Source organism: Piliocolobus tephrosceles, chromosome 6 (genome assembly GCF_002776525.5).
Source record: "Piliocolobus tephrosceles isolate RC106 chromosome 6, ASM277652v3, whole genome shotgun sequence".
Lineage (NCBI taxonomy): Eukaryota > Metazoa > Chordata > Mammalia > Primates > Cercopithecidae > Piliocolobus > Piliocolobus tephrosceles.
In genome coordinates this window covers 145443344-145570233 of record NC_045439.1, presented here as the reverse complement: position 1 = coordinate 145570233, position 126890 = coordinate 145443344, and the positions used below count along the sequence as shown (strand labels likewise).

At 47.6% G+C, this 126890-nt stretch overlaps 3 protein-coding genes across 13 annotated transcripts; all 3 read left to right on the top strand.

Moving 5' to 3' along the window:
* The first annotated feature begins 11824 nt into the window (after window positions 1-11824).
* PARP6 (poly(ADP-ribose) polymerase family member 6) lies at window positions 11825-43906 on the top strand. Of its 9 annotated transcripts, none has more exons than XM_023220674.1 (24): window positions 11825-12128; window positions 13343-13607; window positions 16917-17106; window positions 17759-17836; window positions 18601-18695; window positions 19127-19187; window positions 19429-19519; window positions 20281-20347; window positions 23215-23364; window positions 24225-24435; window positions 25255-25308; window positions 26760-26855; window positions 27443-27535; window positions 28304-28429; window positions 30024-30089; window positions 31041-31108; window positions 33287-33335; window positions 33585-33697; window positions 34451-34523; window positions 35230-35299; window positions 42402-42481; window positions 42866-42929; window positions 43101-43185; window positions 43531-43906. In XM_023220674.1, exons 3-24 carry the CDS (start codon window positions 17104-17106, stop codon window positions 43631-43633), a joined length of 1896 nt encoding a protein of 631 aa, XP_023076442.1. In that variant the 5' UTR covers window positions 11825-12128; window positions 13343-13607; window positions 16917-17103; the 3' UTR covers window positions 43634-43906. The 9 variants fall into 9 exon arrangements, 6 of the variants coding, with proteins under 6 accessions (XP_023076442.1, XP_023076441.1, XP_023076444.1 ...); XM_023220673.1 differs by having other exon boundaries at window positions 11825-12348; XM_023220676.1 differs by having other exon boundaries at window positions 11826-12128; window positions 24225-24375.
* Window positions 43907-54045: 10139 nt separating this feature from the next.
* Window positions 54046-88723, top strand: PKM (pyruvate kinase M1/2). Of its 3 annotated transcripts, none has more exons than XM_023220682.2 (11): window positions 54046-54950; window positions 67617-67783; window positions 69532-69623; window positions 77016-77147; window positions 77643-77829; window positions 78543-78813; window positions 80153-80303; window positions 80549-80701; window positions 84811-84977; window positions 87105-87286; window positions 87998-88723. In XM_023220682.2, the coding sequence occupies exons 2-11, from the start codon at window positions 67630-67632 to the stop codon at window positions 88102-88104; spliced, it is 1596 nt and encodes a 531-aa protein (XP_023076450.1). In that variant the 5' UTR covers window positions 54046-54950; window positions 67617-67629; the 3' UTR covers window positions 88105-88723. The 3 variants fall into 3 exon arrangements, with proteins under 3 accessions (XP_023076450.1, XP_023076448.1, XP_023076449.1); XM_023220680.2 differs by having other exon boundaries at window positions 54046-55158; XM_023220681.2 differs by lacking the exon at window positions 84811-84977 and adding an exon at window positions 84244-84410 and having other exon boundaries at window positions 54046-55158.
* A 1272-nt stretch (window positions 88724-89995) lies between these two features.
* GRAMD2A (GRAM domain containing 2A) lies at window positions 89996-122894 on the top strand. The gene is made up of 11 exons (XM_023220689.1): window positions 89996-90057; window positions 115313-115405; window positions 116250-116307; window positions 116654-116729; window positions 117380-117483; window positions 118111-118209; window positions 118496-118567; window positions 119738-119794; window positions 121382-121526; window positions 121672-121891; window positions 122786-122894. Exons 1-11 carry the CDS (start codon window positions 90017-90019, stop codon window positions 122892-122894), a joined length of 1074 nt encoding a protein of 357 aa, XP_023076457.1. The 5' UTR covers window positions 89996-90016.
* Window positions 122895-126890: the final 3996 nt, after the last annotated feature.

Genomic DNA, 126890 nt, shown 5'->3' with positions numbered 1-126890 from the left:
GAAGGAGAGTACCTAATTCAGACTTTATTGGTAGGGGAGGTCTGTGAAATACTTTCTGAAGGAGATTAAGAAGGGGAAAAGTCGGCCGGGCATGGTGGCTCAAGCCTGTAATCCCAGCACTTTGGGAGGCCGAGACGGGTGGATCACGAGGTCAGGAGATCGAGACCATCCTGGCTAACACGGTGAAACCCTGTCTCTACTAAAAATACAAAAAAACTAGCCGGGCGAGGTGGCGGGCGCCTGTAGTCCCAGCTACTCGGGAGGCTGAGGCAGGAGAATGGCGTAAACCCGGGAGGCAGAGCTTGCAGTGAGCTGAGATCCGGCCACTGCACTCCAGTCCGGGCGACAGAGCGAGACTCCGCCTCAAAAAAAAAAAAAAAAAAAAGAAGGGGAAAAGTCTTCAAGGATGAACTGAGACATTTGGACAAAGCCATTTAGACAGCTCCATCATTTTGAAAAATTATCTTTATTGCCAAGAAATAATAGTAATTACCATTTATTCAGTACCTGTTGCGTGGCAGATAATGGGCACAAGATAAGACCCTTTTCCCATTCCTAACGCTACCCTGAACCTTACCATTACTGAGTCATGTCAAGACACTTGAACCAAAATGATATTTAAAGTATCTTGCTTCATACTCTAGAGTATGGGCGAGGGACTGGCAGACTGTGTGGTTCCAAAGCTTCAGGGTTGACATGGTCTAGATCAGGGGTTGGCAAACGATGGCTTGTGGGCTGAATCTGGTCTGTGGCCTATTTTTATATGAACTACCAAACTAAGAAATTTTTTTTTACATTTTTGAAGGGTCGTCAAAACGAAACAAGAAAGTGAAACAGAGACCATATATGGCCCACACAGCCTAAAATATCTATCTTGTCCTTTAGACAAAAAGTTTGCTGACCCCAGTAAGATCGTGGAAGACTTTTATAATGTCTGATGAGTTTGAACAATATGGTGTTTGTGTCTCTCTGTGTGCATGTATTAGTCTGGACCTTCTCAGTTGCAAGTGTCAAAAACCCAACTCAAACATGTTTAGGCCAATTGGAATTAATTGGTTTACATAACTTGTAAATCAAAGGATGTATCTGCCTTGAAGCATGGCTGGATCTAGGGGTTCAAAGGATGATGCCTCCATCTCTTGGCTCCGCTTCCTTCCATATGTTGGCCTCATTAGTTCTAGTTCTAAAATCCCAGGGAGGACTTTGGCCAGCTTTGGGCACATGCCCACCACTAGGATGGAAGAGTAGGCCACCATAATTGACAACTTCATCAGGACTGTGTGGAGGGGGAGAAATGGGTCCCGAAGGAAGAGATGATGGGCAGAGAAATAATATGCGTCCACTACATCCCACTCTTTATTGCATCCACCTATACTTTTGTTGACAAACATACAATTTCAAAAATGTGCTTGCCTGACAATGCAATAATCACAGACCCAACAAAAACCACATTCACCTATTTCCCAATGGGAGATAAAACAGAATCACATCCAGTTGCTTTATTGAGTCCTCAGTCCAGGGTCCCTTGGTGATGGACAATTCTTGCTCAGGTCTGGATATGACTTCTTAAGATTTTGCCATCTATGGGTAAAAGATAAACTTAGCTACCCCATACTTGTCCTATAACCAATGTAAAATAATGGAGAGAAAGAGGATAACAATATGTTTTAAAGAGATGGGGTCTTGCTAATGTTGTCCAGGCTGGACCTCAACTGCTGGGCTCAAGCAATTCTCCTGCTTCAGCTTCCTGAGAAGCTGGGACTACAGATACACACGACTGAATAATTTTTAATTCTTTTTTTTAATTAAGATGGAGTCTTGCTATGTTGCCCAGGCTAGATTTGAACTCCTAGGCTCAAGTGATCCTCTCACCTCAGCCTTCTGACTAGCTGGGACTATAGGTGCATGTCACTGCACCTCGCTATAACAGTTATTTTAAAACCTTCCATTTGGAATAGGGGAGAGGAGAATACAATGGTCGCTAATCTACAGCATATAACACATCCTTCTGGACAGTGGAGTGAATTTCTTGGTCAACAAAACCTATTGTTTTCGGTCCTTTCCACTGGGAAATGTCTCCTTTGTCCGTTGTTCTTTATGCACATCCCTGAGAGGATGGACCTTTGGAACTGAAGCATCCCACTTCCCTTTTGATATGGTTTTGAGTTATTTATTGAGACAGTCTTCCTCTGTCGCCCAGGCTGGAGTGCAGTGGTGTGATCTCAGCTCACTACAACCTCTACCTCCTGGGTTCAAGTGATTCTCATGCCTCAGCCTCCTGAGTAGCTGGGATTACAGGTGCCCACCACCACACCTAGCTAATTTTTATATTTTTAGTAGAGATGGGGTTTCGCCATGTTGTTCAGGCTGGTCTTGAACTCCTGGCCTCAAGTGGTAACGCCTCCCTTGACCTCTCAAAGTGCTGGGATTACAGGTGTGAGCCACCATGCCCAGCCAGTTTTGGGTTTAAAGGTTGCCATAGAGATTAAGCATTCCCAGATCCTTGTTTGTCAGTTGTGAGGATTCTGTGATTCGTGGTAACCATCATGAGGGATCCTTGATAATGTCCTGCTCCGTGAGTCTCAATCTAGCTCATGTGGTTTCTGTATCTTAGCACCAGGTGACACTTTGGCCATTCCCCTACCCCTCAGCTTCATGGTTTCCATAATGGCCTGTCCAAGGTGGTAAGTCAACCTGAATCTGCTCACTACCCCCAAAGAGAGATTACCCATTCAACACTTGGCCAACTCACGCTCCAGTGACCTTGGTCTTGGCCAGATAGTCAAAATCCCTGAGCAGTACCGGCTTCTAGGCCTCAAGCCCCAAGGAGATGCATAGGACAGGATGGAAGCAACCAGTCAAGTACTCTTGGGCCAGCAACCTGCAGCTTGCTCTACTCCTCCAACTCTGGCCGTGGCCCATTATTTCCTTGAGGCCACATTGTTGAAAGACTGCTCATGGGAGTCTATCAGTTGACACTGAATTTTGGGGGCCCTCTGAGAACCTCTAGAACTTGGGGGCTCTGGGCAGAGTCTTCAGCCTCCAGTAGAGCCCCTATAATGAATTTCTCTTGCTGGATGCAACCTGGGTGTCTTGGATGTAGGGAGAAAAGTCCTCTGGTCTGAGATAGGACTGGTGACCTCTGACCTTGAAGCAGCTCTGGTTCTGCTATGTCCTCTGATCAGACCTGGGGGCTCACCCTGGCCTCAGTGGAGCAGAACATGCATATAATACCTTCCAAAGGAGGGTGCTGTGATGTGGAGATCACAGAATCTCACTTGATCCTTTCCAGCTTGGGCTGTAATCTGTGAGCAACCACTGTCCTGATTGCACTTGCCTCCATCATGACATAGCCAAACCCAGCAGGGACTCACAGGCTGTTTCTGGCCTCTGGGCCTCATTCATGGCTAGTATATTTGCACAATTATGTTACACAGCCCTGTATTATTTGGAAGAAACCACATGAGTTCAGGGAGCTAAGAACCAATGTGGGCCATTCTGCTGCCCTTCCAGCCTGCAGCCTGAGCCAGCTGGGATCTGCAAAGAGGTGGCCAAGTCTGTGCCAAGTGCAAACTAAGAAGGGGCAGAGGGCCACACCTTTTCTCCCTAGCCCCAACTCCAGACACAGCTATTATGGCAACCTCTGCCCTCTAGAACCCTGGGCTGACCAAAGCCTTTAGCTGACCATCTGTAGAGGGGAATTTGAACTTCCAGACTCTGGCCTCCTGCCCTCTAGTTGCCTAAAAGAACAGAAACTCAGAAGACAGAACAGGCCACAAGCCTGGGTCTGGCTTTTCCCACGGGATATCTTAGGTGCTCAGCAGAAAATGCAAGAGAGTAAAAAGAAAGCCTGTGGAATGAGCCTCAGCCTCCTGGGGAGTAGTCCCAAGATGGCCTGACCCAGTGACCTGACACTGGATTCCCGAGAGGAAGCCAGCAGTCTGGGCTGGATTCCCTGCATTTGAGTAGGAAAACTCAGCTACGTCCTCAGGACCTTTATGTTACCCCACTGCTGGGATTTAGTGTAGAGATGGGGGCTTTGATTTTGTCTCCATATCTTAACCCAAGTACTCTAGAAAGCAGACTCTGAGGCAAGTGCTGACAATTTGCAGGGAGGTGGAAGTCCAGGACGGTGAAAGGGAGAAGAGACGAAGGCAATGCAAGATGATGTGGTACCGTGCTGGCCGCCACTTCATATGAGCCATTAGGAGAGAGCAGGTCCCTTGTCGGGCTTGTTTGCCAAGCACATGGTGTTTGCAAGGAGAAATGGCACCTTGGGGCAGTTCACCAAGGGGAGATTTAAGAAGGAATTAATGCTTCTGTTCCCCTCTTTTCTCCTGTTTTCTGTTGGCCAAGATTGTACCCCACAAGGAGCTAACTCCCTTGCACTTCTCAGTTGCATCATTTGCTCCCTGGGTGGCTGTTGGGAAGTCAGCTCCCATGGTCTGCTGTGTGGCATTTCTACTATAGATGTGGAAGTAGAAGGGCTACTTAGCACAGGCAGGGTGCCAACCAAGAGACAGAAAGAAGGAGGTGGCTTAGGGAATCCAAGAAGGTGCATGAAGTGCGTGCCCAATACATCCCATTCTCTCCCACAGGATTCACAGCCAGAGTCCTCAGGCACCAGAACCCCCAACACTGTCTGAATTCCAAGCCAAATACATCTTATTTAATTTGGGAGTGTGGAAAGGGAAGCATTCAGGTATAGCTTGGAGGATCAGAATTCTCCCTTTTTTTTTTTGGAACTTCCCAGACCCTAAACTCACTCCAATATCTCCTACTGGATTTTCCACCTCTAGGCCTTTGTTCTTTCTTTAGTTTGAGGCAAAGGATTTGGCCGTTATAGTCTATAAGATGCATGATTATATGAGCTTTAGCACCCTAGATTGCTGGTCAAAAGCAGAAAAGGCAGCGGGGCGCGTGGCTCATGCCTGTAATCCCATCACTTTGGGAGGCCGAGGTGGGCGGATCACCTGAGGTCAGGAGTTTGAGACCAGTCTGACCAACATGGTGAAACCCTGTCTCTACTAAAAATACAAAAATTAGCCAGGCGTGGTGGCACGTGCCTGTAATCCCAGCTACTCAGGAGGCTGAGGCAGGAGAATTGCTTAATCCCAGGAGGCGGAGGTTGCAGTGAGTCAAGATCACGCCATTGCACTCCAGCCTGGGTGACAGAGAGAGACTCTGTCTCAAAAAAGGAAAAAAAAAAAAAAGGCAGAAAAGTCAACTCTAAACAAAGCTGTATACTGTTCTGATTCTGCCAGCATGGAGGGAAGTCAAACTGGAGGACCTTATTGAAAATCTCAAGAAGAGGTCAACATACTCCAACATCCAAGCTTTTTTTTTTTTTTCCAGTGCATGCTGGAAATCTCCACTTTGATGGATACGTGACTCGAATCTCAAGATAAAATAGACGATCATTTAACCAGCTGGTTTGATACCAAATAGCAGGGATTTCCAGTTCCCCAGCCAAGTGGGGATCTCCACTGCCTCAACTTCACTTCAGTGCCGTCAATTCCATACTTCATTCTATTTCTGTATTAGGTCTGATTTAACAGCAAGTTATAGGAACCAAGGCAAACCAAGACAAACTTAAGCAAGATGAGAACTGAGAAATGTGGTGGTATTACTGACCTCAGGCAAGGCTGATCTCAGGGGCTCAAACAATGTCATCAGGTCTCTCTCATTCCACTTCTCAGAGCTCTGCTTCTCTTTATGCCTTGGCCCCATTCTCTGTCCTGTGGCAGGGAGAGCTGGGTGCCGGCAGCTTCAATCTCATATCCTCTTAGTACATTAACCTCACAAGCAAGAGAGCTTTGAGCAGAAGATTATGGTTGGCTTTGCTTAGGTCACAAACCCACACCTGAACTAATCACTTTGGTCAGGATGATGGAGTCCTTTGCCTGACCTGATGAGTCATGCATCCATTTGTGTGGAGTAGAAGGGGCAAGAGTAGCATTGTGATTGTCAGCCCCACTAAGTACCAATACTTACAAAGTATAAAAGTATGCGTCCGGGCGTGGTAGCTCACGCCTAGCAGCACTTTGGGATTGCCGAGGCGGGCGGATCACCTGAGGTTGGGGGTTCGAGACCAGCCTGACCAACATGGAGAAACCCTGTCTCCAATAAAAATAAAAAATTAGCCGGGCGTGGTGGCTCATGCCTGTAATCCCAGCTACTTGAGAGGCTGAGGCAAGAGAATCACTTGAACCCAGGAGGCAGAGGTTGCAGTGAGCCGAGATCACGCCATTGCACTCCAGCCTGGGCAACAAGAGCAAAACTCCATCTCAAAAAAAAAAAAACAAAACAAAACGAAGCAAAAACAAAAACAAAAACAAAAAAGTATGTCCTGCATGGCCTATAAGAATGTATAATCTGGCCAGGCTGGAGTATAGGATGCATGTGAGGGGGTGGTGAGAGTCCAATAGGGTCATATCTATAGAAAGGGTGTATTTATCCTCAGAGCAGTAGAGAGACATTGAAGGGTTTTATTTTTATTTTATTTTATTTTTTGAGACGGAGTCTCGCTCTTTCGCCCAGGCTGGAGTGCAATGGCGCGATCTCGGCTCACTGCAACCTCCACTTCCCAGGTTCAAGTGGTTCTCCTGCCTTAGCCTCTGGAGTAGCTTGGATTACAGGCGTTTGCCACCACGCCCAGCTAATTTTTGTATTTTTAGTAGAGACGGGGTTTCATGATGTTGGCCAGGCTGGTCTCAAACTCCTGACCTCAAGTGATCCACCCGCCTTGGCCTCCCAAAGTGCTGGGATTACAGGCATAAGCCACTGGGCCCGGCCCATTGAAGGGTTTAATAGAGGAGTGACATGATCAGATTTGAGTTTTAGAAAGATCCCTTAAGCAGCTAAGTGGAGAATAGATTGGAGGAATAGATACTGGATAAGGAGTCTATTAGGAGGCAAATGCAATAGTTCTGGTAGGGAGGAATAGGAATATAAAGGAAGGATTGATTTAAGATGTATTAATTTGCTCACACTTGTAATCCTAGCACTTTGGGGGGTCGAGGTGGGAAGATAACTTTAGGCCAGGAGTTTGAGACCAGCCTGGGCCACATAGTGAGACTCTGTCTACTACTCCCCAGGAGGCTGAGGCTCATTCCACAGACTTTCTTTTTAGTCTCTTGCATTTTCTGCTGAGCACCTAAGATATCTCTTGGGAAAAGCTAGACCCAGGCTTGTGGCCTGTTCTGCCTTCTGAGTCTCTGTGCTTTCAGGCAGCTAGAGGGCAGGAGGCCAGAGTTTGGAAAAAAGAAAAAGAAGAAGACGACGTTTTAAGATGTAAAATTTAGAATGTTTATGAGGTAAAATTGGTTCCATTTAAATAAGGCTGGGAGAAGTCTAAGATGCTTTCTTCTCAGGGCTCAGTCTGAATAAGTCATAGGTGAGATTTACTAGGTTAGGAACATGAAAGAAATACAGTGAGAAGATGTTTGCCTATGTGACATCCAAGTGGAGCTGTCCAAAAGACAACTTGACCAAAGTCAACTTGAAACTCAAGAAGTACAGGATGGATGCCGGGTGTGGTGGCTCACGCCTGTAATCCCAACACTTTGGGAGGCCGAGGCAGGTGGATCACAAGGTCAAGAGATTGAGACCATTCTGGCCAACATGGTGAAATTCCGTCTCTACTAAAAATACAAAAATTAGCCAGGTGTGGTGGCGTGCGTCTGTAGTCCCAGCTACTCAGGAGGCTGAGGCAGGAGAATTGCTTTAACCTGGGAGGCAGAGGTTGCAGTGAGCAGAGATCACGCCACCGCACTCCAGCCTGGCAACAGAGTGAGACTCCGTCAAAAAAAAAAAAAAAAAAGAAGAGGAGGAGGAGGAGAAGAAGAAGAGGAAGAAGAAGAAGAAGGAGAAGAAGAAGAAGGAGAAGAAGAAGAAGAAGAAGAAGAAGAAGAAGAAGAAGAAGAAGAAGAAGAAGAAGAAGCAGCAGCAGCAGAAGCAGTACAGGATGGAAATATAGACTTGGGAGTTCCAGTCTCTAACTGTGTGTCACTCAAGTGGATTTAAACGAGCCATTTGTTGAAAGGGTACTAGGTGGGTCATGGGATTGCCAGGCAAAAGACCCAAGCTTGGAAAATAGGCAGGAACAATGAGAGGCCAGTCCACCAGAGCACAGGCCAAATTCAGAAGCCAGAACCAGTCCCACAAGACCACTGCTGCTGTCATCATTATTGGACACGGGATGTTACCACTACCAGTACCCACACCACGGGAGTCCCTGGGCATGGGGTAAAGCTGACCCTGCTCTCCTGTCACCATTGCCACTGGCATGAATTCTCTATGATTCTATTTCTCTGAATCACTCCAGAATCTACATTTCTGGAAGATGCTTGGCCAGGCCGAGGCCACATGCCTCTGTCTTAGCTAGAGAGCTGGGAAAGCAAATATCCAAACTTTATACTGTCTGTCATGAAAGATGGGCTGTGCTTACTTCTAAGACTTGTAACATAAGAAGGAGATTCTGTTTCTGGGCAACTCCAAATTATCAAGATCTCATTCAAGTGGCCATGGAGGCCACCAGGAAGAGTAACAGGAGAAATGGGCATGGGCTGAGCTACTTTTATACTTAAGTAGGGAATGAAGGAAAGGGAGTATAATAAGGATACTATGAAGGAGTCATATGAGGTGTAGCAAGAAACTGGAAGAGTGTAGCCCATAAGAGCCAACAGAGGAAAGGGTTGCAGGGGCAGGATGATCAACAATGCCAAATGACACCATGCGGTCGATTGCAGGGGCAAGACGATTGACAATGCCAAATGACACTGTGTGATCATATAAATTAAGCCTGAAAATTCCCAATGGATTTGTCCATTTGTAAGTCCTGTGTCACTTTGGTGAAAGTATTTTCAGTAGAAATTTAGGGGAGAGGTCAGATGACACCAGATTTAAGGAACAACTGAAGACAAGGAAGTGGAGAGGGAGAGTATAGCCTACTCCTAGAAGCTTGGTTGGAGGCAAGAAAAATCAGTAGCATGGCATATAGGATTCAAATTGGATTTTCTTTTTAAGGTTGGGCTAGTTGATCAAATTTATATACTGAGATCAAAGAGTAAGGGAGAGGAAAAAGCCAAATATAAATGAAAGAAAGAGATAAGTGAAGCAGCAAATTTCCCAAAGAGGCAAAAAGGAATGAAATACAGATCACAGTGAAAGGATTAACTTTGTATTTGAAGACAGACCTTGCCACTTCTGAAACAGAAAGGATGGGAGAGATTCAAATGTTTGGAGGGGACAGAAAATTAAGGCAGTTCTCCCATGGCCTTTTATTTTATTTTTTTAAAAGAGATGGGGAGTCTCTTGTTCCGTTGCTGAGGCTGGAGTGCAGTGCCATAACCACAGTTCACTGTAGCCTTGAACTCCTGGGCTCCAGAGATCCTCCTGCCTCAGCCACCCAAATAGCTGTCACCCATAGCCTTTATTTTTTCTGTGAAGCAGAATGGGGGATGGTGGGAGAGGCTGACATGTGGAAGGGTTGCTGGGTACACTGAGGGCTCTGCTGAGGAGACAGTGAATTTATAGGAGCTCTGTACTGAGTGCACATTAAGTTAGCTTAAGCCATTTATTCTAGATAAAAACTGACTCCTAGTCCCCCAAGATCAGAGGGCCTCAGAAAGTGCCTGGGGCAGGGTGTGGTGGCTCACACCTGTAATCCCAGCACTTTGGGAGGACAAGATGAAGGACTGCTTGGGCTCAGGAGTTCAAGATCAACCTGTGCAACACAGGGAGACCCCATCTCCACACACACACACACACAAAATTAATTAGCCAGATATGTTAGTGCATACTTGAGCCTTGGAGGCTGCAGTAAGCTATGATGACACCACTGTACTCCAGCCTGAGTAACAGAGTGAGTGACACCCTGTCAAAAAAGAAAAAAAAAAAAAAATGAAGAAAGCGGGGGTGCCTGGGAAGCTGCCAGGAAGCAGACAGTAGTCTCACCATTTCTGGTCTCTGCCTCTCCATGCTTCATTCTGTGTCCCCAGATGGTCTTTTTCCTTTTCTCATTCATCATAGTAGGTGGGAGGTACCATAGCTCCTAAGTCTATGTCTCTTTTGCTTGAGAAACCAGTCCAGTTAGAATCATAATCTGTTAGCTGTAATCCCAGATTTTCAGGAGAACATCTGCTTCACACAGCTTAGATCAGGAATCCACTCACAGTTCAATAAACTGCAGCTAGAGTGCTAGGGGTCACATAAGATGAACATGGCCCTGGGGCCTGTGGATCTATAGTGTGGCTGTGGAAACTATAATTCCCACAGAATAGGGTTCATGGGCTAAACTAACCTAGATGGTGTCCACTTAAGTGTGCAAGATTCGGTGACGTCCTTTATCCTGGTTTAGGATGGGAGAGTAGAGAAAGTAGATAGCTGGCATGACCCAGGGGTGTGATTTTTACAGAGTCAGTGCAAGCATATTAACAAAAATGTGATTAAAAGTGACTGACCAAGGATCTGGACTAAGTAGGAAAACAGGTGAAGCCTGGAAGATACTGATAAACTATGAGGTGGCTGAGATTCATGATATAGAAGAGCTGGTGGTATGCTGGGAATGGGGAATTCTAAAGGTTATTGAATACTGGAGTTGAACTTGTCACTCATGGGCACACTGCTTATGTTCCAACACTCCCATACACACTTGGTTCTCAAAAGCTATTATGGGGCCCTTGATGGTGAGTTGTTTTAGAGAGCAAGCCCGACTTCTTCCCCTACTACTCTGAACTTCCGCACTCTGAAACCGAGGCTATACTGATCCCTCACTTTTTTCAGTTACTATAAGCAACAGGTGTAACAAACTCATACTGAGACAGTGTTCTGGCCCAGGCTGAATGGCAAGGTGAGCAGAGGGGACATCAAAAGGGAAAGGAGTTAGAAAGGAGAGGCTGAGAATGTGCAAATGTAAATCAACCAACAACAAAAAGTTAACTGGGAAACTTCTGAGACCAGCTTAGGAGGGATAGACATGACATGTTTATATCATTCAGGGCCAAAGCCTTCTTTGTGTGTACTGTGTCCAGCTACAAAGAGGGAGTGAGGAAACAGAGTAGGTCTAAGATAAGCCTTTTCCCATTAGTGCTGATAGAAAAGAGGGTCACGTGGAAGCCCCAAGACTGATAAGGATGAAGGAGGTCTGGCCATGTCTAGGGTTAATAACCACAATTACAGCTTCCATGTATGCACTACTTCCTAGTCCCAGGTACTCTGCTGGTTACTTGACATGGCTTAGTTGGAATCGTATGAAATTGAAGGTATTGGACTGTTTATAAACTACAAAAATAGCAACTTCATACGGTGGTTCAACGTAACACTATCTCATGAGGTTCATCCTTACCACAACGGCTCCAAGAAACACGTGTTACTGTTTCCACCTCAAAGAGGAGAAATCAGACTCACAAAGTGAAAGTCATTGTTTAAGGCTGCACCATCAATAAGTGCCGAACCTAAGCTTCAGACCCAGATTGACTAGAAGGCCAGGGTGCTTTCCATCACGCTGCAGCTACCGGGGAACAAATAAGTTAAATGTCAGAATTTTTAAAAGCCCGAGGTGTTCGACTTCCACTATCGAACCAGAGAATCCAGCAGTCAGCAGGGCCTCAGGACTTCCCTCAGTCTCTACCTGCCAGCCCCAGCCTCCAGCGAGGGGACTCCCAGCCTACAAGCCATCTGGGTTGCCCGCCCTGCTCGTTCCTCCCAACCACACGGGGCGCTAAATGCAAGCATTCTCCTTTGGAAGGTTCTCCGCACGCCCCCAGAGTCCCTCTTCCTTCTCCACTGCCTCCCCGACCCACGGCGCAGGCGCCACCCGGGAACCGCACCCCTTCCCGACCAGAGACCGTCGCGCAGGCGTCCCAGGGCTGGCGTCGGTGGCTGAGGCGCGCCCAGGCGGCAGCGGGCCGTCGGGCTGTTGGTTAGGAGCAGGCCACGTGCCATGGTGTCACCGCGCGAGCGTGCGCAGAGTGGCTGAGCGCGCCCGTGACGGAACGACGAGGCGTGGGGTGTGCGACCTCGCCCGCCAGGCCCGGCCCCCGCCCCTTGGTCTGCCGCTCCGCCCCCGCGGGGCGTCCCGGGCCGCTCGTCCCGTCGGCTGCGGCCGCGCGCGGCCCGGGGTCGCCGTGAGTACTCGCGAGGCTGGCCTGTGGGGCCGCCACCACGGGCACGGGGCGGTGCGACCGGGCCGCGGGAAGGGTGCGGGGCTCGCCCCGCCTCCGCAGGGGTGGACGAAGTGAGGGGCTTGGACCGGGAGGTTCCGAGGGTCCCTCCTAGGCTGGACAGGCTTCTCAGGCCCGGCGACCGAGCGGCAGAGATCGGGCACAGAGCGTCTTCCCTGGGGAGGCAGGTGTTCAGTGTTCTTGGGGTCTTCAGGGGAGCCCCGGAGAACCGGTGTGACTGCTTCCCCGGGAGAGGCCTCAGGGCCTGTCCTGGAAGCACGGGTGCCAGAGAGTGTTTTTGGGGAGGGGGGTGCAGCCCTGTCCTCTCTCCCTACTAGGTGCCCGAGATAGCGCTGACTTGCGGGAATCGCCCCCCAGTGATTCTTCGTAGTAGTCTTTGTTTAGTGGCCTAGTCCTGAGAAGGGAGCACACGGAATGGAGTGGGGTAACCTCTTCCACGACCACAAAGCTAGGAGCCCAACCCCCAATTTCAACGTCGAGCTCTGAAGCTGCTTTGACTAGACGTGAAGTTGTCACACCCAGAGAAGCGCCCATGGGCCTAGGGAAAGACGTTTGTGATCCAGACTTGCTCATTTACATTTGACTTATTCCCGTGGAAATTCATAAAGCGTTCTATGTTAGCTGCTGAGTTTAACGCCTTCTCTGGACACTCATCATGTCTTATTTTTGGCCCAACTTCTTTTGTAAGGTCCCATTATTTACCTCATTTAGATAAATCAGATAGGTCTTTCTTGCTTAATTCATGAACAGCTCAATTAATTATAACCACACCACGTGAAGATTAGATGTAATTAGGACCTGTCCAATGTCTTTACATCCCAGTCCTTCTATACTTCTAACCTTAAGCAAATTGCTCGACCTCTGTATGTCTAAGTATTCTGTGTATAATATGAAAGCTTTGAATTAGGCCACCTTTCCGGCTTATTTTTTAAAAAGTGTCTGTGATTCTGTGAATTCCATGACCCATCACCTTCCTTTTCCAACCCTTCACCTTTTAAATCCACTTTCCATCTCTCCAGAGGAAAGGGCATTGAGAGGAGAGGGAGCAAGTCCCTTTCACTAAAGCAGCCTGGTTTGAAAAAGCTGGTAATCTCTGACCCGTCTCTTCCTTGAGCGAGACAATCTCCCTCTCAACTACCTTTTTCTCCTTGTGATAGCAACAGAAACCAAGCAGCAACAGCCCTTGGAAAGAGGCTAAATTTTTCTTGACTTCTGCAGCGACGAAGACCGTGAAAAGTTGGCACTTCTGGCCTAACGCTGTCATCATCCTACCCCTCACGCCAGGGCAACCCAGGCTGGACATTTAGTGCCTCCCTCTTTACTTCTCTGTGATCATCCAGATCAGCACTTGACTGTTTATTTTCAAATCTCACGAACCTCACCCCAAGATCTTCACATTCTGGTTCTCAGCTACTCTTGAAGGTGAATGAAGTTTTGTTTTTTAAAATCGTTTTTTGTGTGATTTTTGTCTACGTGTAGAAACATGTAGGTTATTGTATATATCTCCCATTAGACTTAAGTATCCAGCAGAGGGTTCATTCATTCATTCACTCATTCAGGAAATGTTTTAAGGGACTAAGAATGTAGACTGAAAACAGTCAAAGCCTCTGCCACCAGAGTGTATATTCTGATAAACATTTTATATGTTAGAACATGGTAAGTGGAAAAAAATAAAGCTGGGAAGGGAAATAGAGAGTGCTAGTATGTGGGGGTTGAGTTGTTGCTGTTTTAATAAATAGGATGGTCAAGGTGGCCTTTGAGCAGAGATCTGGAAGAGTGAAGGAACAAGCCATGTGGATATGTGGGTGGAAAGCATTCCGAGAAAGGGAAACAGCAGGGACAAAGGCCCTGTAGTGGGAATATGCTTGGGAATATGATGGGAATATGCTTGGTGAGTTTGAAGAACAGCAAACAGCAAAATGAGGCAATTGGAGAGCCTTGGTTAATCTTCCTGTTAACATTTAGAGTTGACTCTGTGGAGAGTCCGTTAGAGTAGCTTCTGATTTTTTTTTTTTTTAACTTTTTATTTTGAAACTTTTCAACTTTACACAAAAGTAGGGAGGTAGGGATTACCAGAAAACCCTCATGTACATCACTTAGCTTCATCGGTAATCAACATTTTGCTATTTGCTATATTTATTTCATCTGTTATCCTCCCTCCTTTTTTTATGTGTGTGTGCCAGGGTAGTATTTTAAAACAAATCTCAGTGATCAGGTCATTCCATCTCTAAGAACTTCAGTTATACTTTCCTTTTGCATGTTGTTTCTAAGAGATCAGGCAACACTATCGGCTGGAAGACTCCTGTGCTGCCTCTGCTCTGGCATTGTGCCTTTTGTTCCCATCCTGGCTTAGTTACCAGATTTAAGTTGGTATCTAAGGAATGAACCACAGGTCCTTAGAACACACAAGGATCTAGAACTGGAACGGTGGTTCTCAAATTTTATGCATCAGAACAACTTGGAGGGTGTGTTAAAACACAGATTACTGGGTCCAATTTCTGGAATTTCTTTCTTTTTTGCGCAGTCTCGGCTCGCTGCAACCTCTGCCTCCTTGGGTCAAACGATTCTCCTGCCTCAGCCTCCCGAATAGCTGGGAATACAGGTGTGCACCACCATGCCCGGCTAATTTTTTTATTTTTAGTAGAGATGGGGTTTCACTGTGTTGGCCATGCTGGTCTCGACCTCCTGACCTCAGGTGACCTGCCCACCTGGGCCTCCCAAAGTGCTAGGATTGCAGGCGTGAGCCTCAGTGCCTGGCCATTTCTGTAGTTTCTAATTCAGTAGGTCTTAGGAGGAGTCTGAGAATTTGCATTTCTAACAAGTTCCTAGATGATACTGATGCTACAGGTCCACCAACCCCAGTCAGAGAATCACTAATCTGGAAACGTGACATTCAGTAGAACTTTATTAGAGACCGCCCAGGCACAGTGGCTCACGCCTGTAATCCCAACGCTTTGGGCGGCCAAGGTGAGTGGATCACCTGAGGTCAGGAGTTTGAGACCAGCCTGGCCAACATAGTGAAACCCCAACTCTGCTAAAAATACAAAAATTAGCTGGGCGGGGTGGCGGGCGCCTGTAATCCCAGCTACTTGGGAGGCTGAGACAGAATTGCTTGAAGCCGCGAGGCGGAGGTTGCAGTGAGCCAAGATCACGCCATTGCTCTCTAGCCTGGGCGACACAGCAAAACTCTGTCAGAAAACAAAAAGAAGAAGAAGAAGAAGAAGAAGAAGAACTGTATTAGAGACCAAGAACACCTCTGTTTGAGGTTGGAGTAGCTTCAGCTGAGATATAGGCAGAGCTAGTGACTTGCTGGTCTAGAGATCAGCAGAAAGCTTTTTTAGCCTGCTCTTAGGGGAACTTTGCCATCTTCAGCCATTAAAGCCTTCATAATTTCACAGATGAGTTTTTTTTTTTTTGTTTTTTTTTTTTTTTTCTGCTATATGTGGAGGCTTTAGTGGGGCTAAAAGTTGCTGGTATAGGATTAGGAGTCTGTGAGATTAGAAGCAAGCAGGGAACTGTATATGAAAGGGCTCTGGATTAAGTGTTTTTCTAAGCATTTTTTGGGATAATTATTGCATTTTTATTTGGGAAGCAGGTTCCAAGCTGACTCTAGGGCATTATTTTGGCAATGACAACTGAGATCATAACTGCCAAAAGATGTTGAGTGACTGTTGTTGAGGACTTTTTGTTTTGAGACAGAGTGTTTGCTCGTTGCCCAGGCTGGAGTGCAATGGCGCGATCTCAGCTCACTGCAACCTCCACCTTCTGGATTCAAGCGATTCTCCTGCCTCAGCCTCCTGAGTAGCTGTATTTTTAGTAGAGACAGGGTTTCACCACATTGGTCAGGCTGGTCTTGAACTCCTGACCTCAGGTGATCCACCCACCTTGGCCTCCCAAAGTGTCAGGATTTACAGGCGTGAGCCACTGCACCCGGCCGTTGAGGACTTTTTAAGTTAGCTATCATTGCCATATAATAGCTAGTAATACTGATGTTTAAAGAGAGATAATGTCTCAATATGGAGAAATAACTAAGAATAAAGAGTCTAGAAATAATCCAATTCTGAATCTTAACTCTGGTGTGAGTTGGTACTCTGAAGAATTAACTGACAGAGTAAACAAAAGCATCTTGTCCTGCCACCATCACTTTTGGCTTTAGGAGTTGTAACATTATGAGCTAGAGCAAGGTCTTGCTCTAATCCCAGCTCTCCAGTTTAAGTAGAATAGCAATATCTTGTATATAGTGCTTTTGTGTTTCATTATCTATAAAGAACTGCATGTGCAAGTGTGCATGTATATGCATACAAGCATGTCTTTTTATATGCAAGTATCTATATGTATAATAAAAGTGTATTAATGGCCGGGTGCAATGGCTCACGCCTGTATTCCCAGCAATTTGGAAGGCCGAGGCCGGTAGATCAGCTGAGGTCAGGAGTTCGAGACCAGCCTGGCCAACATGGTGAAACCCCATCTCTACTGAAAATATTAAAATTAGCTATGCATGGCAGTGGGCACCTGTAATCCTAGCTACTTGGGAGACTGAGGCATGAGAATTGCTTGAACCCTGGAGGTGAAGGTTGCAGTGAGCCAAAATCACGCCATTGCACTCCAGCCTAGGTGACAAGAGCGAAACTCCGTCTCAAAAGAAAAGCATATTCATAAATATGTGTGCCTGTATATATACCACCCAGCTATTAAATGGTGATGAAACCCATTGTTTTCTACTTTCCACAGGACAGTGACTTGTTACCACCACGGCAGCAGCCATCCCAACAGATCTCCAGTTGTCCCTGACATCGTGCCCTACCTTCCCTCCTTTTGTGGTCTCCTAAATGCCGATTTCGTTGACCTTGGTTCGGCTGGTGGTATGGAGGGGTGCTGCCTAGCACTGACCTGAGAGTGTGTGTGACCCACTGACCCAATGGTGAGAACTGACTGCCCACCTCTCCAACTGATTGTTCAAAGGGTAGAGGAGACAAAGTGCAGATCTCACCCTTTCTTGGTATTTTCCCTTCTACCCTTGTGGAAGATAGAGTGGCTATTTGAAGTTAAAGGAAAGGGAAGGGGCACAGAAACAGTATTACTTGGTGTGTTTGTGTAGGTGGGTTTTCTTGGGGAGAGAGAGGAGAGTTAAGTACTTTAAAGGATAGAAAGAAAATAATGAGACGAGAGCTTAGGTATGCTTGGGAACTGTCTTAGGTAATGATCCTGGAAGAGGCCAGCTTATACTGGAACCTAGATATGCTTAGGAATCAACCTTGACATTGAAGTTATTTGCATTTCTCTCCTACTGGCTACCAGAGCTTCTCAATCATCATACCGAGACTTCAGAAGGCCAAAATTTCCTAGATGTTTTCCTCTGTCCCACTAAGAGCTAGTCTATGGATATGATCATATCAGGAAGAGACTGAGACTATCCCAAAGGGTGAGGTGAAAGGTGTCAAGGGATCAGGGCTTCAGTTATTCTGTCTTTTCCCAATCTTTGTGGGAATCTGTTTCCCATCATATCATCCCACCCGCTTCCATGGGATAATAGGGACCCAACAAAGCATGATATCCTTATTTCTCATCACTAGGACATCAAAGGCCAGTTCTGGAATGATGACGACTCGGAGGGAGATAATGAATCAGAGGAATTTCTCTATGGAGTTCAGGTGAGGTTCCATCTCCCAAGACCCCCATGTTGGATGGTCTAGTTGTGTGCTGCTCTTTGGATACATCAGGAGTGAAAGAGGTTCTGGAGCACAGATGAGATGAGGTTATAATGTTGGTGTGGTCTGAGCATGGTCTTGTCAGAGCTGATCCCATGCCCTTGCTCTTTCTTTGGAGTCATACTTGTTCCACCAGAGTAAACTACGTCCTCTGTATGTGGAGACTACCCATATGTTCTTAATTAGACATAATTATTTTCTGACTCTTAACACTAGCCAGTGTGGGGGTAGTTTCATTCATTAGGGTCACATCTTAAAAGATTACTCTGCCAGCGATTGCTTAATGCCATCACTAGCCAGGCACAGCCCTGAGCAGAAATACCCAGACTCTCAGAATGCTCTTCACATAGAACCAATCTTAGGAAACCTGTAACTTCAGCCTGTGCTGAGTTGTCATAGAAGGTATCCTGGGCAAGGTCTGAAAGGAAAAGCTGGAGATTGAAGGAAGTGAACTCCAAGCAAAAGCGTACATTTGGTATGCTGAACCTTTTTAAAGTCGTGATGAAATGCAGACCTCTGTTAATGAAATCCCTTGATAGGGTCACCACTGAGAACCTCTTCACTTACATAAGTGGCTTTCACTTCCCCTATATTGCTGTCTGATTTCTCCTGTTCCTGGTGTCTCTTCATATTCTTTTTATTATCATCTCTCTCTTTCCCTTGTCTTTTTCCACCTCTCTCCACCACCATTTTTGCTGCTATCTCAGGGGAGCTGTGCAGCTGACCTGTATCGACACCCACAGCTTGATGCAGACATTGAAGCCGTGAAGGAGATCTACAGTGAGAACTCTGTATCCATCAGGTGGGACTCTGCTTCAGGGGTGGCAGGGGAGCAAGTCACTTCTTTCTGAGTTGTTAAAAGGCTAGAGGTTTTTCTTTTTATCGTATGATAGTGGGATAAATTATGAACTTAATGATAGAAAATGCTCAGAATAAATGAGCTTGGCTGACAGTAGAGAGTAGAGAAGTAAGGCCACTTTATTTAGGAATTCCCTCTTATCCTAGACCCCTCTGGGCCAGTAGTCTCACCTTTCAGGTAAGAAATGCTTTTGGCCTGGGAGAAGACACTGATCATGTAAGTGGTGTAAGGCTGTAGCTAAGACCCTAGGTACAAAACTGTTGTCCACTTTTCCCTTTCTACTGTCCCCAGGCTCAGTTCTCTTTCCACCTCAGTTTCTATTCCCTTCTTTCTCCCTTGATGAGTCTCACCTGTTGTCACCTGTATCTCTATAGAGAATATGGAACTATTGATGACGTGGACATTGACCTCCACATCAACATCAGCTTCCTCGATGTAAGTGGGGCTAGTACCTGCCAACAACATGTCTAGCTGGACTTGTGGAATTTGTCATGTAGGCCAGGAGTCTTGTTCCCGAGTGCTGTATTTGGAGCATATATTCTTCATCTTTGTCTTTCCTAGACCATCAGCAGACAGTGGTGTGTACTGTCATGTGCATGTGTGTGTCATATAGGGGAAAATTCAGATCCTTTCCTCTATGTTGCTAAACTGGAAACTATTTCCCTTCTTCTTTTAGGAGGAAGTCTCTACAGCCTGGAAGGTCCTCCGGACAGAACCTATTGTATTGAGGCTGCGATTTTCTCTCTCCCAGTACCTAGATGGACCAGGTAAAGGCAGTGACTTTGGGCAAGTGGGTGGTCTGAGTGTGGTCTCATCCAAAGCCCTAAGTTAACTAAGGTAGAAAAAAATTAGGAACTTGGGCTCAATCTGCAGGCTGTCGGTAGGGGCTTTTTAGTCCCGTGTAATTGGTGTCTTCATCCCCTGTCACCTGATAACCATTCCCTAAAGGCCTTCTTGCCTAATGACATTGTTTTCTCTGGTTCCAAGATAAAATTTCTTTCTCCTCCTTTTCTCAACATCCTACTGAGGATATTTCAGATTCATATGACAGCTTCTAGAATCTGCCTTCTGCTTCAGATGTTTTTTTCTTCCACCATTACTGTTTAGAGTACCCAGCAGCTATGATCTTTTTTTTTTTTTTTTTTTTTTTGAGGCGGAGTCTCGCTCTGTCACCCAGGCTGGAGTGCAGTGGCCAGATCTCAGCTCACTGCAAGCTCCGCCTCCCGGGTTCACGCCATTCTCCTGCCTCAGCCTCCCGAGTAGCTGGGACTACAGGCGCCATCACCTCGCCCGGCTAGTTTTTTGTATTTTTAGTAGAGATGGGGTTTCACCGTGTTAGCCAGGATGGTCTCGATCTCCTGACCTCGTGATCCGCCCATCTCGGCCTCCCAAAGTGCTGGGATTACAGGCTTGAGCCACCGCGCCCGGCCTATGATCTTTAGGATTTACAGAAGCTCTTCCACTGAGCTTTGGACTCCAGGAAGTCAAGAGATACATACTTACTAGTAGCCTTCTTTTCTCTTTGCAGAACCATCAATTGAGGTTTTCCAGCCATCAAATAAGGAAGGATTTGGGCTGGGTCTTCAGTTGAAAAAGTAAGAACTTTGGTCTTTCCTGGTCATGGACATGTGAAGGAAGGAAAGAGAGATGGAAATATATGGATGGACAGGCAGAGCCTTGGATGGAATACCTCCTTCCAAAAATGTCTTTCTGAAATATGCCCAGGAAAAGCTAAAATAAATTTAGGGAGCCAGATTTCAGGTTGTGGAGAGAGAGTGTATGGTTCTTGGGTGTCAGAACCTGAGACTTTCTAGAGGTAAAAGAGGCTCATCACTACTTAGCATTTTTACTACCCTGGAATCAGAGTCATGCTATTCATATTTCTCTAGTGGTTTCTTCAGAGTAAGTCTCTAGGGATTTAATTTTAGTTTATTGAATGTGTTGAGCATTAAGCTAAGTATTTGGTATACAAAGAAATGAAGCATATTTTCCACTCTCAGTGAAGTTTCAAATAGAGTCCACTGGATACATATTCTAATAAAGGTGAATATGTAAGATTTAGAAAGGACACTGAAGAGAGACTCTGTCTGTTGAAAGGGTGATGATTAATAATTTCCTTTTTTTTTTTTTGAGACAGAGTCTTGCTTTCACCCAGGCTGGAGTGCAGTGGCATGATCTTGGCTTACTACAACTTATGCCTCCAGAGTTCAAGTGATTCTTGTGCCTCAGCCTCCTAAGTATCTGGGATTACAGGCACCCGTCACCATGCCTGGCTAAGTTTTGTATTTTTAGTAGAGATGGGGTTTCTCCATGTTGGCCAGGTTAGTCCCGAACTCCTGGCCTCAAGTGATCCGCCTGCCTCAGCCTCCCAAAGTGCTGGGATTATAGGTGTGAGCCACTGCACTCAGCCAATGATTAGTAATTTTCAAAGATGGGTAAGAAGAGTTGTCCATGTAGACAGATTCTGAGGGTGCATAACATTTGCAGGGGCTTAGTCACATAAAGCAGTATGTGTGTAGGGAGCTTCAGGTAGTTAAATATTGCTGGTAAAATACAAGCTGGGGGTGTAGGAGCCAAAGCCAGAGAATAGGGAAGGGTTCATGTTAGAGAGGGTCTTGGACTTTTATTCTGTAGGCAGTGTGAACATTGAAGGGTTTAGGCAAAGAAATGACGTGGTCAGGTTAATTTTTAAAAACCATTCTGGTAGCATTGTACAAAATGGGTAGGAGGGGATGAGACAAGAGACCAGAACTAGTGTAGTAGGGTGCTTTTGTAAAAGTCAAGACGAGATGCTAAAGGCCTGAGCTAAAGTGTGATTATAGGTGAGAGTCGAGATGAGAGACAGATTAGAAAGATTTGTGAGGTATAAAATCAGTAAGACTTGAAGACTGGTTTAGATGTATTGAATATAGCCATAAGGGCTAAAGAATAGTGGAAAATACGTTTCAGTTTCCAACCTAGATGTGTGAGTAAATTGTGATACCACCAATGTAAATAGGGATATGAGAAGGGAGCAGTTTTGTAGGTTGAAGATAGGTAATTAGTTCAATTTTTGACATGTTATTTAAAGGTAACTTTCGGATGTGCAGATGGAGATGCTTATCCGAAATGTCAATTTGCTACTTACCGGAGTATATGTCAGTTTGCTACTTACCGGAGAAGTTAGGGTTGAAGATAAGCATCAGTGCGTGTGGGAAGAAATTACAGCCAGTGAATATGAGATTGCCAAAGAAGGGCATGATAATGGGAAAAGAAGATAGGATCAAGGACAAAATACCCTTAAACAGTCAGACAAAATCCCGAAGAAACCAGCACGGTAGGCAGAGGAAGAAGAAACACTGCAGGTAGGTCAGAGTAATATAGGAAGAGAAAGGTGGCACAGAAGACAAAGGAGGGCAGGTTCTGCAAGGAGGGCCAGATGCCAGAGAAGATAAGGGAAGAACCTGGGAGTTTCCATTGGATTTAGCATCAGGATGAGAACAATTTTAGTGATGAAGGTAGGAACCAGAATACAGAAAGTTGAGAGGTGAGTGGTTGGCAACAACATAGAAACAATGAGTATGGGTTGAGAAATTTGGGTGGGGATGGGAAGGCAACAGGGAGAGGTTAACTAGACTAAGGTACAGAAAGTTGACATTTTTTGTTGACTTTGGGAAAGGAACTGAGAGGAAAGGGGAATGATTGACACATCAGGGTCCCTAAAAAGGCAAGTCAGGGCTGAGATCTAGAGCACAAATCGAATAACTGATCTTAGGTAGAAGGGTCACCTTACCTCCAGAAAATGGAGGGATCGAGGTAGGGTGGAAATATAAATAGATTTTATAGTGGGGTTGGAAAATTAAGGGAACTGATATCTGATGGCTTAAGGAAGAAGAGAGGTTATTGGTTGTAGATGAAGTTAGTAACTTAAAGAAGGTAATAAGGATTTAGAACAATACCTTAGAGTAATGCTAGAGAAAACTGATCAAGGACAAGTGAAAGGATTGACAAATCTAGCTAAGGGCGTAGCTCAAATTGGAAACCATAAATTTGGGAATATAATTTTTCAATGTCAGTACCCCTGATGTCCCTACTCCCTTTCTTCATGACTCACAAGGAACAAAGTGGTACTCACCTCCATCCTACCACTTCTGTTTCCCTGTCAACAGTATAGTCATTCTTGGCAATAGATTTCAAGGTTTGCAGCCTTTGAAGACTCACCTTTGAAATCTGCCTCTACGGGCAAAGCATCTCAGAATTTTTCTGGTCCATTAGGATAGGTACCCTCTAGGGTAAAGGGGTGCTCTGGGGTGGTGATTTTTTTATTTACTAAGGTCATTTTAAGGGGTCTTCAGATACACATTCCCCTGCCACAACTAGTTTTGTAGTCCCTGGGTCTGAATTTTAGATTATTTGCCTCTCTTAGTCCTTACTTCTTGACCCTGCCTCATCTTGCCTAAGCTCATTCTTTTTGATCCCTCAGGATCCTGGGTATGTTTACATCTCAACAATGGAAACATCTGAGCAACGATTTCTTGAAGACCCAGCAGGAGAAGAGGCACAGTTGGTTCAAGGCAAGTGGTACTATCAAGAAGTTCCGAGCTGGCCTCAGCATCTTTTCACCCATCCCCAAGTAAGTGCTCCCTAAAGCTAATCATCTGTAAACACCTTGTGATAGCCCCCACTCCCCACCTTCTTGATTACATAAACTTTTCTGTCCCCTCTCTTCCCTGAATTCTGTCTCTTTAACTACTGACACCACTCACACGGTCCTGTTCCCCATGTGTCCTTACCTTTCTACTCCTTACCCAGTGTTAATACCTAATCCTTTATGTAAAACAGAATACCTAGCTCGTGATATGTATTTGGAGAAATGTAGGCTGAATCTTCCATCTTTCTTTTCTTTTGCCCTGATCCGTTTCCCCATCCTAAGAGGAAAGTGTCAGAGAACAGGCAGTAATTCCTTGCTAGCTTCTGGAAATAAATATTGCTCCATTCTTTGACCCCAGGTCTACGTTTTCCCAAGGCAGATACAAACCCAGATTTGTAGCTTCCCAGGAATCATTGTTGACAGTCAGATAGTCAGTATTAGGCCCTTTGGGATGCAGCTACTTTTTGCCTAGCACAGTGTTTAACACTTAATCTCTCTCTCTCTCTCTGTTTTTCTCTCTCTCTCTCAGTAAGAAAAACAGGCAGCCTTTCCAAGGGATTATTCCATATTTGGCTTAGAAACATAATAACCTATGCTCTGTGTCTGGCCACCCTCAGTGTCCCAATGTGAAGAACCCACAGATGATGACAAAAATTTAAATTCATATGTGTGATCTACTTGTTTATTTAATAGTGTTTAAGATACAATGCAACTTTCCTCAGATGGGAGTTTGTCTTTCTTTGGTTTAGAACTTTTGGCTTAGGGCCCACTTATCTCCAGTACCCTGTAGGGCTCCTACGAAATCCCCAGTTTTATCACTTCTCTTTGCTCTCTCTCTCCAGGTCTCCCAGTTTCCCTATCATACAGGATTCCATGTTGAAAGGCAAACTAGGTGTACCAGAGCTTCGGGTTGGGCGCCTCATGAACCGTTCCATCTCCTGTACCATGAAGAACCCCAAAGTGGAGGTGTTTGGCTACCCTCCCAGCCCCCAGGCAGGTCTCCTGTGCCCTCAGCACGTGGGCCTCCCTCCCCCAGCACGGACCTCTCCTTTGGTACATGGGCTGGAGAGGGTTTGACTTGGCTATCAGGAGGGTGGGAACGGAAATGTGGGAGTGTAGTTTCTCAAAGTGGGGTGGGGGTATGGTTGTCTAGGTATCATAATTCAAACCTAGGTAGGTACCATGAGTGAGAAGAATGGAACACTTCTTTTTTTTTGAGACAGGGTCTCACTCTGTCATCCAGGCTGGAGGGCAGTGGTAATCTCTGCTCACTACAGTCTCTGCCTCCCAGGCTCAAATGATCCTCCTACCTCAGCCTGTTGAGTAGCTGGGACTATAGTCGCATGCCACAACTGGCTAATTTTTCATATTTTTGTCGAGATGGGCTTTTGCCATGTTGGCCAGGGTAATCTTGAACTCCTGAGCTCAAGTGATCCACCTGCCTTCTCCTCCCAAAGTGCTGGGATTACAGGCATGAGCCACCACTCCCAGCTGGAACGCATTTTTTAACAGTAGAAAACTTATGTCTAAACTGTCTGGCAAACTTCTCTGATAGACCATGAAGCAGAGAGTCTGGAGATGGGAATCTCAAGGAGAAGTCATGTATGATTTTATTAGTTTGTGAGTAGGATTGTAGTTAACTGTAGCTGCTCTACTAACCTATTCCACCTACTTTGAAGGAGGGTTAAGGAATAGGTGAGTCCTTTTCCAGCACCTTTGGCAAAAATGTCTAAAAGTCTCCTTGCCAGCTTTGGGATTCTGAGCTAGGGTTTAGCTGCTTTAGGAGAGTCCTAGGTGATGGGCAAGAGTCAGGTCTGTCTAGGCCCCAGCTTCATAGGAGGTTCATGGGGTCTGTCTTTTTACTCTCACCAGGTCAGTGGTCACTGCAAGAACATTCCCACTCTGGAGTATGGATTCCTCGTTCAGGTAATCAAGTCAAAATCGTCACTCCAAATCCCTTTCCTGTTGTCTGACCCATTTGGTCTCCTAACACCTCCCAGCTCCCCAATCAAATACTTCCTGAATTGCTTTGCTTCCAAAACTAATGGTAGAAAGAAAGAAGGCATAGTTCCCATCTTCAGGAAACTGACAGCATTACTAGAAAGACAACACTTACCACTTATGATCAAGTGCCAATGAGGCACTGCCAATTTTTAGTGTGAGTGTCGAGACTCATATGACATGAGATGAGAGGGAAATTGACACTCATTTCCCTAATGATTCGCAATAGCCCTTGCTCAAGTGATTTTTAGTATTCTTCACAGACCCCTTTCACTGCTCAGCTATTACTGGTCATTTGCTTTTTAAAATCTCTTTATTCCCTGGGCATGCTTTCACTTTTGCATCTCTGTTACCTTTGTTCATGTCATTCCTTGTATCTTCCCATTGCCATCAAGAGTCAGATGGCACCTTTTCCATAAAATTGCCATTACTCCAATGCATTAACTAGAAGTGATGTCTCCCCTCACTGAACTGTTAAGATTTTTTTTTTTTGCACCTATGTGTCACATACTATGGGCTGCCTTGAATTGTTACTAATTTATAAACATGCCACATCTCTCCTATTGAAGCTTAGCTTCTGAGAAAACAACCTGTATTTCATAATCAAGAAGACCTTTCACAGAGCTGCGTACATAATGGGCATTCAGTAAATCTGCATTAAATGAATAAAGTCTCTTGCATGTCCCATTACCGGCCTAAAATCATGTGAAATGGGAACAACTTGATTTATGCACAAAAGCTATGTTAAGACAGGGTGTCACCAAACAAACAAACAGAAAAACACTTCAGGATATTGTTGCATTAGCTCTGGATTTTGCTGTCTTCCCAGTACAGAATTGTCTGTAGTTTTGACTACCAGTGGACTGGCTAATTGTTCTAGGTAGTTGAAATGGCTTCTCAGGACCTTCTGCCATCTAATCATGGATTGAATGCTCTCCTATCCCAGAGGGACAGCCTATAATTACAAGTACTTTTAATAGTTTGATTAGCACCCATTTTATATTTTTAAAATGCTTTCATGGACATCATCTCATTTCTTGCAGTACCCCATGAGGTGAATAACGTTCTGCTGTATAAACGAAGAAACCAAGGCTCAGGCTAATTGACTTGCTTAAAGTTATATATGCCATTAAGTATTAGAAGTAGGAAGTTAACCCAGGTCTTCTCAATCAAACATCATGGTCTTATTTTTGCTATACCATACAGTCTTCGCTCTGCAGTCAGGTCATCAATTTAAGTACACAGCCTAAGAATATATCCTACCTTAGGCATGGGGCTGGGAGGATGGAGGGTAGCTGGAAAAAAAAGCTGAAATTATTTCCCATATCTGTGTGTGCCAGTACTTCCAAAAGACTTAGAATCTGTTCTCTTCCCAGATCATGAAGTATGCAGAGCAGAGGATTCCAACATTGAATGAGTACTGTGTAGTGTGTGATGAGCAGCATGTCTTCCAAAATGGATCTATGCTGAAGGTATAGGTCCCTACTCTATGACCCTCTTCCTTAACCAGGTCCCCTTCACTCCTTTATTTCCTTCTTCCTTGGTCTGTGGTCAAGGTAAAATTCTGTCTGTACACCCTGATACTCTAGAAATCATTGATTTTTCTTAGAAAACAAATCTCAGCAGTACTGTTTAGAGAGATGAGGTTATGAGAATATTTAGGATAGAGTCCACCTGACATTTAAAAATGGGGATCAGATATTAACCAAGATGATTGGATATGATGCTGTCCTCAAGGACTCTAAGTCCAGATGGGAGACAGACAAATCACAGTGTATATTAAGTTTATAGAAGAGATATTAGCATTGTTAAAAATCAGGTGAGAGAGCATCTGACATCATAGAAAGATCAGGGAAGGCTTCATAGTGGAGACAGTGTTAACTCCCAAACTTATCAGTAAGGCATTTTAATTAAGACTTCATTGGTAGTTTTCTCCTGATATAGAGGGCCTCAAATTCCTACCCTGTTTTAGAGTTGTCTGAGGGCAGGACTGTCCGTCTCTGCCTACACCTTATTGCACACCCCATCCCACCACCATCTGTTTAATATATCCTTTCAGCCAGCTGTCTGTACTCGTGAACTATGTGTCTTCTCCTTCTACACACTGGGCGTCATGTCCGGAGCTGCAGAGGAGGTGGCCACCGGAGCAGAGGTATGGGGGAGGGAAACGTGGTTGCGGAATTGGGATCAAGAAAGACAGAGGAACCCAACTATTTCATTCTTGGAATTTAACTTCCAAAAATGCTTTTGGATATAAGATAACCACTGTCGTATTGTTTGTAAAATAAACAATGGATACAACCCTGTCTGTAGGGGCACCACTTAAAGAAATTATGGGATGTCCTTAGAGTAGACATACTATATAGGTATTATTTATGGACAGAAAATGTTAACGTAGTTATATAAAAAAGCAAATACAACAGTATACGTAGTAAAACTTTCCATGTAAGAAAATAATGGGCCGAGCACAGTGGCTCACACCTGTAATCCCAGTGCTTTGGGAGGCTGAGATGGGAGGATGGCTTGAGCTCGGGAGGTCGAGGCTGCAGTGGGCCATAATCACGCCACTGCACTCCAGTCTGGGTAACAGAGTGAGCCCCAGTCTCTTTAAAAAAGAATGAGAGAGAAAGAAAAGAAAATATTTCCATAGGAAAATTATCTGGAAGGATATACATCAAACTCACTAGTTCTTACCTATGAAGAATGAGATTAGTTTAAGGGCAGGAAGATGGTTTTTTTTTTATCGTTTCTTTAATTACTTTGGTATTACTTGAATTTTTATGAGCTTGTATTTTCTATTTTAAAAAGCTTAACATACTTGCTTTTTAAAAGAACATCAGAGAGAAATACTGGATACTCTGTGACTCCCAATACTGGGAAATCATTTAGCTTCTGCCCCCTTTTTTTCCTTTCCCCTAAGGTGGTGGATCTGCTGGTGGCCATGTGTAGGGCAGCTTTAGAGTCCCCTAGAAAGAGCATCATCTTTGAGCCTTATCCTTCTGTGGTGGACCCCACTGATCCCAAGACTCTGGCCTTTAACCCTAAGGTATGTTACTTGAGAAACTCAGGGCTAAGGAATAGAAATGGTAAAAGAGGGAGACTATAGGCTGACATTCTGGTATATACAGGGCTTGGAATAAGGGACGGAACTCTTAAACTCTGTGGTTTAGCTGTTTCAGTAAATAGCCACGTTTGACACAGAAAGAGGAGAAGAATTAATACTAGTTACATTATGACAGGGAAGAAGGGCTTTCGGAGCCAGACAGACCTGGATTCCATTTGAGGTTCTGCTAGTCCCCAGTTGAAGGGTATTAGGCAAGTCACTTAACCTTTCTAAACTTCAATCTCCTTATCTTGTAAAAAGGGATAATATTTATTTTGCAGATCATTATAAAAATGAGAAGTAATATATGTAAAGTGCTGTTTTAGGGTTTTCCAGAGAAGCGGAGCCAATAGGAGATATATAGAGAGAGAGGAGAAAGAGATTTATTGTAAGGAATTGCCTCACATGATTATGGAGGCTGAGAAGTCTACAGTTAGCAAGCTGCAGACCCAGGAGAGCCAGTGGTACAGTTCTAGTCCCAGTCCCAAGGCTTGAAAATCAGAGAGCGGGCTGGGCACAGTGGCTTCTGCCTATAATGCTAGCACTTCGGGAGGCCAAGGCGTGCGGATCACTTGAATGAGGAGTTAAAGACCAGCCTGACCAACAAGGTGAAACCCCGTCTCTACTGAAAATACAAAAAATTAGCCAGGCATGTTGGTAGGCGCCTGTAATCTCAGCTACTTGGGAGGCCGAGGCATGAGAATTGCTTGAACCTGGGAGGCAGAGGTTGCAGTGAGCCAAGATCATACCACTGCACTCCAGCCTGGGTGACAGAGCGAGACTGCCTCAAAAAAACAAACAAAACAAAACCGAAAAATCAGAGCCAATGGTGTATGTTCTAGTCTGAAAGCCTGACGGCTCAACATCCAAGAAGAGCCAATTTTTTTTTAGTTCAAATCCAAAGACTGGAGAAGACTGATAATCCAACTCAAGCAATCAGGCAGGAGGAGTAACTACAAACTCTACAAACTCATGGCGGGGTGGGGCAGAGGAGTCAGCCTTTTTGTTCTATTCAGGTCATCGACTGATTGGATAAAGCCTTTCCACATTAGGGAGGACAATTTGCTTTACTCAGTCTGCTGATTCAAATGTTAATCTCAACCAGAAACACCCTCACAAACACACCCAGAAATAATGGTTGACCAGATGAGTGGGTACCTCATGGCCCAGTCAAGTTGACACACAAAATTAACCGTTGGGAGTACCCAGCATAGTACCTCACTATTACTGTCATTACTATACAGAGTTCTTTATATATGTTATTTAATCCTCAGAACATCTCTATGGGAGTGATAGTTGTTATCTTCATTTGCATAAAGGGATGCTAAAGATTCTAAGAGGCCAAATAACTTACCCTATTACTCCCAGCTGGTAAACATGTGACCCCAGAACTGTCTGACCATTAATGTTCTTTCCATGACATACTGTTGTTTCCTTGGGCCTATACTTTTTTTGTACATCTAGCCCCTTTTCATCACATCTTACTTTCCTCCACTTTTCTTTATCTGGTTCTTCTCTTCCCATTGATTCCTCACAGAAGAAGAATTATGAGCGGCTTCAGAAAGCTCTGGATAGTGTGATGTCCATTCGGGAGATGACCCAGGTATTCTGCCTTCTCTCTGTCCCCTCTCCTCTGCCTGCCCAGTTCAAGTGTCCTATTCTGTTTGTAATTTGTGGGAGTGGGATGAAGATTTAGAGATGCTACTCACTGTATTTTTTTTTAGTCTTTCCTCTTTAACCTTCCCAATTCTTGTTCTCTGTTTTGTTAGCTCTGTTACTCCTCTTTATTCTCTTTAGTCTTTGTGTCTCAATCTTTACCTTTGCTGTTAATTCCTTTACAAGTTGTTCATATTTAATGTTTTGCCATAATTCTTAGGGAGTTAAGAAGTGAAGGAAAGACCTCTGCCCAGGGTTGGGAGGGTGAGGAGGAGGGGGGCTTGGAGGTAAGGAACTAGACACAGGGGCCTACATCTTCTATCCTTCTAGGGGTGGGGCAGCCACATGGAGCGGTGACCATCCTTTGACTCAAGGCTGTCCCTCACCAGACTTCCCCACCCCTCGTCTGCAATCTCTGCATGAATAGACATTCATTTGTACTCATTTACAGGTGGGCCTCTTCTCAGCAAATCCTGTATATCACAGTTGAGATTTACACATAAGATACACCTAGGAGGAATGATTTACTTGTCAGGAGGAGGACGCTTTGCTTTATTTAAAGATTTACCACAGGATTCCTTAGCCTAATCTTCCTGGGACATTGATTTTATTTATTTTTTGATTTACAATCAACTTTTTAGGGCTGTAGGAATTGCATAAAATGAGGGAGACCCACCTGCATGTTGTTTTGTAAGCATCTTCAGTCATTTTCATATTTATTTATGAGTCTTCCCAGCCTGACTGGGGCTCCTTGAGGGTGGGAACCCTATCTCCTTTTTCCTCTATGTGGCCTTTATTGCCTACCTTGCCCTGGACCCTAATAGTCACTCTGTGAAAAGCAGAAAGCAGGTAGGCTCCCACCTCTCGGGGAGATAATGTTATGGCCGTTGTCTTACAGGGCTCATATTTGGAAATCAAGAAACAGATGGACAAGTTGGATCCCCTGGCCCATCCGCTCCTGCAGTGGTATGGATAGAATGGCTCATCCTTCTTGGGTTACGGGGAGGGAGGGAGTTACTGGACATGGAACCTGTACCTTCTTTTAGTGGTGATTTCAACATCCTTCCCAAGGTTACAGGCAATAATGGCTGCTTTTTCTTGGAATTTGTTGATATACCTTGCCTTGAAAATAACACATCCTACAAAAAGCCCACAAATTCTGACATGATTTTTCTTTTAAAAAAATTATTTTTAATCTTATTTTAATTTTTTTTTTTGAGATAGGGTCTCACTCTGTTGCCCAGGCTAGAGTGCAGTGGTGCGATCACGGTTCACTGTAGCCTTGCCCTTCAGTGCTCAAGTGATCACCTCAGCCTCCCCAGTAGCTGGGACCACAGGCATGGGCCACCACACCCAGCTAATTTTTTTATTTTAATAGAGACGGAGTCTGTGTTGCCCAAGCCAGTCTTGAACTCTTGGGCTCAAGTGATCCTCCCGATTGACTTCCCAAAGTAGCTGGGATTATAGCCATGAGCCACGATGTGCGGCTGACATGATTTTTCAAATTCTCTTTAGGTGTTCCATGTTTCGCAATAGGTTTTGTTGTTTGTTTTCCTTTTTGGTTAATTTATTTTTTAAATTGACATATAGAAATTACAGGGCCGGGCGCGGTGGCTCACACCTGTGATCCCAACACTTTGGGAGGCCAAGGCGGACGGATCACCTGAGGTTGGAAGTTCGAGACCAACCTGACCAAGATGGAGAAACCCCGTCTACTAAAAATACGAAATTAGCCGGGCATGGCGGCCCATGCCTGTAGTCCCAGCTACTCGGGAGGCTGAGACAGGAGAATTGCTTGAACCTGGGAGGCGGAGGTTGCTGTGAGCCAAGATTGTGTCATTACACTCCAGCCTGGGCAACAAAAGCAAAACTCCATCTCAAAAAAAAAAAAAAAAAGAAAAGAAAAGAAAATTACATATATTGTGTATAACATGATGTTTTGAAATATGTATACATTGCAAAGTGGTTCAGTAGAGCTAATAAGCATATGCATTTTCTCATGTATGTATTTTTTGTGGTGAGAACACTTAAAATCTACTACCACAGTGATTTGCAAGAATATGACACATTGTTACTAACTATAGTGCCCATCAGTAGGTTTTTGTGTCCTTTGCATGTAGGAATGAACACTGTTAATTTCAACTAAGTTTTCTAAGCATCCAGAGAGGTCTGTCTCCTCCTGCTATCCCCTTGCCCTGTCTCTGGGCCTCCTTGATGATATAGAATGTCCAGAGCCTTGAGGCACTATTGCTGTGCTCTTCTCCTATCCAAGATTTTGACGGTCCCTGCTGCCTTCCCTTCCTGATCTCGATTTCTGTTGTTTTCCTGACAGCTTTCCCTTTCTAGTTTGCCTCCCTCTTCCTAGTCAGCCTTCAGTACTTCCTCAGTGCAACAGCTTTCTCCCTCTTAGCCTGAGGAATAACTAGGCATAGACCATCTGGGGTGGCATCACAAGTACATAGATGAGCCACAAAAAACAAAGACGACAACAAACTGTATCCACCTGGGAGACAGCGGCTCTCTTGCTGAGCCCTCAGTGTTTTATGTCTGTTCTCTTCTGTCTTCTGTATTCAGCCTGTATAGAGCTTAGTTTGTCCTTGACTCCTAAGGAAGTTCATTCTAGTTTGTTCTGTTTCTTTTTCCAGCCTAGGCAGTAACTTTTTCTCCCTATCTCCCCATTCCTGAGAGCTTTCAGGTTTTCTCTTGAGCTCAGGAAGGATGGCTGAATCTGAGTCTAAATCCCGGGTATAAGTTGTCACCATTCTAATTCAGACCTCTTCTTTCTGTGTTTTCTTTTCTTTTTTTTGTAGGTGACCTCTGTGCTCTTCCTTTTGTTCTACCCTTTTTACTGTCTACTTGTATGTAGCAGCCCTCCTCCCACCCCTTTATTTTTTTCATCCATTGTTTAATTCCCCAATAATTAGCTCGTGTCTGTTTAGTAGCTTCCTTTTTACTTTTTTATTCATAAGCATTATCATTATCACCCACAGGAATATTTAGATAGTGACCTTGACATTTCACACAATTTGGACAGCCCAGGAATCCTTATTCTCCGGAGGGCAGAGGAAGACTACTTGTTCAGGAAGGATAGCTTAAATACATAATTATTCTATCCTTTTTATTTTTTTCTCTGTTTCTTCCCAGGATCATCTCTAGCAACAGGTCACACATTGTCAAACTACCTCTCAGCAGGGTAAGTGACCGTTCTCCCTCTAAATGCTTTAAATTTCTGGTGAGGGGCGGGGAGGGGCTGTAAGCCAGCTAATCATATTGGTCCTAGATCTGCCTACTTTGCTCTGTCCATCAACTTAGTCTTTGGGCCTTAGCATATTTCCCTTGTGTGGGGTTAATGCAAGCCTGATTTTTTTCCCTATCCTCAACCCTTCCCTCCCTGATCTCGATTTCTGCTCTGTTTTCCTTATTCCACCCCCACCCTGGGCAGCAGCTGAAGTTCATGCACACCTCACATCAGTTCCTCCTGCTGAGCAGCCCTCCTGCCAAGGAGGCTCGGTTCCGGACCGCCAAGAAGCTCTATGGCAGCACCTTTGCCTTCCAGTGAGGAGGCTGGGGGCTGGGCAGTGGGGGTGGCAAGGGGGCGGGGATGAGCGAGAAGGATGCCCTTGAGATACGGGTTTGTATTACATGTGTCCATCAACTAGTCAGCAGATACTTATTAAATGCTATTGTGGTAGGTGCTATAGAGGACAAAAGGGTACATATAACGTGATCTTTATTCTCAAACTATTTATGATGTAGCTGAGGAAAAATGACATTTACATGTGAAAAGATGTGGCTGAAGAAATAGATTGGAGAGAATAGATCTGAAAGCTACTTTGATGGAAAAATCCATAATTTGTATCTAATTGTGAGAGGAGGGAAAGAGAAAGAGAGGTATTAAAGGGAACTTATAGGGAGTGGAAGTACCCTTTTCTTAAAATAGAACATGAAGTCAGAACTGGAAGCCATATTTGGGGTCACCGATAGATTTGTTGATTTTCAGATGAATTTATTGAATTGGAAATGTCAGGAGAATAGGCAAATGAAAATACTGAACCAGCAGTTGAGGATTTAGGATGGGAGTAGCTGAAGCACAGAAGAGAGGATGGGGACTGGAAATAGAGACGTAGAGTTTAACCACACACATACATCTTGTGTGCCTGTGACCGTATCCATGCGTATGTCCATCACTAGGTGTACCTGTCCATCTTCTTGTCCTGTGTGGGTGAGAATTGGTGGGCATGGCAGTCTTGGGAGTGTTCCTGGGAACCTCATATCATAAGGAGACATGTATTCTACCCTGCCTTACAGTGGGTCCCACATTGAGAACTGGCATTCGATCCTGCGCAATGGGCTGGTCAATGCATCCTACACCAAACTGCAGGTGAGGCTGTGCCCCTTTCCCATTTATTTCTGCCCGCTCCGTTCCCTACTCAGTTTTGTGGAAGGCTGCTGTAGAGTGAGCTGTTGTTGCCTCAGTGTCCTCAAGCCTAACCTGTCTTGTGGAGTTCCCTAGAGCGGAAGTTAGAACTGTGTGAATAGAGAACGTGGCTGTTGTGTATTTGACCTCAGGCTGCGTTTTTTTGGTGATTTGGAGAATGGGAACGTACCTGTAAGCAGGAATGTGGAATTGCTTATTGTAGCCACTGTGATGATTTGATATATTAGAGCTTTTCAATTTATATGGCTGTGCATCCAAGGAGTAGATATGGGAGACTTGTTTCTATGCCCAGAGAGACTCCAGGGAGTGTGTATTGGCTCTCCTTCTGGCTCCCTGTTCTGTAGTTCCTCTTTTTTGGAATCTGCATATGTACCAAGGCCTGGAGACAGGAAAATGAATGCTGAGGGACTGAGTCAGTGGTTCTACTATTTCCCACTCTCCAGTGCATCAGTAGGTGGTATTTCATAGGCAAGTGGGTTAACCTGCATCCACTTTTCAGCTAGTTGGCTTTCCAAGAATAGGTGCTTAGGGTTACTTGAATGAGAAGGTAGAAGGAGGGACAGAGGGCTGGATAAGCCTTGCAGCTGCCTAATAAATAGCCATGGGAGGGCCCAGGCTCATATTACTCATCCTGGTGTTTCCCTGCAAGCTGCATGGAGCAGCCTATGGCAAAGGCATCTACCTGAGCCCCATCTCCAGTATTTCCTTTGGATACTCAGGTAAGAAATACTCCCTGGCCACCTTGACTCTTTTTACATTGCATCCATTTGTGAGTACATGATTTGTCCTGTCTGTTCCTCCATCATTATGGATACTTGGTCTGTGTCAGCTCTCTTCCCAATCATGGATACATATTGTCTCTCCCTCTCTCTACATTTTGTTATTAGAAATTTAGATTCTTTACAAGGTGAGGCCAGTTACTGTTAAAAATGATGGTTTTATTCATAGCAGGGGCTTGGCCCTGGGAATGGGTGGAGGAATAACAGGGACATAACAAGTTTTTTTGTAGAACACATGTTTGGTATTGGCAATTATAGACTGTGTTTGTGTATACTTGTGCATGTAAATTTACATGTGAAAACATCCAAAGGCCTGAAGGCTTGAGTCCTTTCCATTGGCTTATATTTCTAGAGACATTGTTCATCTCTCTCTCAACCATCTTTTAAAATTTAAACTGTCTATAATCATACACATATTAGTCACATTGAATGCAAGATAAAGCATTTTATTCTAAAAATGAAGTCCAGATTCTAATCAGGAGATCAGTCCAGCTCAGAAAAGGAATCTGATTTAGAGTTCTCTCAGTCTTCCTGGCTCATGTCTTAGTTCCTTTTTAGTCTGCTTTTGTGCTTTTTTGATATAGTCTCTGTACAAGGTATAGCCACCATGTAGTTGCATGTTCACCACATGAAGGGGATTGTGCTAGATTCTTCATAGATTATTACTTGATATCCTTTAGTAATTTGTAACTGTTACAAAGATCAGAAAATGTAGTGCCATCAGGAGGCTGAGGCAGGAGAATCGCTTGAACCCAGGAGGCGGAGGTTGCAGTGACCTGAGATCACGCCACTGCACACCAGCCTGGTTGACAGAGGGAGACCCCATCGCAAAAAAAAAAAAAGAAAAAAGAAAGTGCCAAAATCAGAGGCCTAAAAACATCTCTAACAACAGAATAAACCAAACAAAATAGAAGAAAGGAGATAATACAGGTAAGAACTAATACCTGTGAAATAAAAATAGGTACAATAGATAGTACCAAAAAAGTCCAAAGATGATTTCAAAGAACTAACTGAACAGATAAACCCTGGTTAGATAAGAAGAAAAAGGACACAATTAAATAATATAATGACCAAGAAAAACAGTACAACTGTAGATACAGCAGAATTTAAAAAGGTAATAAGGCGGGGCATGGTGTCGCACGCCTGTAATCCCAGTACTTTGGGAGGCTGACGTGGGCAGATCACTTGAGATCAGGAGTTTAAGACCAGCCTGGCCAACATGGTAAATCCTATCTCTACTAAAAATACAAAAATTACCCAGGCCTGGTGGCATGGGCCTATAATATAATCCCAGCTACTCGAGGGGCTGAGGCAGGAGAATCGCTTGAACCCGGGAGGCAGGCTGCAGTCGGCCAAGATCAAACCAGTGCACTCCAGCCTAGGCAACAAAGCGAGACTGCCTAAAAAAAATAAAAAATGAAAAGGTAATAAGAGAGTTCTCTACACTATGCTAATAATTTTGAAACTTTGATAAAATGGATAAATTCCTAGAAAAAGATAACAAATCTGACAAGAAATAGCCTGTATAGTCATAATACTATAAGAGAAATAGAAATTGTTTAAAAATTTCCACACACACAAGAAACCTCACCAAGCCCAGATAGTTTTACAAATTAATCTTAAACTTTCAAGGAACAAATTATTTTAGTTTTATCCAAAGTCTTCCAGAGAATAGAAAAAATGGAATTACAAATCATAAAAGATTGGTGAATTTGACTGTATTAAAATTAAAAACTTCTGGCCGGGCACAGTGGCTCACACATGGAATCCCAACACTTTGAGAGGCTGACGTGGGAGGATTGCTTGACCTCAGGAGTTCAAGACCAGCCTGGGCAACATGGCAATACCCCATCTCTGCAAAAAATAAAATAACCAGGTCTGGCGGCATGTGCTTGTAAGTTCTAGCTAGTCAGAAGGCTGAGGAAGGAACATCACTGAGCCCAGGAGGTTGAGGCTGCAGTGAGCCGTGAGCATGCCACTGCACTCTAGCTTAGGCAGTAGAGTGAGACCCTGTCTCAAAAAAGAAAAAAATTTAAAACTTATACTCTTCAGAAGACACCCTAAAGAAAGTGAAAAGACAGGCTACAAACTGACAGAAGACATTTGCAGCACATACAACCACAAAAGATTAGTAATAAAAATGTATTTTTTGGCTGAGCACGGTGGTTCACGCCTATAATCCCAGCACTTTGGGAGGCCAAGACGGGCAGATCACCTGAGGTCAGGAGTCTGATATCAGCCTGACCAACATGGAGAAACCCCATCTATAATATAAATACAAAAAAAAAAAAAAAAAAAAAAAAAACCCAGGCATGGTGGCCCATGCCTGTAATCCCAGCTATTTGGGAGGCTGAGGCAGGAGAATTGTTTGAACCCAGGAGGCGGAGGTTGCAGTGAAGTGAGATCGTGTTGCACCGTTGCACTCCAGTCTGGGTGACAGAGCAAGACTCCATCTCAAAAAAAAAGAAATTTCAATAAAAAGAGGGAAGTCCCAGAAGACACAGTGAGACTGTGATGCTTTCTTTATATTGTTCAAAAGCAAACAAAATGAAACATTGTTTAGGCATATATATGTGTATTATGTGTGTGTGTGTGTGAAAACTAAAGGAAAAAAACAATAATTCAAATTGCAGGATAGTAATTACCTCCAAAGGGAGGCAGATAGTTAGATGTAGGTCACTGGTAATGTTTTAGATTTAGAATTTAGTTATTTGCTTGGGTCTCTGGGTATTCATTGTCTTATTAAAAAATAATAATGAGGCCGGGCATGGTGGCTCACCCCTGTAATCCCAGCACTTTGGGAGGCCAAGGCAGGCAGATCACGAGGTCAGGAGTTCGAGACCAGCCTGACCAACGTGGTGAAACCCCGTCTCTACTAAAAATACAAAAATTAGCTGGGCGTGGTGGCACACACCTGTAGTCCAAGCTACTTGGGAGGCTGAGGCAGAAGAATCACTTGAACCCGGGAGGCGGAGGTTGCAGTGAGCTGAGATCGTGCCACTGCACTCCAGCCTGGGCGACAGAGCAAGACTCCGTCTCAAAAAAACAAAACAACAATGTGTCATGAAACAAAGATTATGATTAATCCACACAGGGCAAGTGACCAACACGTTTATTGAATATGTGAGTGAATCTTACTCTGTGTGCCTGGCATCCAAAGTGGGGTTAGGGTTGGGATAGTCTTTTTGATTTGTCTAGATTCTTCACTTTTTATCTTTTTCTTAGCCTAAGCATCCTTCTGATTAAGTTCTTTTGTCTTTCTGAGTAGTAAGATTCTCATGGTTCTTGGTGCCCACTGAGATTCTTTCCTGTTTTCTCCCTATCCCCTCCCTTTCTTTCTCTTTTCTCCCCCTGGCCTTTGTTTACTATCAAGTGCCTGAGTTGGCCAGGCGCGGTGGCTCAAGCCTGTAATCCCAGCACTTTGGGAGGCCGAGACGGGCGGATCACGAGGTCAGGAGTTCGAGACCATCCTGGCTAACACGGTGAAACCCCGTCTCTACTAAAAAATACAAAAAGCTAGCCGGGCGAGGTGGCTGGCGCCTGTAGTCCCAGCTACTCAGGAGGCTGAGGCAGGAGAATGGCGTAAACCCGGGAGGCGGAGCTTGCAGTGAGCTGAGATCCGGCCACTGCACTCCAGTCTGGCCGACAGAGCGAGACTCCGTCTCAAAAAAAAAAAAAAAAAAAAAAAAAGTGCCTGAATACCTTTAGTTACCAGATGAAGTCAGAAATCTCTGTTGACCTCTTGTCTTTCTTCATCACTTAACCGATTACATAAAGATATCATAGACACCTTTCATCTCCCTCTCTCAAAGGGTAATTGATTATAGATACAAAATACAATAGAATTTTACTATCAGAGTTATAGATCATCTAATTTAATCCCTTATTACTTTACAGATAAGAAAGCTGATATACAGAAAAATTAAATGATTTTCTCATGGTTACATAGCTATGAGTAGCAGAGATAGGGCTGCAATCCAGGTCTCCTAATTTCTAGGCCATTGTTGTTATCACTATATGATACGGTTTGGCTGTGTCTCCACCCAGATCTCATCTTGAATTCCCATGTGTTGTGGAAGGGACCCAGTGGGAGGTAATTGAATCATGGGGGCAGGTTTTTTTTTACATGGAGTCTCACTCTGTCGCCCAGGCTGGAGTGCAGTGGCATAGTCTCAGCTCACTGCAAGCTCCACCTCCCGGGTTCACGCCATTCTCCTGCCTCAGGCTCCCGAGTAGCTGGGACTACAGGTGGCCACCATCATGCCTGGCTGATTTTTTTTGTATTTTTAGTAGAGACAGGGTTTCACTGTGCTAGCCAGGATGGTCTCGATTTCCTGACCTCATGATCTGCCTGCCTTGGCCTCCCGAAGTGCTGGGATTACAGGCATGAGCCACCGCGCCCGGCCCATGGGGGCAGGTTTTTCCAGTGCTGTTCTTGTAATAGTGAATAACTCTCATGAGATCTGATAGTTCTATAAGGGGGAGTTTTGCCTCACAAGCTCGCTCTTTGGCTGCCACCATCCATTTAAGATATGACTTACTCCTCCTTGCCTTCCACCATGATTGTGAGGTCTCCTGAGCCATGTGGAACTGTAAGTCCATTAAACCCTTTTTTCTATATAAATTAGCAAGTCCTGGGTATGTCTTTATCAGCACTGTGAAAATGGACTAATATATTATTTTAGACTGAAAGAGTAGGCCTTGCTTGAAATATCCAGCATTTGACCAGCTGTCTTGTATGTTTTCTTCTACGCTATTCTGCTCTGGTTTTCTGTTTTTTCTTTCTCGTACTATCTTTAGTCTAATGGCATTGGGTGCCCTCTGGAAGTGGGGGTTGGTGTAAATAGTGTTCATATATCTAGTAGAGGTTCCAGTGACTTGGCTATAAAGTTCAGGTTGAAATAGGGGACAGTGAAAAAGGAGGTGATATACTCCATCTGTTTGTTTAGTCTTGTTTAGGGACTTCTGATAAGTGCATAATCTGGACACAAAACATCTAGGGATTATTCTAGCCACCATGATCTCAGGGTCTGGGCTCAGGAAATGGATAATCATTGGATCGGTATGGAAAGGACAGTGTACAACAGGATTGAGGTGGGACAAGATTTGGGTTCTATCATAAGGGCCATCTTTAAGACCTTCCGGCCGGGCGCGGTGGCTCAAGCCTGTAATCTCAACACTTTGGGAGGCCGAGACGGGCAGATCACGAGGTCAGGAGATCGAGACCATCCTGGCTAACACGGTGAAACCCCGTCTCTACTAAAAAATACAAAAAATTAGCCGGGCGAGGTGGCAGGCGCCTGTAGTCCCAGCTACTCGGGAGGCTGAGGCAGGAGAATGGCATAAACCCGGGAGGCAGAGCTTGCAGTGAGCTGAGATCCGGCCACTGCACTCCAGCCCGGGCGACAGAGCGAGACTCCGTCTCAAAAAAAAAAAAAAAAGAAAAAGAAAAAGACCTTCCAGAGGAATCAGATTAAATCAGATTATTCTTTAATATCTTCTTATCTGCCTCCTCTGGAGTATAACCTGAATGGGAATTTTACTTCTTGTCACTGACATACCCAATTTGAGAGAAGGTCATGGTATTTGGATGGAGAGCTGAATCTAGTTAAGGCTAATGGGGAAGGTGAAAACAAAGGAGTTATGAGTATCTGTCCTGTAAAAGGAAGAAATTGGTAATTCAAGCCTTGAGGCTCTTGGTGTCCTGAGTTTTGTTCTGGCCCTACCTAAATCTGTCCTGAGACTTGAACGTGAATGCATGATGAATTGACAGCCTGAGCAGTGAAGAATGTCAGTTCAACAGCTGTCACTCTATTTCTACACCATGGGTATCAGAAAACCAAGAACTAATCAGAGTAGAATTAATAATAATAGAAAGTTCCAGGGTAGAGTGATCAGAGTGCTTATGACCTATAATGATAGCATCATCTCCATCTTCATCTCTCTCCCTGGTGGACACACACACAGGCACCTATGTCCACACATGCATACACATTTTTATCCCTATCTGTGGTAAGATTGGGCCTATGATAAAGCTGAGTACAGAGACTTAACGTCCTATCCTCAAACCAAAAAAAGTGAGGAGTGGGAGCACACAAGCACATTTTCATATCTAAATAAGAAAAGTCGAAGTTGAGTCTATAAATGTTATAAATAGGGGTAAGGAAGGTAGAGAGTATATGGATTTAGATAATATGGAAGCTAGAAGAAATGGGCACTTCTTTCTCAAGCCTAGGAAAACTTTTTGAAGTAAGATTCTTCAAGGTAGTTGCCATTGTGATTTCCTGTACAAAATTTTTCATCACTTAACTGCTGATGAGTCCTTTTCTCTTGAATGACTGGTCAGATTTTTAATGTAACTTTGAGACTAGAGCAAATCTGACTTGCTGTGCTCACTTCCTTTCCATTCATTTCACTCATCCATGCCCTTGACACCAAGGTATTGATGTCCCACTCTCCTGGGCCCCTCATTCCTGGATGATTTCATGTGCTACTCCCCTATCTTTGAACGCTGCAGTGGTTCCCTAATGTTCTGAGGATAGACTTTAGTTGCCTTAACATGGCCTGCAAAGCCTGCTTGATCTGATCCTAGGTTGCCTCTTCTACATCATTTCTCACCACTCCTCTGCAATTGACTATTCTTTATGTGACTGACATGCACTATCTTATCTTTCCTTCAGGCCTTCTGTATCCTGTTACTTCTGCCCAGACACTTCCTCCCTGTTTATTTAATTAACTCTTCCTGATCCTGCAGTTCTCAGTCTAGCTGCCACCACATGACTTCTTTAAACCCTTAGGCTAGGCTAGTTGCCCTCCTCTGGGCTCACACCATGCTCTATAATCTGCGTCACAGCCCCTTACCATACCGTGTTGTAATTACTTGTTCTTGCCTGTAATTTCCAGCAGACTAAATTCTATGGGGGAAAATACCTTGTTTGTTTTATTTTCTGCTGTTTTGATGAGCATCTAGCTCAGTGCTGGGACGTAGTAGGCCCTTTAGTACATTTTTGATAAATGAACTGGGTGTATTGTTCTGTGACAGGAATGGGAAAAGGACAGCACAGGATGCCCTCCAAGGATGAGCTGGTCCAGAGATATAACAGGATGAATACCATCCCCCAGGTATTGGAACTGTTCTAACGAGGCAGGACCTTTCCCTGGGGCTAATTTAGGCTCCAGAGCTGGACAGGGAAACAGTGGGGTGAGAATGGGTTGGGGAGTGATTTGAAGATCATTTAAAGGAATCAGGTATGTTCTAAAGTGAACACACGTCTGGAGTCATATGTAGCCGAAGTCATGAGTATAAAAGCAGAGGCTGAGTTTAGATGAAAATGTAAAGATGGAAGCTGTCACCCTATCCAGACTGATTATGGGAAAGCAGAATTTTGGCGGGGGTTGCTGGGAGCCCAGGATATCTCTGATCCCCACTTCCAGTCATCAGCTAACCAGTCTCTCTAGGGAAAGCTGTACCCTGGCTCTGGTCTCCTTTGCCTCCTTCTCTTCCAGACCCGATCCATTCAGTCAAGGTTCCTGCAGAGTCGGAATCTAAACTGTATAGCACTTTGTGAAGGTAGGTAGCTTGCCCATGTCCTGTTTTTCTGGGTCTCTAACCTTTGTTTCTGATGTAATTTTGGCACGTGATCTGGCCAAGAGTGATGTTAAAGTGGTATGGCTTCCTTCTCTTCCCTGGACTCCATGCCTTAAGCATTGTATCTATGATTTCTGGCCCTCTTTCTCCCAGTGATTACATCTAAGGACCTCCAGAAGCATGGGAACATCTGGGTGTGCCCTGTATCCGACCATGTCTGCACAAGGTTCTTCTTTGTGTAAGTCTCAGAGGGACTCTGGGGATTACTCGAGGAGTGAGGTTGGGGGTGTAATGGTGTGTGGCTACCAGGAAAAGTGTATTTCTGTTATTTGAGACATGTCCTTGGCTACCTGAGTGGAGCTGGCACTGGGACTTTACCATTGGAGGATGGGAATGGGTATAGATGGTTGGGATCTATCTAGAGGAAACCAGATAAGCTGAATCTCTTCCACTATGAAGAGTAGTGAGAAAGGGCTTTGACTTCTGGGATGGGATGGCCATACCTTCAAATACAGTTCCACTGATTGATGTTATTCTGGTATTGTTCTCCCTGTTATGCTCACACTTGCCCTATCTTTGGCAGATATGAGGATGGTCAGGTGGGCGATGCCAACATTAATACTCAGGACCCCAAGATACAGAAGGAAATCATGCGTGTGATCGGAACTCAGGTTTACACAAACTGAGGGGGCCCCAGCCCTCGTACCACCCCTGTTACCCCAGGATCCATCTGCCCTTATAAAAGTGTTCAGGTACAGCAACTGAGGCTGCCCTGAGGAATCAAGGGGCCATTACCAAGGGGCAGGAAAAGGATATGTAAGAGGTGGCCTTCATGGTGGAGCTTGACCAAGAACTACTCCACATTTGGATGGCCCAGACTGGCTCCAACCTCTGACTTTCCCTTTGACTTCACCCTGTTTGTAAATAAAACAATAAAATGGAAGGTGCTGTGGACTGGATATGATCACTGTGGTCTGACTAGCCTTGGAGCAGCATCTGCCCCAAGCCCTCACAAGGGGCAGGGGGGTGGGGAGAATGGAATATCCTGTGGGTTGGGACTGTTTATATTGCATGGTATCAAAGTTTGTCCATTTATTGTAGTATACTACAGATCTGTCAGCTTTTTGATCAGTGGATTAAAGGGAAACTTATCAGTTGTGCAGATGGAACAAACTGAGAATATGAAATACCAATAAGGACTATTAGTCAAAATTTAAAAGGGCCATTGAGGCCAGAGCAGCTAAGATTTACCGCCTTTAGGGCCTATTGCTTTCTGCACAAACCTACCCAGTCTCACTTGCTCTATATCTCAGGAACTGAGCCCCTACTCTCTTTCTCCTCCAACCTATTTCTTTGGGCTAAGTGAGGTTAGGGGAGAACTGGTGGGAGCAGGAAGTGGGGTTTATCGCTCAGTCGAAATCTATAAAGACATCCTAAGAGAATGCAGCTTCACTTAATGAAACAACCCAATTTCGCCAAGGTTAGCAAGGTGGTAAAGGAAGGCAGCTCTTTCTAGGAAACCTCATTGTTTTAGTGAATTTTTTCTTCTCCCTGTTGAAATTCCCATTTCAGCTTTTTGCTGGCCTTTTCAGGCTGTGCTTCATGTACCCCAGGAATCCTTAGTTATAAGCATAGATGGCTGAGTCGGACATTTCCAAATATTTTATGAAATTTTTTTTTTTTTTTTGAGACACAGTCTTACTCTGTTGCCTCGACCTCCCAAGCTCAGGTGATCCTCCCACCTCAGCCTCCCAAGTAGCTGGGACCACAGGTAAGTGCCACCACACATGGATAATTTCTGTACTCTTTAGAGAGATGGCATTTCACCATGTTGCCCGGGCTGGTCTCCAACTCCTGGGCTCAAGCCATCCACCTCTGTCGGCCTCTCAAAGTGCTGGGATTACAGACTTTATGAAATACTAATGAAGAAAAACGGTCGGGCGCGGTGGCTCACGTCTGTAATCCCAGCACTTTGGGAGGCCGAGGAGGGTGGATCACGAGGTCAGGAGATCGAGATCATCCTGGCTAACTATAAAATGTGAAACCCCATCTCTACTAAAAATACAAAAGTTAGCTGGGCGTGATGGTCCAGCCTCCAGCTACTCAGGAGGCTGAGGCAGGAGAATGGCCTGAACCTGGGAGGCAGAGCTTGCAGTGAGCAGAGATCGCGCCACTGCACTGCAGCCTGGGTGACAGAGCAAGACTCTGTCTCAAAACCAAAAAAAGAAAAGAAAAACAGGAGCCGGGCACGGTGGTTCACGCCTGTAATCCCAGCACTTTGGGAGGCCGAGACGGGCGGATCACGAGGTCAGGAGATCGAGACCATCCTGGCTAACCCGGTGAAACCCCGTCTCTACTGAAAAATACAAAAAACTAGCCGGGTGAGGTGGCGGGCGCCTGTAGTCCCAGCTACTCGGGAGGCTGAGGCAGGAGAATGGCGTGAACCCGGGAGGCGGAGCTTGCAGTGAGCGGAGATCTGGCCACTGCACTCCAGCCTGGGCGACAAAGCCAGACTCCGTCTCCCAAAAAAAAAAAAAGAAAAACAGGAATATAAGCACAGAGAATACAAAAAGCATTAAATAAGCCTGGCATTTCAAGGGTAGGGTTTTCTTAATCTGTTATAGCTTAATTTACAAAGCCCACTCTAGACTACCTGTTGTCTTTCATTACCTTCACCGTACTTTAGAGGTACCTTCTTGCCTGGGTACCTTATCCTGGTTTTTAGTTCTGACCTGCTTTAACATGCAAGTACCATTCTTAAGGTCCATCCCTCTAGAAGCTGTTTCTTAAACTTTGCTCATTCTTGATCAACACTAATACGTTCTAATTTACAAGTCTCCTAAGCCCTCTTCTGTTCTGATTTCAGGTCTAGGAAATAACCTCTTCACCAAGTAAATGAGCTCATCACTGAGCCCACTCTAACTGAAATACTTGGCTCCTGAGAGGACTTTGTGCCCATCTCTGTAGTATTAGAGATAGCTGACATTTTCTTTAGTTTTTACTAAGAAGGTGCTGACATTATTATGCTAAGCACTTGAATAATTTGTTAACACTTTGGATTACTTACTGTGTGCTCGGTATTAAAAGTTTTCTTTCAGTTTTTTTTCTTTTTTTTTTGAGACGGAGCTTCACTCTTTTTGTCCAGGCTGGAGTGCAGTGGTGCCATCTCAGCTCATTACAACCTCCGCCTCACCAGTTCAAGTGATTCTCCTTCCTTGGCCTCCTGAGTAACCGGAATTACAGGCATGCACCACCACGTCCAGCTAATTTTTTGTATTTTTGGTAGAGACGGGGTTTCACCATGTTGGTCAGGCTGCTCTCGAACTCCTGACCTTAGGTGATCCACCCGCCTTGGCCTCCCAAAGTGCTGGGATTACAGGGGTGAGCCACCGCGCCTAGCCAGTAGTGTGAGTTTTCTACATATATTGACTCATAATTCTCAGAACAAGCCTATGAAGTAGGTGTGATTATTCCTATTTTGTAGATGAGAAAGCAGAGACACAGACCATAAGTAACTTATGTTCCACAGTTAGTGACAGGCAGCCTGACTCCAGACTGCTGTTCTGGTTCTATGCTGTAAAGTGTTCAAACTTTACAAATATTTTTTCATTTAATCCTGACCACAAAGCTGGAAGATAGGTTTTCTTTAGAGATCTTAAATAATGTATCTAAGGCCTCACAGCTGGTTAGTGGCAATGTTAAGTTTTGCTTTTTGTTTTTTTATGAGACTTGGTCTCAGTCTCACCCGGGCTGGAGTGCAGTGGTGTGATCATAGCTCATGTAATTTTGAACTCCTGAATTCAAGTGATCCTCCTGCCTCAGCCTGTCAAGTAACAATTACTACAGGCATGTGCCACCATGCCTGGCTAATTTTAAAAAAATTATTGTAGAAATGGGATCTTGCTATGTTGCCCAGACTGGTCTTGAACCGCTAGCCTCAAGCAGTCCTCTCAAAAGTGCTGGTATTACAGGCATGAGCTACGGTGTGCAACCAGTGCTGTTTTTAACTAGATCTGCCCAACTCCAGAACCTGAGTTCTTTTAACCACTCTGTTATCCTAGACCTTCTCCAGGTGTTCTCACTGATGTTCCAGCAACTGAACTTTGGTGTGTGGCTACTCAAATGGTATAACAACATTTCTGTTCAATTTCAAATACTGTTAATACATTTTTCTCAGTTGTAAACATTTCTTTTTTTTTTTTCTGAGAAAAATTGGGAGACAGAGTCTTGCTCTGTTGCCCGGGCTGGAGTGCAGTGGCCGGATCTCAGCTCACTGCAAGCTCCGCCTCCCGGGTCCACGCCATTCTCCTGCCTCAGCCTCCCCAGTAGCTGGGACTATAGGCGCCCGCCACCTCGCCCGGCTAGTTTTTTTGTATTTTTAGTAGAGACGGGGTTTCACCGTGTTAGCCAGGATGGTCTCGATCTCCTGACCTCGTGATCCGCCCGTCTCGGCCTCCCAAAGTGCTGGGATTACAGGCTTGAGCCACCGCACCCGGCCAGTTGTAAACATTTCTTACAGTTTCTCTGTATCACTGACATCCAATATAGCAGTACTAGCAAATGATGGAATGAGAAGGAACAGATGGTGTATATTACCCGAAAAACTCAAATAGCTGAGCTAGCCTATGGGTGTCACTTAAAAAAAAAGCATCTGTATAATAATCTTTTTATGCCAATAAATTGTAATAAAATTAAATACATCATTTCATAGTACCACAGAAAAGCAATAGGACTTTCTGGATCTAAGAAGTTTAGAAGCCACAGATGATAATATCTTAATGTCTATGAGGTAAAACAAATATAATTAAAACCCCACAAGTACAAGAATGCCTTCATTGTAGAGAAACTTGGGTGGGACCCTGAGTTTCTGGAGAGGAATCCTCCCACAGCCTGGAGGGGGAATTGAGGTAAAGTTGCCCCTTTTCTCTGCCCAGGCCTGGTTCTTCTGGAGGTGGGGAAGCTGGAGCCTGTGAAACCCAGGTGTGAGCAACAAGGCATTATCCTTCACAGGGCCAAGCCTATTGCAAATACCATAAATACAGGTTGACAGGGGCCTACCTTTCACATAGTCCTCAGCTCAAGCAGTCTCACTTCATAGACCTGGACATGCTTGGTTAGGACTAGGGTCAGGAAAATAACTATTTTCTTCATTAGTTCCAGGTACAGAGTAGATGGCTATTTTTATTTTTCATTTTTGTGGGTACGTAAATAGGTATATATATTTATGGGTTACTTGAGTTATTTTGATACAGGTATGGAATGCACAAATCACATCAGGGTAAGTGGGATATCCATCACCTCAAACATTTATCTCATTTTTAGGTTGAGAAATTACAAACCCCTGGAGTTTAACCTTCTGTTTCCCTCCTCCTGGTAATTTTCCATCAGGCAGGGTGTGACCATGACTCAGTTTGTGGTGAGGATGTGGCCATCCATTGGGGCGGAGCCTGCCCGATTCTGCCTTTCATTCTGGCTGGTGAGCAGAGGGGAGAAGAGTCTGGTGCTGAGTCATTACTGAGTTTCTTAACCGGCTTCTCAAGGATGGATTCTGAGATGGACGTTTGAGGGATGCCACAACTTCTGGGACCAATTCAGGAGTGGTGTAGAGGAAGCTCTGTGGGTCATGTAATTCCTCTTAGAGCCCTCCTCCCCCAGGAGAAGTGGGAATAAGGTAGGCTGCAGTTCATTTGAAGATTCATTGGCTCCTTTGGAGCACAGGACTTGTCACAAATGCATCAGACCTGTCCTTCTCTCACAGTGAGCCAGAGATGCCACTCTAAGTTAAAAATTATTTTGCTGGCTGGGCACGGTGGCTCACGCCTGTAATCCCAGCACTTTGAGAGGCCAAGGTGGGCGGATCACGAGGTCAGGAGATTGAGACCATCCTGGCTGACACAGTGAAACCCTGTCTCTACTAAAAATACAAAAAAAAAATTTAGCCGGGTGTGGTGGTGGGCGCCTGTAGTCCCAGCTACTCGGGAATCTGAGGCAGGAGAATGGCGTAAACCCAGGAGGCAGAGCTTGCAGTGAGCCAAGATGGTGCCACTGCACTTCAGCCTGGGCAACAGAGCGAGACTCTGTCTCAAAAAAAAAAAAAAAAAAAAATTGTTTAGGAGAAGACCCAAAGTCTCAGTCCTAGCTGTCCTTCCTGGGATAAGTGGGTCAGATTAGCTGGCAGCCAATGAGCAAGGGCAGACACAGGTGAAGAGTGGAAGTGTGTCAGGGAAAAAGCATACTGGTGGAACTGAAGCCAGAGGACCCCTGGGGAGGGAGCCACTTGTTCAGGGCTTCACTGATGCCGCCTTCTTCCAAATCTTGATCAATGCCCCATCTCATCCCCACATGTCGTGTGTCAGGATGCTCCAGTTTCTGCCTCTCCTTGGGATGGAAGGTGCCAAAGTACACCTAGGCAGATTACTTTTGGGGGATAGGGTCTGTTTATAGTGCCACTTGCATCTTTGGGGGCCTGAGCTCTGGCTACATTTACAGGGAAAAAAAAGAGCACAGGGCCTCCAAGGGAATTGCTTGGTGGATAGGATTAGATCACTCTAAGGAGGGTTTGTCCAGTGAGCCCAGCATTTCTGGGCTGGAGAAAGATTGCTGGAGGTCACATTGGCCTCCAGGGTCACCTTGGCTAAGACTATACTTCCATCAGAGTCACCAAGGACTCCTTAAACTTCAGCCCTTCCATTCTAAGCACTGATGAGGTTGCAGGAGCCTAGGAAACCTAGATACACAGTTGCATTCAGAAAACATTCAGTATTTGTTTACTGTCCCTCCCACGGCCTCCCCCCCACAACATGGCCTTCCCATACCCATCTCTATTCTAATCAATTTTCCATGCCTAGCTTGAATGTCTCCTCCATGAAGCATGTGCTTTCCACACAGACAGCCTGTTCTCTGTTTATCCCTAACTCCAAAGGCTAACTTTTATCTTCCAGGATTTGTCTGGGGAAACTGATATGCCACCCTCATAGGCCTGGAGAAATTGGAGGAGTTTGAAGGAAGAGCTAGAATAAAAGTTCAGGCCAGGCGCAGTGGTTCATGCTTGTAATCCCAGCACTTTGGGAGGCCGAGACAGATGGATCACCTGAGAACAGAAGTTCAAGACCAGCCTGACCAACATGGCGAAACCCTGTCTGTACCAAAAATAGAAAAATGAGCTGGGCATGGTGGCGGGTGCATGTAATCCCAGCTACTCAGGAGGCTGAGGCAGGAGAATCACTTGAACCTGGGGGATGGAAGTTGCAGTGAGCTGAGATCACAGCATTGCACTCCAGCTTGGGCAACAGAGCAAGACTCTGTCTCAAAAAAAAAAAAGTTCACCTGGGCTCGGTGCAGTGACCCACACCTGTAATCCCAGCACTTTGGGAGGCTGAGGCAAGCAGATCACTTGAGCCTAGGAGTTTGAGACCAGTCTGGGCAACAGTGAGACCCCATCTCTACATACTATTTATTTATTTAGAGATGGAGTCTCCCTCTTGTTGCCCTGCCTGGAGTGCAATGGCACAATCTCAGCTCACTGCAACCTCCGCCTTCTGGGTTCAAGCGATTCTCCTGCCTTAGCCTCCTGAGTAGCTGGGATTACAGGTGGCTACCACCACGCCTGGCTAATTTTTTCTATTTCTAGTAGAGACAGGGTTTCGCCATGTTGTCCAGGTTGGTCTCGAACTCCTGACCTCAGTTGATCTGCCCTCCTCGGCCTCCCAAAGTGCTGGGTTTACAGGCATGAGCCACCAAGCCTGGCCCTGGCTAATTTTTAAATTTCACGAAGAGGCTGGGCGTGGTAGGCTGCCCTGGAAATTGTATTGTCCTGAGAGAACACTGCCATTTCAGATAGAGGCTAAGATGTCATAATTGATGTAAAGCTTGTAATCTCACCCTCTTCATCAGGGCCAAAGCTTGTCTTTAGGCTCCAGGATTAGGTTCATTATGGTTTGTTGACACACCTACCACCCCTTCTCCAGGGACTCCAAATGATTTTAGAGAGTTAAACCATTAAACTGTAGATTCTGTGGTCAAGAATCCAAACAGAAAACATATCAATTTCCACCTTTACTCACACCAAAATCCAGTGAACCTAGCAGTTTCCCCTCCCATCCTGGTCAAGTCCAGGAATACAGTGGAAGAGCTGGCTCTAGGGGGAGAACCCTGTGTCCTCCTTCAGCAACCCGTTTCCTGTAGTCCTGACCTGTTACTGGGACAAAGGAGTGGTGGCCCAGAGAAGGGCAAGCTTAAATTCAGGAAGACATTGTGGCTCTGGTCAGAAGGTGTTTGTGGAAAAAACCAACTCAGACTGTAGTTTTCCTCTTTTCTCACACCACCACTACAACAATCAACACAGACTTCTGTGACCAAATATGTGGGGGGTTTTCCCTCACACCAAGCAGGCAATCAGTTCTGCTGCGGGCATCATCTGGGTGTCCTCCAATTCAGTTCTGGCACTGTACCTGGAGATAATGTCAGATCCCACAGGTGGAGGTCCCAGTTCCCAAGACTGCCCCTGGTTTGGACATCAGTAGTTAGTATGGGCCTCCAGAACTTCTGTCTGACCAACTTCAATTTGGGATTCCCATGATCCCCTTTTTGGGTTCAATTAATTTGCTACAGAGGCTCATAGAACTCAGGGAAACACATTTGCTGGTTTATTACAAGGGATATTATAGTGAATACAGATGAAGAGATGCACAGGGCCAGGTATGGGGGAAGGGGCACGGAAGCTCCATGCCCTCCCTGGGAGTGACACCCTCCAGGAACCTCCTATCTGAAAGCCCTCGAAATCCTGTCCTCGTAGGCCTTTTATGGAGACTTCCCCTTTTATGGAGACTTCCTTGGATAGGCATGATTGATAATCATGTAGAAATGTGCTTGGACCAAAAGGTATGATCTCATACTGATAGTCTAGACTGAGTGAGGGAACCCAGCAAGGCCTGTCGAGATTTGTCTTGGCCTCTGTGCAGCATTCCTTCCTCCAAGGCACAGGGCAGGACCCCTTCTGAAATGGGGGTCTTACAACCTACAATCAGAAAAGGTATGACAAATAACTTACTTATAGCCAGATCCAAGACACCAAGTTGGGGGAAGATTTCTGCCTTGGGGGAAAAGGAACAGGTAAAAGGAAGGCAGAAGAAGGTCAGAGAGGGAGAGAGAGAATTCTGTTCTCTGAGGCCTGCTTCTGAGCCTAAAATACCCCCAACATTATAAACAAAAGACTAACAAGAGCTGTGGGAGTTTAAGCAAGGAACTTTGGATGAAAACGTGTGTGTGTGTGTGTGTATCACGCAAGGACAGCCCCCCAGGACTAGTCAATTCCCAAATAAAGAGGATGCCTGTTGGGCAGTGTTGGACTCATTCACATACATCATCAAACCCCACCATAAAAGTAAATTGTCCTCAATTTACTTTTGAGGAACTGGACTTCTACACATTAAAAATTACAATATTTGGTCATAGGGCCAGTGGGTGGAACTGGAACTAAGGTATGATGGAACTGAAGCTTGATCTTTTTTTTTTTTTTTTGAGACAGTCTTGCTGTTAGCCAGGCTGGAGTGAAGTGGCGCAATCTTGGCTCACTGCAACCTCCGCCTCTCGGGTTCAAGCGATTCTCCTGCCTCAGCCTCCCGAGTAGCTGGGACTATAGGTACGTGCCACCACGCCTGGCTAATTTTTTGTATTTTTAGTAGAGATGGGGTTTCACTGTGTTAGCCCGGATGGTCTCGATCTCCTGACCTTGTGATCCGCCCACCTCGGCCTCCCAAAGTGCTGGGATTACAGGCGTGAGCCATGGCACCTGGCCTCCAAGCTTGATCTTCCATACTTATCAGCAAAAGGAAAATTGCCTTAAATTCAGTGTGACAAATTTTTATTATGCACTTATTTATTTATTTTTTGAGATGGAGTCTCACTCTGTTGCCAAGGCTGGAGTGCAGTGGCACCATCTCAGCTCACTGCAACCTCTGCCTCCTGGGTTCAAGCGATTCTCCTGCCTCAGCCTCTTGAGTAGCTGGGACTACAGGCGCCCGCCACCACGCCAGGCTAATTTTTGTATTTTTAGTAGAGATGGGGTTTCACCATGTTGGCCAGGATGATCTCAATCTCCTGACCTCGTGATCTGCCCGCCTCGGCCTCCAAGTGCTGGGATTATAGGCGTGAGCTACCGCACCTGGCCTACTATGCATCTAATGTGTGCAAGGATTTCCTGGATTTGTCTCTGCCAGAGGCTTATGGACAGCATTTCTAGAACTGTCAGATCAAAATCTGCAACTGAGGAGTAACAGTTCGCCATCAATTCTACATGTGCATTTCAGTCTTGGGAACATATCTGGATTTAGAACTTTTTTGTTGTTTTTGACACAGGGTCTGTCTCTGTCACCGAGGCTGGAGTGCAGTGGAGCGATCTCTGCTCACTGCAACCTCCACCTCTCGGATTCAAGCGATTCTGCCTCAGTTTCCCGAGTAGCTGGGATTACAGACATGCACCACCACGCCCAGCTAGTTTTTGTATTTTTAGTAAAGATGGGATTTCGCCATGTTGGCCAGGATGGTCTCAACTCCTGGCCTCATGTGATTCGCCCGCCTCGGCTTCCCAAAGTGTTGGGATTACAGACGTTGAGCCACCGCACCCAGACAATTTAGAACTTTAAAATACAACATAGTCTAGCATCGGCCAGACCCTTGCCATCCCAGTGCTGTCCATCACTGTTCTTAAGTCCTCAGCTCAGGGGCCAGAGAGGGCCTTTTATGCCATCCCTCTTTCTCTGACAGGGAGCAATCTAACTCTCCCTAGGGGAGTATGTCTTTTTTTCTTCTCAACAACTTCATGTTCTTTCACCACCTTAATAATCAAGCATTTCCTTCTCAACAACAGCTAAAGGGACCAGGAAAGGCTTACAGAAGAAAGTGAAAAATTTTTATCTCACTTCAAACAGAAATTTACTTTTAGGCTGTCACTGTCTCATCCCAGCTTATCTGAGCTAACAGGAAGCGAATGAAGGCCTGTGATTCAGCTGCAGGCAGCGGGTATGCCTGAGCAGGTCACACTCATTTGGTCTCTTTTGCCAGGAAAAGAAAAAAAGAACCTAAGAGAACGGTCTTCACATTTTGAATGCGCGACATTGTATCTGTGAATGAAGGCAAGAGTTAACAGCTGTTTAATTGATAACTGCTCGCATCATTGGTTGCTGGCTAACAATTGGGAAATCGGAAAATGTAGAAAAATGTAAGAAAAGTTCCAACAATATTGACTTAAATTCATGACAAGGGTGAAAACAGAAATGCTGACTCCTGCATAGGTTATCGGCTCTAATGTTCTGACTTGATATTTCCAGATGCCCAGCTCTGCGCTAATATCAACACCGTCTATTTGCTTTTTACTCTCAGGCATTCGCTCTGCAGGATTCCAGACCCTACTAAATTATTCACATGGCCCCAACCTGTCCTTCCTTGTTCCGCGGTCCTAAGACAACAAATGGTCCTAAGAGGAAAAGGGCCTCGCGCTCCCGCTCCAGGTCCACTTGGCAGTCCCCAGTTCTCCCTACTGCCGCTCCAGTGCCAGAGCCTCTCCGAGGGCGGTCGGGACCTCCAACCATGCACAAGTCTGCAGCTCTCCCCAACTTCCCGTTCAGCTCAGTCTCCGAGGGTGCGCCAGGGCAGACACCCGAAGGAGTGGGGAGTGGCAGGGCGGGGCCGGGAGAATGCTGCCCCGGAACCCATAAATCTGAGCCCTGCCCAGGTAGGCCGGGACAGTTGGGGGTGGCCTGGGCCGAGAGCCAAGAAAAGAGACCCCATCTGGCAGCCCAATTTGGCGGCAACAGGTGCCTCGGCGCCCCGGGGTCTAGGAGGGAAGTCGCTCTAGGGGCGGGCTCCGCTGCCCCACCGCCTTCCCATTGGCCGTCAGTTTAAGGAAATTGTGCTCTGATCCGTGTCCTTCCGCCGCAGAATTTAGTCCCCCCGAAAGGGCAACCTGCCCGCGCGTTCCCGCCGCCACCGCGCTTCCTCCTGAAGGTGACTGCGCCCGCGAAGACGCAGGGGGCGGGGCCCGGGTCGCCGGGAGCCGGGATTGGACAGAGGGCGGGGCGGCGGAGGGATTGCGGCGGCCCGCAGCGGGATAACCTTGAGGCTGAGGCAGCTGCTACTCGCACAGCAGCTGCACGTCCCTGGGATTCACATCTCTTCCAGTTTGCAGCGTAGCCCGAGTCGGTCAGCGCCGGAGGTGAGCGGTGCAAGAGGCTGCGCCATCCGTCCCCACCAAGGGCCCGTGCACCCAGCTAGTGCGGAATCCCGGCGCGCCGGCCGGCCCCGGGCACGCAGGCGGGGCAGCGCAGGATCCGGGGAGTCTGGGACGCGGTGGAGCTCAGAGACGGGAGAACGGCTCCTCACGCCTGGGGCCTGCTCCTCAGAAGTCCCCAGCGCCGTTCCTTCCAGATCAGGCGGGTCCGCCGGCTGTTTTCCCGTCCCAGCCCTACCCCCTCATTCTGGTCCCATCCTCCTGCCCCAATCCTCAATGCGCCTCCATCCTTGCCTGCCTTCTCTCGGTCCCTCGTGATTGATTCTACCCTTGCCTCCCCTTTCTCCGCGCCGCCTGCTCCGTGCTCGTTTGCTCCACTTCCTCCTTAAAGTCCGGTCCTTCCACCCACTCCTCTTAAACCTGTGCGTGTCCCTTCATTCTAATGGCTTTCGTGTAACTTATTGAAACTCCGTTCTGGTTCCCCTCCCGGGTCCATCCTCCATTCATGCGCGACCGCCCTTCCCGCGCCCCAGTCCCCTTTCGCCGCCCCTCCCCCTGCTCGCTGGTCACGTCCGCTCTCCCGCATCCCCCTCCTCGCCTGGCTTGTCGCCTCCCTCCCTCTCTGCTCTGGTTGCGCCCGCCCACTTGCTCCGGTCTCCGAGCGCGGTCCCGCGCCCCTTTTACATCACCGCCTCCCAGCTCCCAGCAGGCTCTGGCGGTGCTGGGGCCCTGTGTCCGGGGCGGGCGGGCGGAGGGCTGGGCTGGGTGCCCCGCGCGGCGGGCGGGATGCTGCGGCCCGGGAGCAGCTGGAGGCTTACGTAACGTTGGCCTGCCCCGCTGCCGGGAGGCAGGGCGGCTGCCCCTGCGGCGCGGTGCTGTCCCATGCGACCGGGATTAGATGGGTGGCCTGTGAGGGCCTGGGAATGGCCCGGGACCCGCGAGCTCTCCCGGCCCTTGCCGGGTGGCCTCCAGGGACCGCGCCCCATCTCGCCGCGGCCGGGCTGCACGTAGCGGCCGCGCCCAGGGTCCAGCCCGCTTCACCGGCCGATGGCCTCGGGCCGCGTAACGGGCCGTAGAAACGTCTGCAGCGGCCCTCGCCCGCTCCGCGCCTCTCCGGCACGTTTTTTTTTTTTTTCCTTTTTTCTTTTTTTTTTCTTTATTATCCGGCACGTTTTTTTAACAAATGCGCCCGGATTGTGGACCGCGGGGGCCGCGGGGTGGGGTGGGGGTGGGATCTGGTTACGGAGAGGGCAGGAAATCTGTGGCGTTCCTACTCAACGCAAACGGTGTGTGGGTCAAGGGCTGTTTGGGGGTCGGAGTTAGAGACCAGAATGACTGGACGAGTCATAGCCCACCGAGCTCACAATCTTAAAATGTATCCCCCGTAATGCTGGGAGTGGGGCACGAGCTTCCTGCTGTGGGAGGGAGGGGGACAGGAAACCTCGTAAGGTCTCACCAGGTGGCAAGCACACTGGATTAGAAGATGCAGGAAAGCACCTTCCAGTCTGAAGGTCATTTAAAGACTAGTCATGGAAAGGCATCCCTGGGCTTCTTAATCTGCATACTCCAGACCCAGGGCTTGGACCTTTGCTGGTACGGGTTAAAGTGAGGCCAACGGTGAAGGTCCACGTGGAGAGAGACATCGGGAAGTTGTCAGAAAGGCTTTTAGAATCAGGTTTGACTCATTAATTTCCCGAGACTGATTGAAGGAGTTCAGCCTCTACACCTCAGTTTCCCCTGGGAAAACTGGGAGTAACATTTTCCTCATGATGGTTGAAAGGATTCATGCCTACGTGGATGTTGCACACTCAGTTAAGTGTCTAATCTCTGGCGAAATACCCAGAAGAAAAGCCTGTGAATGAATATATTATTTTTGAGCACAATTACTTAGTCCAGAATTGAGCATAAGGGCCTTGATTCATTATCTTACTGCTGTCCGCAAACGCCTACAGCTAATCGTGGGGAATCAGGCTCTCTAACCACGTGTCTCCTGGAAACCAGTCCCCCCAGGGATCTGGTTTAATATTGACAAAGTCACTGATAATATAACTTTCCAACTCTCTGCTTGGAGCAGATGCTCTTTGATAGCTGAGATTGGGACCTCTAGACAAAGGCAGGCAAGGAGGGGCTGAGTTAAGCCTTCGGTGTTCCCCTTTAAGTGGAATACCTCTTAACAGGGGAACATTCCAGCCCTTGACTTGCTCTCCCTGCTGGTGAGATTAGGATTGGAGCCAGGATCGGTAACCCCCAGTTGGCCATCTTGAGGGCGTGGCTACTCCCGAGGCCACAGAGGAGATAGAGGTCAGGACTCCCCTGCTGCAGCATTGTTAGCAAATAATTTGCCCTTTGGTGGCCTGAGGTGCTGTGGGGGCAGGAGTGGGCTGTCTTTTGAGGAAGGGAAATGTAAGGCATCACCAAATCTGTGGGGGAGTGGGGCTCTGTGGGGAAGATGACTCAACCTTTCAATTATTCTGCTTTTGAGAGAATTATCCTCGCTGGGTGAGTGGGGAAACTACGTAGTGGTTCTTGCAGGCTTAAAAAGTCCCTTCTCCCCTTTCAGTGAGTCAAATAATGAAGCATGCATTTCCCCTAATTAAAAATGCCTCAACTTCGGAGCTTGTGGTGAGCCGCGATCGTGCCACTGCACTCCCGCCTGGGCGACAGAGCTAGATTCCGTATCAAAAAAAAAAAAAAAAGTGCCTCAACTAAGTGAAAAATGATTGGTCCGGGTCACCTGGTTCTCTGTACTACCTTAAGAGCTTAGGTGCAGAGTGGCAGAGCCCGGTGCCCAGCTAATGCAGTCTGTGCAGCTTCATTCCTGGCCCTTTTGTAGCGGGCACAGCAGCCTCTCCTGGGACATGGTTAATGATGACTTAAAGAAGGTTCTTGAACTCATTTCTCAGTTACTGACTTGAGCCAAAATGTATGAATGTTGGTCTCCTGTCTAGCACAGCTGCTTTCACTGTAAGCATTGCGTTAGAAATAATGTATTCATATTTTAGCAAAGAGCATCATTAGCTCTTTAAGAACTGTACCCCCAGTGACTTAGCAAATTTGGTGGCTGTGACTCTAAACAGCTAGCACTTTATGGGAGTTGCTTCTGTGCCTTGAATGTTGTGACACTGATGTGGGGTCACAGGAAAAACCATTTTATTTCTTAAAGCTGTTTATTTCTTAATATTGAAGCAATGGAAGAAATGAGGAAATGGCCATGGGGAGGAAGATAGAAAAAAATGCAGCACTTACATTACAAACTCACTTTACTTGGGTTTTAGTTTATTTTAAAGCTTCGGGGTTTTTTTTTTTTTTTTTTTTTTTCTGGTTTTTTTTTTGAGACAGTTTTGCTCTTGTTGCTCAGTCTGGAGTGCAATGGTGCGATCTTGGCTCACTGCAGCCTCCGCCTCCTGGGTTCAAGTGATTCTCCTGCCTCAACCTCCTGAAGTAGCTGGAATTACAGGCACCTGCCACCACACCCAGCTAATATTTTTGTATTTTTAGTAGAGATGGGGGTTTCACCATGTTGGCCAGGCTGGTCTTGAACTCCTGACTTAGGTGATCCACTGGCCTCAGCCTCCCAAAGTGCTGGGATTACGGGCATGAGCCACCACGCCTGGCCTGCTTCAGCTTTTATGAAGGCAAATCGGGATGTGTTATCTTGGCCAAGAGCTAAGACTGAGACCAGAGTACAGGAAAATGACTCATTTGACATTACCCTTCTTTCTGAATCACTCCAAAAGCCCACAGTCAAATCCCAATTTGACTGGTATACCACAAGAATGCGTTGCCCCTGTGAGCAGAGTTTTATTGCAACTTCAAGGGTCTTTGTGAGATTGGTTTATTTGGTATGAGGTCTTAAGGATTTTAAGTTGTCCTTTTAAGCATCAGTTCTGATACAGATGGGAATAGAGCTAGACAACCAGATACATGAAGACCATTTGTGATACCACCTTAACTTTTGGGGAGCTTGCATTTTTTACCAAGGGGCAGACTGAATAATTGAGTAATTTGAATACTTGGGGCTTTGTTAAAGAAGCTGTTTGGGGAAGGTGAGCCTGGGTGAGTGGTGGAGGGTGGTGTGCAGCATCTGCTGGGCCTTCCGGCCTCTTGGTATGACTGCTCAGCTCAGGAGTTGGGGGCTTTAGGGCCCCCACCACCCAGTGCGGTGAAGCCCCGCCCCTGCAGTGGTTTGTGCTTGTCTGCACGTAGGAGGGAACAAGCCGGCTGCAGTACCTTCAGTGGCCTCTGAGACTCACCTCCCCCACTTCTGTCCATAGACAAAGCTCCTGGGGAGCTCTAAGCCTCTTTCCTCATGCCAGCAAGTAGTCTTGGAAGCAGGCTGGGGCTGCGGTGGGAGAGATGACAAGAGCAGTTATTCAAGGGCAGTGAGGTTGCCAGTCCTAGCATTTCAGACTGTGGACCAGCACAGCTGCTGGCTGAACACTGCAGTCAGGATTCTCTGAAGGGAGTCCTATCCCTTCCAAACATCTTCAGTTTACTTACAGATAATGTTTCTTCATATTTTATTTTATTTTTTTGAGATGGAGTCTTGCAGTGTAACCCAGGGTAGAGTGTAGTGGCACGATCTCAGCTCACTGCAAGCTCCGCCTCCTGGGTTCACGCCGTTCTCCTGCCTCAGCCTCCTGAGTAGCTGGGACTATAGGCACCCACCACCACGCCAGGCTAATTTTTTTGTATTTTTGTAGTAGAGACGGGGTTTCACCACGTTAGCCAGGATGGTCTCGGTCTGCTGACCTCGTGATCCGCCTGTCTTGGCCTCCCAAAGTGCTGGGATTACAGGCATGAGCCACTGCGCCCGGCCATGTTTCTTCAGTTTTAAACAACTGATGTCTCCCTTGGCAATGAATGAAAAAGAACTGCTCATCAGTGGAATCAGTCAGGGCACATAAGACCCACTGTGTCCACCATGCCATTTCAGAGGAGATTCGATTGAGTTAAGCAGGGAAACAGATGTCGTAAACGTTGAAACTATCTTGGTATCCCTCTTTAGTTATTAACATTAGATGAGCAGAAAAACAAATGTCACCCATCAGGTGGGCAAACATTTAAAAAGTCTGGCAGTACCAAGTATGGAAAAAGGTGTGGAAGGCAGCAACTCGACTGCCTTCTTTGGATACAGTACAGCCACTTTGGAGAGCAATTCAGCCATATTTAGTAAAAATAGAAATGAACATACTCCATGACCTAAGACTTCAATTTCTGGATATATAGAAACTCATACAGTACAGGGAGACGTATTCTACAAGAGTAAAGTATTGATTAATAGAGGAAAACTAGTTTAATGGGGAGGGGGAGTGGCCACCAGTAAGGGAGTCCATAAATAAAATGGTCTGTTGTACAGTGGACTAGTGTAACAGTTCAAATGAATTAGCTAGATCCATATACCCACTGGATGGATCTTAAATGTGCTGCTGAGTGAAAAACAAGTTACTCAGTGATATATACAGTGTACCACTTAGGGCATTAAGAAAACCACAATATTACAGGGTTTCATTCAGTATAGATATAGATACACTGTACATAGACTTAAGTGAACTGGAAGGATACAGAGTTCATGACAGTGATTGGGTGTCAAAATGCATGATGTCGCTGGGTGCAGTGGCTCACGCCTGTAATCCCAGTACTTTGGGAGGCTGATGCAGGAGGGTCACTTGAGGCCAGGAGATCGAGACCAGCCTGGGCAACATCACAAGATTCCCATCTCTATTTAAATAAATAGAAAAAAAAGTTCATGATGGAGGTGGAAAGGGTTGGAGGAGCTTGGGGATGGAGAAAAAATGAACTGTATACAGTTATAATTTTTTTTTTTATTTTTAGAAAGTAAAGAGGGCCAGGCGCACTGGCTGACGCCTGTAATCCCAGCACTTTGGGAGGCTGAAGCGGGCGGACCATGAGGTCAGGAGATTGAGACCATCCTGGCTAACACGGTGAAACCCCGTCTGTACTAAAAATACACACACACACACACAAATTAGCCAGGCGTGGTGGCAGGTGCCTGTAGTCCCAGCTACTCGGGAGGCTGAGGCAGGAGAATGGTGTGAACCTGGGAGGTGGAGCTTGCAGCGAGCTGAGATTGTGCCACTGCACTCCAGCCTGGGCCACAGAGTGAGATTCCATCTCAACAAAAAAAATTAAGAAGAAAGTAAATACAGCTCAGCCTTTATTTGTGTGTGTTCCCCCCCCCCCTTTTTTTTTCTGAGACAGAGTTTTTCACTCTGTTGCACAGGCTGGAGTGCGGTGGTGCGATCTCTGTTCACTGCAATCTGCGCTTCTTGGATTCAAGCAACTCTGTGCCTCAGCCACCCAAGTAAGCTGGGATTACAGATGTGCGCCAGGCTAATTTTTGTATGTTTAGTAGTGACAGTGTTTCGCCATATTAGCCAGGCTGGTCTCGAACTCCTAGTCCCAAGTGATCTGCCCGCCTCAGCCTTTCAAACTGTTGGGATTACAGGCGTGAGCCACCACAGCCAGCCATGGCTCAGTGTTAATGGTCAGTTCTGGGTGGTAGAGATGCAGATGTTAAAATTTTTTTTTTCTTTAATTCATAACAAAATAGAAGCAAACCTATAAAGGCTATTGTAGGAAGACCAGTCATACTAACTAGTTCAGTGCTCTTGGAGAGTTGGCACTGCCTTTCCTCCTCCATTGCCCCAACTAGAATGCAGGGCAGCCCTTCCTTTAAATGCTGAGCCAGTGCCTCACTTTGCTGAGGCCATAACCCACCTGAGTTGCACTTAAGAGGACCCTAAATCAGGGTTCCAGGTCCCTTGCTGGTTCTAGAGTATGGATATCATTCCCAGAAACACCACCCTACTTTTAATCCTAGTAAGGAGGCACCATGTCCCAAGGCAACTAACGCTTCCCCCAAACCACCTCCTTCAGGCTGAAACCAGTTGTCTGCACTGAGCAGCTGGGATGGAACCAGGAAATACTCGGCATCTGAGGATATTGAGGGTTCTCTGACTTAGGACTTCTTCACCTGAAGTTGAGTGGTCTTTTGGGGAAGTAGGCCCATTTAGCATCAGCTGCTCTTCCCTATTCCGCACTGTAGCTGGAAATAGGACCTTAGGTTCCTGTTGACAAGTCATTTACTTTTAGCCCTGAAGAAATAAAAGAGCCAAGTTTTTTTTTTTTTTGAGATGGAGTCTCACTGTGTCGCCCAGGCTGGAGTGCAGTGGCGCGATCTCCGCTCACTGCAAGCTCCGCCTCCTGGGTTCATGCCATTCTCCCGCCTCAGCCTCTGAGTAGCTGGGACTACAGGCGCCCGCCACCACGCCCGGCTAATTTTTTGTATTTTTAGTAGAGACGGGGTTTCACCGTGTTAGCCAGGATGGTCTCGATCTCCTGACCTTGTGATCCGCCCGCCTTGGCCTCCCAAAGTGCTGGGATTACAGGCTTGAGCCACCGCGCCCGGGTTTTTTTGTTTTTTTTTTTTAAAGCAAGGGAATTTTACCAGAACCTACAAGTGGGCTCATTTTGTTCTGTGTAGCTTGGTAACACCATACTGCTTTCTGCTGTGGGGCCTGCTGGGGTTAAAGTGTGGGCTTCAGACCCAGGTCTCTTAGCTAGAAGATATCTTATCTTCTGTATCCTGTACCCATATGCAAATATGCTATTGTCATTACCCTTAACTGTATATGAAGACGAACAGTGCCTACTCCAGACCTTACTAGGTTCTGCTGGCCCATCACCCATTTTGATCATGTTGCTGGCCTAGTTTGATTAGGGCAAATCTCAGAAATTCCATTTCCGTTGTTGAGGAAGAGAGCTAGAGAGCAGGCTGATCCGAATGCCAGAATATCATGATGCATACTTTCTAATGGATGCTGGTGTTCTGAACAGTTGAGGATTGAAAGGCCTTCATTATGGCTTGAAGATGTAGGTAGCAAACTGACGTCACAGCAAGGAACGCAATCTTGTGTACCTACTGGCAATGTTGGAGAGAGAAAGCATCAGGTGCCACCATTTTACAGTTGATATGTGTGAGGTTGGTATCGGAGCATAATTGGTACAAAGTAAAAATGACTTAGGCAGATGCAGACTCACGGGCCAGGCTGGTTTATTAGGGCAGAATGATTTGGTCCTTTGTGAAAGAATTGGTGGAGTGAAGCGTGAATCTTTCCCAGCGCAACCCAACAACAGTCCTGGCCCTAAGAAGTGGATCATGGGAGCTGGGTGTGGTTCGTGCCCGTAGTCCCAGCTACTTGGGATGCTGAGGCTGGAGGATCATTTGAGGGTGCAGTGAGCTATAATAATAATATAATGTAATGTAATGTAATATAATCATACCACTGCACTCCAGCCTGGGTGACAGTGAAAGCCTATCTCAAAAAAAAAAAAAAGGTTGGAGTGGGGAGTGTTGGGTATTTTTTTATGACTTTTATCTCCTGGTTTCTGAAGAATGGCCGAAAAATTGTGTCTGACACAAAGGAAACTAATATAAAGAGCTAGGAGCTGTCTGAGATGAGAAAGGAAAGGGAGAATAGGGCACCTGGAGCTGGGCTGTGATTGTGCCTGTTCCAACCTGTAACTCCAGACTAAGGCCTCTTAGAGATGGTGTCTCCTTTCTCACAGAGGAGACATGGCTCTGAGGAAGATCTTACTGCAGGGGCTCGGGCTCAAGAATAAGGCTCCTGGACACACTGGGCACAGTGTGTGCTGCTATCAGTGGATACGCCAGGCTTCCACTGCTGGCTGGAGGTTGGCTCTGCATGTCTGTGCCTTCCTAGGAGGAGGATGCAATAGTGAGTCAGACTGGCATGGGTGGGGCCACATGTCCTGGCAGGCACTGTCCGGGCAACTGGCATGAGGGGAGAGGAGTCTTTCCCAGAAGCCTGCCCTGAGAAACCAAGACTGGGCTGCTTCCCTGGAGCCAAGGGAGAGTCCAGTGAGTGTTTCACATACAACTTTAGGTAGGTGGTTGGTTGGATGGGCAGCTTGTGCTGGGAAGAGGATTTTGGAGAAAGCGGGAGAGCTCTGGCCCTCCCTGCAAGGGAGGCTTCAGGTCAGAGCCTGAGGAAAGACCTGGGCTTGAGGTATGGGGTCTCTGGCTCGAAGAGAGCATTTAGGATGCATGAGATCTGAAGTCTAGATGAACTTGCTGATAGGCAAGCTTTTCTTTTGACTGCTAGTGTATAAATCCACTATAGAAATTTTCATTTGTCATTTTTCTACTTATTGGCAAAAAATTAGAGCTTATAGGCATCAGATTTAATTTGAGATAGTTGAAATAGGGTTTGTGTTTGAGGCCAATATAATTTTATCTGCTAATGGCATCTTGTGGACTTGGAGGCAGCCCTTCTGTACCATAACATTATCACAAAGCTTTTACTGTAAAGCTTGAGAACAGACTAGTTTGCTGGATTTGGGCATGTAACTAACAGATTTGAGGCATGGGATTATCCTATGAACTTTTTTTTTTTTTTTGCTTTGAGGTTCTGAATGTATTAAGGTTGACCACCTTAAGCCATTGAAACTCTCCTATAATACATTTGTGATGTAGGGCCTAAGACATGTTTGTTTGTTTGTTTGAGACGTATCTTCACTACCTTTTAAAAGCAGATTATTCTTGAAGTGCATAGAGCAGCAATTGATTAATGGAATTGGTATCTTCACATTTCATTTACTTCCTCCCAACAATTTTATAGGATGCATATAAATATTTCCAAAAAAGGTATACATAATTTCTTACTATAAAAGTATTTTTATTTTTATATCAGTAAATTTGTTAATAAAGAGGAATTTTTGTTGTTGTTGTAATCCTACCACCCCAATGACATCCTATTAAAATTTCAGTATATATCCTCCCGGGTCTTTTAGGTATGTTTAATTTGGTGTCCCTTCCCCACTCCCAAAAGGGGAGGGACCAGGTTCTTGTATAGAATAGTGGAATGTTAGTAAATCACATGTTTTTTTTTTTTTTTTTGAGACGGAGTCTCGCTCTGTCGCCCAGGCTGGAGCGCAGTGGCTGGATCTCAGCTCACTGCAAGCTCCACCTCCCAGATTTACACCATTCTCCTGCCTCAGCCTCCCTAGTAGCTGGGACTACAGGCGCCCGGGTAGTTTTTTGTATTTTTTAGTAGAGATGAGTTTTCACCGTGTTAGCCAGGATAGTCTCGATCTTCTGACCTTGTGATCCTCCCGTCTCGGCCTCCCAAAGTGCTGGGATTACAGGCTTGAGCCACCGCGCCCGGCCTAAATCACATGTTTAAAGAGACATAACAGCTGAATCTGTAGAGCAGCTGCCACCTGGATACCTGGTTATTAAGGTAATTTTTCCATTACCCCAAAGAGCTTTAGTTACACTCAGCTTTTACCTTAATCCTTGTACAGCTCTCCAGGGCACACTTTATTCAGCTCTGAGCGGTCTTTGCAAGTGAGGCCAAGGAGCCAACCTGAGCCAAAAGGAGAGCATTATGTCACCGGAAGCCCAAGCCCAGAGAACCAAAGGTATGACCTGATATTCAGTGGCCCCAGCCAGGTCTTTACAAGAAGACCCTGATATCTCAGGTCTAAGAAGAGCCAGCTGATGGTTTTTAAAAAGAGTGGAATTAGTTACTCTGACCCACTTATTCAGATCTTATTTTGTTCACAATATAGTCCCCAGATTGTAGGCCCATTGGAGGCCACAGCAAGGCCTTTGTGTTCCAATTGGCCTGCTATGCCATCTCTCAGTAATGTTCCCTTAACAGCCAGACTTCCCTAAGCCCAGCTGGGAGCTCTGAAGGTATGCGAGCCCTCCCTAAACCATGAGTGTAGGGAGAGGGACCAGGGCTCCCCAGGCTTTACTCCCTGTCAGTAATGCAGAAGTTCCTCAGATTTAGGGACGGGGGAGCAGAGGCATAACTTTGATTCTGACAAAGAGGCATTCAGAGAGACTGAAAGGTCATTTAACAAACACTAGAATGCTTCCACTTACTAGGTGCTAGGAGATACAAAACCATATAGGTCCTGGAAGAGAGGATACATAGTAGATATTAGGGGCTTAGGAAATACAATTGAAATGAAGAGTGCATTTGCCAGGTTGAGTAGTTAGTTGGTATCTTATTTCCCCATTTTAAAAGTTTTAGAATCTGTGGTTGAGGACTTGTGGCCATCAGTTTTCCATAGCCAACAGACTGTTCACTATTGTCTTCAGAGCTCTTTGGACCTTAACAGGCCTTCTTTGGAGATGGCAGAGATGGGTTTAGATGCATACTCTGCTGGAGCCACCCAGAGAGCCCACAGAGTCAGGGATGGAACAGGGTAAAGGAGTAAGGGTCATATGTGTGAGATGCCTTGATTTGGAACTTTGAGATTTAGGAAGAGATGGGGAAGGGCTAAAGAGGGACTTGTTTCTGAGCCTTGCTTGGCTGAAGCATTTAGGCTCAAGCATTTTAGAAAGAGTAGCCCTTGGTCTGAGAACTCAAGGAAACAACTTTCTGATGAGCAATGTAGCAAGCTTCTGGTTCACATCCTTACCTGATAGTTCTTCAAACACTGCCTGGAAGCTTTTCCTGAGTCTTTGTCTCTAATCAGCTAACTAACAGGCTGAGCGAGTTTAGTTGTAAGTCATTAATGAAGAAAGCAAAGGTTGGGGCCATTGTCAGGATTGTGACCTGGGCTAGTTAATTACCTGGAACTGATGGTCTGTGTTAGAGAGTGGTGGTATACTTGTCAGGCTTAGAAAAGAAAACAGGATGTGTATCAAAAATCTTCTGGGGAAAAGATTTGACCAGCAACTTTAATTTCTCTGTGTTGCAGCTATCCTGTTAATGTAGTTGTGATATAATTTTAGAATTATACCAGTGCCCTTATGTTATCCTTGCTTTGCAAATTGCAAATTGCTTTACGTGTCCTAACGTCCTTCTGGCCAACAGTAGATGTGGTTTTAGGTTTAGACTCCTGGGATGGAAGCTTTTGCATTCAGGGGAATGACTTTGGGTTTGGATGAGGATTGTAAAGAGGCAATGTGGGTGCCCCACGGACAAAGCAGCTATTTGTAGCTTTGTGACTACTTAGTAGGCACTAAGCTAGGAGTCAGTTGTTTGTATCACTGGAAGATTGGTTATAACTTACTTTGTTGGAAGCTCCTTCATTACATGTTAAACGATGTTATTTAGAGATAGAGTGGTGGGAAAGCTGTCTAAGTAGATGTCAGCCCAGTGTAAGAGAGACCTGCTTACTGTGGGTCCTTGGGACTGTGAGCAGTGGGTGGGAGGTTTTAACTTGTTCAGTAAGGTCCGTTTTCATTGTTCACCATCTTGTGAACCCTTTGTCTAACATGAGGAGCAACCACATAACCACAGCATGTCTGGCTTCCCTGTGGCTTGTGTACAAAGCGTGCTTATTGAGTTAATGTATAAGCAGGAGACAGCCTCCTGTGATAAATGGTATATTAACCACTTCTCAGTCTTACCACTCTCTTTCAATTTGTCTGGACCCAGGACCTCAGCAGCCATGTCGAAGCCCCATAGTGAAGCCGGGACTGCCTTCATTCAGACCCAGCAGCTGCATGCAGCCATGGCTGACACATTCCTGGAGCACATGTGCCGCCTGGACATTGACTCACCACCCATCACAGCCCGGAACACTGGCATCATCTGTACCATTGGTGAGTGTGTGTGCCCCTTCCCCAAAAAAAGGGCTTCATGGGCAGTGACCCTTTCTCTCCTGAAAAGACATAACTAAATGTCCTAACAAACCTAGGTGCTACATGGGATGCTACACAGATTCTTATAAAAGGACTCAGGTCATAGGAAGTTGCAGTAAAGAATTAGTATGTGCACAGGATGGCAAATATAGTTAATAAGAGAGTATTAGACATTTCAAAATTGCTAAGATGGCCAGGTATGGTGGCTCCCAGCACTTTGGGAGGCCAAGTGAGAGGATTGTCTGAGGCTAGAAATTTGAGACCAGCCTGAGCAACTTAGACCCTGTCTCTCCAAAAAGTAAAAACAAAAGAAAAAAAAAATTAGCTGGGCATGGTGGCATGTACCTGTAGTTCTGACTACATGGGAGGCTGAGGAAAAGATCACTTGAGTCCAGGAGATTGAAGTTGCAGTGAGCCATGATCACACCACTGCACTCCAGTCTGGGAAACAGAGCGAGATCCTGTCTTAAGAAAAAAAAAAAAATTGGCCGGGCGCGGTGGCTCAAGCCTGTAATCCCAGCACTTTGGGAGGCCGAGACGGGCAGATCACAAGGTCAGGAGATCGAGACCATCCTGGCTAACATGGTGAAACCCCGTCTCTACTAAAAAATACAAAAAACTAGCCAGGCGAGGTGGTGGGCGCCTGTAGTCCCAGCTACTTGGGAGGCTGAGGCAGGAGAATGGCGTAAACCCGGGAGGCGGAGCTTGCAGTGAGCTGAGATCCGGCCACTGTACTCCAGCCTGGGCGACAGAGCGAGACTCCATCTCAAAAAAAAAAAAAAATTGTCTGGGTATGGTGGCACATGCCTATAATCCCAGCACTTTGGGAGGCTGAGGCAGGCGGATCACCTGAGGTCAGGAGAACCAGCCTGGCCAACAGAGTGAAATCCCGTCTCTACTAAAAATAAAAAAAAAATAGCCGGGCGTGATGGCGGGTGTCTATAATCCCAGCTACTTGGGAGGCTGAGGCAGGAGAATCGCTTGAAGCTGGGAGGCGGAGGTTGCAGTGAACTGAGACCTGACCATTGCACTCCAGCCTTGGCAACAAGAATGAAACTCTGTCTCAAAAAAAAAGAAAGAAAGAAAAAAGAAAAAAACATTGCTAAGAGTAAATTTCAAATGTCCTCACCACAAAAATATTAAGTACTTGAAGTCATGGATATGTTAACTAACCTGATTTAATTATTCCACATTGTATCCAAACTGTATGTATTGGATTACATAACTTTGTAACCCAAATTATAAATTACCAGTTTATAATAATAAACAATTTGTTGCAAAAAGAATCCATATGCTTTAGGTTTTATGCTATAGGCAAAATTTAGAGGGTGTTTTCCTTAGCAGGTCTTTGTAGGAGCAACTTACAGACCTAGGAAAGATCTTTTTAACATGTTTTGTGCAACCAAGATTCTGTGGTTGGACATCTGGCTGGGTTTCAGTGAGGGCGGAGAAGGCTGGCCAAGTCTTAACCTAGGCTTTTCTGATACAGTGGAAGCCTGCAGAATTTGAAGGAAATGGTCGAAGTGTCCCAGTAAATCAAAAAAGTAAGCTGGCACGGTAGTAGTCTTCCATACACTTTTTAAAGACTTTTGAGCTATTTGGGAGAGGAAAAGTTTTCAGGGAAAAGAATTCTTTAAACTTAAGTAAACTTAAATGTTTTTCCTTCTTTGAATGATTAATACTTGTGGCTTTAAAACTTTTCCTAATAGGCCCAGCTTCTCGATCAGTGGAGACGTTGAAGGAGATGATTAAGTCTGGAATGAATGTGGCTCGTCTGAACTTCTCTCATGGAACTCATGAGGTGAGCTGTAGCTGGACCCTGTGGCCATTGTGATGGCCTGTAGGAAACAGGGAGCGGGTGCAGTGTTCATTCAGCCACACGGATTAGGCAAGGATGACTCTGAGTTTCACAGCCAGTGTGAAGTTTGTCTTTACTAGCCCATCCCTACTCTCCTTCCCTCTTGTCCTGATGAAGAAACTGGCTAAGTCTCTTTTAGCAAAGAAGACCCCTTTTGTCACTGGCCATGTTTCTCTCACACACCTCTTCTACCGTTAGCTTTCACAAAGGAAGATATGGAAAGGTTCTCCTGGAAAACCCTCTAAGCCTTAGGTGTCCTGGCCACAGCGCTTGACTCTCCTGTCCCCAGGTTTCTGCTACAGGCTGTATTGCCATGGCAAACCATCTAGCAGATCGATTCTGGCCTATCTTAGAACCAAAATAACTGGGCAGGTCCATGAGAAGAGTTTCCATTATTCTAAGTTTTGAATGACTGAGCCTAATGCAACAAGCACTCACTGGCATATAATACCCCTCTTCCTCAGCACTGTATTCCCAGCCTGTGCCTTCCCAGGGGTTCTGTACATTAAAATAACACCAGTTAGCACTCTTCCTCAGGAGCCTAGTAGGACTGTATTTGTGATGGGCTCTTTATTACCTGGCTTTACCTATGGACAGAGGCCTTGCCCAGGAGCCAGGTAGCAGCTGTCAGGATGGCTCCATTCCTGCCTCTGTTGCCAGATTTAGAATAAACCCATTCTGAGGAGTTTGGGGTTCCCTGAGGTACCATGACTTATTTATTTTTTTATTTTATAAGACAAAATTTTCCTCTGTCATCCAGGCTGGACTACAGTGGTATGATCATGGCTCACTGGATCCTTGACCTCCCAGGTTCATGTGATCCTCTTGCCTCAGCCTCCCAAGTAACTGGTAATACAGGCATGCACCACCATATCTGGCTAATTTAAAAAAAATTTTTTTTTTAAATTATAATATTGCACTTTGTGTTCTCATAATACAGATGAACAGAAAAAGAAAATTTTCCCATCGTTGTCTGTGTGTTGCTTCATAGGACATTCAGTGTCACCAAGTTGGTGGGGAGCTCGGTCACCGTCCACACTTGACTGTCATCTCTGGTTCAAGGTTTCTGCTTTAGATGTATGCATTCCTCAATTTTTTTGTGTAAATGAGGTCTCACTATATTGCCTAGGCTGGTCTCAAACTCCTGGGCTCAAGTGATTCTCTCAAATGTTGGGATTAGAGGACCTTCAGACTTAACCATAGATTTCCCATAGATCATGGGATTTCGTAATGGCATTGATAAGAAGGAATCACAGAAGAGGCAGACCTTGTCCCTGTCTTGGCTTCTGTATTTCCTGTTTAGAGTAAAGAAAATGCTACCCTGTAAGGCCAAGTGCCTTATAGAGGTTGCCCTCTGGCATTTGGAAGTTGGTATTAAGTTTGGACTAAAAATAAAGCCTCAGGAAATGCAGTCCAAGAGTGAATTCCTCCTTTTGGGAAACATGAGACTCTTCATCATAGATTCCCTAACCTGTGTTCATAAACAGCCTATGGCCTGGCTAGTGGCTGGCCCCTAAATGTCATGGGGACCTGACCAAGTCCAGCAGACATACCACGCAGGTTAAGACATGTCCCTGTACCTTTTGGAAAAATCTGTAGTTTTCCAAAAGCAAGGGGTCCTTAGCAGGAGTCACCGAGAATTACTACTACAAGTGTGAGCTTAGCTTAAAGAGAGAGAGCTGAAGACAATGGTGGAGGTCTGTTCACTGTTGATCCCTGCTGCTGTAGTCTGCCGTGGGCTCCTGTGTTCAGGGAAAGGAGCAGAAATAGATTTTTAAGAAGTTGACCTTTAAGTAGGCTTTATGGTTCCTTCATCCAGTAAAATAACACCACATAGCTCTTACATGGCAAGGGGGAGTGATATCTGCTGCACCTGCTGGATGAGAGCTGGCTCCGATTTTGGTTTTTTAAACTTTAAGAGGCTTTTTGGAGATTATCTCTGCTTTCACTCCTACTCCCAGATTATAATTAAGATTTTTTTTAAAATTTTTTAAAGATGTCCCTCTTGTGGATTTATTTTGAAGTTTTAGACCAAGATGAGGTTGTCTCTGGGCTCAGCTTGGAAACTGATTTGAAGTTATTCTAATTTGTATAATGTAACGTAAACAGTTTCAACCTTACCGTTTGTCAGGGCTGTTGTTTCATATGCACCTTTGACTAGGGGCTGGGATGTACTTTTCTAGTTTCTGACTATTTTAAATGCTCTTCTGAGCAGAACGTCGAGATTACTGTCTTCCCTCTCACTCTGACAGAGGAACATCAAATGTCTGCATCTGATCTTTTAACAGCTTTCTTTTTTTGAGACAGAGTCTTGCTCTGTTGCCCAGGCTAGAGTGTACTGGCACGATCTCGGCTCACCACAACCTCTGCCTCCCAGGTTCAAGCAATTCTCATGCCTCAGCCTCCTGAATCGCTGGGATTACAGACCTGTGCCACCATGCCAGCTAATTTTTAAATATTTTTAGTAGAGACAGGGTTTCGGCATGTTGGCCAGGCTGGTCTTGAACTCGTGACCTCAGGTGATCCAACTGCCTCGGCCTCCCAAAGTGCTGGGATTACAGGCGTGAGCCACCACGCCCAGCTCTCTTTTGACTGCTTTGGCAACTAGTCTTCAGCCCTCACTTTTGGCAGTTCACATGGGCAAGATGCATTCTTGCTGAACATGTGGTTCCATATGCTGTGTTTTCCAGATTTATTTATTTATTTATTTAGAGAGGGAGTCTCGCTCTGTCACCCAGGCTGGAGTGCAGTGGCACGATCTTGGCTCACTGCAACCTCCACCTCCTGGATTCAAGAGATTCTTCTGTCTCAGCCTCCTAAGTAGCTGAGATTACAAGCATCTGCTACCATCCCCGGCTAATTTTTGTGTTTTAGTAGAGATGGGGTTTCACCTTGTTGGCCAGGCTGATCTCGAATTCCTGACCTCAAGTGATATGTCTGCCTTGGCCTCCCAAAGTGCTGGGATTACAGGTGTGAGCCACTGCGCCTGGCCTAGAAAAAATGACTTTCAAACAACCTAAATGTAGAGCCTTCCACAGGACAGCATTGATGGATGAAACTCTTTACCATGTAACATCCCAACAAAGCCACAGCTGTAGTGGAAGACTCAGTACATCTCCCAGAAATGCTCTAAGAGATTATAATATATGACATAGATTTGAATAATATACCTAATAATTGGTATGTTTATAATATATAGTTTTACATCCCCAAGACCAAAAATGCATGTTTGCGTGAAACACTCATGGTTACAAATATATATTAGGCCACCAAAAAAACCCCCAAGTTTCATGAAGTAGAAATTGTACAGACACATTCTCTGATAAAAATTTTTTAATGGAAATTAAGAACAAAGTCAAGAAAACTGAAGTGTGCTTACTTTAGAAAGCAAAATCTCAAGGTAGATGGAATAAATATTTAACTCAGAACACTAGGGGAGGAAAACCCTAAAAAGGGTGAAGAAAAATAATTTTGTAAGATTATAGCTCAATGAAATGAAAATAAATTTGACAAATTAAGCTAAGAGCTGATTATTTGTGGGGAAAAAATAGTAAAATAGAAAGTTCTGGGAAGCCAGGTGAAGAATGCAAGGATGTACAAATAAGAATATGAATAGAAAAGGGAGTATTTCCTACACATTGGAGATTTTAAAAGTTAAGAAAGACTTATAACTTAATTCCTATATAGAGAGATGACATTGGCCATTTTCCAAGAAAAGATAAATAGCCAAAAAGATAGAAAATATGAACAGACCAGTGGCCATAAGAAGTTGAAAAAGTGGGCTGGGCTCATACCTACAATCCTAGCAGTTTGGGAGGCCAAGGCAGAGGGATCATTTGAGGACAGGAGTTCGAGACCAGCCTTGCCAACATGGTGAAACCCTGTCTTTACTAAAAATACAGAATTGGCCGGGCATGGTGGCACATGCCTGCAGTCCCAGCTACTCAGGATCCTGAGGCAGGAGAATCGCTAGAACCTGGGAGGTGGAGGCTGCAGTGAACTGAGATTGCACCACTGCACTCCAGCCAAAAAGTTGAAAAAGTGGCTAAGATCTGGTTCACCTCAGAACATTTAAGTCCAAATGATTTTAGTGGCTGAATTGTCTCCCCTTCAAAATTCAGTTACATTGTTAAACTGTTCCAGAGCCTAGAGAAATACAGAAATCTTCCCACTGTGTTCTTTGAAACCAACATACCCTGATAATGAGATCAGACAAGGACAGTACCAAAACCAGGCAGGTACTAACAGTTAGCGTGCTAGACCAATCTCACTTAGATGCAGAAAACAAATAAAATTTAATAATCCAAATCCAGTAGTGATTGAAAGGAATGTCTTGATCCATGACCAAGTAGATTTTATTCTAGGAGCACAAAATTCTATGTTGAGATTAAGTAGAGTTAAGGTTGACTTTTTTTTTTTTTTTTAAGACGGAGTCTCACTCTGTCAACCAGGCTGGAATGCAGTGGTGCGATCTCGGCTCACTGCGAGCTGTGCCTCCCGAGTTCACACCATTCTCTTGCCTCAGGCTCCTGAGTAGCTGGGACTACAGGCGCCTGCCACCACGCCCAGCTAATTTTGTTTTTGTATTTTTAGTAGAGATTGGGTTTCACCATGTTAGCCAGGATGGTCTCGATCTCCTGACCTTGTGATCCCCCCCACCTCGGCCTCCCAAAGTGCTGGGATTATAGGCGTGAGCCACTGCGCCCCGCCTGAGTTAAGGTTGACTTTTAAACAACCTAAATGTAGCTAAATATAGAGCCTTTTGCAGGACAGCATTGGTGGGTGGAACTCTTTACCACATGATAACATCCCAACAAAGCCACAGCTGTGGTGGAACTCAGTCCACCTGAGTCTTACCATTATAAGATGATAATAATAGGTAACATTTATTAAATAATTGCCATGTACTTTGTCCTAATACTTAATGTATTCTTTTACTGCTCACATCAACTCTGAAGGAAAGGTACCATATTCCCTTAAAAGAAAATAACTATTTCTATTCTATTCTTTTATTTTTTTTAGAGACAGAATCTCACTCTGTTGCCCAGGCTGGAGTGCAGTGGCACGATCTTGGCTCACTGCAACTTCTGCCTCCTAGGTTCAAGTGGTTCTCTTGCCTCAGCCTCCCGAGTAGCTGGGTCTGCAGGTGTGCGCCACCATTCCCAGCTAATTTTTGTATTTTAAGTCAAGATGGGGTTTCACCATATTGGCCTGTATGGTCTCGATCTCTTCTTGATGTCGTGATCCACCCGCCTCGGCCTCCCGAAGTGTTGGGATTACAGGCGTGAGCCAACGTGCCCAGCCTCTATTTGATTCTATTTTGTTCTATTTCTATTACAAGCCAGTAAGCAAGAAAATGTCATAATTTATAAGGAACCCTATAAAAAACAAACAAGCCAAGGGTCCCTCATTAGGGAGTATGCCTGAATAAGAAGCTGAAGATTTTCAGATACAGGCTTCAGGCAACATTGTCTTTAGAGGCTAAGCTCTGGTTCCAGCTCCCTCCAGCATCCTGTGAATAACAGGCAGGCTTACTTGCAGGTGCCGCTTTCCTGGACAGTGGTGGTTAAAGGACAAGGCCCAGAAAGTGCTGAATTAGGTGCCCTTGTTATCAGCAATGTCATATTGATCACGCTGTCTTAGAGCTCTTTTGACATCTCGGCTCTGCGTCTTTTTTTTTTTTAAATCTTTTTTTCTTGAGATAGGGTGTTGCTTTGGATAGTAGGGTATCCAGGCCAGAGTGCAGTGGTATGATCATGGCTCCCTGTAGCCTTGACCTCCTAGACATAAGTGATCCTCCTACCTCAGCCTCACAAGTAGCTGGGACCCCATGCACGCACCATCATGCACAGTTAATTTTTGTGTTTTTTGTAGAGATGGGGTTTTGCCATGTTGCCCAGGCTCATCTCAAACTCCTGGGCCCAAGCTATCCTCCCACCTTAGCCTCCCAAAGTGTTTGGTTTACAGGCATGAGCCACTGTGCTTAGCCTGAGTCCCTCTTTTAAACAAACAAAATGGTAAATGGAAAGGAAGAAAAGCTTAAGAAAAAAGATTGAAGCACAGATTTGTTGCAAGCAAGGAATAATAAAGGGCAGTTCATTTAGAGAAAGACATATGACCACCATTCCCCCTCTCCAGTCAGAATCTAGAAAGTGATTGAGGCCGGGCGCAGTGGCTCACCCCTGTAATCCCAGCGCTTTTGGGAGGCCAAGGTGGGCGGATCACGAGGTCAGGAGATCGAGACCATCCTGGCTAACATGATGAAACCCAGTCCCTACTAAAAATCCAAAAAATTAGCCAGGCCTGCTCTTGGGCGCCTGCAGTCCCATACTGAGGCAGGAGAATGGTGTGAACCTGGGAGGCAGAGCTTGCAGTGAGCCGAGATAGTGCCATTGCACTCCAGCCTGGGCGGCACAGTGAGACTATCTCAAAAAAAAAAAAAGTGATTGAGAAAATCAGGTCTGTGTGACCTTAGCTTGTTTAGCTTGGGCCACCGTTAGCTTAAGTCAATAACTTCAAGTTTGCGTTGTAGTTGGAATCAATAGAGGAAAAGTTCTCAGCATTACCACATATATCAAAATGTGACATTGATTGCCAGATCAGCCTTATCCAAACACAAGTTCTAGGCTTTTTGCCCTATTTATCAGCTTTGTTTGCTGAGGGTATTTGATGAGTCTTAGGGAAAAAAGAATAGCCCTGGGGACACAGCTGCTTTTATGATGAGACATGTTTGCACCCATACCTTAATGGGTTTTGGTGGCAATATTCTTTTTTTTTTTTTTTTGAGACGGAGTCTTGCTCTGTCGCCCAGGCTGGAGTGCAGTGGTGCGATCTCGGCTCACTACAAGCTCTGCCTCCCGGGTTCACGCCATTTTCCAGCCTCAACCTCCTGAGTAGCTGAGACTACAGGCACCTACCACCATGCCCAGCTAATTTTTTGCATTTTTTAGTAGAGACAGGGTTTCACCATGTTAGCCAGGATGGTCTCGATCTCCTGACCTCGTGATCTGCCTGCCTCGGCCTCCCAAAGTGCTGGGATTACAGGCGTGAGCCACCGTGCCCAGCCTTGGTGGCAGTATTCTGAAATTTGCCACCAACGTTTCAAAGACTTGCCCTTAGGGTGAATTAGTGCTGTAGTAGAAGTGGGTGGAGGCTGAGGAGATCGGATTAAGCAGGTAGAGGAGTTCTCAGTGCATGGATCGTTCTGAGGATGGAGATAGAGCTCTAAGACATCCACAGGCCTTTCCTGAGTGATCAGCTTTGGTTCCTGGGCAGGGAAATTGAGCTGGATCCTAGTGTGGGAGCATGCTTGTCATCTTCCTTCTTTTTCCCCAGTACCACGCGGAGACCATCAAGAATGTGCGCACAGCCACAGAAAGCTTTGCTTCTGATCCCATCCTCTACCGGCCCGTTGCTGTGGCTCTGGACACTAAGGGACCTGAGATCCGAACTGGGCTCATCAAGGGGGTGAGTATTCTGTGGAGAGCGAGAGAAAGACTCAGTAGGCAGTACGCCCCAGAGACATGTCCTCCAGAGCGCTGAGATGCCGTGTTTCATCCCAGCACTAGGAAGGACTGCAGAGGAGTCGAGGTCTACAAATGAGGATTTATTCATCACTGTAAACAATGTTGATTTGATTTAACTTTGCTAGGAAATGGTACCACAGAGGAACCTTTTTTTACCCTAAAAACCTAAACTTTAGGCTTTCTAACTTGGGAAACCATCTCTTTATATCTTTTTCCCCATCATTAAGTAGCATAACTGAAACATTATATTCTGTTTTCTTAGATTATTTCTGTGAAGTGTACTGAGTTAGAGAATAAGAGCAAAAAACTGTATTATTTTTAGCAGTGACTTGAGCATTGTTCCCTGGAGGAGAGAGCTTTTCCATTGCTTCTGAGGTGATACTGCTACTGGTGTCTCCAGTTTGGACTCTTGCTTACTCTCTTGCTTACTCCCTAGAGCGGCACTGCAGAGGTGGAGCTGAAGAAGGGAGCCACTCTCAAAATCACGCTGGATAACGCCTACATGGAAAAGTGTGACGAGAACATCCTATGGCTGGACTACAAGAACATCTGCAAGGTGGTAGAAGTGGGCAGCAAGATCTACGTGGATGATGGGCTTATTTCTCTTCAGGTGAAGCAGAAAGGTATGTATGGGAGCTGGAATCCAATTGTCTAAAACCATCTTTTGTCTCTAAAGTTCCTTGACACAAGGAAGATGGGAAGGTTGGTTGCCTGGCAGTGAGATTGAGTCTGTGTGTTCTCAGGAATCCCTTTTATAACTCATTTATCCTCAAAGACAGGCTTTAATCCAGCATAGTTACATTCTTCTGGTTCCGGAGAACATAGGAACGTACACACACACACACACACACATATATTTTTTTGAGATAGAGTCCCACTCTGTTGCCCAGGCTGGAGTGCAGTGGCACGATCTTGGTTCACTGCAACCTCTGCCCCCAGGGTTCTACCGATTCTCCTACCTCAGCCTCCCGTGTAGCTGGGTTTACAGGCACCCGCCACCACGCCTGGCTAATTTTTTTGTGTTTTTAGTAGAGACGGGGTTTCGCCAGGCTGGTCTCAAACTCCTGACCTCAGGTGATCTGCCTGCCTCGGCCTCCCAAAGTCAAAACAATCTTAATTCTCCTTTTGGGTGAGGAAAGTGAGGTACAGAGAGGTTAAATGGCTTGCCTAGGATTACACAGTTAGTTGTAGTAGGGTTTCAACTCTGGTAAAACAGCTCCAGCACCCATAATGCACCACTTCCCAGCTCACTGTACTTGGGGGAAAGGTACCTGCTTCCTGTTGAGCTGTGCCCTCGGTGCTCTGCCTCCCCTACTTACCCCTTTTCAAAACACAGGTGCTGACTTCCTGGTGACGGAGGTGGAAAATGGTGGCTCCTTGGGCAGCAAGAAGGGTGTGAACCTTCCTGGGGCTGCTGTGGACTTGCCTGCTGTGTCGGAAAAGGACATCCAGGATCTGAAGTTTGGGGTCGAGCAGGATGTCGATATGGTGTTTGCGTCGTTCATCCGCAAGGCAGCTGATGTCCATGAAGTTAGGAAGGTCCTGGGAGAGAAGGGAAAGAACATCAAGATAATCAGCAAAATCGAGAATCATGAGGGGGTTCGGAGGCAAGTCCCCATTGTCCCTGCTCCAGTTCCAGCGCAGCTCTCTAAAGGGCATGGTGCATCCTGTGAATATCTGATTCCCAGCCCCCTAGCCCATCAGAATGTAGACTCCCAAACCTGTTCCAAACCTGCTGAATCAGAATATCTTAGTATGAGTAGAAGGCATTGTGTGTGTGTGTGTGTGTGTGTGTGTGTGTGTGTTTGTTTTGTTTTTAAAAAGCTTCCCAGGTAATTGAGATGCTGGCAGCTTGACATTGTTCCCTGGGCCTGGGGACCAACATTTGAAAGAACAGGGTCACTGCTCATAGTACCGGGGTCCATGATGCCCTGTTCCTGATCAGAAACACTACCAGTGTTTGCTGGAATGCGGGGACCAGGGGGAAAGATGACAGCAGACACTTAAGAAGGGGCTCTTTTTGGCCCTTCCTGGGGAGCCATGTAGAATTTCAGGGGCTGGTGTCCATGCTAAAACTTATGGCCTCCTGGTCTTCACTTAGAATGCAGCTGGTTCAGTGATCATGCTAACTCTGGTATTGTCCATTCCACTCTCAGAGTAAGATGTGTGGTTCTTCTCCAGGTTCAGATTGCCCCAACTTAGCTTACCCCCTCCACAATGCTCGTGAGGTAGAGCACAGTGGGCATGGCCACCATTTTTGGCATCCTGCTAGGAATACAACTCAGCACTACTAAGATGCTAGACCTACGCTTGTGGATTAGGAGTGTGTTTGGGGAGGGTGGGGGAACACCCCTGTGCACCCACTGTAGTGGCCTTACTGTCTTAGCTTTGTGTAGATATCCTCTGTACCAGGCAATTTGGGGCCCTCCCCTTTGCCATCCTGATAAGCTGAACTTGGCCCTAGGCCAGGCAAAGCCACATTCTCTTGCCTTCAGCAGGTTGGAGTGGGCCACCTCAAAGGGCAGTCCTCAAGTGTCCTTGACTAGATAAGGCCATGGGTCTTTGTGGTGGAAGCAGTCAGCAGGCCTCGGGTTCCCTGTCTTGAAGTGCTGATTGGAGAATGGAGGCCCTAGAGAGACACCTAACATGCATGAGATTTGGAGAGGAGACCTTGGGAATGAGCCCATTTGGATTTGCCCTCTCCCCTTTCTTCTGTCAGTGAAGCATCCATATTGGTGTTGAAGCCCAGCAGGCAGAATTGTTGGCCCACTCTGGGGGACTAAAGTAGCTGGACTGCCTTGCCATCTGTGTGCATCCATGATGATATCATGGTTGTCTGTCCTGGTACGAGGACATCTAAGTTAGGGAATCCCAGGGAAACTTGTCTGCCGGCATGCTTGTGGCCCCTGTCTGTATAACCTCTCTCCCCCCAACTTTGTCCATCAGGTTTGATGAAATCCTGGAGGCCAGTGATGGGATCATGGTGGCTCGTGGTGATCTAGGCATTGAGATTCCTGCGGAGAAGGTCTTCCTTGCTCAGAAGATGATGATTGGGCGGTGCAACCGAGCTGGGAAGCCTGTCATCTGTGCTACTCAGGCATGTGACCACCCTTCCCTACATTCTCCTGGGCACACTCACATGTTTGTATGGGAAAGCTCTGGAGGCTGTCAGATTTCTTCCCATGGAATTGTCCCATGTAACACACAGATAATCCCCTTCCCCCATGCACCTACACAAAGCCATGCTCTGTGCACTTACTCACTATCCAGAGGATCAGCATGCTGTCATTTGTCTCTGAAAACAGCCCAAGCCACATCTCACTAATGCTCTGTCCCTCCCAGATGCTGGAGAGCATGATCAAGAAGCCCCGCCCCACCCGGGCTGAAGGCAGTGATGTGGCCAATGCAGTTCTGGATGGAGCCGACTGCATCATGCTGTCTGGAGAAACAGCCAAAGGGGACTATCCTCTGGAGGCTGTGCGCATGCAGCACCTGGTGAGTTCTGGGGCCTGCCCCATCCCCTGGGCTTTGGACTGGGGGCCTGGGATGGATGCAAGCTCTGGTGCAGAGCTTTTTAGGTTTCTACATCCTCTTAGGCACAGCCGTTCATTATCCTCCAAGTTACAGCAGCAAGAGGGTGGGGGTGGAGGTGGAGGTAGCTTTTTTTTTTTATTCTCCTGTTCTTCATTCCTGCCCACGCCCCCACCCCTCCATTTCCTTCTGCTCTGGAGGCATCCTCCTTCATTGGACACCATACAGTTCATTTCACTTCTGACTTCAAGGTGGTGAATCCTTCCCATGGCTTAAGTCCTGGGATACTTCCGCAGTGAAGGGAAGTCTTGTACCTCTTCCTCGGAGTCAGTAGTTTTGAGTACCTTTGCCCTATTCTGAAAAGGGCTAGGGGCTCCTGCTCCCAACTGCCCTCTTCCTTTGGCTTCCAATTCAGTCCCCCGACCCCCCTATCCCACAGACAGGCGCTCCCCCAGGGAGCCCCTGTGGACCTGCACTGAGCTGGACCTGTCTGTTGCCTGCACTGAGCTGCCTGTGCTGGCCTTGCATGGTGCCTATAGGAGGATTTGCTTTGCTGTGCCATTGGGGTACAGCTGCTGCTCTTACTCCAGACCAAAAAGTCAGATTGAGTGACTGGTGGCAGGGCCACAGATAGAGACAGCAGGGAGGGTGGCTGACCCTGATGGCCCTGGACTGAGCATCTGGAGGAGTCGTGGAGGCTCTTTCCCTTCTTTCTCCTCTGAGAGCTCATTCTTCAAGCTCTTCCAGCTTGTCATGTTGAGTGCCTGGCCACTGCTCAGGGTTGGAGACTCAGTCCCTTTGCCCTGTCTGTTCCAGCTCTGGAGCTAAGTTAGGGATCCCTGATCAGGGTTACATAGGTTTGGTAAAATGAGTGCTGGAAATTAACTTTCTCCCAGTAGTCTTAGGTCAGGCTCAGTGAACTTCAACTTTATCCAGATATGGTTTTTCTTCAGCCATTCTATTCCCTTTCTAGCCAGTGAAAGACTCGCTGCCCTTTGACCTCAGCCCCTCCAAGCCCCCAAGTTTAAAACGCCACCCCCCGCCACCCCAAAAAAAACAACAACAACTAAAACACCCACCTTGTCTGGGCATCTTCCTTTCCTTTTTCACTATGTGTCCTGTTATTACTGGGCTTAAACAGCTTTCAGAGAAGAGATGTCATTTCTATTAAATGCTCTTTCAGTAGTGAACTGAGTTCATACTTGACTAAGGATATTTTCTGGGCTGTCATCAGCATCCTTAGTGGGTTTCCCCATATTGAAATTGGTAGAGGCCAGGGACAGTGGCTCACACCTGTAATCTCAGTACTTTGAGAGGCCAAGGTAGGCGGATCGCTTGAGCTCAGAAGACCAGCCTAGGCAACATGGCGAAACCCTATCTCTACTAAATTTCAAAAGTTAGCTAGCTGGGCGTGTTGATACACTTCTGTAGTCCCAGCTACTTGGAGAGGGGGTGGTGCTGGGGCAGGAGGATCACTGAACCAAGGAGGTTGAGGTTGCAGTGAGCCAAGATGGTACCAGCCTAGGTGACAAAGTGACACCCTCTCTCAAAAAAGAAACCAAACAAGCATAAAAAAAAAAAAAAAAACACAAAAAAATCAGTAGAGAGTGGTTTCTCTCCCAGGCCCACTTAACGTAGCCTGGGCCTGGCTGACACCTCACCGTTTGTGCGATGTGATTGCTGTTCTGATGCTGAGATCCTCTTGGCACAGTCTCACAATTGCCCCATGGTAGGAAGGTGTCCCAGGAGACAGTGCACCTTCAACCAGTCACCACTAAAGTGGCTGCCTTTCTGGGTCTCTCCACACGTCCCCTCTCTCTAATTCCCTTACTTAATTGTGTAACTTCATGGCCTCAAAGGTGGTACAGAGGCTGATCTTGACTTAGATGTACTGAACCATGAAATCACTGCATAGAACGTGGAGACTTGAATGTGTCTTTTGGCAAGTCATTTAACTTCTCAAGACCTTATCTGTAAAATGGATTAGATATGTTTAATTATAGCCTTAGCATTAAATATTCATTGCTCTTACTGTTAAGTGTCTGATAAGTCTCTGTGTATATGGATGTAATCTTCCTAACTCCCATTACCTCCATTTATAGATGAGGGTTATATGGCCAATAAAGCCTGGGTTTGAATCTAGGTCTGCTGACTCCAAAGCCAGTCTTCTCTCCTGCAACATCATGCTATCTTAGGTGTAGCAGGAGATGAGAACAGGTCTCCATTTGGAGCCTGTCAGTGGGGTCAGAGACTAAGAATCAGGCTCAGCTTCTAAATTTCATGTCCTTTCCTCCATACCCTGGTGTTTCCTGTGAACAGACAGATACCTTAGAGCTGCAAGGCTTGGATTGCATGGCAGTGCTCAGAAGATAAGTTACAGGTCTGGGCCAGGCTGTAGCTACCCCTTCAGGTGGCTAGACCTTTCCTTTCTGTGTCACCAGTTAACACTGGCCAACAGTTCCTTCCCTTCACTGTTGATTGCTTTCTCCTGTGTCTAACTGATGCAGTTAATGACGCATAACTAAGAGCAGTAGCAGGTATGGCTCTGTTTCCTGTTCCTGTTCCCTGTCCTGGGTTGCATGCATTCCATTCTGACAAAAAGAATACCTTTAACCTAGTACATCATGCCACACGTGCTTCTACTGTGAAATTCATGAGGGGCTATTACTGATTCCTCCCTCACCCATCATTTACTTAGATGCTGGTGATTGCATTATAATTCTCTAAAGCTTACATTGTCTTTCTGATTGTTGGTCTTATCTGAGCAAGTGATCTGTAAATAACTCAGTGGCTTTCTCATGACTGTTTTAATCATTAGATTTTAATCAAGTGTCTTATTAAACATATCTGCATGCTTCCACAGGCATCTGTCTCTTCACATGGCTGTTCAGTGTGTCTCTCACAAGTTAGCCCAAGTTTTCTGTTCTCCTGCTTCAAACTCAGTTGAGCTGCCTTGCTTTGGCTTGGATCCCAGCTTTCCAGCGCTGCTCAATCTGTTTCCATGGCAGGCCATTGGAAAGGCCCAGTGCATCCGTGTGCCTGAAGCCAAGTGAGCGCTCACTCCATGCATGCATGGAGGCTGGGCAGGAGTCTGCCTAACCAGACAGCCATGTGAGGAGGGAGGGCCTGTTCTTTCTGTAAGCTATATCGTGAGGCAGCGTGGTCAAGTCCTCTGCCAGGGAGTGGTGTGGGCCCAGCCTGGGCATGTTTTCATGCCAGAGTGCTAGAGCCTACTGCCAGATTGTCTCCCTCCATCCCCAATCAAATCCTTCCAGAACGGAAGAGCCAATTTCCCCTGTATTGGAGGGGAAGTGGCAGCACCTCCTGAAGCAGTTGGACTTTCATCACCCTACCTCCGCATCTGCCTGAAGGACAGATTTAGCCAATTAACCTAAGGTTACCTTCCTCTCTGATTAATTCCCCATTCTGTCTTCCCATGTGTTGTGTCTCGTTTTTTTTCCTCCTCTTTCCCTCTTCCTTGTCCCCCCTTCCCCTAACCCTTACAGATAGCTCGTGAGGCTGAGGCAGCCATGTTCCACCGCAAGCTGTTTGAAGAACTTGTGCGAGCCTCAAGTCACTCCACAGACCTCATGGAAGCCATGGCCATGGGCAGCGTGGAGGCTTCTTATAAGTGTTTAGCAGCAGCTTTGATAGTTCTGACGGAGTCTGGCAGGTAGGGCCCTAAGGGCAGGTAACACTGTTAGGATAACCAGCCTCTTGCTTCAGCTGTTCTAGGGGAAGACAGCCAGGCCCAACCTGACACCTGGGCACAGAGCCTCTTGTCGTCTGTAGGAACACCGCCAGGGAGGTCATGGCAGGGCAGGACCAAAGGGTCCTGTGGCTCAGTAGGCACAGCAGATGTCACAGGCACTTGGTGAAGGACTGGTTTCTGTGGTCTTGAAATTGGCTCAGCTCAGCATCTCCAGTGATTGGGCTACTCTTGGCCTTTGTCCCCAGGAACACGTTCCTCACCAGCTGTCCGGGTGACTCTTCCCCTCCCTCTCCTTATGTGACAAAGCTCTGACAAAGCTCTGTCCCCCTCTCGTCCCTCTGGACGGATGTTGCTCCCCTAGATTGCCCGTGAGGCAGAGGCCGCCATCTACCACTTGCAATTATTTGAGGAACTCCGCCGCCTGGCACCCATTACCAGCGACCCCACAGAAGCCACCGCCGTGGGTGCCGTGGAGGCCTCCTTCAAGTGCTGCAGTGGGGCCATAATCGTCCTCACCAAGTCTGGCAGGTAGGAGGTGGCAGCAGCTCCCTGGGATGCCCCGCTCAGTGGCACCTCTCCTTGGGGGTCCTGGGAGCAGTGCATTGACCAATGCTCGGGTGGCACTGAGCCAAGGTAAGACCCCTCTGCCTGCCACCTTGGGCCTGCAGGGAAGGATTGAGCACAGCCCCTTCCCTGGGCCCAAAGGACTCTAGGCAGCACACATAAGGAATGTCAGAACATTTGGATCAAAAGCAAGTTTATGCTGGAGATTTATTACATAATAGTGCACAGGCTGACTACAAATGGTTATTTGATACTGAAAATGTAGTGGCCAGGCGCCGTGGCTCACTCCTGTAGGCCCGGCGCAGTGACTCGTGCCTGTAATCCCAGCACTTTGGGAGGCCGAGGTGGGCGGATCACGAGGTCAGGAGATTGAGACCATCCTGGCGAACACGGTGAAACCCCATCTCTACTAACAATACAAAAAATTAACCGGGCGTGGTGGCGGGCGCCTGTAGTCCCGGCTACTCGGGAGGCTGAGGCAGGAGAATGGTGTGAACCCAGGAGGTGGAACTTGCAGTGAGCTGAGATCATGCCACTGCACTCCAGCCTGGGCGACAGAGTGAGACTCCGTCTCAAAAAAAAAAAAAAAAAAAATTTAGTCCTCTAAAATAGTAAAAGATAACCACTTTTGCTTATTCCAGTTACTATGTGCTCTTTAAAAATTTCAGTTGGGAAAATGAATTTATTTACATGCTGTTTACTGTGCCTCCATTTGGCGCACTAGTCCCTGCTGTTTTCGAGCCCTAAAGACAAATTGGTTTCCAGCTCAGGAGAGGTTGCTGCGCTATCTTGGCTGACATTCTGTGGGGCCAGGCAGCCAGGCTGAGGACTGTGTGGCCTATGCTGAGCCTCCAACTTGGGATCCCTTCCTTAGCCCAGGACACTGAGTTAATGTCCTTCACTCTCCTAGTTAGGGATTATGCTCCTTGTCCCTGCCCACAGGGCAGCGAGGGTTTCCTGGAAGAGAGGAGCAAACAGGCAGTGCCCACGCACTGAAGAGCAGCAGGTGGGCGTGGGCAGCCCAGAGAACCGGGACACAAGCTCTGTGCAGATGCCCTCAGCAGAGGGCTCCAGCCTCCCACTCTTGGCTGAACTCAAGCTTCAACCAATAGGGTTGACCTTTCTTAAAAGGTCCAGTTCTTGCTGTTTGGCTATTTTAAGCTCTAGTCTTCTGGGGTTTCACTCAGCTGGTCCTAGCTTCAGCAGTTGCTTCCCTCTGAAGGCCTTGCATATAGGCCAAGCGTGAAGTACAGGGACTTCTCTGCTATGATATGGCTTAAGTTTCCCTGACACCTGTTGAGTGTCCTCATAACTTCCCTTCTCTTGCCCCTCCCCAGCTCCTGAGACACAGCTGCAGCTACAAGTGTGCAGTGTCAGTGTTCAAGAAAGCACCTGGCAGAGGGGCTTCAGAAGGGTTCCCTGCCTTCCAAAGGACCTTTGGCAGTTAGAGCTGCTCCTGCACCAACACTCCCATTTCCTGTTCTTGTCTGCTGAGTAGCACCTAGATTTCTAAGCCTTACCTAGATACTCAGATTTGACTCTGGGCCTTTATAGCCCAGTTGCTGGACTGTTTCAGGAGCCAGGGGCCATGTGGGACAGGGAGAGGGCACAAAAGTAGAGAAGCCTGATGTTGATTCCCAGGGGGCTGGTCAGCTCTGCTACTGCTCTTTCCAGATGTCAAGAGTCAGGTGCTAGTCACATGCTACTTGGCTTGTAGCTGTCACCGGCAGCGAGAGGAATGGGTGCTGGTGACATTGGGCCAGGGCTGCCTCTCTGTGTCAGAGTGTAGGAGGGGTTCTGCCAACCATGGGCTGTGTGGGATAAGTGGGTGAGGCTGACCTTGCTGGGTCAAGATAATCCTGGGCCCTTGGTCTGTGGAATGGGGGTAGAGGGCAGATGGTAGCCTAGCATACTATGGAGGATATAGGATGAGGGGCTGCCCTAGCCTTGGGAGGGGTCTTGGGGAGTAGATGTTGAGGAGGCCAGAGCCGTCAGTGAGCTGGGTGAGAGGATGAGCTGTTTGAACGCCCTGAGTTACTTCCTGGGGCCTTGTGTAATGGTCTCTTCTGTATGTCCCCCATCCCATCTCAGGTCTGCTCATCAGGTGGCCAGATACCGCCCACGTGCCCCCATCATTGCTGTGACCCGGAATCCCCAGACAGCTCGTCAGGCCCACCTGTACCGTGGCATCTTCCCTGTGCTGTGCAAGGACCCAGTCCAGGAGGCCTGGGCTGAGGACGTGGACCTCCGGGTGAACTTTGCCATGAATGTTGGTACGTGGCTGGAGCAGGGGCTAGAGCCTAGAGGGGTTTGGGGATGCTTGAGCATTGGCTTCTGTGGGACCCTGAAAGTTTGGGGAATAGAAAGGGAAACATGCGGACCTTAGAGGGGCAAAAGGCCCAGCTGACTGTTCCTCTCCCTCATTGGGAATGTTCTTTCTGAATCTGTCATTCCCGGAAGTCCTAAGCTGATCCCAGGACAGAAAAGGGTCCTTTGAGTTGTAGGGCTGAGCAGTTCAGTTCCTCTTCTCTTCTAGTCTGGGACTCAAAGCAAAATTGTCCATTCTTTGGCATCTGCTCATTACTGAGGGTTTTGTTTTTGTTTTTTAAATAAAATTGGCTACAGCTCCTGTGCTGTGGGGTGGCATACACAGATTATGTCCTGATGCGGCCATTGTCCCTGTGTAAGGTGGGGTATCTCCGGGTGACAGGAAGCAGCTAGCTCTGACCCTGGGCAAGGCTTTGCACCCTCTGGAGGATGAAGTGAAAGATGTCCAAAGGTCCCTGCCCACCCTGCCATCTCACTGATAAGGACATTTCAGGGCCTCCCTCCTGTTTGCCTGGGCTGTGAGTTTGGTGCCACCTTGTGGTGTGAGGAAGTAGTGGTCAGCCAGCCTAGTTCAGTGCTCAGGTATGGGGCAGCTGCCCAGGTGCACACCTGCCTGGCTTGGCTTTTACTCACCAGCCTCCCTTCTCTTCCTCCAGGCAAGGCCCGAGGCTTCTTCAAGAAGGGAGATGTGGTCATTGTGCTGACTGGATGGCGCCCTGGCTCCGGCTTCACCAACACCATGCGTGTTGTTCCTGTGCCGTGATGAACCTGAGAGCCCCTCCTCCAGCCCCTGCCCCACCCCCTTCCCCCAACCCGTCCATTAGGCCAGCAATGCTTGTAGAACTCACTCTGGGCTGTGATGTGGCACTGGTGGGCTGGGACACCAGGGAAGAAGATTAGTGCCTCGCTGAAACATGGCTGTGTTTGCAGCCTGCTCTAGTGGGATAGCCCAGAGCCTGGCTGCCCATCATGTGGCCCCACCCAATCAAGGGAAGAGGAGGAATGCTGGACCGGAGGACCCTGCAGCCAGATGGCAAGAGGGTGACAGCTTCCTTTCCTGTGTATACTCTGTCCAGTTCCTTGAGAAAAAGTGGATGCCCAGAGGACTCCCAACCCTGGCCTGGGGTCAGGAAACAGCTAGAGAGTTAGGGGCCTTAGGGCACGGGGCTGTTCCATTGAAGCTGACTCTGGCCCTGGCCCTTACTTGCTTCCCCAGCCCCCTGGGCCTCCCCCGTTCGCACCTGTCCCCGCCCTCCACTCAGCTGTCCTGCGGCAAACACTCCACCCTCCACCTTCCATTTTCCCCCACTACTGCAGCGCCGCCTCCAGGCCTGTTGCTATAGAGCCTACCTGTAATGTCAATAAACAACAGCTGAAGCACCTGTTTCTTCTCTTTTCTGCTGGGGAGGGGGAGGTGGTTGAACCCTGCCCTCTGAGTAGGCTGGGAATGGCTGCAGCCTCGTGCCCTGCGGTGGGAGCTATGGTGGTGTCACCTGCCATCCTGCCCGCCTCCTGGTGCAGAGGTGCTGGGAAAGCAGTAGCTGACTATCTTAGGGTTACAGGTTGCCCCCTTCAGTGCTGCGGGGAGACGTTAATGGCTTATGTGAACCAGAGATGGGAAAGAGCTGGGACAAGGCCTCCTCCCTCCCACTCTGGTAGGTAAATCCAAATTGCAAAGTGGCCCTGGCCATGGTTCTTCCACTTTGGTCTCCCTGCAATAGCATATCCCTTATGGAGGCTGTAGAGTCAGCTGTGGACACCTGAGACTGGGTTCTGCTCCCAGGTCCTCAGTTGTGGACCTAGGCTCCCCTTGTGACTCCTGTTGCTGGTGCTCTCCCACCATGATGCCTTAGTGCCAAGGGGTTGGGGGGAGAGTTGGAAATGGAACCACATCTGGCCTGCGCCTTTTCCATCTCCTGACCACACTCCGAAGGACCAAGTGACCTAGTGGGGATGGAAGAGGAAAGGGCCTGCAGGCCAGGCAAGTTGGGGAATAGGACCTGTGGGCCCATTATCACCGCTCAATTCAGCCCAGCTCATGGTCACACACTGAGCTGTGCCTCCGCTTCCCTGCCTTTGATTTGTGTCCACCTTCAGCCCCTTCGCAGACTCCTCCAAAAGTGCATTTCCTTAGAGACTGCAATGTTAACTCCAGCAAGAGTGCGTGGGAGCATCCTGGCTCCCGGGCTCGTGGTGGTGACTTGGCTGTCAGACCGTGGTTTTCAATATCCCCTTTGGTGTTCCCCACTCACGGTAAAATTGAAACTTACCCTGGAGCTCGATGTTGGGAAGGGTTAGGTTGGAGAGGGGCCGGAATCGGTTCCTGCAGAGGGACCCAAACTCCAAGACTAGGAGGACAGAAGCGTCCAGAGGGGACACAATACCCTCGACGTGAGGGGCAGGAGGTACCGCGCCAGGCCCTGGCCTCCGGGACCTTCCAGTCCAGGGGACCTAGCGCTAAGATCTGCTCAGAGCTTGGGGCCCCACCTGGGGAAGGTGGGGAAGGAGGGAAGCTGCGGAAGCTGTGGAAGGAGAGGGAGGAACGACCAATAGGCTGGGCCCGGCCCGCGCGACCCGCCAATGGGCGGGCGGGGCGGGCTCTCGACGGGGCGGGCGGGGTCCGGCGGGCGCTGGGTCAGGGCGCGCGGTCAGGGGCGCTGAGTGCAGGCGTCGCGATGACCGCTCTGAGCCGGAGGGAGGCCGCCGAGGCGGGCAGGTAAGGGGTTGCGGCTCGGGGGCTGGTCTCGGGGTTCCGGAGGCCGCCGCGAGGGGCGGCTGCCGCGCGGGGCAGGACGGCTACTGGGGCTGCGGCAACTCGGCGCGTTCTGCCCACGGGGCAGGCACTTCCCGGCCGCCGGAATGCGGGCTCCGGGCCAGAGCTGCGCCGCACGCCCAGGCACCTCCCGGGGCCCGCGAGGTGTTCGCGCCAGGACCGGGTGTCCTGCTGCGACCTGGGGGATAAGGGATGGTCCCGGCGGCATCCGGGCAGGGAAAGGCACCCTCCTCGGGACGCCCCGCATGGCCCATCTCCGCCTCGCTAAGTCTTCATCCTTTCGTTTATTCATTCATCATTCGTTCCCCGCGATATCGACTTCCAGTCCTGATTGTCCCCGACCCAAAGGTTGGCTTTCCCTGCGGCCCCTGGAGAGCCAGACTCTTTCCTCTCGCCGCCGAATCCGCACTTGTAGCGGCCCGCGGCTGAGCAGCTCGGAGCTGTCTCAGCACGACGCAGCCTCCCCCGGGCGCCAGGCCCATCCCGGTCGGGCGGGCTGGGGCTGGTCTCCTGGCCTCGAGACCTGGTCCAAAGTCGCCTTGGGAGGAAGGGATAAAGAGGCAGGGCAGACAGGAGATGGCGCTGCACACATAACATCCAGAATTGTGGTTTCTGCTCCATGAGGTCTTGGGGTTGTGGGGGTGACACTGTTTGAGGGAACCTGTCAATTCCTGCCCCGGTCCAGGTTCCAAGCCGCACAGCCTGAGGTCGGGTACAGCCTGACATCCTCAGCCAGCTAGCACTGGAGCAGGTAGGGTGAATGTGTGAGCCTTGTGTCCAAATCAGCCCCGAGACACACAGGGGTGTGGACCCCAGCGGGGGTCCCTCTGCGGTATCCTCGGAGGGACTGGTGGGGCTCCACCGCGCTGTCATTTGTGTCTCTGCTCTGCTTGCCGCCCCACTCACTAGGCTTGATTGTTTCAAGGTGCCCCTCCTTGCAGGGGCCAGGCTCCTAGGGAACGAGAGAGGGTGCCCTGGCAACCTGATGTCTTCACCCCATGTCCACCTGTAGCGGGCTCTAAAGTCTGGCTCCTTTCAGAGCAAAGACTTATGGCCTTGCTAGGAGAGGTAGAATAAAGGGTGTCCATCCCATTCTTCAGTGAGGAGTCAGTATGCCCCTCCTCCTTTTTTTTTCTTTCTTTTTTTTTTTTTGAGACAGAGTCTCACTCTGTCACCCAGGCTGGAGTGCTGTGGTGCACTCTTGGCTCACTGCAACCTCTGCGTCCCAGGTTCAAGTGATCCTCCTGCCTCAGCCTCCCGAGTAGCTGGGATTACAGGCATCCACCACCATGCCCGGCTAATTTTTGTATTTTTAGTAGAGATGGGGTTTCACCATGTTGGCCAGGCTGGTCTTGAACTCCTGACCTCATGTGATCCACCCACCTCAGCCTCCCAAAGTGCTAGGATTACAGGGAATACAGTGTGAGCCACCGTGCCTGGCCCCCTCCATAGTCTTCTGATCAGGCTGGCTGGAGACCATGCTGCAGACACTTAGGTTTAAGTTTTAGTTTGACAGGCATTGAGGTAGCCTCAGTGGGCACCTCTGGGGCAAATGGGCAGGTCCAGAGGGGAAAGCTGACAGAGGCCCCACCGAGCTTCCAGGAGAGTTTAGGCTGGGGCCAAATAGAAGTTCTCCTTCCCAACTTCCCCTTGGGAGAATTTTCTGAATAGCCTGGAGAGGGTAGCTCAAACTCCATCTGTGCCTTGATGTTGCTGGCTGCTTTCAAATTTCTTTCTTTTGTTTTGAGATGGAGTTTTGCTCTTGTTACCCAGGCTGGAGTGCAATGGTGTGAGCTTGGCTCACTACAAACTCCGCCTCCCGGGTTCAAGTGATTCTCCTGCGTCAGCCTCCGGAGTAGCTGGGATTACAGGCATGTACCACCATACCTGGCTAATTTTGTATTTTTTAGTAGAGACAGGGTTTTTCCATGCTGCTCAGGCTGGTCTCCAACTCTCGACCTCAGGTGTTCTGCCTGCCTTGGTCTCTCAAAGTGCTGGGATTACAGGTGTGAGCCACTGTACCTGGCCTCAAATTTCTAAATTTAGCAAGTCCCCAAAGCTTCGGCACAGACCAGAGAGACTTGCATGCTAATTCATCCACCTAGGGTGCTCCTGTGATCCCCTGAGGTTGAGGTCAGCAGTACCCAAGGTGGGTTGCTGCCAGCTGGCCTCTTGGAAGCTCTCCCATGAGCTGCTGAGCTGTTAGTGCCTCCTGGGGGGCTCCACCCCACCCCTAACCTGCTTAGGGTTGCTCTGGTCCTTGCCTGCCACGGACCATGTTTATCAGCTGGAGGGAAGAGCCTTACTCGGAATCAGAAGTGAGTTCTAAGCCTCAGGGTGTTCCTGTTTTGCTGCGACTTGGGACAAATCACTTCCATTTCCTGGGCCTGCTTTATACCATAAGGTAAGGAGATTGGACTGTATGTTCCCTAAAGGCCTTCTGCATGCAGTCATCCAGTGGTTATGCTAACTAGAGACTTCTAGCAACTTCCGGGGAAGTTTGTCTACACTCAGGCTACAGTATTTTCAGCAAACGTGATTGGACAAGTGGGCCTGTGCCTTATCTTTTGGTGGAGTGAAAAAATTTGAGCCAGTGAAGCCAAATCCTTATAGCAAGGAGCATGCAGCATACCTGGCTCTTTGCTGATTGCAAATAGGCATTTAAAATATGGATTTGAGCCAGGCACATTGGCTCACACCTCTAATCCCAGCACTTTGGGAGGCCGAGGCGGGTGGATCATCTGAGGTCAGGAGTTCAAGACCAGCCTGGCCAACATGGTGAAACCTCATCTCTACTAAAAATACAAAAATTAACTGGGTGTGGTGGCACGCACCTGTAGTCCCAGCTACCTGGGAGGTTGACGCTGGAGAATCTCTGGAATCTGGGAGGCAGAGGCTGTAGTGAGCTGAGATCACGCCACTGCATTCCAGCCTGGGCCACAGAGTGAGACTCTGTCTCAAAAAAAAAAAAAAAAAAAAAATTAATAAATAATAAAGAAAAATAAAATATGAATTTGGAATCAGATGTCTCCATTACTTCCAGCTAAAGTGGCATCATAGGTATTTCCTAAGTTTTAAGTTCTGGATAAAAACTCCACCAGTGTCTACGATCTCCACCATGAACTCTGTTAAGGAACCTTCACTTTTATATATTCCTGCTCTTTTCTCTCCATTTCCCTGTCTTCTGCATAAGCATACCCTCTTGCTAAGTAATTCAAGCATAAGGACTTGGAATACTAAAATCACAAGCTTAGGAGAAAGAATAAAATAAAACTGTTATTTTCCCAAAACAAAAATTTCCCTCCAATTTCCTTCCCAGTTTCGGAAGATGTTTCATTTCCTTTCATAATTTCTCCTTTGCTGTGGCTACCCATGGAAAGCCCTTGAAGTCAAGAATGGTGTAGCGTTCCACTCTGATATCTGGTGTGAGCCTGAACACCAGAAAGTAATTTTTCTCCCTTCCAGAAAAGTGAAAGTCATTTCCCGCAATTCTGCAGCCATCTCTGATGCAAGTATGAGTTTCAAATGTGGTTGGCCTTGGCCACTGTGCTGCTATTCACCTGGACTTCAGGACATCAGTCTGTCACCACCTGTCATCACCAACCTTTGAAGCTTTAATTCCCCAGCTATTTGCTAATGTAGGAAAGGAAGGAGAAGGGGGAGGGCAGAAACCCCTGGGAATGGAGCTTCCTGTGTAATTAAGAAGTAACAAGCTCCCCAAGGTGCACCTGCCTGCTCCAGGACAGATTCCGAAAGGCAGGCATTGTTCTCAGGGATATAAGCCACTGTAGGAGAAACTGATTCTTCACCCCTCCTTCCCATGACTATACATTTTTATTAGTTTAGAAATGCACAAGCCGGGCGTGGTGGCTCACGTTTGTAATCCCAGTACTTTGGGGGGCTGAGACGAGTGGATCGCCTGAGGTCAGGAGTTTGAGACCAGCCTGGCCAACATAGTGAAACCCCGTCTCTACTAAAAATACAAAAAATTAGCTGGGTGTGTTGGTGGGGACCTGTAATTCCAGCTACTGGGGAGGCTGAGGCAGGAGAATCACTTGAACCCGGGAGGCAGAGGTTGCAGTGAGCCAAGATCGTGCCATTGCACTCCAGCCTGGGCAACAAGAGTGGGAAAAAAAAAAAAAAAAAAAAAAGAAAGAAATGCTCCTTCATCGTTTAGGACTGGAGACGTGTTTTAATAACCTGTGGCGACTGAACCAATCTTTAAAGCCTTGTCCTAAATTAGTGTTTCCTCAGTGATGTTTGAAATTACATTGTTAATTTTTTAAGCAGTTTTTGGCTGGCCGTATTTCTTTTTAACCTGAAGTAAAGATCACATGAAGAATTAGTTTAAATCAAACATGAATCACTTTTCCTCCTAACATCTATACATGGCACATCAATGGTATAGTAGTTAATTGTTGAGATCCTAATGGTATTTCATTTCATTGGCTTACTGACCGCACAGCAGCCTGGGCGGTATGCCTGACCAAACAACTGTGACTGATTATTAGGACTTTTTTTCTCTCTTCTGTAGAAAAAAAGTTTAGATATTTCTAATTTGTGCTGGAATTAACCGGATTGCTCAAAACCTGCCAGTAATCACTCGGGCCACACAAAATGCTATTTTAAAATAAATTTTGAATTTTTGAAGGATTACTTAGAAATTTTATTTTAAAATAACCCAGTGACAATACTTAGAATTGGTATCCCTACTGCGCTTCCTTCATTATTAAACAAGTTGAAACATGTTTATATTCTGAATTGCTAACTTTTTATTGTGGAAAATTTCAAACATATACATAAGGAGAGAGAATACTGTAGTAAGTGGCATGTACCCATCTCCCGGTTTTAGCAATAATTAAGTCATGGGTAAAGTTTGTTTCATATATATCTCCCTGTCTCCTGGATTATTCTGAAACAAATTGTAGCTATTATTTTATCCAAAAATATTTCGGTATATATCTATAAAAGAGCCTTTAACAAATATTTCTACAATATCATTATTACATCTAAAAAATGACAGTAACTCCTTAATCAGATAGCTGGTCAGCATTTACATTCCCTCCATTGTCTCATAAATGTCTTTGTACCATTTATTTTAATAAGGATTCAGATGAAGTTTATACTTTAAAGTCAAAGAGTTGACATTTTGAATCTATATATCTTTATCTCTGTAATCTCTTTACATCTGTGGTTTCCTCTTTTCTTCCTTTTCTTTTTTCCTTGCAAATTATTTGTTGAAAAAACCAGGCTATGTTTTCTATAACTTCTTCTGATTTGTTGATGTTGTTTAAACCATTCCTTTGATTTATGTATTTCCTATACATTGGGAGTTGAACCTAGAGTCTTGGTCAGATTCTGATGGTATTGTGTGCTTCAAGAAGCGTATAATATCAGTTATTTCTCTTTGAAGAATGTTAGCAGCCATTGATGATTATTTCATTCTGACCCATTATTTCATTAGGGACTGGAAAATGGTATTAGTCTAATCCTATCAGTTTTTCATCATTTATTAGGAGACTCTTTCTATAAAAAGATGTGTTCCCGGCCAGGTGTAGTGGCTCCTGCTGTAATCCCAGCACTTTGGGAGGCCGAGGTGGGCGGGTCACCTGACGTTAGGAGTTTGAGACCAGCCTGGCCAACATGGCGAAACTCCGTCTCTACTAAAAAAAAATACAAAAATTAGCTGGGTGTGGTGGCGGACACCTGTAATCCCAGCTGCTAGGGAGGCTGAGGCAGGAGAATGGCATGGCCCGGGGGGCAGAGCTTGCAGGAGAATGGCATGGCCCAGGGGGCGGAGCCGAGATCGCGCCACTGCACTCCAGTCTGGGTGACAGAGCAAGACTCCATCTGGAAAAAAAAAAAAAAAAGGTGTGTTCCCTTTTCAACTATTTGCTTATCCTGAGTTATAGCCAGTACTAGAAAGGCAGAACAAATACTTGACTCTTATTTCTTAGTTTTCAAAATTGTGGTATGGGCTCTAGTATCCACCAAGGTGGCCAGTGAGTCATTTCAGTGTTATTATAATCTCATGGATTTGAACATATTTGATGTGTTTTAATCCATTCTTATTGATGCTCAAATGGTCCCATCTTTAAGTTGGTTCCTGAGTTCTTGAGCCATGACTCCAGGCTTCGATGACTTCCTTAGTTTCTGGTATGATTAGATGTTTTAGGCTCCTTTTTGCATTTCCTCAGATCTGGAATCAGCCATTTCCCCAAGGAGCTGCCTAATTAGAGGAGTATCTGCTATCATTTGGGGGTCATAGGCTACACTGAAAATCTAATAAAAGCGAAATGCTCTCTTCCCAGAAACATACGCCTTTGTTCAGACCCAGCAATTTTGCCCAAAGTTCTAGGAGTTCACAGATCCGCTCTCCAACTCTTGCCTGGACCTCAGAGGCATGTAATTTACATTAGATTGTCAATCTGCCTCCATAATGATGGAAGACTTGGGAGAATGGGAAATAACCATTTGTCTCCATGTGAAAACAGAAACTGGAAAAGTTAGTAAATCTTGCAATATGAGACGACGCAAGAGAAGAGAGAGTTGTGGTGCAGACTTTGCCCTGGTCACACCAGCAGTGGAGATCCGGTTCTATCAAGGAAGGAACATGAGGACAAAGGTTTGTTCCTTGGTGAAGGATTAGCTAGAAGGAGGTCCATTCAGGTACTGGGAAGAACTTTTTTTTTTTTTTTTTTGAGACAGAGTCTCGCTTTGTAGCTCAGACTTGAGTGCAGTGGCGTGATCTCGGCTCACTGCAAGCTCAGCCTCCTGGGTTCACGCCATTCTTCTGCCTCAGCCTCCCGAGTAGCTGGGACTACAGGCACCCGCCACCATGCCCGGCTAAGTTTTTGTATTTTTTTAGTAGAGACGGGGTTTCACCGTGTTAGCCAGGATGGTCTCGATCTCCTGACCTCGTGATCCACCCGCCTTGGCCTCCCAAAGTGCTGGGATTACAGGCATGAGCCACAGCGCTGAGCCAGGAAGAACTTTCTAATAGTCAGGGCTGCAGTGACAGATCTAATAGATGATATTCATGTATAGGCACACATTTTGAAATTCCTGTTGCCTAGTTATAATGTGCCTTTTTCCCCCACCCACTCGAATATGTATTTCTTTACATGGAGTTTCTTGATATGGAGAACACTGAATAAGGGTTTGGTTTGGTTTTGTCTTTTAAGCCATTCCCAGCTCTGTAGTCAGTGTGATGTGATAGGGCAGCCTAAGCTTTCAGACAGACCTGGGTTCACGTTCTTGCTCCACAAGTTACTGCTGAGTTACTACTGGCTCTGAGCCTCCCATTATCCATCTATAAAACAGACTCAGCTAACCTGCTTCAGAGGTACTCTGGCTGTGTAATGGCCTAGTACCCAGTAGGTGCTCACTAAAATGTGCTTTCCTTTCAGTGCCTCTAACTTTGAGAACCTGAAATGGGGCTTCTTAGTGATAATTCAGCTACAGCTGTAAGAAAAGCTACCTCTGTTTTACTTTTCCAGGCACAAAGTTCACTTTTTAAAATAAACTTTTTGTTCTGAATTATAAATTCACGTTCAATATTATAAAGTACTACAGAGAGATCTCATGTATTCTTCACCCAGTTTCCCCCAATGGTAACATCCTGAATAGCAATAGAACAGTATCACAACCAGAAAATTGACATTGATATAATCCATCTACCTTAGTCAGAGTTCACTAGTTTTACATGCACTCGTTTGTGTCTGTGCATGTGTGTGGAACTATATTTAGTCTTGTGTAATTTTTATCACATTATGCACATGTACCCTAGAACTTAAAGTATAATAATAAAAAAATTCTCTTTTATTCTAGCTATTTATAGATTTAGAAAATATTTAGGTGTTTTATCTCCTGGATTATCTTTTTGTGAATGGTGGGAGGTAGCCCCAATACCATTTATTGGCCAACTCATTCTTTCCTTACTTGTACGAAACACGTTCTTCGTGATGTACTAAATTCTCATATACTCATAGGTAATTTTCTGAACTGTCTTATGTTCCATTGATCTAGTAGTCTTTCCTAGGCCAGTTAATACCTCACTACTTAATTAATCTACCTTTGTAATTTGTTCTACATCTGGTAAGGCAAAGCCTTTGCATCATTTTCTTTTTCAAAATTTTCTTACTCTCTTTCACATGTGTGCACACGCACGTGCACCCTGTCGGAACATTTACAAATTAATTTGGGGTAAATTTGCTCCTTTAAAACTTTGACTCGGGCCAGGAGTGGTGGCTCACGCCCGTAATCCCAGCACTTTGGGAGGCTGAGGCAGGTGGATCACCTGAGGTTGGCAGTTGAAGACCTGCCTGGCCAACATGGTGAAACCCTGTCTCTACTAAAAATACAAAAATTAGCCAGGTGTGGTGGCATGTGCCTGTAGTCCTAGCTACTCAGGAGGCTGAGGCAGGAGAATTGCTTGAACCTGGGAGGTGGAGGTTGCAGTGAGCCAAGATCGTGCCATTGCACTCTAGCCTGGGTGACAGAGCAAGACTCCATCTCGAAAAAAAACAAGAACAAAAACAAAACCCGGAACAAAATATATTTTTTGTTGTCATATGAATATACATTATTTTCCCACATATACTTTATAACTGTATTGTAGGTCTACAGGAAAACGATTGATTTTGACAAGTTAAAGAATCAGTCATTTGGGAGGTAGCCAATTGCCCCAATACCATTTACTGGACAAGATCTATTGATCTTGTAACCGTTAAAGTAGTAATTAATTCCATGAGTTCATTATGTGTCTACCCCATCACAGTTCTGCCTACTTCAGTGCCCAAGTATAAAAATATCTGCGCCACTTTTTTATGATTTGTCGGTTGATTATGTGTTGTTCAGGTAGTTTATCTGACCATCTTCAAACGATAATTGTCCCTTTTAAAAATGTAAGTTAACCTTTTATTTATTTTTCTCGCCTGCGTGCAGTGGCTGGAAGCTCCAGGACAAGGCCGAATAACAGTGGCGAGAGCAGGCATTCCTAGGAGCGTTCCCGCAGTTAGACAATCTGGGGTTCTCCCTGGAGGAGGAGGTCCCAGGACCCAGCAAGCTCCTCAAGACGGGGTCATTGATCAGGAATCTGAGCCCTCGGCCAGAGCCCAGCCTGGGGGAGCCGAGTTGGCAGAAGCCTGGGCAGGGCGCGCAGCCAGTCCCCGCGCAGGCATCCTCAGCCGGGCCAGTTACCATGCGTGGTGCAGGCACCGCACCAGGAAGGCGCTCAGAGGGGGCGAGCGCTCCGTTTCCCGGGGGCCCAGCAGGTGGGGGGACGGCTGCGGCACTCCCGACAGCTCCCCGGCCTGCACAAGCTTTGGCTGTGACCACCAGCCTCCTGTAAAGGGTCAGCTGGGGCCAGCCGGGCGGGATCAGTGCCGCCGCGGGCGCCGCTTTGGAGCCGCTAAGTGTGGCGCTGGAATGCTGGGTGCGGCTGCCTTACCAGCTTCCCAGCCCTTTCCAAGGCAGGCGCAGAAAATAGACTTGTGGTTCGTGCCTGTGCTAGCCGAGGGGTGGAGGTGCTGCGGGTGAAGGTGGCTTGGGGAACTGGGGAACCCGGCAGTGAGGCCGTGGCGAGGGCAGTCCCTCTCCCTCCCTGAAGGCAAACAACCCCCTCGGGGAACCAGGAGAGAAAGATGCAATCCTATCTACCTGTTCCCAGTATCTCCGTGGTCTTTTCCTGCAAGGGAGGGCGGAGGGCAGTTTCCGAGGGGATGTGGACTGAGCTGGGCTGGGACCAGGTTTCCAGCTGTGCTCAGCAGCATCCTTGCTGGTGGACAGAGACCTGTGCTCACCGGTCCATCCCTGGGATGCAGTCACCGGCCTAGGAGAAGAGGAGGAGGAGCAGACCCCACTACTGCACCAAAGTTGTCCTGACCAAAGTTACTCATCTGCAGTGGTAAATTCAGGGGCTGCCTTTGCGTCCTGCTCTTACTTGGCCTCTCAGCAGACTTCAGCTCTGCGTTCCCCTCCATCTTTTGAAACACTCCTTTGGCTTCCATAACAGCCTTACACCTGGTTTTCTACTTTCTGTTATTTTGTATTTATTTATTTGTTTATTTATTTTAATAGAGACAGGATTTCACCATGTTGGCCAGGCTGGTCTCAAACTGTCGATCTCAGGTGATCCACCCGCCTGGGCCTCCCATACTGCTGGGATTACAGGCGTGAGACTACACGCCTGGGGTTTTTTTTTTTTTTTTTTTTTTTTTTAAATGGAGACATGGTCTCACTCTGTTACCTGGGCTGGAGTGCAGGGCACAATCATAGCTTACTGCAGCCTTGAACTCCCCTGGCTCAGGTGATCCTCCCACCTCAGTCTCCTGAGTAGCTGGGACTACAGGTGTTCGCCACCACAGCCAGCTATTTATTTATTTGTATTTTTTTGTAGAGACAAGGTCTTGCCCTGTTGCTTAGGCTGGTCTCAAACTCCTGGGCTCAAGAGAGCCACCAGCCTAGGCCTCTGGAAGTGCTGGGGTTACAGGCATGAACCACTGCGCCCAGCCTCTCTTTCTTGGGCCACTCTCTCAGAATCTCTTTGGAGGACTTCCCCTCTTCCTTCTCCACACAATCTTTAAGATTGCAGTTCCACAGATCCCAGACTTCTCCCTTTCTTCTCTCCTTTTCCCTCTCCACCTCTTTGTCTTCATTGAAATATCATTCACACACCATAAAATTCACTTTTTTTACGTGTACAAATTAGTAGTGTTTAGTATATTCACAAAGTTGTGCAACCATCATCCCCAAAAGATACTCTGTCTATACCATTAGAAGTCACCCCTCATTTCCTCCTTCCTCTAACCCTAGGCAACTACTAATCTACTTTCCATCTGTATGGATTTCCTATTTTAGACAGTTCCTATACATGCAATTGTACAATATGTGGTCTTTTGTGACTGGCTTCTTTCACTTAGCTTTTTTTTGGGGGGAGGGGGATGGTGTCTCACTCTGTCGCCTAGGCTGGAGTGCAGTGGCACAATCTCAGCTCATTACAAGCTCCGCCTCCCGGGTTCACGCCATTCTCCTGCCTCAGCCTCCCTAGTAGCTGGGACTGCAGGCGCATACCACCATACCTGGCTAATTTTTGTATTTTTAGTAGAGACGGGATTTCACCCTATTGGCCAGGCTTGTCTCAATCTCCTGACCTTGTGATCTTCCCGCCTCGGCCTCCTAAAGTGCTGGGATTACAGGCGTGAGCCACCGCGCCTGGCCAAAAGTTCTTTTAGAACAATTTTAAATTGTAGTTAAGAAAAAGAAAAAAAAAAAACCTACCATCTGGGCACAGTGGCTCACACCTGTAATCCCAACACTTTGGGAGGCTGAGGCAGAAGAATCCCTTGAGGCCAGAAGTTTGAGACCAGCCTGGGCAACATAGAGAGACCCTGTCTCTACAAAAAATACAAAAAATAGCTGGGCGTGGTGGCATGTACTTGTAGTCCCAGCTACTCAGGAGGCTGAGGTGGGAGGATCACCTAAGCCCAGGGAGGTTGAGGCTGCAGTGAGCCATGCTTGTGCCACTGTACTCCAGCCTGAGCAACAGAGTGCACAGTTCAGTAGTGTTAAGTATATTCACATTGTTGTGCAATCTTCAGAACTTTTCTTCTTGCAAAACTGAAACTCTATACCCAAAGAACAACAACTCATTATCCCCTCTGCCCCCAGGCCCTGGCAACCACCATTCTACTTTGTATCTATGAATTCAACTACTCTAGATACCTAATTTAAATGGATTCATATGTTTGTGTTTTTGTGACTCTCTTATTTCACTCAACATAATGTCCTCAAGGTTATAAGGTTCTCTATATATTTCGGATACTAATCCCTTATCAGACAGATGATTTGCAAATATTCTCTCCCATTCTGTGGATTGTCTTTTCACTTTCTTGATGATATTAACAGCCTAAACATTTCTATTTTTGATGAGATCCAATTTATCTGTTTTTTTCTTCTGTTTCTTGTTTTTTCAGTGTCATATCTAAGAGATCATTGCCTGATAGGTCATAAAGATTTACACCTATGTTTTTTTGAAGTTTCCTAGTTTTAGCAGATTTTGACTTTTTTTTTTTTTTTTTTTTGTCTCACTCTGTCACCCAGGCTGGAGTGCAGTGGCGTGATCTCAGCTCATTGCAACCTCCGCCTCCTGGGCTCAAACAATTCTCTTGCCTCAGCCTCCTGAGTACCTGGGATTACAGACGTGCTTCCCCACGCCCGGCGAATTTTTGTATTTTTAGTAGAGACAGGGTTTCACCATGTTGGCCAGGCTGGTCTCAAACTCTGGACCTCAAGTGATCCACCCTCCTCGGCCTCCCAAAGTGCTGGAATTACAGGCGTGAGCCACTGCGCCCGGCTGAATTTTGACTAATTTTTGTATACAGTGTGAGCTAAAGGTCATGTTATTCTTTTCCATGTGGATATTCAGTTGTCCCAGCATGATTTGTTGAAAAGACTTTTATTTCCCCCTAAGTCTTGGCATTCTTGTTGATAGCTTCTGTTCTTTGTGTACCCACTTTCTCTGGTGCAGTCTTACTAACTCCCCTTCTCACTTATAGGCCAGTAACTCAGAAATTTATCCCTCCTGCCTAACCCTTTCTTCTGAGCTTCTTAGTCATATATAGTTTGACATCTCCACTTAAATGTCTCTCACACACGTTCAAGGCTGAACTCGTGACTGTTTCTTCCAACTAGGCTTTTCTTCTAGTCCATTTGTACCTCGTTTAGTCTCAGCATAAGAGCCCACTATCCTACTCACCTAAGCCAGAAATCTAGTCATACTTGACACCTTCTTCTTTTGACCTCTCATCCAATTCATCACCACGTCAGATCGATTCTATTTGGAAATACATATTCCGAATCCATCCCTGCCCCTCCATCACCACTGCCACCCAGTCCAAGACATCATCTCTCTGCCGAGTTACAGCCTTTCACCTGATCTCTCTCCATGGAAAACTGCAAACACAACAAAGGATGAGAGTTGTCCAGTGGATCCCCATGTAGCCATCGCCCAGCTACAATAACCAACAACACGAGTCATTCCTGTTTCATCAGTATTCACCCTCCACTCCCCTGCCTCACTTCCTTGGGATTACTTTGAAGCAAATTATTAACACACAAAGTTGATAATATACTTTCCTGTTTAAATCTCCATATTGGTTTCCCATTGCTTTTAAGATAATGACCAAAACCATTATAGAGGCCCATGGGCCCTGCATAATCTGGCCCTGCCAACCCCTCCAGCCTTGTTGCTTACTACTTCGCTGCTCACCTCTGCCCTCCAGACCCAAAGGCTCTATTTAGCTTCCTCACACATGCTGTGCACTTCTGGCCTTGGGGCCTTTGTATCTGGCAACCCCTCTACAGTGACCCTCTCCACCCAGCATCCCCCTTCTCCATTTTGCTAGCATCCCTTGGAGCGCCAATGCTGTGCCTCTTCAGAAAAGTCTTCCTTGCCCTCCATGGTTGAGTCAGGACGCCCTGATAGAGGTCCCTCCTGGGATGGGGGTTCATCTGACCACAGAGGGCCAGTGGCCATCTGCAGTTTATACAGTTCCTGGCCTCCGCTTTTTTCCCTCAGACAACATTCGTTGTCCCTCCTGGGCTGTGACTTTCTCACCCCTTTGCAGAGGAGTCACTGAGGCCCAGAAAGGAAGAGTGGCTTACTCAAGGCCCCTCAGCAATGAGAAGCAGTTTCAGGCCTGCATCCTTGTCTTCCTGTCCCCAGCCCCAGGCTCTTTCAGGACCCCAAGACCCTTCACACGATGGTCCTGAGAAGAGCCTGATGGATCCACAAAGCCACAGTGATTCTGAGGTGGGTGTCCCAGGGTGGTTGGGGCGGGCTATCTGGACAGTATCCATGTTGGACAGAACTGACTTGTCCCTAGAGTAGCCACAGCCCCTGGCAGCCCTGAGTGGGGGCGTCTGAGCGGCTCACCCTGTCTGTGGCCCCCCAACTCGGCAGGCCTGGCCAGAGGGTGGCCGGCAAGAGCACAGGGGTGCTCTGTTCCTTAATGAATGCAAGTCTGTTTTTAGACCTGAATGACCAGCTTTTTGTCTGGAAATGGCCAAGCCCCAAGTGGCCTGCCAAGAAAAAGTGGTCTATGAACAGACCCGGGGGTGCCAGCTCAAATAGATGCCGCTGCAGCAGCGGGCATGATGGGACGAAGCCAGAAGCCAGCAGCCAGCAGGGCACTCTTTGCAGGGCTGACTCTGATCTGGCTTGTGCTTTGTAGGAAATCCTGGATAGCCCCAAGAGGAAAGCTTCCCGGTTTCAGCTGTTTGTCCCTGTCTGTCTCCGTGGCGACTGTTCTCACTGCACAGGCCTTTGAGCTCTGGGCAGGAGTGGGCAGCAATTGCTGGCCTTTAACCTCTGGTGGAGGGAGGAGAAGAAAGGGAGGGACCCTGAGCGTGGCTGGGCCAGAGCTGTGATCGGGTCGTGCCCCCGAGCCCATGGCGGTGGGAGGCAGTCACTGGGTGTGGCCCAGGTGTAGAGAGGGCCTTGCCGCAGCTGGTGCCTTGGACTGTAGTCCCAGTGGAAAGATTCAGGCATGGAGGACACGTATGGAGCTTTCTGGGTGCCTTTGAGGCCCAGTGGTGCCCCCATCTTCACTTGCATGGGTAGATGCCCCTCTAGGTATCCTCCAAGGATGTGATGGGACAGAGGCTAACACAGCGCTCAGTGGCGCTAGTGGGGGATGTGCTGCTCAGTGGGCAGGGCTGTGATTGTCCCCAGCCCCACCCCAGACTGAGTCAAGACCTCCTGCAGATCTTTACAGTAGCCCTGATGATCTGCAGGTCACAGAGGGGATTATTTTTTTCTCTGCTTGCCATTTTGTAGAGACACAAACACAGAAGGAGTTAATGGGCATCCTAGGGGAGCAGATCCTCTTCGTGCTCTCCTAGACTGGAGGCCTGGCCCATGGCCCCCTGCTTCTCTTTCTCTGCCTCCTGCCAACTCTTCCCTCGCTCTAGAGCCAGTCTCCGTGGCCACCCAGAGGTTCTGTTCTAGTGTAGCTGCAGCGTGCACCTGCCTGCTCTCTCTCGCCTGTTTCCTCCTGGCTGCACACCCCCACATCGCGGATTTCCCAGTTAGGATTCCTTAGGAAGGGAATCTGACAGGCTGGCTCATCTTTTCACTCTAAAGAAGCTGCTGGTCAGCTTGCGATGACTTTTCCTGGGCCTGGAGCACACCATGGTTCCACTGGCTGTGGCCAGAGTCACTTGGTAGGTCTTGGGAAGACAGGCCTTTGGCCCTCCACATCCCCAATTCGTCTCAAAGCTGCTACAGGCAGTGATGGGAGAGCAAGCCTGTTCCTGTCCTGGGTGTTCTCAGAACCCTTCCTGGAAGAAGGGATCGTGACGAGGTTGAGTTCCTGCCCCTCTGGAGCCCGCTGCCAGGAGAGCTCAGTGGAACCCCAACTCACTAAGCCTCACCCCCTTACAGTCAGTATGAGACTCAATTATGGGATTTTTCTCCCCTCCTCCCGTCAGTGGAAAGGACAAAGCAGTTGTCCTAGATATGGAATGTCACCCGAGAAAATACAAAGGGAGGTGCAGCTTCTGTGAAAGTGCAAGACAGCAATAATAACATTATTTTTGCAAAAGAGGGAAATTACCTTTTATCTTCAAGTTTCAGCACGTTGACGACGAGCCTGCCTCTCTCCACAGAATCCTAGTTTGCCATCAGGAAAGGTCTTGTCAGACCCAGTTTCTGACTGTGTGTGGGGACTGTGGCCCTGAGAGCACATAGGGAGTCTCTTGGGAAGGTCACAGTGTGGTTCAGAGCTGGCCTCTGCCACCTGGAAAAGCTGGTCTTGTGACTTCCATGGTACAACCTAGGAAATGGGCCCTCAGGCCTTAAACAGATGAAGGGAATCTTACTGACCGTGGGGTCCCCTGCCTTGCCAAGGAAGTTCCTGAAACTCAAGAGGGCCAGGGTGAAGAAGGCTCAGGAGGGTCAGGACCCCAGTTTCAGAGCCCAGGCAGGCAGATTGGCCTCAGAGAGAAGCCACAAAGAAAGGAGGGGTGGGGGCAGGGTTCTTCCTGTGCTTTCTTAGTTGGCTGGGGGTTTACAATCACTTGGGAACCTTTAAAAGCTAAAGCTGGCCAGGTGCGGTGACTCACGCCTATAATCCCAGCACTTTGGGAGGCTGAGGCGGGTGGATCATCTGAGGTCAGGAGTTCAAGACCAGCCTGGCTAACATGGTGAAACCTCGTCTTTGCTAAAAATATAATAATTAGCTGGGTATGCTGGCACACGCCTGTAATCCCAGCTACTCAGGGGGCTGAGACATGAGAATCTCTTTTTTTTTTGAGATGGAGTCTCGCTCTGTCGCCCGGGCTGGAGTGCAGTGGCCGCATCTCAGCTCACTGCAAGCTCCGCCTCCCGGGTTTACGCCATTCTCCCGCCTCAGCCTCCAGAGTAGCTGGGACTACAGGCACCCGCCACCTCGCCTGGCTAGTTTTTTGTAATTTTTAGTAGAGACGGGGTTTCACAGTGTTAGCCAGGATGGTCTCGATCTCCTGACCTCATGATCCGCCCGTCTCGGCCTCCCAAAGTGCTGGGATTACAGGCTTGAGCCACCGTGCCCGGCCGAGAATCTCTTGAACCTGGGAGGTTGAGGCTGCAGTGAGCCAAGATTATGCCACTGCCCTCCAACCTGGGTGACAGAATGAGACTCTGTCTCAAAAAGAAAAAAAAAGAAGCTGAACATACACCTGCCTTATGACCTAGCACTTCTAATTCTAAGTGTTTACCTACAGAAGTGAATACTTGCGTGCACAAGACTGGTAATAGAATTTTCATAGCACTTTCGTAAGAGGCAAAAACTGGGAACTGCCCAAATGTCCATCAGTAGTAAAATGAATAAATAAATTGTGGTATATCCATATTTCAAATGCATTGCTGAGTAAAAGCAGACAAGTATGTATGGTATGATTCCATTCATGTAAAGTCCCAAAATAAGCAAAAGCACCCTGTGGTGCTGGAAGTCGGGATGACGGTTATCCATGGCCAGGACGGTGTGGCCAATGAAAGTAGAAGCAGCAGTGGGTGGTTCTGGGGGCCGTGTTCCCAGGTGTGTACTCATTTGTGAAATGCATTGAATTGTACATTTATTTAACATGTGCTTTTCTGTATGTAAATAATACTTCAACAACAATTTAATAAATCTATAGTGATTTAAATGCTATTCCCAGATACTCTGATTTAACTGGTTTGAGACAGAGCTCAGGCATCTTTTTTTTTTTTTTTTTAAAGGACTGCAGGCTGAGCACAGTGGCTCATGCCTGTAATCTCAGCACTTTGGAAGGCTGAGGTGGGATAATTGCTTGAGGCCAGGAGTTCCAGACCAGCCTGGGCAACATAGCAACACCTTATCTCTATAAAAATAAAAAATAAAAAAAAATAGCTGGGCATGGTGGCATACACCTGTAGTTTCAGCTACTTTGGGAGGCTTAGGCAGGAGGATCACTTGAGCCCCAGGAAGTTGAGGCTGTGGTGAGCTGTGAATGCACCACTGTGTTCCAGCCTGGGCAACAGAGCAAGACTCCATCTCTTTAAAAAAAAAAAAAAAGCACTGCAGGTGATTCTAATATGCACCCAGCCGGCTACACTTTAGAGCTAAAAGGAGAGTGTCCTTTCCCCCTGAAGTAGGAGGTGAGCTGAGTGAGAGGTGAGGGTGGAGTGAGGAGACCGTGTCAGGGAGATCTGGAGCAGCCAGTCGGGGGAAGAGTCCCAGGTCCAGCCTACTGAGCTCCAGTTTGCAAAGTTCTATCCAGGACAGATGTCCACGAAGTTTCCTGTCCTTGGTTGACTATTTCCCTGGTTTCTGGGTTTGTACTATCGGGGCCTGTTGCCATGATGTGTTTTTGTTTGGAAGAGAACAGTGTTGTTTTCAGGTCTCTGCTTGGAGCTTGCTGGGGCCGAGAGTCCTGGCTGGCTGCACAAGAGGGTGGAGCTGTCTTTGGCCTGGCCTTGAGAAGAGCTGGCAGGACCCACAGGGTCCACAAGAAGTCAGCTTGGGAGAGTGCGGTTACCTCCTTGGAGGAGTAGATGCCCAAGGGGACCACCCCACCCCAGCTGTGGGGAAGGCCCTGCCTGTGGCCACGCAGGCCCGGCTGAGGTTTGTGCTTCAGCATCAGCCACAGGCTTGGCCACTGCCAGAGGCTTGGAAGAGTATTGGAGGGAGGTTTGCCCTGTGGTTAGGAAGGGCTGGGAAGTCTGGGGGAGTGTTGCCAGGGCATGGCCCGCCCAGGGGCGTGCAGCCCACTGGAGACAGGAGGGACCCAGCCTGTGCTTTCACCCAAATACCCCATCCTGCCCAGGCCCTTTATTCTTTCCTTGCGCCTCGTACCTCCCACCTGGGTTCCTCTTTGATCAGTCAACCACCCAGGGCTGAGCGCCTTGAGGTACCGCACCAGAGCTCCTGGAGGGAAGGGCCCTGCTGTGGGGGACCCCGTCAGCTCCTGTCCAGCCTTTCCCCTCCTTTCCTGCTGGGTGTGTCATTCTCTGTGCTCCCTCAGTTTTACTGCCTTGCTTTTTCCTCTCCTTCTCCCTTTTGGGGTGTTATCTCTCTTTCCGTCTCTCTCCTTCATTCAGCAAACACTGGGTGCTGGCTGTATGCTGGGGATACAGAGATGTACGGGACATGCCCTTGCTGGAGCTCAGAGTCAACTGGGGGACACAGATGTGTAAACAGACAAGCACACTCTGGTGTGGTAAGTGCTGGGGCAGCAGCCTGCAAGAAGCGACAGTGGACCACAGAAGAGGGAGAGAGCCCCTCTGCTGGGGCAAACCACGGAAGGCTTCACAGAGGTGGTGACATTTCACCTGGGGCTTGAAAGATGACCGGGAACTCCCCAGGTATATAAGCATGAGAAGGGTAAGCAGGTAAGCAGGCAAAGCATGTAGGTGTGAAGGGCTGCTGTGGCATGGAAGTGAAGGTGCTGGGCTGCACTGCAGGTGAGGGAATGACCGGGGTGAGGCTGGAAAGCAGGAAGGTCTGGGAGGTCAGCTGAAGAAGTGACGGGAAGTGAAGAAGGAGCATCAGCAGGAGAGTGGCAGGATCAGACCCGGGCCCTAGCTGGCCCTCTGGGCAGTGTGCATGTGGGAGAGAGGCAGGCAGTGTGTTCCCGCACAGCTGGAGGCAGGTTCGGTCAGGGAGCTGTTGCCAGCACCTGGGAAAAGGATCGTGGACTGGGCTTGCGTGGTGTAGCAGGAATGAGAAAAGAGATGGTTTCATGGGTTATCTCGGGGGTTGGCCGGGAGGACCTGAGGGCTTGATTGGCTGTGGAGGTGGGGAGAAGAATGAGTGGAGTATTCTGGCCTGGGTAACTGTAGGGAGGATAGAGCCTTTCACAGACATTGGATGCCAAGGAGGAAGCAGGCTTGGGGGGCTGCTGCTGAGCTTACATGCATGGATGCATCTAGATGGCAGGGTGTGAAGCTTGGGAGGGTGTGGGTGTCAAGGTTACAGAGTTAGACTTGGGAGTGACGGCCTGGTGTGGGTATTTGGAGCCCGGGGGAGGTGTGCAGAACACAGTGCCTGTATCAGGTGCACCACGAGGCCCCTAGACTCCTGCGTGCCTGGGCTCCCACTCATTGCCCTCTCCTCTCCTGCCCTGTCTCCCCATTCTTGACATCTCCCTGTGCTGGCGCCATTCTTGCCCTCTGGCAGCTTCTCAGGCTGAGGAGCTCCCTACCCACCTCATGATGCGAAAAGGGAGTATCTTTGCTGCCTGGGGCTGGAGAGCAGGCAGACACCTGCTGTGCCCCCTAGGGAGGGGCCTTCCTGCCTTCAGACCAGGCTCAGCTGGGGGAAGGGGCCTCATCAGAGGATTTCCAATCTTGTGTACCCCCTTTAATGTCAAAATACTGCCACTCCCCTGCTCCACACCTCTCCTGACAGAAATTAGAGTTTTTTGTGGCTTCTAGGACTCCTGACATGAACTCCACAGCTGGGGCGTGGGGACGGGACGGGGACGGGACGGGACGGGATGGGACAGAGCGGGAGGAGATATGGTTCACGACCCACAGGGCATGAACACCAAGCGTAAGAAAAAGTCTGTGAGTAGAGTCTACAGTGGCTGCCCGCAGGGTGGGCGACCAGGCTGAGCCCTGTGCTCTTAAAGCCTCCTCCTTGGGCCTCTGGGTCGGGGCCCAGCTGGTCACTGGCTGTCCCCTGCCTGACTGGTTCTGCTGGTACATGCTCAGTGACCACTCTGCCCTGTACTTCTTCAAGTGGCACTGCTCCCATTTCTTTATTTTCATTTGTCAAAATAAACACTACAGGGGGAGAAGATACAACTATTTAGTGGAAAGTGAACTGAAGATTGTTTTGAGAGCACTGCAGGTTTACTCATTTTGGCCATAGGAAGGGTCTCTGAGCCAAGAGCATTATCAGCAGAGAGACAGGAGGAACTGGCTTCAATGGATAAACATAAAGGAGTGGCTTGTAACCATCCCCTTGATCACGTGTAAAGGAGTTGGCTTTTTTTTTTTAAGACAGAATTTCACTCTGGTTGCCTAGGCTGGACTGGAGTGCAATGATGCCATCTCGGCTCATTGCAAGCTCTGCCTCCTGGGTTCAAGCGATTTTCCTGCCTCAGCCCCTTGAGTAGCTGAGATTACAGGTGCCCGCCACCACGCCCAGCTAATCTTTATATTTTTAGTAGAGATGGGTTTTCACCATGTTGGCCAGACTGGTCTTGAACTCCTGACCTCGGGTGATCCGCCTGCCTCAGCCTCTCAAAGTGCTGGAAGCCTGCCTTCAGATCAGGCTCAGCCACCACGCCCAGCCAGGAGTTGGCTTTTAATTTAAAGAGACTTGAGAGTTGGCCGGGCTTGGTGGCTGAGCCTGGTCTGAAGGCAGGAAAGCCCCTCCCTGGAGTTGTTGTGAGCGCCTGGTGCATGCTCAGCACTGGACTCAGGGGATTCAGTGAAGGACTAGGCAGTCTGTGCGTCTCCAGGGGCTCACAGACTCTGAAACAGTGTGACAGACGCTGAGAGACTTCCCATCAGGGTGCTGTGAGTGAGTATCTGAAGCAGAGACTCCTCACCTAGGCTGGGGGAGGGCTGAGGGAAAGCTTCTCTCCCTGAGAAAGTCACATTTGAACCTAAGGATGTATTTGGTTTAGAATCCATGCAAAGACATGATTATCTATGCAAGATTAGATAATCCACGCCAGATTATAATTCTACCAGTTTCTAAGGCTCAGCTTCCTTTTCTCTAGGAACCCCACTGTGAGTATTTCAGATCTGTGCATCCTCTGAGCTCCTGCTGTCCTGAGAACTTGAGTCACACTCTCAAGCAACAGGCTCCCTGCCTCTGAAAGCACTGTCTAAGCTCCTTCCCATTGTCATCCCATTCTATCCCTCGTCCATCCTTCAGGCGAGAGTGCGGGTTCTTTAGAGCTGAGCCTACAGGAATTTTCCCTGGCGGCTCCATGGATTGACTGCCAGGCTCATGCTGTAACGGCTCAGTGGTCTGACTTGTATATGCTGCTCCTCCAAGGACTGTCCTGTGAGAGGACTTAGACCAAGTGAGAAACATACATGGAAGAAATAGATGGAATCTACCACACAGTAATTACACACAGACACAGCAGAAATACCACAGACAAAAGAGAAATGACAAATTAGGGAAAATATCACAAAAATGATAAACTAAGGATTAACATTCTCAATAAAGAATTTACAGGTTGGCCATGGTGGCTCATGCCTGTAATCCCAGCACTTTGGGAGGCCAAGGCAGGTGCATCACCTGAGATCAGGAGTTCAAGACCAGACTGGCCAACATGGTGAAACCCCATCTTTACTAAAAAAAAAAAAAAAAATATATATATATATATATACACACACACACAGACATACACACACGCACACACACACACATACACATATATGTATACACACACACACACACAATCTATAAATTAGCCAGATGTGGTGGCAGGCTCCTGTAATCCCAGCTACTCGGAGACTGAGGCATGAGAATCTCTTGAACCTGGGAGGTGGAGGTTGCAGTGAGCTGAGATCACGCCATTGCACTCCAGCTTGAGTGTCAGAGCGAGACTCTGTCTCAAAAAAAAAGAAAGCGGCCGGGCGCGGTGGCTCAAGCCTGTAATCCCAGCACTTTGGGAGGCCGAGACGGGCGCATCACGAGGTCAGGAGATCGAGACCATCCTGGCGAACATGGTGAAACTCCGTCTCTACTAAAAAAAATACAAAAACTAGCCGGGCGAGGTGGCGGGTGCTTGTAGTCCCAGCTACTCGGGAGGCTGAGGCAGGAGAATGGCTGGAACCCGGGAGGCGGAGCTTGCAGTGAGCTGAGATCTGGCCACTGCACTCCAGTCCGGGCCACAGAGCGAGACTCCGTCTCAAAAAAAAAAGAAAGCTAGACATGGTGGCTTACACCTGTAATCCCAGCACTTTGGGAAGCTGAGGTGGGATGACTGAGCTTAGGAGTTTAGGACCAGTCTGGACAACACAGTGAGACCCCCCCTCTACAAAAAAATGAAAAACAGCCCGGCGTGGTGGCGGAGGCCTGTAGTCCCAACTACTTGGGATGCTGAGGTGGGACGATCACTTGAGGTCTGGAGGTTGAGGCTGCAGTGAGCCAAGATTGCGCCACTGTACTCTAGCCTGGGCGACAGAGTGAAACCCGTCTCAAAAAAAAAAAAGGCTGGACACGGTGGCTCATGCCTGTAATCCCAGCACTCTGGGAGGCCAAGGCAGGGGGATTACAAGGTCAGGAGTTCGAGACTAGCCTGGCCAATATGGTGAAACCCTGTCTCTACTAAAAAATACAAAAATTAGTCAGGTGCAGTGACACACGCCTGTAGTCCCAGCTACTTGGGAGGCTGAGGCAGGAGAATCACTAGAACCCAGGAGGCGGAGGTTGCAGTGAGCCGAGATCCCGCCACTGGACTCCAGCCTAGGCGACAGCGAGACACCATATCAAAAAAAAAAAAAAAAAAAAAAAAAAAAAGAAAAAAGCCAGTAAAAATTTATACAAATGAAGAAAGAACTTCAATACAAACGAAGAAAGAATTTCACCTGTGAATTGTCTATAAGACAATGAAATTCCAGTGGTTAATAATTATTTGGAAAAAAGTGTTCAACCTACCAGTAAGCAGAAATACAAATGAAGACAACGTATTTTCACCTATCAGATTTGCAAAGGTGAGTGAGAGACAATATCCAGAGAAGGGCCTGAATATCGGGAAACAGGCACGCTCATATCGTGCTGATGCCTGGGTTAACTGGAATAGCATCTGTTCATTCTTTTTTTTTTGAGATGGAGTCTCGCTCTATAGCCCAGGCTGGAGTGTAGTAGCGCCATCTTGGCTCACCGCAACCTCCGCCTCCTGGGTTCAAGCAATTCTCTGTCTCGGCCTCCTGAGTAGCTGGGACCACAGACGCCCACCACCACAACTGGCTAATTTTTTTGTATTTTTAGTAGAGACAGGATTTCACTATCTAGGCCAGGCTGGTCTTGAACTCCTGACCTTGTGATCCGCCTGCCTCAGCTTCCCAAAGTGCTGGGATTACAGGCGTGAGCCACCAGGCCCGGCCTGCATCTGTTCATTCTCAATCCACTAATTTCACTTCTAAGAATCTATCCTAGGAATGGACAGTGAGTGACATGGGAAATTTCTCACGAAATCAGGTTAAGCCACAGAAGTAGGGTACACAAATTATAGATTATATAACCATTTATATAGGTTATATGTTTAACATACATTTTTTCTTTGGGTGATTTTTGGGGAATCTTTCTTATAGGTGATTTTGATCTTATATTTTTCATATTTTCTATAATGAGCTTTAAAAATCAAGGAAAAAAAACCCTCTGTGAAATGTGACATGATGGAACCAAATAAATTCAGAAATCAACTTTGAGAGTCAAGTCTCTAACAAAATCTGTCACTTCACAAGATTGTTGTAGGTATATGTTGATATATGTGGCAAAATCCTCTCTAAGGTTGAGGACAGAAGTAATCAGGCCACATGGCCATGGCTGGACTGATTTTATGGGTGAGGTCACTGGCTGTTCACTGTAGTACCGGACACAGACTGTCCCTTGGCAGGACTCAGTTTCATAATCTGTACAATGGTATGGTGGGAGGGGGTGAGGCTAAATCAGTCTCTGAGGGTCCTGGCAGATCTTAGGCTGATGCAATAACTCTATTCTTGAAGAAGAGAACTTTGGCTGGCCTCAGTCACAGAGCGGAGTGTGACTGAGCACTGAGATTTGTAGGTTCCAGGCTCCAGCTCCTAATCTGCTGTGGGACCACTGCACATGACCTTGTTACCTGTTCCTGACCACCATACTGCCCCAGCGTGGCCGTGTTTCTTGGCCATCCTCTCTCTCTTGGTCAGCCCCTGCGCCCACTCATTTGGAGCTGGTTTGATGGCTCAGGCTTTATTGATGTGAAGCCTGGAGGAGTGTTTCTTTGGAGGAAGCCAGGGTAACGATTCTTTGGAGCGTTTAGTGGAGGCAGGAACTCAAAGGCCATTGGAGAGCCCTACCTGCCCAGGGAGAGAGGATCTGTTCCCTCCCATGCTGTCCCTCAGGGACATTTTTGAGATGGTTTGGCTCTCATCACCAAGCTGTCCTGACTGTTGGAGGTAACTGAGGCCACTTCCTGGTATAAGATGGCTCCTCTACTCCTGGCCACACTCACCTGCAGGCTGACGGGCGTCCACCTCCCACACCTTCAGCACATTAGCTCCTGAGCTTTGTTTGATAAGGCAGCCTCCTTTCCTGGAACCTGATGGTTTACAGTCATGCTGCGTGGGTACTTTGGACACTTTTGTTCTCGGCATAAGCAAGTCTCAGGGTCCTCCCTCTCAGTGTGCCTCCTCAAGGGTGGGGCTAGAGGCCTCACTCAGCCTGGCCTACGAGCTGCCTGGCACTGAAGATGAGGTAGATAGGTTGATTTTCCTCCCAGCCCAGGCATAAGCAGAACTTCTGGCTTTTGGGAAACATGCTATGTGAGACCCCCAACTCCATCAGCCGTCCCAGAACCTCTGCCTGCGCCACTACCTCTGAACTGTGACATCTTCAGTGTCACCCTCAATACCAGGGCCAGTCTTGGGTGGGGGACGGAGGCAGCGGCCCTGGGCATGGTGGGGCTGGTGGGGAAAGGTGTCCTCATGAAGCCCCCTTCCTGATGTGGGCCTGTTTTTCACTAGCAACCAACAAATGCACGGAAAGACAGCTTCTCTGAACAGTGCTGTGCCCTGCAAAGAGAAACCAGACAGAGTTGAGGAACCCCCGGACTACAGGTGAGGACCCCTTTCCCAGTCGGAGATACACACAGACTTGGGGGTGGGAAGCCCTCAGGAGGTGACCTGTTTGTAAGAAGACCTCAAGGCTGAGCCGGGCCCCTTTGCAGGTTTGTGAGGTCAGGCACAGGCTGCCCCAGGCTTCTTCCTCCCGCCCCTCAGGCCTGTCCCAGTGCACTGGGACCTAGCAGAGTCCATGCTTCTCGGGTTTCCAGCCTCCTCCCTGCTCACCTGTGCCCTGGGCCAACCCAGACAAGGCAAAGGTTTACTTTTTTTCTCAGCGCCATCCCCCTCTCCCAGTGTGGTAGCCTCAGTCAGGTCAGGTGAGTCTGTGCCAAGCTTCCCGCAGCAGAGCTTAGGCCACAGGGAGGCGGCAGCAGAGAGGGCAGTCCTGCTGGCATCATGGCCTGCGGCCAGGCCCCGGAGCTGTGAGTCTGACACCTTCACCTCACCCACACCCCAAACTGGTCCCTATTCCGGCACTGCCTGCTCCCCTGCTTACCCCTTGGCCAGAGAAATGGGACAGGGTCTTTGACACCCAGGTGGGCAGCTCCTCAGCATCTCTGGGAGACTGGGCGCACCTCCTGGAGATGCTGCTCACTCGCATCGGGGAAGGTGGGCCCTTGGCGACCCCTCCCTGCCTCCCGCAGTGCCCTCCCCCAGGGATGAGCTGTATAGCTGTGTGCTCGCTGTACTTGTCATTTTGCTGTGTCCCCTAGAGAAGGGCCCTAGTCTCCGATCTCTGCCCCAAGCTTCTGGCTCAAGGCCAGGGCAGAATTGGCACTGAGTACGCATGGGCAGAACTGGGGTTCCTTGTCCCCAAAATGGAATGTCTCCTTTGCAGTCTGCACTGGCCAGAAGGCTTGAAGGGTGAAGAGATAAAGAAGTGTGGCCGAGAAGGGGTAAGTCTGGAGGCTGACTTCTCACTATTCACCCAGGAAGGGGTCCTGGGCTGCCAGAATTCAGTGACTTTTGGCGCGTTGGCCACCAGGCCGGTCATCAGGAAATCAGGAGGCCTGAGTGGGTGTCCCCCTCTGCTAATACAAGCTGCCTGTCAGGACCAGCAGCATCAGGAGACAAGCTGTGCTTGGCACATAGCCCTCCATACTCACTGGCTGCTTACTAGCTGCCTCATGCTAAGTCCCCAGCATGGGCCGGGGGGCTGTGGCATTTCCTGTTGGCTGGAGCAGGGCCCCTTTGGCGGTCTCACCTCCCAGGGCTTCTAAGACGCAGCCCGTGTGTTTGCAGATAACACTGAATAAATACAACCAGCAATACCACAAGCTGTTTAAGGATGTTCCCTTGGAGGAAGTGGTTCTCAAAGGTGAGCTGTCTCCCTGGTATAGCTGGTTAGGCACCCAGAGTGCCTGGGGCCAGGGGCCTCTGCTCTGGAGCCTCCAAAGCATGACTTAGAAATGGGAACTGGCTGTCCTTTAGATGCGGACCACTCCCCCAGAATGTGAGAAGACTGGGCTGGTTTGGGACATAGCATTGCATTTTTGAAGGTTTTCTTGGGGAAACGTCAGGGCTTCGGAATCTTGTGTCTGTTCTGCTCTTACCGGTGACTTCTTCCCTGCTCTGGCCTCTCACTGAGCATATGGGGGCATTTGCACAATCAAGGCCCTCAGGGCAGGGCAGAGCAGAGCAGAGCAGGGAAAGGTCAGGGATTCTGCCTGAGGTTGTGAGATTACAGGCTGGGAGATCAGGGCAGGAACTTGCCTGGACCCTCTGGAGCATGGCTGGAGAAGGAAGAAACATCCAGCAGGCTGGTGGAGTGGAGGGGCAGTCAGGAGAAGGACCCTTCAGTGCTGGGGAATGGACTGTTTGGGGTTTGGGGTCTGTGGTGGGGAAGGGGGAGTCTGAGGAAGATGGGTCCTGAGGCTGGACTGTGGACTCCAGAGTGTGAGGACCCAGGTCCTGGGGCTTCCTGGGCTGACCTTGCTTATGGCCATTTTCTCTCCTGTGACATCCTAGTGTGCTCCTGTGCCCTCCAGAGGGACCTCCTTCTCCAGGGCCGGCTCTACATCTCCCCCAACTGGCTCTGCTTCCATGCCAGCCTCTTTGGCAGGGATATCAAGGTAGTAATGAGTGGTAAGGGCTGCCATGATCCTGTGAGGGGAGAGCCAGCCTCATGCCTCAAAGTCATGCCTATCTCTCTGCATGCTGGGCCCCGGGTGAAGCCCCTTGCTGATGAGCAGCTTCGAGGCATCCCATCCAGTGTCCAGGAAAGTAGTCCTGCCCCTTCTGAAACAGGGGCCCCAATGTGGACCCCACATCTGGCCTGTGCTGGCCTGAACAGTTCACAGCCAAATCATTCTGCCTCTGGGTATTTCAGAAATGCTTTGAGAATCAGAGCGGGATGTCACATTTAGGGGGAGCCATAGTTGTGGCCAAGAAGTAGCCTATGGAGCTCCGTTACTAGAGTATGAGATTTGCCAGAGCCACCATCCTTGGCCTCCTGGATAACAGGGATCATACCTATGTGACAGCCAAGAGTGACACGTCCTGCCAAGGCTGGGGCAGGGTGGCAGGCACAACCGGAAGGGGAGCCTGGATGAGAAGCTAGAAGGTTCAGACACTTCCCCACATGGGGCCGGGCTTCTCCATGTGGCCATGCTGGGCTCACAGCTGGGTCCCTATACAGGGAGCAAAGGGACCATGTCCTTGGGGATTAGTCCTGAGAGAAGCATCCCTTTCCCTATCAGGTGGTCATTCCTGTGGTGTCTGTGCAAATGATCAAAAAACACAAGATGGCACGGCTCCTTCCCAATGGACTGGCCATCACCACCAACACCAGCCAGAAGGTCAGTGCACTGGGCCGGTGCTTCCTTGTCAGTCTGCTGCTCCCAGCCCCAGCAGCCCATAGTCTGACTTGGGCACATTCCCAGGTCTTTTTTTCGCCCCACCCTGCAGCTCTCCAGTACGTATTTCAGGCCATACAACAAGTTGGAAGAGAAGCTCCTAGGCAGAGCTCCTATTGGCTCTCACGGCCTGATACTCCTGTGGGCCTGTGCCCAATCTAGGAGGGGGCTGGCTGGCACAGCAAGGGGTCTCATCTCACCCTCTTGCTGTTTTCTTTCCATATCCCAGTATATCTTTGTGTCACTGCTCTCCCGGGACAGAGTATATGACCTGCTGAGGAGAGTCTGCACCCACCTACAGGTATGGAGCTTGGGAGCAGGAAGGCCAGGGAGGTCTCTCAGGCCTGGATGCAGGTGGACAAGGGTGTTGGGGGAGGTCGCCCATCTCTCCAGCATAGGGAACAGGGCAGGGAGAGGGGAGTTAAAGGCTCAGGCTCAATGTACAAGAGACAGTACTTGGATTGTGCGTCTATGCTTGCAAGCATGTCTTTGAGGCCAGTGGGTACAGATGCCCCTTGTACATGGGCTTATGTTCCATAAACCCATCAAAAGTTGAAAATATCATAAGTCAAAAATGCACTTAATAGAGGTACACATGACCTACGGAACATCATACCTTAGCCTCACCTCAAACATCTCAGAATGCTTTCATTAGCCTAGAGCTGGGCAAAATCATCTCAGACAAAGCCTGTTTTATAATATAACTTATTGAATCCTGCACTGAATGTGAAAAACAGAATGGCTGTATGGTCCCAGCACTTTGGGAGGCCGAGGCAGGTGGATTACCTGAGGTCAAGAGTTTGAGACCAGCCTGACCAACATAGTGAAACGCTGTCTTTACTAAAAATACAAAAATTAGCCGGGTGTGGAGGCAGGCACCTGTAATCCCAGCTACTTGGGAGGCTGAGGCAGGAGAATCACTTGAACCTGGGAGGAGGAGGTTGCAGTGAGCCGAGATTACGCCATTGCACTCCAGTCTGGGTGACAAGAGCAAGATTCCATCTCAAAAAAAAAACCAAAAAACGAACAACAACCAGAATGGCTGTATAGGTACTTGAAGTACGGTTTCTACAGAAAGCGTATCACTTTTGTACCATCATGAAGTTGAAAAATCCTAAGTGGAACCATCGTAGGTCAGGGACCATCTGTGTGTCCAGGCCCTCACTTGTGCTTCCTTAATGCACAGATAGGAACGTGTAGCTGCTTCCCAACATGCCCTGTGACTCTTTCTGGCCTATGGTGAGGAAGAGGGGAGAGGTGGGGCAGCAGGTGGGAGAGTAAGTTGCCTGGAGTTTGCCTCTCTGCTCCAGCATTAAATAGGGGGTCCTCTACAGACCCTGGGAGCTGGGCTTCACCTGACACAAAGGGGCTTATCTGGAGGTAAAGCTCTCTTGGAGAGAGCTGATGCTTCCTCCTGCCTGACCTTGCCTGTTCCAGATAGACGAGTGACTGCTTTCCCTTTCCTCCTCAGCCTTCCAGCAAGAAGAGTCTGAGTGTAAGAGAATTTCCAGGGAAACCTGAGTCTCTGGTGAGAGCTGAAGCTGGGAGCAAAGACTGCTGGACTAACAGTGCCTGGAGCTCTGAGGCTTCTGGGCCTCCCGGAGGGGCCCACAATGCAAATGCAGAACTGGGGCACCAGGCTCAAGAGCCAGTGGCTATATTATGCCAGGGCATCTCCTAAACTTGCTGCACCATAATGCAGACCCACCAGGACCTCAGCTGATAGGCTTTCTTTTTTCTTTTTCTTTTTTTGCAACACAGCATGTTGCCCATGCTACAGTGCAGTGGCAACATCTCAGCTCACTGCAACCTCCACCTCCTGGGTTCAAGTGATTCTCCTGCCTCACCCTCCCAAGTAGCTGGGATTACAGGCACTTGCCATCACACCCAGCTAATTTTTATATTTTTATTAGAGATGGGGTTTCACCATGTTGGCCAGGCTGATCTTGAATTCCTGGACTCAAGTGATCCACTGGCCTCCACCTCCCAAAGTGCTGGGATTATAGGCGTGAGCCACCGCGCCCGGCCGATAGGCTGATTTTCTGAGTAGAACAGAAGTCCAAGCCCCAAAACACTGGCCAGGTTGGGTTGCACACCTGTACAGATGCAGGGCCAGTGGCCCATCCTCTTTTCTTCAGCTGAGTCAAGAGGGCCTTCAAGGGGATAAAGATGTCCCTGGGAGCCAGGTGCAGTGGCTCACTCCTGTAATCCTAGCAATTTGGGAGGCCAAAACAGGAGGATGGCTTGAGCCCAGAAGTTCAAGACCAGCCTGGGCAGCATAGTAAGACCCTGTCTCAATAAAAATACAAAAAATAGCAGAGCATGGTGGCACATACCTGTAGTCCCAGCTTCCCAGGAGGCTGAGATGGGAGGATCACTTGAGCCTGGGAGGTTGAGGCTGCAGTGAGCCAAGATCACAACACTAATCCAGCCTGGGCAACAGAGACCCTGTCAAAAAAAATCAGAGATGTCCCTAGGGCAGAACTCCAAAGACTATCCTTGTGGAACCCAGACAGACTTATTTTAGATTTGCCAAAGATCCAGAAGTTTCCTTTGGCAACTGGGGCCCTGGGTAGGCAGAGCTGAGTTTCTAGGGCAGGGATGGGGTAGAAATGACCCTAGGGTGTTTGAAGACTCCTTCAGTAACTATTAGTGGTTAGCCAAGCATGTGATATGCATAATACCATGTGCCGGATAGAAGGTGAAGTTCCCATTTTTGTGGATGGGGACCCTAAGTTCTTCCTGCTGAGGTTAGGGCTTGGGATAGGAGCCAGAACTTATCCTACCTAAGACGTGTTGTGCTGAGCTTTCTTGGCCTCAGATCTGAGCATGTATCTGGGTTGCCTCACATCTAAGATCCCACTGTGGTTCTACACTAGCAGTGTTCAAGGACATCGTTTCCTGGCAGAATAGCTAGTCACAGCAAGGGATTAGAGAGGAGAGGCATATGGTTGCTGTAGCAACTGCCCTCCCCACTTGTACCTGCTTCCATCCCTGGCTAGGCGTCTATATTTGGTAATATCTGGAGAAAACTCTGATAAACCTGGTGTGGGCTCCTTAGGGCAAGTGAGTTCCCAAGGGCCATGGTAAGATAGCTTCTCCTGTCTTACTGCAGGAAGTCCTCATCCCTGAGATGAAGTGGAGAAAGGTATGCCCTTCCTCCAGGTCCCTGTCTCTACCAGACAACATCCCTTGTATCCCTCCAGCATCTGTGGACTCCACAGACAGTTTCTTCCCCTCCAGGAAGCCTTCAAGGTCTGGTAAGTCCGGGGGCGGGGGGGGGGGGGGGCTTGTCCATGGCAACTACTTGCAAAGGCCAGACTTTCTGTCTTCTCAGTTCCATATAAAGGGCTCACCACAACCAGCAGGGCTTCTGAGAGCTGATTTTTTTTTTCTTTCTCCAAGTCCATATAGAAAAATCAAGAACCCAAGTAGCTTCAGAAAACGGTGGGAAGTGGGCATGGCCCATGCCGGGCTGGGGTCCTGCCTGCCCTAAGAAGATGCCGAACTGCTCACCCACTGCAAAGAATGCCGTCTATGAGGAGGATGAGCTGGAGGAGGAGCCCAGGAGCACTGCGGAGCTGACGCTCTGGGATTACCGGCTCCTCAAGGTCTTCTTTGTGCTGTAGGTGACTATACTGGGGAGGGGGACAGACCCACCTGCATGTCTAGGTGTTTGAAACAAGGGCCTTGGAGTGTGGGGAGTTCGCTATTCAGAACCGGGAGGAAGGTTCTGAGTCAAATTCAAGCTCTCGGGTAGTATTTGAAGGTCATGTGGCACGCCCTTCTGTAGCAAGAGAAAGGCTCTCCAGTTTTTATTCTTGAAACCTTGTAATTTAGGGTTAAGACTATTTGGTGGAGAGGGGCAGGATATGGACATGTTGAAAAGAGAAAAAGCTGCATAGGATTTGGGAGGAGGGCAAGGAAAATTGGAGAGAGAGAGGAAAAGCATGGCCTCTCCACTGCCCACCACTAGGGTAGCTTCTGGAACCCCTGACTTGTCTCTACCTCTGTCTAAGGACCAGTAGAGCAGTGAGCATCATGGGAAGTGACATGAACAGCCAGCCCCTGTTTTCCCTCACCTTAGCTCATCAGCCTCCTCTGGCTCTGCTAGCCGGGTTTTGACCATAAACATCAGCACCTGCTGGGGGGAATGGGCCCAACGCCTAGGGGGTCATCATCATGGCCTCCCAGAGGAGGCACAGGAAGGACCACGGTGGCTAGTGAGAGGGAGGGTAGGATGACTGTTCTGGCTGTCTGGCCAGAGCTCCCTCCAGGGCTCAGCTGAAGGGCCCAGAGCTCCAGCTGGGCTGTGAGGACACTTCCATGGGGACGAGTCTCAAGACCCTTACATGGCCTCTGGGAAGAAAGATGCTGAGGCCTGAACTGGCTGCAGGACAAAGGGCTCTTTAATTCTTCCAACTGCAGGGGTAGCTTGGTTCCCACTATTTGTGGTGAACTTCCAGAAATGCTCTTTCTGTGGAAGAAATACTCAATTCCATATTGTCCCTTTCTCCAGGATCTGCTTCCTGGTCATGTCCTCATCCTATCTGGCGTTCCGTATTTCTCGGCTAGAGCAGCAGTTATGCACCTTGAGTTGGAACGGCCCAGTCCCTGGGCACAGGTGAGGCCTTTTCTCTTCCTAATACTTTTGATATTGAGGGTTGAGGACAGGGGCCAAGAACCTCAGGCCAGGCTGCCTGGCTGGACTTGGTCCTGTTTTGAGCTGGCTTCTGACCCTAAGCAAGGTTGGGCAGCGTGCAGGGTACATCCGTCCCACCCGGGCCCACTCTTGGGGGAAATAAAGTTATCACTGGCCCTTCTGCCCATGTCCATCTGCCTTCTGGACCCTTTCCTTGACGTGGACATCTTTCCTGTGTGCAGGTAACAGCCACTTGGCCTTTGTCCCCATTCCTTCTTCAAGAAGAATGTTCTGGGTGCTAAGTCTCCACCAGTGTGGTTTATAGTGCTGCTGTGCTAAGACTGCCTATGAAGGAAAACATTCCAGATCCCTCCTCCTCCCCGCAGCTCTTCTCCTCCCTCTATGAGAGATCTGAAGTACCTATTTACAAAGTAACTGGCTTCCACGGTTTTTGGACTCAAACAAAAAGCCAGAGTTTTTGGAACCAACTGAGGAATTCTGTACACAAAGCTTCAGCAACCACTTAAATGAGAAAAAAAACAAAAACCAAAAAACAACAAACTGGGTCCTTGGAAACAGTTCTGGCACACAGGCAGAACACTGGAGGCCACCTCAAGGGACAGAAGCCATGCTTTCATATTTGGAATGTGGCTCTGCCACACAGCTCACTCCCATGGTGAGGTCAGAGGTCAGAACACAAACCACCCATGTGGGCTCTGCTCTCTCCCAACACTCTGTGTTCCCACAGGGCTTCTCTGCGGGCAGCCAGGCACCTGTCAGGCTTGGGCAGGGGCCTGCTGAGAAGCCGTGAATGCAGAGGGGAGGGCTCACGGCCAGGATTCCAGCCAGAGATGAATTTCCATGCTCTGGGCCGGGGCTCTGTGCCGGCCCCTCATGAGGTGGCTGGCTGCATTATGGGGAGATGTTGCCTATGACGGGGATGGTGGCAGGGGCTGTGAAGAACAGAGGTACCCAAATGCTGTGTCCTCAGCTGTCACTTTCTGGTGAGACAGGTGGAACAGGGCCTTTGATCACTGTGGTCACAAACCTGGTACTGGGTTTTGCCCTTGTGTGTTCAAACATGTCTAAGGTGTCCCAAGCCCTGGAAATAGGGAAGGGGAGGGTGGAGGCTTGCATCTGAGGTCTTGCTGTCTACTCCCTGCCTGCCTGCCCAGATCTCAGGCATGGCCAACAGCAGCCCGTTTGGGGGGCTTGTCTGGGCAGCTGCGTGTTGAGCCATCACAGGGCAGAGGTCACTGTGTCACCCCCGTAGTCATTGGGTTGCAGGCCTTGGAGGAGGGACCTCCACTCCATGGGGCCTATTCTCCATTAAGGTGGAAGTATCCACTGTGGGCCTGGAACAGTGCAGGAACCAGGCCGGGGGGGTCTCTCTCATACCTCTGGGGACAGGAAAGGTAGAGGATGAGGAGCTTGGACATGGTGGTGGTTTTGCCTTGGATATTCCTCTTCCTCTATCAAGGCCTTCTCTTCTCTGTGCCCCACAACTCTGGCCTCATCACCCTGGGACTCCCATCTGCTAAGATAGTGGCTTTGGAGGTTCTGGAAGGGCCTTAGTGAGGAGGCCAGAAGTATCAGGGAAAGTTGCTGGTGATGGGGTGGGCAGTGTCAGAAACAGCCACTGTTTTCCCCTCTTCAGACACTGAGAGATTAATCAGTGAATGAAATTCAGGTGGAAATTATTTATTGTGGAGCAGACGACTGTCTGTCCTGTTTATGACAAACCCAAATGAGGACTGGAGGGACTACTTACTACCAGTAAGTAGTCTCTTCATGCTCTCTCCATCCCAGTTTTTAGGATGAAACAGCCGGGCCTTTTGTGTTGCTTGCACCAAATCCGTATGTCTCAGGTGAAACTCACTGGTCCATGAATGGCCATCCTTTTTTTTTTTGGAAACAGCCCCTTTCACCTTTTCATCAGTCTTTTTTAGGAAAATAACCCTTCTTGCTTCAGCACTTCTCCCTGGTCCTTGCTGAAAGACAGAGATAAAAATCCATTCTCTGAGCCTTGCTAGGTTGTCAGAGGCCATGAGAGGTGCCACTTATAGGTGGATGTGCCAAGATGCTGGCGAACTTGGTCTTCAGGTATACTCAGGTTCAGAAAGGGCAAGAGCCATGCTGCAGGGTAGGTGATTCTGGAGGTGCACCTGGGGCCCAGGGCTTTGAGTGGTGTGGGTGTGCCTGTCCCTCCAGGTGGTGCTCTGTTTCTCCCTGTTGTCCCCCTACCTGGTCCTCTGGGGCCACCGTGCCTTCTGCTGTGTGCATTTATAAACGATGTGTATTTTATATAGACCTGCTTGCGTTGGCTAATGCTCCTCTAATTCCCTGAATTTGGTTCAACCACCCTTGGGCTGTTTTGCTATGGCCTTTGCCTTTGAAAATATTTTAAAATAAAAAACTTGATTTTTCTAGTGTACGATGGTATGGAAAGTTCACTTTTATCCTCTGCCTACTCACTACAGGTACTCTTACTGACATACTCAGCCCCCAGGAGACTGATGGAGCCCAAGTCATTCCTATAGTCCCAAGTACTCTGCAAATCTCAAAGGACTTTAGCTGAGCTGACTTATACCTCAGGCGTATGGCGAAGAGGGAGGATGGCCACAGCAAACCCCCACAGCCCTCTGCCTCTGTCGGGTGGACACTGGGAATACTTACCCATTTTCTCTGAGCAACTCCAAAGCAATGTCCCTGGCTCAAACAGGACTATGCTTCTGATTCAGGAATTGACGTATGGAGTTCAGAGCCAGAGGGCTCGTGCGGCCTTTTCTATGACCCAGAGTCTACGTAAGGAGGTAACATTCCAGTGTGGGCCATATCACCTTTCTTCTTTCTCCCTGTGATGCCCCCTCTAGTAGTGATTCATTCATTCAATAAATATTATTGAGCCAAGACTACATGCCAGGTACTAAGCTGGGCACTGGAGCCATGAACATGGCAGGCATGTCTGTGTCCCATGGAACTTAACTTACGTTCCAGGTACAGGTAGATTCCAAGTAAATATGTAAACAAACAAGATAATTGCAGATAGTGATTTTCAAGAAGAAACAGTGACATGATAAAGTGTGATGAACAGTGGTACAGAGGGAGATGGCTTTAGATGACATGGTTAAGAAAGTTCTCCAAAGTGACAAGCTGGTGCGTAAAGCATCAGCAGTCAGTCATGAGAGGAGCTGGGAACAACACATTCCTGGAAGACGGATCAGCAACTGCAAAAGGTAGGAAAGGACATGTTTGTCTCTGAGGAGCAGACAGACTATCTGCATGTTAGTATCCTAGGATACTAAGTGGGAGAGTGACATGAAAGGAGGTTACAGAGGTCACCGCAAGAAAAAACCCGATCGAAAAATGAGCAAAAGGCTGGACCCAGTGGCTCATGCCTATAATCCCAACACTTTGGGAGGCTGAGGCAGGTGGATCGCTTTGAGCCCAGAAGTTCGAGACCACCCTGGCCAACATGGGGAAACCCCGTCTCTACCAAAAATACAAAAATCAGGCCAGGCGTGGTGGTCATGCCTGTAATCCCAGCAGTTTGGGAGGCCGAGGTGGGTTGATCACGAGGTCAGGAGTTCAAGACCAGCCTGACCAACATGGTGAAACCCCGTCTCTACTAAAAATACAAAAATTAGCCAGGTGTGGTTGCGGGCGCCTGTAATCCCAGCTACTCAGGAGGCTGAGGCAGAAGAATTGCTTGAACACGGGAGGCAGAGGTTGCAGTGAGCCGAGATCGCGCCACTGCACTCCAGCCTGGGTGACAGAGCAAGACTCTGTCTCAAAAAAAAAAAAAAAAAAAAAAAAAAAAAAAAAGTTAGCCAGGCACGGTGGTATGCACCTATAGTTGCAGCTACTCAGGGGTTGAGGCAGGAGGATAGCTTGAACCCAGGAGGTGGAGGTTGCAGTGAGCAGAGATCATGCCACTGCACTCCAACCTGGGTAACAGAGCAAGACCATCTTAAAAAAAAAA

What these genes read in the sequence shown, in the direction of transcription:
- GRAMD2A (XM_023220689.1), top strand. Translation starts at nt 90,017, where the DNA reads ATGACCGCTCTGAGCCGGAGGGAGGCCGCCGAGGCGGGCAG. An exon ending in AGAAGTGTGGCCGAGAAGGG is followed by an intron (nt 116,308 to 116,653) that starts GTAAGTCTGGAG and finishes GTGTGTTTGCAG; the next exon opens with ATAACACTGAATAAATACAA. An exon ending in CTCAAGGTCTTCTTTGTGCT is followed by an intron (nt 121,892 to 122,785) that starts GTAGGTGACTAT and finishes CCCTTTCTCCAG; the next exon opens with GATCTGCTTCCTGGTCATGT.
- PARP6 (XM_023220674.1), top strand. An exon ending in CAGCACGGACCTCTCCTTTG is followed by an intron (nt 24,436 to 25,254) that starts GTACATGGGCTG and finishes TACTCTCACCAG; the next exon opens with GTCAGTGGTCACTGCAAGAA. An exon ending in AAAATGGATCTATGCTGAAG is followed by an intron (nt 26,856 to 27,442) that starts GTATAGGTCCCT and finishes ATATCCTTTCAG; the next exon opens with CCAGCTGTCTGTACTCGTGA.
- PKM (XM_023220682.2), top strand. Translation starts at nt 67,630, where the DNA reads ATGTCGAAGCCCCATAGTGAAGCCGGGACTGCCTTCATTCAGACCCAG. An exon ending in GAACTGGGCTCATCAAGGGG is followed by an intron (nt 77,148 to 77,642) that starts GTGAGTATTCTG and finishes CTTACTCCCTAG; the next exon opens with AGCGGCACTGCAGAGGTGGA. An exon ending in GAACTTTGCCATGAATGTTG is followed by an intron (nt 87,287 to 87,997) that starts GTACGTGGCTGG and finishes CTCTTCCTCCAG; the next exon opens with GCAAGGCCCGAGGCTTCTTC.